Below are 135,228 nucleotides of genomic sequence, written 5' to 3'. Positions count from 1 at the left end.
AGGTCTGACAATACCTGTAGAGAAAGATACAGAGTTAATGTTCCGAGTTCAGTATGACTCTTCTTTAGAAGAGACTTGAAATATTCACGCTGTCGCTCCCCCCATACTTGCTGAATTTCTCTCTGCAGCACTCCGACTGATTTCCTGTGATGGACCGCCGTGATATGCAGTCCCTGATACTGATGGCTGAGCGACCACGTCCAAGCTTCTGGACTGATATCAGAAGCTGTGCTTAAGATACCGTGGACTGTAGGGTTCTGGTTTGTGATCAGTAATTTGCTGATTTTTAAGTGGTTCGAATCACCACCAGATCCCTAGTTCTAGACACCGGACTTATTTAGGAAATGTGATTTGAAGAAGATAGTCGACAGATATTTTAGGTTAAAAGAATGTCTGCATTAATTTACAATACAGAAAGTATAATATAAACAATAAAGGTAAATGCAATAAGACAGTGAAATTGTCATAATCAACTGTACAGAGGACAATAATTGAATACACTACTAAATTGAATACAGGTTAAACATTATTAGAAGCCAAATGCAGTTTTAGTCACATAAACTTTAATCAAGATTCCTACCCTTGGGGTCCCTGCAATGTCACTACCTGCCTTCCCCTCCCTGCTGGCTAAGTTGGAAACTTTGGGGTCTTGAGAGTTTCAGCTCACCACTGGGGAAAAATATAGGTTTAAAGTGCATCCTGAGGATCTTGCAATCGGTTCTCTTGGCTCGGAACAGGCCTGTGCCTGGAAGCTGTTGTTTGGATAGCAGTTGGTTGGCATCCCCCCTCACAGATGTTTGTTGTTGCAATGATGCTCTTGATTTGTCTTCCTGATTCATCGTTTTATTTGGCCTCTGTGGTTCTTGGTTCCAAGGCAGCTTGTTGAGGCTGGACTCTGCGGGGAAGCTGTTTCTACAGAAGCTTGTTGTTAACAGACTGTGTGCCCCATTATTTCCTCTCAAATCTGTGTTGCCATTGTATTTCTGGTGTTCCCTTTGAGGGCAATTGGCGTCTTGATAGTTAAGAGTACATGTAAATGGATTCTGAGTGAAATTGATTGCCCGATATTTTTGTGAATGAGGTGGAGGTGCTGGTGTTGGTATGGGGTGGACAAGGTCAGAAGTCACACAGACACCAGGCTATAGTCCAACAGGTTTATTTGAAATCTTAAGCTTTTGGAGTGCTTCATCAGGTATTTGAAGTTGAATGTCACACAGACACCAGGTTATAGTCTAACAGGTTTATTTGAAATCTTAAGCTTTCGGAGTGCTTCATTAGGTATTTGAAGTTGAATGTCCGGTATCTGTTCGAAAATGTCTGTGTTGGGTAGCCTGAGGTGTAAAAGTTAAGTTTCAGTCTAACGTGTTAGATCTGGTTGATTGTTTTCTTGGAATGGAGGTGTATATTGGAATTCCAGGGTGAATAATATTCCCCATCTGAAATCATTCTGGCTATTTGTTATAGTATGAGCTCAGGTTTTTGTCCAGTATTTTAGATATTAGGAAAGTCTCAGGTCCTGTCCTGCATTTTAGATGATGAAGATCTTTGCTCAATCTTGCAGACCTTTTGACTGAAAGGTGGCTCCCTTGACTTGACTGAGGACTACTCCCATTGACACATACAGTATCTTTGAGCAAACATGGCAGGCACATGGTGCAGGTGAGAGATTGATATAGCCCAGTAGTGTACAGCACCATGTCTATACCTTGACAGTTGACTATTGAAAACCATGACAAGCTGCCTGGCTTTGTGACTGTGCTAAAAGGCATGACTAGACAGAAAAATTGTGAGCTGCGAGACCTGGCTGAGGGGGCAAAATGCAAAAAGGCAAGGTAAGGAATGGATGCTGTGAGCAAAATGTGAGTAAGTACTAAGTGAACAAATGAGGATCATAGAGATGCAGTCTGTTCCAATCCATGAGTTGGGTGTTAACCCAGTAAGTCCTGGCAGTAGCACTTCAATGAATTTGTAGAACAATCTTGCAAATAGATTGGACATGTGTCATGGGATACATTGAGACTGGTGCATGTGAGATGACAAGATATATGGATGTTTGCATCACAAGAACATTAATAAGCTTTTGTACTCTGCAAGGATCAGTGTCACCATCATCTTTCTACTTCACACTCACTATAACTCTGTGGTGTGGGGGCAGTGGCTGAGGGTGCATACACTCATTGCCTATGGAATATGTCCTGAGACGTTTCTGACCAGCGTCCAAGGGTGAAGTCTGGAGCTGCAGGCACCATTTTCATGATGGGAATTCTTGGTGTCTACCTTCTCTCTGGCTAATGGGAGAATGGGAAATTGCAAATAAATGAGGCAGGATTAACTATTAATAAAATGGTGATGCTAATGCATGCAAATAGGTCTGTTGCCGCTCACTAGTGAAAATCTTGTTGTGGTTCTGTTCACCGACCTGGGAATTTGTTTTGCAGACATTTCGTCCCCTGTCTAGGTGACATCCTCAGTGCTTGGGAGCCTCCTGTGAAGCACTTCTGTGTTGTTTCCTCCGGCATTTACAGTGGTTTGTCTCTGCCACTTCTGGTTGTCAGTTCCAGCTGTCCGCTGCAGTGGCCGGTATATTGGTTCCAGGTCGATGTGTTTGTTGATAGCATCTGTGGATGAGTGCCATGCCTCTAGGAATTCCCTGGCCGTTCTCTGTTTGGCTTGCCCTATAATAATGTTGTCCAGTCGAACTCATGTTGCCTGTCATCTGCGTGTGTGGCTACTAGGGATAGCTGGTCGTGTCGTTTCGCTGTCTTATTTTGCTGTTCAACATTTGGTTTCTGTTAATCCCAAGAAGGTTCTCATGAACCTTCTCATGTGATTTCGCAACGTTCTTATCAGCTGTTCAGTTCCTGGGATGATTCCACCCGTTTTGTTGAAAATCTTGCAATTACACAGCTGAACTCAATATTCTTAATTATGAACATTTACATATAAAGCATAAGGTTCAAAATCAATGTTAATAATATATATCATTATCTAAAACCCTAGTTTCCAGTAAGAAGCATGATACATCAATAAATATGTTTTGTATTATGCACACTACCTGGCTACCTCAGAATAGCAAAATTTTATTGAATCAAAAGAAATTGTGAAACATATGCTCATCCACACAGGCATTTCTCTTTGTGAAAAATATTGCACCTTGATTTCAAGTAAGTTGACATACCAGGTTTTTTTGAAATTATCCATTGTTCCAAACAAGTGTTGAAATTTTCCCAAAATTTATTTAAGTGTCAATTTTAGAGAGTTGCCTCTATGAGGCCCAACGACTTTTCCCATACAATTTTACACTGCTCATTGCAGTAAATATGTATAATGTCACCACAATGCAGCTCTTGCACAATCTTGCAGGAGGCAGTGACATCAGTATATGTTGGTACCAGGGCCTCTTGGTGTTTATGCTGCAGATGCCATATTTAAACTAAGCACCATTTTGAAAGCTGCCAGCCTGGTCTTAAGTAGTCACCCAGTTCAGTGCAGGATCCATGCTCTGACTAATTATGCCACAATTTTAATAAGCTTTTGCACTCTACAAGGCTAAGTGCCACCATTTTCTTTCTGCCTCACGGTCACTCTAACTCTGCTACTGCACCGAGCTTCTACTAAGACTCATGGTCTACCACTCTCAACATTGTGTGCAGTTGGATCAGTTCAGCTCAGTTGGCTGGATTGTTGGTTTACAGAGCAGTATGATGCCAACAGTGTAGGTTCAATTCCCATCACCAGTTTGAGGTTACCATGAAGGACTCTCCTTCTCAACCTCTTCCCTCGCCTGAGGTTTGGTGGCCCTCAGGTTAAATCATCACTCTCAAATGAGAGTAACATATAAAGCATAAGGTGAGACTATGGCGACACAACAATTGTGTGCAGAATCTTCCCTCAATGGCTCTTATCGAAACCATTAATCCTTCCTGCCTTTTGCACCTCTAATTCACTCACTTGGGACACCTCACCTCCTTTTCTGACTGAGGACAGACCAGCTCCCTGACTGGCAATAATCTTCCTTGATTGGACTAAGGACTACTACGCTTAGACTTTCAGACATAGCCATTTGGTAGAAGCACATAAGACCATAAGACGTCAGAGCAGAAGTAGACCATTCAGCCCATAATCATCAACTGTAGTTTCCAGCCTTTTTCCTTGATTCCCCGTGTCTCTACTATCTGAGAGAAAAAAAACCTCATCATTTCTATTTTAAAAAGGTAGTACCTTGTTCTGAGGTTATCCCCATTGTTCCTAGACTCTCCTAATAGGGGAAACAAGCTCTCCACATCTGCCCTGTCAAGTCCCCTAAGACTCTTTAAGCATCTGCCCAAGGCCCCAGACAAACCTTCCAGGTGAGGCAGCCATCTCTCTGCACTTCATTCAATCTAGTCTACTGTATTTGCTCTCACAGTATAGTCTCCTCCACAATGGAAGACAAAGCACAGACTAGGTTTGCCAATCACCTATGCTTTTTCTGTAAATATGACCCCAAGCTTCCACTTGCTTGCCACTTCAACACATTATGCCAACATTTCTGTCTCAGGCATGCTACAGTGCTTCACTGAGACTTAATGAAAACTGAAGGAACACCAATTCATCTTCCTAGCTACCTTAAAGCCTTCAGGGTGCAACATTAAATTCAACAAATTAAAAATGTGAATACCTTTGTCCATATTGGTTATCTACTGCCATATTCCTAGGTTCTGTTTTGTATAGGTTGCTTCTTGTACCGTCAATCTATTTTCAATGATTTACATTTCTTGTTAGCCCTCTTCCCAGTATATCTCTCTCTTTTGGCTTCTCATCAGTAATTTCTTTAGTTGCCTCTCTCTTTTTCTCTCAGTCTCGTTCTCTCTCTGGGCACCAACTACTCGATTCACTAACACCCCACTTCATCATCAACATAAATACCACCCCTACCCAGCTATTTTCCGTTCTCTAATGCTTTCTGTTTTTGATTCAGGTTTCCAATATCCACAGTTCTGTTTTTATTCCGCTACAAATCAAGTATCATTCAACAAGGTTGCCTTTCATTCTTCTAAAATCTAATGAATACAGTCCCAATCCACTCAACCTCTCCTTATAAAGCAATCCCTCTATATCCAGGATCAGTCTAGTAAACTTTCTCTGGACTACCTCCAATACCAGTATATCCTTCCTCCAATGAGGGGACCAAAACTGTTCACAGCATTCCAGCTGTGGGTTCTGACTAGTACCTTGTATAGTTTGATCAAGACATCCTTATTTTTATATTCCATTCCCTTTGAAATAAAGGCCAACATTCCATTTATCTTCCCTGTTACCTGCTGAACATAGATTCTAAATGTTTGTGATTTATACACGAGGACTCCTACAGCCATCCGTTCTGCATATTTCTCAATTTAAATATTGTTCAGCACCTCCATTCTTCTTGACAAAATGTATCATCTCACAATTTCCCACATTATATTCCATCCAAAAAAAATTTCTGCACTTGCTTAACCTGCCTATATCCCTTTGCAGACTTAATGACATCCTCACTAGTTGCCCTCCTTCCTATTTTTGTATCGTCAGCAAAGTGTAGAGTTTCTGCCTGCAAGCTGCTGCCACCTACTGTTGGTGTGGCATTAAGGTATCTCAGAGTCGTACAGCAACATATCCACCCCTTTGACTGTCCATTACTGGCAAACATTACAAACTATCTATCTGTGCTAATTGGGAAAGCAGACATGCTGTGAGCATCCAAGTAATTTGCAAATTGAGCAAGTGCTAAGAAAACAAGCTAAGAGCCCAAAAATGCATCCTATTCCGATGTATGAGATGCATGCCTGTTCGATAGTGCAGCAACGAAGTGCTGATCTGTATCATTCCTTTGTCTGATGTGTGCCACACTGATGCTGGTGCTTTGCCAATAATAATTTCTGTGGATGGAGAGTGCAAGTGTTCATTTCCCTTAGATGTTGAGGAATGCTGGCCAAGACAGATTTCTGGAGAAGATGCCAGTGAACTCCAGCCGCCAGGTAACCATTCTGACTCTCAAGTCACGAGTTGTTGTCATCTAGTTTTTCGTGCATACCTGGAAAAATAGCAACCTGTGTAAAAATGAGGTTAGAAATAATAAGATGTTAATGTATTCAAATTGGCAGCTTGCTGATCACTAGCAATATTATCATCTAACCCTTGAAACCTTAAGCCGAATATTAGACATTTGTCTCTCAACAGAGAGAAAATCATTTCTCATTCTTGCCAATTTTTACCAACTGTTGCACCATTGCCCATATCATTCAGAGGCTTCAAAAATTCAGTCCATAGATATATTCAAGAAATCAAGAGTTAACATTTGGAGTCTAGTGACTCTTCATCAGATCAGCAGTTCTGATGAAGAGTAACCTGACTCAAAAAGTTAATTCTGCTTTCTTCCTACGAATGCTGCCAGACCTGCTGAGTCTCTCCAGCAATTTGTTTAATTATTAGGACATTGACTTGGAGAGTTATTTGAAGCCATATGAGAAAGTTACAAATCTACGTGCCATAAGTCTCCAGCTGACATAAATGAATCAAACTCTGAAATCATTCATTAATGGGCAGCATGATGGCTCAGTGGTTAGCACTGCTACCTCGCAGCGCCAGGAACCCAGGTTCGATTCCAGCCTCGGGTGACTGTCTGGGTGGAGTTTGCACATTCTCGCCGTGTCTGCGTGGGTTTCCTCCGGGTGCCCCGGTTTCCTCCCACAGTCCAAAAATGTGCAGGTCAGGTGAATTGGCCATGCTAAATTGCCCATTGTGATAGGTGCATTAACAGGGGAATGGGTCTGGGTGGGTTACTCTTCGGAGGGTCAGTGTGGACTTGTTGGGCTGAAAGGGCCTGTTTCTGCACTGTAGGGAATCTAATCTAAAAAGGTACCCTGACACTGAGTTCTAATTTTCCAGTGTCAGACATACAATATTGTTTAAAAGCCAAAAGAACGATGGATGCTATAAATCAGAAATATAAACAGAAATCACTGGAAAATCTCAGCAGTTAACATTTCTTCATGATGCTACCGGATGTGCTGAGCTTTTCCAGCCATTTTTGTTTTCGATACAATCTTATCTACTTGATCCACATTAGGACTTTCTTATCCCTTTCTGTCTCTAAAATAGGTAGTTGCTGGTTGATCACAATCCATGACTTTTATATAAGCTATGGTATATGTGCAGTAAAACAGAAAGCATAATGAATGTTCACACATGCTGTATAATCCTTAAAATACGGCAGTGGTAAATATTCATTAAAACTCACCTCAGCAAATTGCTTTAGTTCAAGCTCCCACAATGACACTATAAAGCTCTTAATTATTAGTTATACAATTGTGGTTCTCAGGTGTGGTCCATGGATTATATTGAGGCTCCTCAAGATTTTGGTTGAACAATGCCAAGATTGAGGCCTTCTGAGAGAACAGATAGAAGCCTCACACCCACTATTTGCATGACACTACTCAATTTGACTGGTTCCATTGTGTGCTGCATGTGATCTTAAAAAAAAGGTCTGTGGGGTCTTCTAGGCAAACTAAATGGTCTGTGGTTGAAAAAGTGCCCCGAAATATGATGTGAAGACCTCAGTTTACTGAGCCAAAATTAAAGTTGAACTTCTGTTAAAGTTTTTCTTGCTCTAACTTAAAGGTTCAGCATGCCTTAAAGAAATAAAAATCCTACATATTTACATGGCATCTTTCACACTTACTGGACATCTCCAAGCACTTTACAGTCAATTTAGTACTTCTGAAATATAGTCATTGCTGTAATGGAGGGCACATGCACACAATCAAACTGTGTACAGCAAACTCTCACAAACACCAATGCCATAAAAAAAATCAGACAATGTGCTTTTCAAAAATTGATCTACAAATGAATATTGATCAGAGCACCAGAAATAACTCCCCTGCTTACTTGTATACATTTTAAAATTTAATTTTTGTAGGTCACTTAATTACTAATTTTAAGAATTCAATATTTTGGAAATCATTCTGTAACCTAGGCAGATCCATATTTTTCCATGCTGTTTCTGAGTCAGTTCAGCAATATGTGTCAATGAACGCATACCATTGCAGCTCATGAGCCAGTGTCAAAATGCCATTGAACAATCAGTCTTTCTACCTTCAAAGAGTTTTTTTTTACTCAGGAGACTCTGGTACCAACATGCCAAATTATAACTAAAACTCAAAATATTCTACCAAAGAAACAATGGTGAAAATACCAACAAATGGTGAAACAACAAATACAATGGCATTATTGTTAAGAAACTGTAAGGTAGTCAACCAGTTTGAAATCAACACTTTATACCGTTTTACTATCAAATCTAATCACTACAAATGTGGTGCAGTGTAACCACTTCGACTATCGAGAGTAGCCAGACCTAATCATATCATTTTTAATAACTTTGACTATCTTTCCCATTTGGTGAAAAGTAAATCAATTTTCTCAAGTCAAAAACTTGTTTGATCATAGTGTTATTCGGGCCCTGATCTTCTGTGTTACAAAACCAACCTTCCTTATGGTATCACAATGATCTGCCCTTATACCATCTGCTACAAGATAATACTGGGCCAAAATATACTGCAAAAATAGTGGTGGAGCTTTCTGTATCTTATCGGCACATTGAATATAATCCAACTTACAGTTGCTGGTTCAGTCACTGTGCCGTTTGCTGTTAGTTCTTCAATCTGATTGATTAGGTAGTGACAATATTTGAATGACACATGTGGTCTGCTCCACACTGGGGAGACGAAACGGAGGCTGAGCAACCACTTTGTAGAAACCTATGTTCTGTCTGCAAAAATAAGTTTCTGGTTGCCTGCTATTTCAATACACCACCCTGTTCCCTGGCCAACATTTCTGTCTCAGGCTTGCTACAGTGTTCCAGTGAAGCTCAGCACAAGCTGGAAAAACAGCACCTAATTTTCTACTTGGGAACCTGCAGCCTTCGGGACTCAATATTGAGTTCAATAATTTTCGGGCCTGAGCACATTTTCCCCATGTTCTTACCTCAACCCCCAAAACACGACTTTGCCACACATGGGCTGCCATCACAGACAACCAATAGTCAGCCACAGCCAGTCCCCATTAGCAGCTATTAATTCTCCCAGACTGACCTTTAGCCATGCCTTTTTCTGCCCAACTGTTTTTCTTTCTCCCTGGACTCCATTTCCACCTACCATTTACTTCTCTCCCCCAATTCTGCCCCAAGTTCAGAAAAAGGGTCAATGGATCCTAAATGAGAACTCTTTCTCTCCACAGATGCTGCCAGACCTGCTGAGTTTTTCCAGCAATTTCTGTCTTTGAACACATTTGTTTGCACTGTTCACATTGGATACAGATGCCCTAAAGGGGATACTGTGTCATTTATATCACATGCTGCACTTCCTTAGCCTTTTGAAGAAGTAGAGGCATTGTTATGTTTTCTTGACAGTAGCATCAACATGGATAGACCATGATCGGTTGTTCGTGATATTTACTGCTTGGAAATTGAAGCTCTCGACCACCTCCACCGTCAGCACCATTCATAGGGCCATGTCCTCTATTCCACTTCCTGAATTTGATGACCAGCTGTTTCATTTTGTCAACATTGAGGGAGAGATTGTTGTCTTTACACCATGCCACTAAGCTCTCTATCTCTTTCATGTAGTCTGTCTCGTTGTTGTTTAAGATCTGAGCCATTGCAGTGGTGCAATCAAATTAATTTGTAAATGAAGTTACAGCAGAATTTGGCCATACAGTTGTGAGCGTATATGGAGTATAGTAAGGGGCAGAGTATGCAGCCTTGCGAGGCACTGGTGTTGAACATTATTGTGGAGGTGGTGTTGTCGCCTATACTTACTGATTGCAGTCTGTGGGTCAGGAAATCGAGGATCAAGTTACATGGGGGGAGCGGAGTCCTAGGTCTTGAGGTTTGGAGATGAGTATTTTGGAATTATGATGGTGAAGGCTGAGCTAAGGTCAATAAATAGAAGTCTGATACAAGTGTCCTAGTTATCCAGATGTTACAGGAATGAGTGTAGGGCCAGGGAGGTGGCATCTGCCATGGACCTGTCGTGACAGTAGGCAAATTGTAGTGGATCAAGGCAACCTGGGAGGCTGCAGTTATACCACACTAATGCCATTTACAAGTTCGCTGATGACACCACCATAGTCAGCTGAATCTCAGATAGCGACGAAACACACTACAGACCTTGAAAAATGGTGCACTGAGAACAACCTAGCTCTCACTGCCAGCAAGACCAAGGAACTCATTATTGACTTTCGGTGGGATGTTACTCATGCTCCCTTACACATTAACAGCAAAGGTGGAACGAGTGGAGAGTGGCAAACTCCTGGGAGTGGTCATCCACAACAAGCTTTCTTAGACTCTGCATTTTTATGCACTCGTTAAAAAGGCCCAACATCTCTTCTTCCTGAGGCAGCTGCGGAAATTTGGCATGACGGCGAATACCCTTGCCAACTTTTATAGGTGCACCATCAAGCGCATTCTGTCTAGATGTATTGCTACCTGGTATGGCAACTGTATCATTCAAGGTCAGAGACATAGAGTGGTGAACTCGGCACGGACAATCACAAAGGCCAACCTCCCATCTATAGAATCTAACAGGCCCGTTGTCAAGGAAAGGCTGCCAGCATTCTTAAAGATCCATCCATCCCATCCTGACATTGTTTTTCTACAACCTCTACCATCGGGGAGAAGGTACAGAAGCCTGAAGACACGCACCAGCCAGTTTCGTTACAGTTTCTACTCTACTGTTGTTAGGATAATGAATGGACTCACAAACTCTTAACATTCGCCTCTACCTGTGTTTTTATTTTTGCTGCTGTTTACCTATTATTTACTTATCTACGCTACTTAACTATGTGATCTGCCTGTATTGCTCACAAGACAAAGCTTTTCACTGTGCCTTGGCAAACGTGACAATAAATTAAATTTAATTCAATACAATTCAAGCCAGTAGATAACCTCACATTGTAGTAGGGAGACATTAAAGATGTCTGCAAATACGTCTATCAGCTGGTCCACCGGGACTCCAGACAGGCCAGTCGCTTCCCGTGAATTCACTCATGAGAAGACCAATCTAACATCTAAGGCAGTGACTGTGGATACAATTGCACCTGAGGCTGTTGGGGCAAGTTACATTGCTTCACTGACCTTCTGTTCAAAATGAGCATAGAATGCATTGAGCTCAACGGAGAGCATTGCAACAGTGAACATGCATTTGTGTGGTTAGTCTGGGAGTCTAGTTTAGTCTGGTGTTGTCTCTTGGCTTCCCTGATGGCTTTGTAAACATCATACCTACTAGATCTCCTGTATAGGTCAGGGTCACCCAACTTGGGAGCATCAGACCTGGACTTCAGTACAGAGTGGATCTTGTGGTTCATCCATGGTTTCCGATTGGGGAACACTCAGATTCTTTGGCAAGCAGTCCTCTACCCATTTACTGATGAAATCTGTGATGGTGGTGGCAAACTCATTTAATTTGGCCTCTGAGTTCCTGAATGTGGACCAGTCCATCAACTCCAAACAGTCATGTCGGAGCTCATCCATTACCTCAGAACATCACAGTACAATTTTCTACATCAGATCCTTATGCTTCAGTTTCTGCTTGTAAGCTAGGAGGAGTACAGCCTTATGGTATGATTTACCGAAATAAAGGCGGAGAATGGAGAGGTAGGCATCTTTGATGATTATATTGCAATAGTTCAGGGTGATTGGGCCGCTGGTGGGACAGGAGACATGTCAATGATATTTTGGTAGAACATTCTTGAATTTGGCCGGTTGAAGTCACTGGCTATGATGAACAAGGCCACAGGGTATTCCATCTCAAGGCTATTTATAGCGGTGCATATTTAATCAAGTACGCTCTTCACTTCCTCATGGAGTAGGACGTAAACTGCTGTCATGATAGCAGAAGCAAACTCCTGCGCAGGTAGTAGGGATGGCTCTTCACTGATATTGTAGGCTTGCGGAGCAGTAAAAACTTACTAGAATCGTCATTTCCAAGCACCAAGAGGTGTTGATCAAAAGGCAGATTCCTCTGCCCATTGCCTTGCCCAAGGATGTTGTGTAATCCTTCCATGGATTGAGGAGCCTTCAGGTTGTAAAGCAGGAGTGAGCTATATCTCACAGAGTACACAGCAACCTCTTAATTCCCTTTGCTAAGTGATTAGATTATATTAGATTCCCTACAGTGTGGAAACAGGCCATTCGGCCCAACTAGTCCACACTGACCCCTTCGAAGAGTAACTCACCCAGACCTATTTCCCTCTGACTAATGCACCTAGCACTATGGGCAATTTAGTATGGCCAATTCACCTTACCTGCACATCTTTGGACTGTGGGAGGAAACCGGAGCACCCGGAGGAACCCCATGCAGACAAGGGGAGAATGTGCAAACTCCACACAGGCAATCGCCCAAGGCTGGAATCGAACCTGGGACCCTGGTGCTGTGAGGCAGCACTGCTAACCACTAAGCCACTATGCCGCCCAGGTGAGTCGAGCTTTAAAATTTGTCTGGCTTGTTTTCAATAGCTTGGACGTTTGCCAGGAGAATGCTGCGGGGTGTCATCCATAGTACTATTAGGCAGCACATTTTCAGTGGTTACTTGTTCACTGAGCTTTGGTTTGGATTCCACCAGGGCCACTCAGCTCCTGACCTCATTACAGACTCCGTCCAAAGATAAACAAAAGAGCTGAACTGCAGTTGTCAATGACAATGACTACTCTTGACATCAAGGATATATTTAACTGATTGTGGCATCAAGGAACATGGCAAAACTGGATTCAATGGGAATCATAGGGAAACTCTCTAATTGTTGGAGTTGTACCTAAAACAAAAGATCTTTGGAGGCCAATCATATCACTCACAGGTTATTTCTGTAGGAGTTCCTCAGGATGGTGTCATAAGCCTAACCATCAGAACTAAGCTCAGAAATGGAGATGTTCAGTGATAACTGCACAACACTCAGCACCATTCACAATTTGTTGACTACTTCAGTATCTGACATCTATTTACAGCAAGACATGAACAACATTCCAGTTTTATGATTTGGAGATGCCGGTGTTGGACTGGGGTGTACCAAGTTAAAAATCACACAGCACCAGTTTTTGTCCAACAGGTTTAATTGGAAGCAGACTAGCTTTCGGAGCGTCGTCCTTCATCAGGTGATAGCGACGCTCCGAAAGCTAGTGTGCTTCCAATTAAACCTGCTGGACTATAACCTGGTGTTGTGTGATTTTTAACTAATTCCAGTTTTAGGTCACTAAGTCACAAGTAACATTCACATCACACAAATTTCAGGCAATGATCATCTCCATCAACAGACTAACCACCCATTGCCCCTTGACGTTCAATAAACTCTCATGCTAAATCTACTATTATCACCAACAGTGTTAACAGTAATCAAAAACTGAACTGAATCAGTCATATAAATGCTGTGGTTACAACAGCAGATCAAAGACTAGAAATTCTAAGCCAGTAACTCACCACCTGACTCCACCAACTACAAGTCATGATCTAGAATGTGACTGAGTACTTTACATTTGCCTGGATGAGTGTAGCGCTAACAACATTCATTATACTTAATACCATTCAGGACAAATCAGCCCATTTAATTGTCACTCCATCCACCACTGACAGCATCAGCAGTGTGTACTATCTACAACATGCAGTGTAGTATCTCACCAAGACGCTTTCAACAGCATTTTCTATACTCGTAGGGAAATTTGAACAGAAGTTGCACTCAACAAATGGAGGGTGAGGCTGGGGTTTAGGAGTCATTAATTGTGTTGCGGCTCTATGCTTGGGCAATATAAGGTGGGATATGAGACGTGGATAAATGAGGATTTGGAGGAAGAATGTTGGTGAGATTATAGGAAGACAAGATCAGTTTGGAAGTACTTACATGTTGTCCTGGATGGAGCCAAAGATACATTACTAAGCCCTAAATGCTGTCTAGTTCCAAAGAAATCATGTGGCAGATCAGGAAATTGGAAAAGATTAAAATGGGTGGCTTATTCAATAGCTATTGTGCAAGTCAAATTGATCTTCATAGAAATAAGTTTTGAATGTACAATCTGACACAAAAGAATACTTACAATGTATAATTTCTTCTTTTACCAATTTTATAATAGCCAATGCTAAACTTTGCTTTTTTCAGTCCAAAACTCTTATTTTTGAGTATTATCTATCTTATATTGAACCTAATTACTTTGTTGTCAATATTTACTGATTTTCTCCCACACATATCAATTATTTCACTTTGTTGTCAATATTTATTTATTGTTATCCTACTTATATCAATTATTTTCTACTTAATTTTCTGAAATTACCAGATTTGATTTAAATACTCAGAACTAAATGTTATAAACCTGTTTACTGTACTTTACTAAGCTGACGGACTTCTGTAAGTTCTTACCAATATATTACTGCATAGGCAAAGGAATATTGAAAACTGGTGTAATTTGTAGTTTGTTTTCATTTGCAATATATTTCTACAATTCTTGATTAAGTTTTTTTTCTATGGCAGATGATAAAGTGTTTGGTTGTCAATAACAATAATAGAGGGATAGCCAAAAGAATTTTTGTCCCTGCGATGGTTGATCATTTGCTGCTACCTGTCATGGCTTTGGCATATCGTATTGCTTCCTGGTCACAGCCAAAACGAGGATGCTTATGTTCATGTAGCTGTTTGGATGAAGTGGAGATGGAAATGGAGCAAACAATAGTGGAGCACCAAAACACATCTGAAACAAATTATTCATGTAATACTTGACTGTTAAAAAGGGCTTTAATGTTTCAACCAATTGATAATGTATAATGTAGTGAGGGAATATTAATAAATGAGAGGATTAACTCTACTGGCAGAAATACCTTGCAGCCAGGAAGTGTGTAACGGTTGATATGTTAATGTAATTTGTATATGGAATGTGGGTTTATACTAGTTAAAATTAACTCTGGATCAGGTGGACAAAACAGGTGACAAGGAAGGAAATTTAACATCTTTAGCTAAAAAAATGTTAATTGCATTGTAAAGTCTGCTGCACTTTATGCAAATTCTTTCCCAGTTGCAATGCAAAACTAATGTGTACACACAAGATTGGTAAATATTCAGCACCTGTTCATTTTCCTATTGATAGAATATGCTTTCCAGTACAATATTTTTAAGGGACATGTTAGAACATATTATGGCTTGTTTCTATAACATGCTGTGACATGACAGGGACAGGACATAAGTTAAATCCAGCGTGGTCTGTACTTTTTAATGTGTCCCAGGATAGTTGTTGAGTGGGGGTGGTTACTTTGTGAATCTATTTGGTAATGACACTCAAGAAAAACGACACCAGAAAAATTAAAGGATTGTACTAGGAAATTCATTGTCAATTTTAATTTTGATCCATTGTCATTTAATAAGCCAAAATGTTTGGTGACCTACACTTTCCAAGAAGGCACTGTAATAGAAACTCTGCTGCTCTGTGCTAGAGACCTTGAAGAGTTTAATGTCAGTATTCATTGAGCAGCAGCTACAATTTCTCATGGGTGAATACAACTTTTGGTTCAATGTATGTATAGGTTTTGGGACGTTATGTTGCAGCTGTACAAGATATTGGTGAGGCTCCTTTTGGAATACTGTATACAATTCTGGTTGCCCTCATATATGAAGAATGTTGTTCAACTGGAAAGGGTGCAGAAAAAAATGACAAGGATGTTGCCTGGACTGGAAGGTTTGAATTATAAGGAGAGACTGGACAGGCTGGGATGTTTTTCTCTGGAACATCGGAGGCTGAGGACTGACCTTATGGAGGTTTATAAAAATTACCATATATACTCACATATAGGTAGAGTTTTGAAGACCTTTTCTTTTAAGGCTGAAATTAGAGGGTCGACTTATACACGAGGTATTGTTTTCAAGGGCATGAAATTCATATTTGGCGTGAGTCAAAAATGGAAAAAGAAGAGCCAAATCTCTTTCTAAAATAAGAAACAAAAGGAAAAATAATTATGGCCACTATTTATTAAATACTTATCTACAGAATAACTGTCTCCATTCTGCCTGCTGTGGTAGAACAGTAGTCGTATTTCAGTTACCAGTACCATAAAGTGCATGTAAGTCTACATATATGTAGAAAAGTTAATAGGCATACTAACAGGTGGTCAGGCCATCTACCGACGCTATTTGAACAACACACAATTCACAAAATACACCAGAGGAGCAGTAAAAACAAAAAAAAGCTTGATAGTATTTTATTAAGAAAAAAAGACCGCATGAAACTGTTAATAATACACGATAAACACTTTACATTAAAAAATTGATATTCACAGCAAAAAACTCTTCTCACTGTATATCATAAATATTACGGGATAGCTGCTTCAAAGAAAACTTACCGGTACATGCAAAAGTCCATTCGAATCCTTCAAATTCACTGCCCTCATCAGTTGCACCACTGGATAATTCATTTTAGTCGTCTGGGTCAAGCATATATCGTATGGATCATCTTCAACTGCACTCTCAAAGGTGATCATCAATTGATTTGTCATCCCTTCCATCTAACCACAAATAGTCATCCTCTGTGCCATCTAAAGCATCAGAAATTTCACAATTTTTTAAGGCTTTCACAATTTAATTTTACATTTCCTTCCAGGACTCAACAATCCACTCACATACAATTGCAAGTAATGGAGCATGTATGTTGCCACCTTTTGTGAAGCGTTTTTCCCCTTCTTGCATCTATGTGTCCCATTTCTTCCGTACTAAGTCCTTAAAGGGTTTACTTATGCTAATATCCAGTGGCTGCACCATGCTTGTAAGGCCCCCATGAATCATTGCAATGTCAGTCTTGTTAGTTCAAACATCAATGATAACACCTTTCACTCTGTGTGATCTGAACATATCCCAAACCAGTAAGCTTTTTCCCTTTCTAAGTCTACTTGGTCGCATATTCCAGGCCACCCTAATACAAGTCTTGCAGCCACCTTCATCCATCTATCCTTTTTCATGGATAAGGACAACAACGCCTTTTGGAAATTTCTGTTTGGGCAGAGTGTTTTCCACTTAAAAATCACCATCGGTTTAACTTTGTTCCTTCTGCCATACAACCAAGTACCACAGTGAATCAACTCTTTTCATGGCCATTAGTCTTAACTAAAACTGCCTTTGCTCCAATCTTATCCACAGTTCTGTTCCCTGGCATATCAAAGTTCATTGGGGTGTCGTCCATATTGCTGATGCATGACAGCCTGTACCTGTTTTTCTTCCAGCTTCTAATTACAAAGCAATGGAACCCCAAGGGATATCTATACTGCTGACAGATGGTGATATGGTTCTGAGTCAGGATGGTATGTAGTTTGGAGGACAGCTTACAGGGGTTCCCATCTATCTGCTGTCCTTGTTCTTCTTGGTGGAAAAAGGCTGCACATTTGAAAGGTGGTATATTGAAGCCTTAGCGAGTCGCTGCAGTGCATTTTGTAGAAGTACACACTGCTGCCACTAATGGTGGAGGGAGAGAGTTTTGAAAATGATGGTTGGGATGCCTTGTCTTGGGTGCTGTTGAGTATTGTCAGAACTGCACTCATCCAGGCAAGTAGGAAGAACATTTCATCACACTCCTGATTTATAGATGGAGATACGCTTTAGGGAAGGAGGTGATGAATTATTTGCCACAGGATCCCTAACCTCTGACCTTCTCTTATGGCCACAATATTTAAGCGGCTGATCCTGTTCAGTTTCTGGTTAATGGTAACCCCACAATATTTTTAAGCAGTCAATTCAGCCATGGTAATAGCAATAAATCACCATCACTAGTTAGATTCCCTCTTGTTGGAAAAATGGTCATTGCTTGACACTTGTGACATGAATTCTAGTAGAATAGGTCTGGTGTGATTTGCCTAACAATTGTTTTTAAAATGAGGAAACTGTTATTACGAACGAATTTATATCCAACAAGGGCGATATTATCGTATGGCAGGCCATTCAACATCAAAAGTTGTCGAAGATGTAATGATCCTTCAGAAACAATAGCACATATTTCTGGTTGGTGTCCCTTTGTAAAAAATATGAGGATTAAGAGACACAACAGAATAGTTGAGGAGTTAGTTAAATATATTAAGAAATACGGGTGGACAATATATGTTATTACAGTAAAAGCAATTTTTGCAAGGTTTGTGAAGGTTTGTAGCTCAGGTTGAGGTTTAGGGTGTAGGTTTGCTCGCTGAGCTGTAAGGTTTGATATCCAGACATTTCATTACCTGGCTAGGTAACATCATCAGTGGCAACTTCCAAGTGAAGCGAAGCTGTTGTCTCCGGCTTTCTATTTATAGGTTTGTCCTGGATGGGGTTCCTGGGTTTTGTGGTGATGTCATTTCCTGTTCATTTTCTGAGGGGTTGATAGATGGTATCTAGATATATGTGTTTGTTTATGGCGTTGTGTTTGGAGTGCCAGGCCTCTAGGAATTCTCTGGCATGTCTTTGCTTAGCCTGTCCCAGGATAGATGTGTTCTCCCAGTCGAAATGGTGGTTTTTTTCCTCCGTGTGTAGGGCTATGAGGGAGAGAGAGGGTTGTGTCTTTTTGTGGCTAGCTGGTGTTCGTGTATCCTGGTGGCTAACTTTCTTCCTGTTTGTCCTACGTAGTGTTTGTGGCAGTCCTTGCATGGAATTTTATAGATGACGTTGGTTTTGTCCATGGGTTGTACTGGGTCTTTTAAGTTTGTTAGTTTTTGTTTGAGAGTGTTGGTGGGTTTGTGTGCTACTAGGATCCCGAGGGGTCTTAGTAGTCTGGCTGTCATTCCTGAAACTTCTTTGATGTATGGTAAGGTGGTTAGGGTTTCTGGCTGTGTTAGGTCTGCTTGTCGTGGTTTGTTCGTGAGGAATCTACGGACTGTATTTTTAGAGTATCCGTTCTTCTTGAATACGTTGTATAAGTGGTTCGCCTCTGTTTTCCGAAGTTCGTCTGTGTTGCAGTGTGTGGTGGCTCATTGGAATAGTGTTCTGATACAGCTTCGTTTGTGTGTGATGGGATGGTTGCTGGTGTAGTTAAGCATTTGGTCAGCGTTTGTCGGTTTTCTGTATACGCAGGTTTGTAGGTCTCCGTTGTCCTTTCTTTCGACTGTGATGTCAAGGAATGCGAGTTTGTTGTCGGTTTCTTCCTCCTTGGTGAACTTTATGCCTGTGAGGGTGTTGTCGATGACGTTAAATGTCTCTTCTATCTTGTTTCGTTTTGTGATGACAAAGGTGTCATCTATGTAGCAGACCCAGATTTTTGGTTTGATGGTTGGTAGGGCTGTTTGTTCTAGTCTTTGCATTACTGCTTCTGCTATGAATCCTGATAGCAGAGATCCATTGGGTGTGCCGTTGGTTTGTTTGGAGATTATGTTGTTGAAGGTGAAGTAGGTGGTGAGGCACAGGTCCACTAGCTTCATGATGTTTTTGTTGGTAATGTGATTGATGGTGGTTGGGGTGTGTGTGATGGTCTCTTCTATAAGTGTGTTAAGTGTTTCCTTTGCCAGGTCGATGTTGATGGAGGTAAACAGTGCTGTTATGATGAATTAGATCATTGCTTCAATGAGATCAAAGCAATATCTTTATTCAGGCATGTGGTAGATAACTTGCCAGATATTGCTTTAACTACAGAGCACACACCATCGTTTTAGTATTTAATCAAAATGCATTGAATATATGCTAAACAACATTTAAAGTTCAATATATATTTTAATAAGTCTTTTATAAGGAAGGTGTTTTGTGATCTTGTAATCTCAGTGGAGAGTGGTAAAGATTGGAATTTTAAAAGTAGAAATCAAGGACATGATCTCCCAATTTAAACAAATATTGTATTTGGGTATCTTTAAGAATAAAAGGAATTCACAACAATTGCTTAGCCAAGTCAAGTGGATAGGTTAACAAATTGGCTGAATTGTGAATGTTATGAAAGCAAGATGGGGAATTTATGCCATTCATTCCATTAGATAAAAGTAGGCAACCACTTTCCAAGTCAAATTCACCATGATTAGATTGTAGGTTACAGCAATAATGTAAATTTCTCAACTGGCTCTATGAAAAAGTCAGAACTTAGCACAAGAATTATTTAACAACATTTGAAAAAAATTACATTCCAGTCTGACAGATGATAATCTAACATTTTAAGATTAAAACCAATAACTTGATAAATCCCAGCTGAGAACAATACTAAAGTGCATTATAAAATGCAGATCAATGGAAGACTTTTGTCATTCATAATCTGATACAAGGGCAACATCTTTTCAACCAACACATTGTTAATTTGACTTTCAAATCTATGCTTCCTCTCTACAGCACAAAATTTATATAGCTGACTCAGCCAAAATGGCTCCATGATGTCACCTTAATCTCAATTAAGGCATAATTTAAGAAAAACTTCATTGGCATCCAGAGAAAGATTTAAATGGCAGTTAAATATTTGGCACTCTCAATCATCCATTAGCAACAAAATAATAGGATTTGAAGTAGTGCCCACAATTGTGTGTGTAAATGTTACTCTCATGCAACAACATAAGCCAAAGAATTGATGAGGTGATTCTTTGCAAAATGACAAGCACATCCACCTTTGTTAGTCTCATTTACAGCATTATCATTTACTGAACAGAACTGATGGAATCTTGGGAACCACTTATGCCAAGAATGCTGTATACGCAATCAGCAGATAAAATATTTTGAAAGCAAATGGATATGCAATGGTAAATATCAATTTTATCGTACCTTGTCCCATTGCATAGCCCAAGAACATTAAGTGCGAAGGAATTGTGTTTTGCAAAGAACAGTGTAAACATCTGGAGGCAAAGCAAGGGCATTGCATTTTGTTTACTCCAGTCAGCAATACTTTGAGCAAGTTCTTAGATTGATACCAATTTCAGTTTAAGTTGCCTGAAACTGCTGGAAGTCAAGACACCATTCATCAGTACGTTCCAAGAACAGGCAGAATAGAAAAAAGTTTAAACTTAATTTTAACCGTCTGTAATAAATATACAGTAAATACACCACTGAGTCACAAATTCCTACAGCATGGAAACAGGCCCGTTGGCCCAAACTGCTCCATGCCAACCAAAATGTCCAGCCATGCTAACCCCACTTCCCTGCAGTTGGCCCATATCCTTCTAAACCTTTTCTATCTATGTATTTCTCCAAACGCTTTTAAAAATGTTGTTAATGTGGGAATTTAGCTGTCCTTTGAGATGAAGAACAAATGCTGATGTAGAATTTACCCAAATCACCAGTTTGGCAAATTGCATTCAGAATCAGCTGACATGCACGAGCGGTAGTCAAACCATAATTCTGATTCCCATGTCACAAGTACAGTATTGATTTAACAGGTAAAGCATCTTGTTAATTTATGAATACCTGCGATTTATTAAAAACCCTAAGAGGAGTAAGCCAGTTAATCCCTTTAATTTGTTCCAGTGAAATCAAAGGCTGATTTGTAACCTAACTCCATATACTCAAAATTTCCCTATATCCTTTTCTTAACAAAAATCAACTCAGACTTAAAATTAACAATTGACCTTGTATCAATTGTTATTTGTAGGCAACACTTCCAAACCTCAAGCATGGCATATGGAAATGCTTCCTAAGTTTACCTGAAAGGTTTAGTTCTAAATTTTAGGCTATGGTCTCCTTGTTGGAGATGTCCCAATGAGCAGAAATAGTTTCTACCAATTAACCTGAACAGTTCACCATATTATCTTGAAAAATTAGATCAAATCATCCTGAATATTTAAAGTTTATGGAATATAAGTTAAGTTTGTGGATTTGGTCACATTAAACAAAATTAGGGTACAAAATAAAAGATGTGAAAGGAAATCATCTTGCCAAAAATATATCTTCAGATTTTATGATTGGAAACGTGGCAAATGAATTCTAGTGTGTTTTGATATTATTTCAAGTTACTCTCTCACATACAGAAGTACATTTCTTTCACAGTGTTGCAATTCCTGAGGATGATGTCTAGGTGACAACTGGCTGTAGAACCCATTCAGGTTCTCCTTATTCAAAACAAATTCAGCTGCTCTTTGTTAGAAATAAAACAAGGCAGCAGTAGAGATTGTATTCACATGCAAATTTAAAGTTGTTAAAAATTCATAGGTTCTGAGCTTCTGTCTTCTTCAATAGATGAATTAGTCTGTTTCAATGGGATAATTTCAGGGAAGTCCATACAGGTTAATTGTCCATTAGATGCATTCAATCGTTGATAGGAGTACTCACTGCGGAATCCAGAACAACCATTTTTTTGACAATATTGAAAAATATTTCCTGCCATGCTCAGGATTAAAAGGACGAGAAGGGTGATCAATATGATTATCCAAGCTTTCCTATCAAAAGATTAGAGATATAATTTTAATGTTTCCTTACTCACCATGCAGTTGGTATAATTTCTCAAATACAATATAGAACAAACAACGTTAGTCTGCAACAAGCAATAGTTCCCATACTACATATTTGCATGGTTAAAGGAAACTTTATTTTCATATATCTGACTTTCTACTGTTTGAAAGAATTCTTAAAAATAAGGCATCTAGTTTCAAACCATAAAAGGAAAGAAACTTGTCAAAGGTCCAAAACAGTGTAACATTCAGATCACTCAATAGCTACTTCAGTCACCAATGGGGCAGCTCTTAGCAGTTATTATGAAAAAAAGGTGCTAAAATAAGCGACTTAAGTTTTTTGTATTCGGAGGTAAGATGAAGACACTCAACTGAAATAGGAATATTTTGTTAATTCAAAGCCTTGAACTAGATTTGTATCACTGATATTGAGGTTGACATGAGATTTGACCAATAATTGCTCTGCATTTGCAGCGAACATCCTAAACAAAAGAATGAGAAATATAACTAGCCACTCATCTAGTAAGCAAAATCTGTTCTGCTAAGTGCAAAGAGAAGGGAAGTCATTTGGCAAAAAAAAATCAGAGCATTGTTGAAATGGTATTTGAAGCTACCCGAAACAAAGGCTACTGAACAAACAGGTTACGATGCTGTTCATCACAAGATAAATGAACCAAGATCAGTAGCTTAACTAATCTGCAAAGATACTCACTTTTCTGTTAGCACAATTTTGTCATCAGTTATCAAAATGGACTAATAAACCAGTTTAATGATGGAAGAGGATTCCAAGGTCCATCTTCTAATAGTAGAGAAGCAGGTAATGACAATTCAATTCCAAATTCATTCCATTTATATACGAAAGTGGACCTAATAGGTGTTTAGGAGAATGGCTCCAAGAATGATGGGCTCACTTCAGATTTGCCCTTTTCAGGTTGGACATATTTTGTCCATTTCCACTAAATTACCACAAAATAGTACTGATGAATCTTGCTTGAACTAGTGGCTGAGGATCAAAGTTTGTAACTAATAGACATAATAGTTTCAATTTCAGATTTCCAGCATCTGCATGATTTTGCTTTTATACATTTAGCTTAACTGTCCCACTAATCTCAGTGGCCCCTTCTGGTCTTGGCTCATTGATTTATCACAGATGCAAATTTTACCTATATCATGATTTGGAGATGCTGGTGTTGGACTGGGGTGTACAAAGTTAAAAATCACACAACACCAGGTTATAGTCCAATGGGTTTAATTGGAAGCACTAGCTTTTGGAGCACCACTCAGGTGGTTGATGAAGGAGTGGCGCTCCGAAAGCTAGTGCTTCCAATTAAACCTGTTGGACTATAACCTGGTGTTGTGAGATTTTTAACTTTAACTAAATTGATGTAGGTAATCTAGTTAAATAGTGCATTAACTTTGCTGAAGCGAGATTGACCTGCTCAGGAATTAGATAAGTGGAATATGGCTCTATCGTCAGAGGCTATGTAAATCATAGTGGATGTTTCTTAGCAGTTCGGAGATTTAAATGTAGTGATCAGACTTTGATCAAAAATCTTGGTTGACTAAATGTACAAAAACACCAACCCAATTATCGTGATATATTTTATACTAAATGAACAACTTAAAATGGCATGTTTTTAAGATGATCAGATTTTATTCCTGGAACTTTTTTTTTGCCATTTCAAAATAATGTGGAATTATGAACAAAAATGAAAAAGTAATCAGCTTGCTCAAATGGGAGATGCATTTCAATCATACATTGGTTACTGTTACAGATTAACGTCAATTCAAATCTGCATAATATGAGTTACACAAAACAAAAATATACAAACTCTTTAACTTCATGCTGGTTCTTCCACATTTCAGACATCTGTGATCTGAGGCACTGGTGCACTGTAGAACAAATAATACGTTTTGTTTTCAGGACAGTGTCTAGATTTAAACTGATATTTAAAGATGCCAAATTATTTAAAAAACACAAACCTACAAAAAGCATAACAGTGATATATATCGATCGATCAGGCATGTTTGCATTCCTATGTATTTACATCTACAGATTCTTTCCAAAATTTATTCCTATTGGCAGTTTGCTTTAGTGTCAACATGTTCTACTAGTAATTTTTATGCACAAATTTATAATGGAAACTAAGTAAACATGTCACAACACATACATTTTTCTCAGTGGTAGCACTGTATTGGTCGAGTTTTGCATTGCTAGCTTCCCAACTTTTAGTGCAGAGAAGCTCAATCCCAAGTGTCTTAATGGCAGTTTTTGTATAAATATTCTAAAACTTAAGTATTATAAAAACATAAGGGTTAAATGTGTTATTTTAAAATCGTGAATAAATAAACACTGTGGTTCAATTATTGTATAAAGCACAAGCCCTTCCCTTAATTTTACAATTAACATGGACTGCTTAAAGGGTTGTGGTAGGTTTGAAGCAGAATACAGAGATATGGAAGGGTGAGAACATGGAGGGGCTAAGTAATATTACTTAACGAGTGATCCTGATGACCAATGATCTGGAGACATGTTCAAATACTGTGGTATTTGGGAAGTCAAATTAAATTATATCTGGATACACAATGTGGTAGATTCCAGGACAGTGGTGTAGTAGGACACGTCAGTTGGAGCTTGACTGCTTCATCCATTTCCTTTTAGTTTTCTTCTTGTGCTTTTTCCCTTCTTCTCCCAGCCTCGGATGCCCGACATGACAGGGCGGCCTCCCGGGCCAGCTGGAATTGCGGACCAGAGGTGATTCCTCAAGTGTGGTCCTACCATAGCTAAGCGCTTAAGACAGACTGCAAACGTTTGAACTTTCAGCTTTCTTTATTTTCTACATAAAACCAGGAAGCGTAGCTTACAACTTTATTTTGTTTGTTTTATGCTATATTATAATTACCGCAAAGTTTAACTTTTAATTTTATTCTTTCTTTCGACACTGCTCTTAAGATTCTGTATCTAGGTACCCTGTGTCGCAACATTATTATATACTTTTCACTGTGCTACTTCAGTATGTGACAAAATAAAATCAAATAATATTTAATAAATAATGGAAAAGATATGCTTGAAGGAGGTATGAGGTGGACAGGAGTGAAACTGGACAAACCAACGATTTCCAGACTATGAGGGGTAAACGTTTGAGGAATTTCGGCCTATTGCTGTGGAAGGGAGAAACTGAACACAATCCGCGTGCTGACAGCCCCCATCTTGATAGGATCAGAAATGGAAACAAATTCTTTGATAGAATATTGGGTGTTTTGAAGAAAATAGTAACATTACTTTGAATACCTTTGTATAAGGTGTTACTAAACTTGGAGTCCTGTGTAACGTTACAACTCCCAGTCACTGGATGGCAGGAGCAAATCTTTGGACAATGACAAGCCTGTTGACAGCTCAATCCATACCAGCCCATGGGACACACTGTTGAGAATGAAATAATATTTAGAATAATGTAAACATATGTGCACATAAAGACACCTCATTTCTTCCAACAATTTATGTCCAACAATGTCAGGAAAATGAAAAGACAGGATCCAATAAATCACGGTACTACTGATAATAGAAGAAACTTTGTATTTAAGTTTGCAATCACTTTGTATCTAAAGTAATCAGAATAAGGTTTCTTGTGGAACAGCGATAGTAGCCTACCCTGGACAAGGAAGCACGGGTTCAAGCCCACCTGCTCCAGTGGTGTGTAATAGCATCTCAGAAAAAGGCTGATTAGAAAATAGTAACATATTTTTAAAAAAGGGAGGTGAACTGATGGGAAATCAAGGTTATAAGGCCTTTAAACTGAGGGAGGGGAAACGATTGCAGTCAGGTCATATTATTGAAGTTTCCAGAACAAAGGGAAACACTCAGGAATCTAACTGCAGAAACGGCAGATAAGGGCTAACAATCAGACAATGGTGGTATGCAGTCAACATGGGACTGAGGTTATTGTACTTAAAATGTAAACAGTATAAACAACAAGTTAACTGAGCACAGAATGTAACTGGCAGTTACAATGGTGTGGGCATCAGAAAGACATGGCTGCATGGGATCAGAGTTGGAAACTAAATACTCAAGGATATGCATCCTATCAAAATAACAGACAAATGGGCAGAGAGAGCTGGGTTGCCTTGTTAGTAAGAAATTGTAAATAAAAATTACTAGGAAGTGATACAAGATCAGAAGGTGCAGAATCTGTGTGGATAGTGTTGGGAACTACAAAGGAATAAAGACCCTGACGGGAATTATGAACAGGTAAACCAGCATAGTCAGGATGTGGAACAGAATATAAATCAGAAAGTGCACATAAGAAAGGCACTATTAAAATAATCACAGGGGACTTCAATATGCATGTGCAGAGGGAAAACAAAATCAGGATGGTAGCAGATTCTAAGAAAAGAAAATTGTGGAAAGATTTTTTTTTAGTAGCTTGTGGAAGAGCCCAGTAGCTCTATTTCTGAATTAGGTGATGTGTAATAATGTGTATTAGGGAGTTAAGACAAAGGTAGTCTCAGGGTGCAGTGACAATAACATGATAGGATTCACTGAAATTGAATCAGATGTAATGGTATTTGTAGTGATTATAACAAGGTCAGCCAGGTGGATCTCATTGAATGAATTCCCCGATGGGAGCTGTTAATCTGGTCCAACCAAGAAGCCCTGGCTAACTGATATAAACAGGATTATCACCTCGGCTGAACATAAAATGAGCAAAAGCGGATCAGAAACTTCCTCTGCGCACTCCTGATGAGGGCAAGGGATCTCTCTGCCCTTTTCCCCGTCCTCCTAGTAAATGTATATAGTTTAATTGTATTAGTGGTGGTTGCAGACTTGGAAGTTCATTCCACATACAAACCACTCTGTGGTAACTATAGATTCCTGTAGTTGCATGCAGTTTTATTTTCAATTCTATAAAATCACCTTGTTCACAGAAGTCTCCATAATAACCAGATGGACAGGTACAAGTACCATGTATAGAATCACAAATCCCACCATTTATGCAGTGACATTTTTGGCTACACCCATCGCCATAGAAACGATCAGGGCATACTGTTGAGAAAAGAAATCAACAAATGTGCTAGAAGTTCAATTAATGGTATTATAGGAAAATGTAAGAGATTTAGCATAAACTATACAGATATTGACATCTTGATATAGATACCTTTTAGTACATGGAACAATTTAGAAAACGTTTCAGTAATACATAAAAATAAAACAAATTTACATTGAATTGTCTGGGAATGAAATGAAAACTAAATCATCCGATTCAATATATTGTACCGATGTTAATGTAATGTATGTTCTAATTCAAGTTGTTTCAAAACAAGATTTCCAACATGTAGGCCTCAAATACTAGCAACTTAGCTTCCAAAAAAAAATCACATTTAGTCTCAGTTGTACTAGCATCTGCTTTCTGAATTTCCTTTTTATTTAGTGGGTCTAGAGGTCTGGACAAGTTGTTTCAGAGTTTCAAGATGGCTTCTTGGTAGCTAGTAGGGATACGGTTTATTTGGAGATCTCTCTGGAACTACCTATTGATATTTCTCATCCCAAATTCTCTTTGCAAAGGTTTACATTTTGCAGATCTTGTATTTGGGCCCAAACTTTCAAGATAACTATTAGTTTTAACAGGCCTGTCCAGTAGTTCAAACCTAGTCCCCATCTTACCTGGAGCGCTTTGGAAAAAAATCTGAATTTACATATTTTTTGGCAAGCTTGCTTCAAATTCCTGGACCTCAAGGCACGAAGGCCATGTTTTGGTGCTGAACTCCACTGGAATAAAGCATAACTCCACAGCGTCTCTAATCTGCACTTTTTCTTTGCTATCAATTGTGGAGAAAATCTGGATTTTCTTGACATCAAATAAAGTTCTGCTTTAGTTGGCTATACGAAGGTCCAACTTCTGTCTTTGACCTGCTGGTCATCAGTATATACTTAAATAAAGTTTTAGTTTATATCCCTTTCTCAACCACTGCTGAATTTGGAGACATTGATTTTCATTGTGTCTATGCCTAATGATTCTAATCATTTTCAACTTCAGTCTGTTCCCTGCCAGAAAATCACAGTAGGGCTGAAAAACATCAGTCCCTGCTGTGTGTGCCCATGAAAATACTGCCAAGAACGCATCTTATGCACTACCCTCAAACAGGTTCTTGATTCCACCATTTTCATCCATCTTAAAACTGAATTTCTTGACATTATGCCAGTCTACCAAAATTACCTTTATTACCAGACTTCTGACCAACAATGAACTTCTTCCCAACTGTCTCTTGTTTCCTATATTTATCATCAGGTTTTAATTATGCTGTTTACACAAAAATGAGATTAATGCACTTATGTTTTGAGTCCACTACCATTTAAGAAATGGCTCCCTTTAAAAATACTTATTTTCCTTTCATCTTCTTAGACATCTCTTTTCCATCATTATGCCTCCTTTTACTACTACCCTCTCAATTAATTTGCCTGCAACTCCTTTACCCAATCTTTCCAAACTGTACAGCTTTCTGCATTCCTAGACTTTACTCTCTTGTAGTTACTCATTCAGGTGTTCATTGTAAGCAGCAATCAATTCTCAAAATCAGTTCTGAAGAAGGGTCACTAGACCAGAAGCATTAACTTTGATTTCTCTCTGCAGATGCTGCCAAACCTGAACTTTTCTAGCAATTTCTGTTTTTGTTTCTGATTTCCAGCATCCGCAGTCTTTCAGTTTTCACTCAAACATTCTTGCCCAGCAAGTCTGCCAACTCTGTGAGCATGGTTAGGTCAGCTTGTCAGAATGCCTGTTCTCATTTGTTTCTATTCAAAGTATTCCATGATACTGCCTCAAGAGGTGGAGACAGAGTTCCAAAATTGAAAAATACTCAAATTTTCTTCCCCCTCTTTTCTGTCTATGAAAGGATGATTACTAATTTTAAAATAGAGTGCCCTAATTCTAGACACACCTACTAGAGTAAATGTCCTTTCCACATCCATTTGGTCAAGGCACTTAGGATCTTAGAAACTTCAATTAAATCATTCAGTCTTATAAACTCTAGTACCTTAATTTACAATTCTTGCTGAACTGCAAATGTGTCATATGATAACATGCATTTTAATGCAACTGATGACACTTCTGCAGATTCTAAGTTTTAAAATTTAAAAAAAGGAACTTTGTAACAAATATTAAAGAAAATAAAATTTAAGCATATCCAGAATATGGAACATGCGAAAAATAAAGATATGCTCACCATCACTACAATTGGGTCCCATCCACCCAGCATCACAAAGGCATCCATCTATATGATAAACAGCAAAGCCATGTAAATAACTAGCTTTCAAAATTTAAGTACTTCAAACATGTTTAATATGTTTTTGTATGCCAATATAAATTACAGCATGCAACATTTATGATAGAACTATATTCACCTTCAACCTGATAAACAGATTTAGAAAATACAATGATGAAGAAAATGTAGATCATTGAAAATATACCAGATATTATGAAGTTCTGGAAGTGAACATCAGAAAAGAAAAATCACAACATAGCTGTGAAAAACAAAATTGTGTGCTATTTAAGTGGTGATCATTTACACTCCACAAGTAATCTAGTTGGTCTATTGTCTAGAGTATTTGGCTAGTGAAAACAGCATTAAGACCTTAACTAAAAAGACACAAAATGAAACAATTAGGTAAAAGAATTGTTTTAAGGTAGATCAATTCAGAAAACCTTGTAGGGAACACAAGAAACAATAACAATAAAAAGAAATTTTGAAAAGAAAGATGAAAATGCCAATCAGTGAGCAGTGCAACATCTCAAACATTTAACTTTTATGGATCTTTAATTGTAACAAAGAAACTTTAAAAACCATAAGATGGAAAGAAGAAATCATCACAAATTAAAGAAACAATTACAAAGAAAGACTTAAAAAAATTCCGTGTACAATAAAAACTGCAGGGGAGATCTTGTTATTTTGTACATGAAAAAAAGAAATTGTGAGACAAATTGCGTGATTTATGTTTCACTATCATTTACCTTGGAATTTTGATTTTTTTATAAGTGGCAATTTGTTTACAGTATGTTTATGAAAACAAAATAAAAAGTTTTGCATTAGGTTTATAAGGTCAAGATTGATGTTTTCTGTTGATTAGGGGCAACACCTATAGCTTGGAAAGAAAGCTTTTGTTTCAGTTTACAAATTTGCAAATGTCTGGCTGAAGATGAATGCGCAGAGCTATTTGAGAGCTAAAGAGGTGGCTACTTCAGTTTAATTTAAAAGTTCCAGACCTGAAGTGTTTGGTTAAAATGCTGAAGGGGTTAATTCAAGCTAAAAAAGTCCAAGCTCAGCTGTATGAAAGCTCCAGGGATAGGATCAGATTCACAAGGCAAAAAAATTCAAACAACAATTAAATTATATCCAATAAAGATGATAAAGAAGAGTTCTTTCTGGTGTGTGTCCTCTAATGGGATTCTGTTGCAATTAATGGAATTATGTTTATGTGCTTCAAAATCTTTAAGTTTGTGTTATAGGCAAACAGTTTGGTTTATTCTATTTCTGATTTCTTCTGAATAATATATTTGCTGAATTGTAAAGCCGAAATATGAAGCACTGCATGCTCACGTTTCAGTGAGAAACCACCAACAAAAACAAAGTTCAGTTGGGGTCTGACTTGTCTAGTAATAAAAGAATATTCTGTTATAATTTGAATTGATTAATCAAATCAAAGAAACAGATTGGGTGAAGAGATCAGGTGAGAACTAAAATTATAAATTATCACAATGACTTTCAATACACAGAATCATTGTTCTTAGTACTGTCGGTCACGTAGTCCATTATGGAGCAATTCACTCACCCTACCAACTCTACTCCTGGATCTTGACAAGTTATTTCACTCAAGTGTTCATCTAATTATCCTTTGAAATCATGGGTCATCTTTGTTTCCATCACTCTTGTAAGTTGGGAGTTCCAGGTGATTACTAGTTGCGCCACAAAAATACTTTTTCTCTCGTCCCCATTGTACCTCTTGCTCCAAACCTGTGTCTCATAGTTCCACTGCAATCAGCTAACGGGAAGCTTTTTTAAAAAAAACCTTATCAAAACCCACTAAAATTTTGTACACCTCAATAAAATCACTCCTCAATCTACTTTGCTCCAATGACAGCAACCAAAACTTTTCCACCCTAACTGTGCAATGAAAATTCCTCACCCCGGAAATGATAAAGCTCCTCTGCATCCAAGTATTCTCATATCTCTCCTGAAGTGTGATGTCCACAGCAAGATGCAATACTCAAGTTATGGTTTAATTAGGACTTTATAAAGGTTCAACATAACTTTCTTGCTTTCGTATTCAAATCGGAAAAGTCACAATTGCCCAATGTACCAAATAAATTGTGTCCCAAGCACTGGTCTTTATTGTACTGGGAAGTATTTGTGCACAGAAGTTGAATGATGAGGAAGATCTTGATTTTCTAAAGTAATATTAAGATATACTTAAAATCGAATTCCTCGATTGAATAAACCTGACCAAGACTCCTATTAGATTCCCCTTAATGTAGTTGCTTGCGATGGCCAGGAAATTAAATGTAACTCATCTATGGCTCCATAGCAAGATATACCTTTGGTTGTAGTCAGTTAGCTGGACAGCTGCTTTGCAATGCAGGGTGATGCTAACAATGTGAGTTCAATTCCTGTAATTGCAGAGGTCACCGAAGGCCCTGCCTTCTCAATCTTGCTGAGGTGTGAAGGTCAGGTTAGACTCACCACCAGTTACCTCTCTCCAATGAGAGCGCAATCCCATGCTCCTCTGGTAACTTTACTTGGAATATCTTTGTTTCACTTGGCAATAATATCACAATGCAAAATTCAGATATGAGCCTTCGAACTACAACTAAAGTGGTGCAATATCACAGTTGCAATTTTGTCTAATGGTTCTTAATACCACATTCTTAGTTGAATTAACTGTTCAGTGTCAGCTGTGGGTCAAGAAAGCAACCATTTTATACCTGAATCCCAAGGTTTGGATTTGATTTGTTTTAGAAATTAAGCACAAAAATAAGGTTGATTTTTGCAGTTGAGGAAATGCTGCCCATTGGCTAAGCTGTTGAACTGAGGCCCCACTTGCCCTCTCATGCATGCAAAAGATTCTATTACACCATTCTAACAAATAGGGAACTTATTCCTTGTGTCCTAAACAAAACTACCCTCAATCTTAAAACCAATCTAGTCATCAACAGATGCAGCTTGAGGAGCAATTTTTAACTCAGTTGCTGTGACTACATAACAACAGCATCTATACTTCAGTAGTATTTCATTCAGCTATAATGTACATGGGAAGCTTCATGGTAATGAAAAGCAATTTATATTTGCAAGTGTTTATTTTTATCAATTTAAATCAGCAAAAATAAAAATCAACACATACGCTCAGAACAGATTCCACGTTGAGAACAATTTGAAGGCCCACAGTTAAGGAGGTTACAAGCTGGGCCAGACCAAAAGCCTCTACAGTAACAATCTCCGAGTAAACAATCTCCATGGCCACTGCAGTCTGGAGGCGCACATTCAGGTTCATGAACACACACGACCGTGGAAACAGCCCGCGGGCAGCGCCACATAGGATCAGGTGAACTGTTGAAGAAAATAATTGATTTGGAAGATGATCATAACTAATTGACAGAAACAAGACATTAACATTCACTGCAATTTAATTTAGGTGTGCACAAATTGATTAAACTATAATATTTGGAGTTTATAATTTAGAAAAACTTAAGATTATTTTCTATTGCACGCTTGCACTTACCAATTCCTACAGAGTAACTTGGCCTCCAGAGTTTTCTGTGGTCGAGGATTCCACAGGTTCACACCACCATGTTATAATGGTGCCTCCTTTGGAACCAGAAATTATATAGCAGGTAGACAAATGGTGAATCTGAACAGGAATGCTTTATTGATGATGCACTGAAATTGTGCCACTTGCTTTGGTACATCTGATTCACACAATATTTATGACTAAAGTGGAGTCACAGGTAGATAGGATAGTGAAGGCGGCATTTGGTATACCTTCCTTTATTGGTCAGAGCATTTCTGGAAGGAAGTTGTGAAACTTGAAAAGGGTTCAGAGAAGATTTACAAGGATATTGCCAAAATTGTCAGGGTTTGAACTATAGAAAGGCTGAATAGGCTGGGGCTATTTTCCCTGGACCGTCGTAGGCTGAGGGGTGACCTTATCGAGGTTTTTAAAATCATGTGGGTCGTGGATAGGGTAAATACACGAGGTCTTTTCCTGGGGTGGGGGAGTCCAAAACGAGAGGGCATAGATTTAAGGTGAGAGGGGAACGATTTAAACGTGGCCATAAGGGGCAACCTTTTCATGCAGAGGGTGGAACGTATATAGAACGAGCTGCCAGAGGATGTGGTGGAGATTGTTACAATTACAACATTTAAAAGGCATCTGGATAGGTATGTGAATTGTAAGGGTTTAGAGGGATATGGGCTAAGTGCTGGCAAATGGGACTAGATTAAGTTAGGATAAATGGTCGGCATGGACGAGTTGAACTGAAGAGTCTGTTTCCTGCACTACTTTGCTGTGATTCCAAAAATCAAATGTCCTTTCTTTATTGAAGATTATGAGGTATTATTCTCTACTGCATTCCATCACCGCAAACCAACCTCTCACAAAGCATAATTTGTAATTTTTTAGTTTCCTTATCAGATGGCCTGGATGAGCTGACCCCTTAAACAATATTGTGGATAATTTCACCCTCCACATTATCATCTCGTCAGGCACCATGACGGGTATTTCTTCTACATAGCACCATGACTATTGGCATATTTTATGTACTTTGGGCTACATTTCCATTCATCTTCACAGATCAACCCTGCAGACCCTGTTTACATAACAATGGAGACAAGGGATCCTGGAGGCCTGAGTGACAGTGACTCTACATGTAATTAAATGCACACCTTTTAAAAATAGATTATCTTTAGTGTTAGCTTCTATAGTCAACATTGTTGCATTGCCTTGAGGCAGACAGTAAAGTGGTGATCAGGCATTAGACTCTTTACTTATCTATGTAAATAGCCTCATGACTGAGACAATGGTTGACTTTTGCGTAGCTTACACAAAACGATAATTGGGAGTGTTTGCTTGCCGTCAGTTCTGTTCCCAACTTAGGCCTCGTAGATCTGAAAAATTGTCTCAAATTTTAGATCATGACATTTAGTTAAAAGGAAGCAGGAGAAATCTGGCAAGGCATAGAAATATGGTGGACCAATCACATGTAGATACTAGTTGTAGACTTTCTACCTATTGACAGGGGATTCCAACCCTAAAACCCATCCCCTCTTTCTTCACCCTGATCTACAGAGACTGATGTATTGCATCATCAGCACCTGTCGACAAAGAAGATGGCAGTAACAAAAACAAACAGCCAGAAAAGCTCTGCCGGTCTGGCAGCATCTCAGAGTCATAGAGATGTACAACACGGAAACAGACCCTTCGGTCCAACCCGACCAGATATCCCAACCCAATCTAGTCCCACCTGCCAGACCCAGCCCATATCCCTCCAAACCCTTCCGATTCATGTACCCATCCAGATGCCTTTAAAATGTTGCAACTGTACCAGCCTCCACCACTTCCTCTGGCAGCTCATTCCATACACGTACCACCCTCTGCGTAAAAAGGTTGCCCTTACGTCTCTTTTATATCTTTCCCCTCTCACCCTAAACCTATGCCCTCTAGTTCTGGACTCCCCCCACCTCAGGGAAAAGACTTTGTCTATTAATCCTATCCATGCCCCTCATGATTTTGTAAACCTCTAAGGTCACCCCTCAGCCTCTGACGCTCCAGGGAAAATAGCCCTAACCCACTCAACCTCTCCCTGTAGCTCAAATCCTCCAACCTTTGTAACAGCCTTGTAAATCTTTTCTGAATCCTTTCAAGTTTCACAACATCTTTTCCAATAAGAAGGAGATCAGAATTGCATGCAATATGCCAAGTGTCCTTATAGCCGTAACATGACCTCCCATCTCCTGTAGTCAATACTCTGACCAATAAAGGAAAGCATACCAAATGCTGCCTTCACTATGCTATCTACCTGCGACTCCACCTACAAGGACCTATGAACCTGCTCTCCAAGGTCTCTTTTATCAGCAACACTCCCTCCCACTCCACTCCACTCCACCCTCCCACCCCGACCTATCCCCTTCATCCCCTCCCCCACTCACCTATTGTACTCTTATGCTACTTTCTCCCCACCCCCACCCTCCTCTCACTTATCTGTCCACCCTTCAGGCTCTCTGCCTGTATTCCTGAAGAAGTGCTTTTGCCTGAAACGTTGATTTTACTGCTTCTCGGATGCTGTCTGAACTGCTGTGCTCTTCCAGCACCACTAATCCAGAATCTGGTTTCCAGCATCTGCAGTCATTGGTTTTACCCATTAAATATACAAGTCCTGCTAACATTTGCTTTCCTAAAACGCAGCACCTCACATTTATTTAAATTAAACTCCACCTACCACTTCTCAGCCCACTGGCCCATCTGATCAAGATCCCGTTTGCAATCGGAGACTACCTTCTTCGCTATCCACTACACCTATAATTTTGGTGCCATCTGCAAACTTACTAACTATACCTCTTATGCTCACATCCAAATCATTTATATAAATGACAAAAATTAGTGGACCCAGCACCGATCCTTGTGGCACTCCACTGGTGACAGGCCTCCAGTCTGAAAAACAACCCTCCACCACCAACCTCTGTCTTCTACCTTTGAGCCAGTTCTGTATCCAAATGGCTAGTTCTCCCTGTATTCCATGAGATCTAACCTTGCTAACTGGTCTCTCATGGGGAATCTTGTTGAACGCCTTACTGAAATCCATATAGATCACATCTACTGCTCTACACTCATCAATCCTCTGTTACTTTTTCAAAAAACTCAATCAAGTTTGTGAGACATGATTTCCCACACACAAAGCCATTTTGACTATCCCTAATCAGTCCCTGCCTTTCCAAATACATGTACATCCTGTCCCTCAGGAGTCCCTCCAACAACTTGCCCACCATCGACATCAGGCTCACCAGTCTATAGTTCCCTGGCTTGTCCTTATCATCTTTCTTAAACAGCGGCACCACGTTAGCCAACCTCCCGTCTTCCGGCACCTCACCTGTGACTATTGATGATACAAATATCTCAGCAAGAGACCCAGCAATCACTTCCCTACCTTCCCAGACTTCTAGGGTACACCTGATCAGGTCATGGGGATTTATCCACCCGTTTCAAGACATCCAGCACTTCCTCCTCTATAATATGAACATTTTTCAAGATGTCACCATCTATTTCTCCACATTCTATATCTTCCATATCTTTTTCCACAGTAAATGCTGGTGCAAAATACTTGTTTCGGATCTCTCCCCATCTTCTGCGGCTCCACACAAAGGTCACCTTGCTGATCTTTGAGAGCTCTTATTCTCTCCCTAGTTACCCTTTTGTCCTTAATATATTTATAAAAACCCTTTGGATTCTCCTTAACTCTATTTACCAAAGCTATCTCATGTCCCCTTTTTGCCCTCCTGATTTCCCCCTTAAGTATACTCCTACTGCCCTTATACTCTTCCAAGGATTTCTCAATCTATCCTGTCTATACCTGACATATGCTTCCTTCTTTTTCCTAACCAAACCTTCAACTTCTTCAGTCATCCAGTATTCCCTATACCTACCAGTCTATCCTTTCACCCTAACAGGAATGTACTTTCTCTGGATTCTCGTTATCTTATTTCTGAAGGCTTCCCATTTTCCAGCCGTCCCTTTACCTGTGAACATCCGCCCCAAGCTTTTGAAAGTTCTTGCCTAATACCATCAAAATTGGCCTTCCTCCAATTTAGAACTTTAACTTTTACATCTGGCCTATTATTTTCCATCACTATTTTAAAACTAATAGAATAATGGTCGCTGGCCCCAAAGTGCTCCCCCACTGACACCTCAGTCACCTGCCCTGCCTTATTTCCTAAGTGTAGGTCAAGTTTTGCATGTTCTCTAGTAGGTACACCTGTGTAGAAAATTCAGAGTTAACGTTTCAGGTTGAGCCACCCTTCGTCAGAACTGTGTTCACCCAGAAACATTAACTGTAATTTCTCTCCACAGATGTTGCAGACCTGCTAAGCATTTCCAGCAATTTGTTTTTGTTGCTATTTTCACTGACGACAGGTGCTGATGATACATTATATCAGCCTCTGTTTTTATCGTTTTTGTTTCTGATTTCCAGCATCCACAGTTCTTCAGTTTTTAACAAAAAGGTACATTAGTTAAAAGCCTTAAGTTGTTAAACTCTGGTTCAAGTAAGGAAGGCTATAAAATTCTGGTACCAAAAATGCTGTTCCTTGAGTTTTCACTAGAACAGTGTAGGAGATCAATATCAGAAAGATCAGGGTGGGAAGGGAATAAAGTAATTAACACTACAGATCCTCACTGCATCATCTATTTTTAAGATCAGTACAACAGGCATGGAAGATTCACTGGTGGTTACTCATTTCAGTGCTCCCAGTCTTACCAGCCATTCCAGGTCCACCTCCACTCTGGGCCAGATGACAGATGGTGTCATATGCCTTCAGACTTCTACGAGATGCCTTTGGCTTCAGGTGTAATTTAGTTTCAACATGTTTAGTTCCCCCCAGGGTTCCTCTGAAGACATCTTTGTACTTGTCCAGGATCACTTGAAAACTTGCATTTGAGTCTGCCAGCCTATTAGCCACCCCCACTTTAACCAAGAGTGTCCAAATAATGCCTTTTACTCTTTGATAACAATTCTGCACATTGGTCCCTTAATGGTACTTTCACTAGTGGCACCACTTGTTCCATGTGTGTCCGAAGTATAATCTTGGCAGGCTTCAAATGGTAGTGCCTTCAACTTCTCTCTATAGACAGATTCAGGAATCAGGGACACTGCTGTGTCCATACAAACTTCGATTTTTACTAATGCACACCCCCCCCAAGTCTAGTGGCTCGAGTTTCCTTAGTGAATGCTCCCAACATAGTATGCTGCCTCACTGGCTACACTAGCATACTGTTCTTCCCTGGCGTCACCCATAGCCCAGGTCTCCTTGTGATTTCTCAGTGATGACTTTGGTAGATCCTGGTACGTACTCTCTTTAGCCATTGGTAAGAGACTCCCATGACTGCCGCTCTTGGCCCACTCCTCAGTGAGTACCTTCTTTCCTGGTGTTGACTACTTCCATCAACATTATCTCCTTGATCCTGTGTCACTTTTGAAGGTAGGGAGACATCTCCTTGGAGAGAAAGAACACTTTTGCACTAAGTTCATGAACTGAATCTCATCTTTATGCTAGTGCTTCCTTGGAAACCAGGAATTATAAGCAAATGACGAATCTGAAAAGAAACACCTCCATAACCGGTTCGAGACTGGACCCAAACTCTGTCCCCACAGGGTCACCTGACCAGCTCTCCTAAAAGGGCAGCACCCCTCACTACATAGATAACACTTCCAAATGAAGAAATTTCTCATTTCAGTTCAAAATGGCATAGCCCACATTCTGAGCTGACCACCTCATTATTCTGGATTGTCAGCCAGTGGAAACATCATTATTGCATCCAGACTGTCCAGCCCTATCAGAATGTCATAACTTTCAGAGTCAGAATCAGAATCAGAATCAGAATCAGAAAGCAGGGAAACAGACTCTTTGGTCCATCTAGTCCATGCCAACCTTGTTCCCAAACTGAACTCGTCCCAGTTGCTAGCTTTTGGCCCATTTCCCTCCAAATCTTTTCTATTCTTGTACTTATCCAAAGTTAGTTGAGAACTCACTTGGAGTTGGCTTGTGAATTCTGCCTGCTGTGGATATGGAAATGAATTAGCATTCAGTTTCTAAGAAAATAAGAGAAATAAGTGGGGGTATGAATTGAAATAGAGAGAGGGGAGTGATGGACTGCATCAGGTTCAACTGCTTTCATCACAATTGGGACAAAGGCTCAGAACTGAGGGCTGCCTTCTAACTAGGCTGCCTCAGCACTCTTTCCCCTATTAGCTTAAGATCTGCTTTTGGGGTTAGCACCCCTCTCATTTTAAACAGCAGTGAGATTTTGGGAAATTTCCCAACTCAAACTATCTGCCTTAGTAGTGAAAAGCTGACCCAGAGAAATTGGGAAAATGGAAGTTTGTTTACAGGAAACAGCATTTGAACAAGTTCTAAGCTCTAGGCACTGTCAAGGAAGCTTTGGGAAATAGCAGGCTTATAATTGGTCTTTAGACTTCCTACAGTTTGGAAACAGGCCCTTCGGCCAAACATGTCTACACCGACCCTGTGATGAGTAACCCATCCAGACCCATTTCCCTCTGACTAATGCACCTAACACTATGGGCAATTTAGCATGGCCAATTCACCTGACCTGCACATCTTTGGACCAAGGGAGGAAACTGGAGCATCCAAAGAAAACCCACACAGACACAGGGAGAATGTGCAAACTCCATACAGACAGTCACCCAAGGCTGGAATTGAACCTGGCTTGCTGGCACTGTGAGGCAGCAGTGCTAATCTCTGAGCCACCGTGCTGCCCCACATGGTCTTGTTGGACACCATGTAATGAAGCTTAATGCAGCCTGAAGTCTAAAGCATTGCTTGATGGAGGCTACTTTCCTACATATTTTCTGAACTTTTGATTGTGAAGATCAATAAACAGGACTAAAATTGCAGACAACTAGTTTGTGGACACAATTGCTAGCAACTTAGATTAAGTCATTAAACACATTCAAGTACAGTGCCTAATGCTCAACGAAGAGCACTTAAACTTAATAACCTGCTACTTTTGGACTCATGAAATAGGATGATGATTTCAAGGCAGGGATGAGGCAATGGAAGAGAAGGACAGACAGTGCAAAGTTAATTTCTGTTGGAGAAGGCGAGAATTAAATTATTAGGAGCCAAACGTGAGCGAACAAGGGTGGTGATGGATGTGGCAAAAAAAAAGAGGGAAGTAAAAATAAATAATTAAAGAGTAGAGTAGATTAGATTCCCTAGTGTGGAAACAGGCCCTTCAGCCCAACAAGTCAACATCGACCCTCCGAAGAGTAACCCACCCAGACCCATTTCTCTCTCACTAATGCATCTTACACGATGGCCAATTTAGCATGGCCAATTCATCTGACCTGCACATCTTTGGACTGTAGAAGTACACCGAAGCACTTGCAGGAAACCCACGCAGACACGGGGAGAATGTGGAAACTCCACACAGACAGTCACCAGAGGTTGGAATCGAACCTGGGTCCATGGTGCTGTGAGGCAGCAATGCTAACCACTGAGCCACCGTGCCACCCTAATTGAGTAAATTGAGTGAAGTATCAAAGATATTAACAATTAAATAAAGAAGCCAGTGAAGGTATATTCTAAAGAGAGAATGGCTGAATGAGATGGCTGGTTTGTCTACATAAGTCACAATCACTTATGATTTATGAAGAACATTGAAACATCTAGACAAGATACATGCACATTCTCACTTTATGGTGTAAATTTTACTTTGGCTAATTTTTCTTCCCTAGCTGAGAATTTGGAAATTAAACTCCTGATACAGAAAGCTGCTCTCTTGGTTCCTGTTTTAATAGTACATTTCCAATATCCACTTTTTCATGGGAGTCAAACCACTGAGTGAATTCTAACAGACTTAAAAAAGATACAGTACCAGAAAATAATTATTATCGATCAGTCATCATCATCAATTATTTCAGGTCTTCCCAAATATAGGCATAAGTTGAAGAAAAATAATTATTTCACTGATCAGAGTGTAAGTATCTTCAGTAACTTTGGTCCATTGTCAGATAAAATTATTTAAAAATTTACATGATCAACATAATCTAAATAAAACAAAGCAAATAAAAACAAACTCCTACAGAAACACAGCAAGTCTGGCAGCATCTGTGGACAGAAACCATAATCAAAATTTCAGGTCCAGTGACACTATCTAAATCATATTCTACACAATCAAGTTCAACATTAGTTATATTACTTTACATACTTAGCAATTTACATACCAGTGATCTGATGGATAACTTGCAAGAGATCCATTGAGTACCAATGTAGCTGACCCTCCTCCATCCAAATTAATGGCATTAATAACTCCATGGTCCTTTAAAAACCTTGCAACCTCCCACAAACTCAGTCTGTAATGAAATTTTACTTCTTTTAATTCAAACTTTTTTTATTGTACTATCAAATTTAATACAAATCATTATGTACAGGACTATCAGCGAGGCTGGATCAACTTAAAATTCAAAATAGCAAAGGCCTGGGACACATCAGCATCACCCTTTTTCATGATAGAATCTAGGCATATTTAATTAAGCTTGCCAAATAGAACAACTGCCTTCGTACATGCTATACATGTTGCTAAACATTTATCATCAGATTTCAGTCAGATTTCAAGGTTTGTGTTAAAAAAAGATTGATAAGGAATTGATGCTGTTTATTAGAAATCATGTATTGGAATAAATAATTTCACGTTCTGTATTTTACATCTCACTGAAGTAAAGTGCTAGAAATCAAGCTCCATCCACTATTCCAGGAGTCATCAATAAAGTTCAAGATTTTTTAAAGAAGTGTACAGAACCCCTCCTAGTTTACCTAACTTTCAGACCCAGGTTGACAAAAAGCATTGGCCACGATTCTTACTTAAAAAAGCCATTTATTACAAATTGACTGTAGCTACAGGCAAGCAATTAAGAACTATCAGTATTTAACTCTACGAGATAAAACTTTTGAGCCATTATAAATTCGCCTTTACACATTCAAACAAACAGGAAGAAATGGGTACTATGGCAGACGGAAAAACTGGCAACGCAACTCAATGGTTCCTTTTGCAGGGTTTGCTGAGACGGTTCTTGTGCTAATCAGAATGCTGCTTCTCAATCTTATTTCTCTGAATATTTAACTTATTTGAAGTGGTTCACATTTATAACAAGTCTCTAACTTATTTCTTAAAAGTTACAGCTTACAGAAACTGTTGAAAAAAAAACTGGTTTTGGTTCGAGTTTTAAGTTTTATTTTACTACAGGGAACTGAGACAATGTCTGACCTAGTAGAGGTCTGATGGCTTCTCCTGCTCTTGTTCGCCGCCCCAAAGCTGTCCATTTAGCTGGGGACCAAGCACACGGTTGTTGTTGGCAGGCAGAAGACCTGGTCATTAGCTCACAGACCAATCAGCGACTTGCTGCCACTAGATTCTACATTTGCACACATCACTTGGTTCCAGTTCACCTGCAAATCATCTGCTTGAACCAGCAGCTAGCAAACTATACTTCTATCAAGTGTCAAGTATTTTGCTTTCAAAAAAATGTAGCAATTCCTCAATAATTCTTGGTTTTTAAACAGTTCAGTCCACTGTTTCAAAAAAAAAACAAAAATAAGAAATCTTTACAACGATTAAAGTATTTTTTGGAAAAGCTATAAGTTATATTTCTAAAAGGCAGCGAGGAATTAAGGGAACAGTGGCTTGGAAAAGCAGAATTTAAATCCTCTGGATCAAGGTGTTTACACAGTGTGCCACAAACATCAGTCACCTCACCCTCATTTTCTATTTACATGCTTAAACATTCAAAGTGGCATTTTTGACCAAAGTAGCAGTTTTATTTAATGCTTCGTTCCCCAAATTCAGCTGTGCAAGCTTCAAATAGAAGCAATAAAGCTGCAGTGAACAAGAATGCAGAAGATGAATACCAGATAAAGTCAGGAAAGTATGTGTGAAGTACCAGCCACCAAAGAAATGGTAAAAAGTATCAACCACTGCTTGTTTACATTAAAATCAGATTGCTAATCAATGATTACTTTTATTTTTATTTTGGTTGTCAATTAGAAATACTGTATTCATTGAGATCCCTTCAATTTACTAAAGTTTAATTTCTTTAATTTGTGTGAAATTTAAATTTAGCTTAAGACTTGCTGGCATCTCTTGCATGTATCATATATACTTAAAACCTTAAAGATTTATAACTGTAAAGTTAAACAGGTGAATGAATACTTCTTTTCTAAAGGGCAAAATGGAACCACTTAACCGTGGCAAAGTCATGTTTATACCGCAAAACAGTTTTTATAGGGTTTCAAAGTGGAATATTGTTGAACATAGTGCATAATAATTACTGGATGAGATAGGATTAAATATACACAAGAATGACCTATTAGACAGCTGTGTGACAAGGTTGTAGAGTCATAGGGATGTACAGCATGGAAACAGACCCTTCGGTCCAACTCGTCCATGCCGACCAGATATCCAACCGTCCATGCTGACCAGATATCCCAACCCAATCTAGTCCCTCCTGCCAGTACCCAGCCCATATCCCTCCAAACCCTTCCTATTCATATAACCATCCAAATGCCGCTTAAATGTTGCGATTGTACCAGCCACCATTTCCTCTGGCAGCTCGTTCCATACACGTACCACCCTCTGCATAAAAAGGTTGCCCTTACGTCTCTTTTATATCTTTCCCCTCTCACCCTAAACCTATGCCCTCTAGTTCTGGACTCCCCGACCCCATGAAAAAGACTTTGTCTAGTTATCCTATCCATGCCCCTCATAATTTTGTAAACCTCTATAAGGTCACCCTTCAACCTCCAACATTCCAGGAAAACAGCCCCAGCCTGTTCAACTTCTCCCTATAGCTCAAAGCCTCCTACCCTGGCAACATCCTTGTAAATCGTTTCTGAACCCTTTCAAGTTTTACAACATCTTTGCAATAGGAAGGAGACCAGAACTGCACGCGATATTCCAACAGTGGCCTAACCAATGTCCTGTACAGCCGCGACATGACCTCCCAACTCCTGCACTCAATACTCTGACCAATAAAGGAAAGCATACCAAACGCCTTCTTCATTATCCTATCTACCTGCGACTCCACTTTCAAGGAGCTATGAACCTGCACTCCAAAGTCTCTCTGTTCAGAAACACTCCCTAAGACCTTACCATTAAGCGTATAAGTCCTGCTAATATTTGCTTTCCCAATGTAGCACCTCGCATTTATCTGAGTTAAACTTCATCTGCATGGACCAGACTTTGACTTTAAAAAAGTGTCAAGCAAGCCAATACTAAAGCTGCAACATGATTTCTTTAAACTTCTAATACATAGACCAGAACACCCAAAACTCTTGCCTTTACGAGTGCTTATAAGGGAACCATGTAGGCCACATCTAAATTAAAAATCAATATTTCTGCCGATTCGCTTATGTTTGGATGCTGAGCAATCTTTAGTGGACAAATCACAGATGAGAATTTGTTCTAAACCAGCTCTTGTGCCAAACCAAATAAAACGAAAAAAAAGCGAGAGAAACAAACAGATTGAATTGAGTTGTTTGGACAAGTTTTATAAAACGTGGAATACAATTTGAATACGCTACCTTTAGAAAATTTATGACTACATTAAACTGACTACTTATTTTTCCATGTTTGGAAGTACCCCATTTTTGTGAATATTTGTTGCCTTTCTCAAGCTTCTGACTGACATTTCTGTAGCCAAGAAAAGGATTCATTGTTTTGAATATTTCTGAAGCCCACTGGTAGATTCGAAATAACCTACGATTGCCTCCCCAACAAAGAGTTGCTAAAATCAAAGCTGCAGAACCTTGGTCAGTATCTCCTCTCCATTGCATTTCAGTTCAGAGCGTAAACTGAAGGAACAATATTCTTCGAAAGTCTTTTCTGAGGGTCTGAGTGAAGGGAAAGACAGAACTTTAACATGCCTTGAAATGTGGTAATGCTAATGAGTAAAGCCTGTCCTTTAAGAGGTAGAAAATCAGACACCAAAGTCAACAATGGGATACTAATTCATAACTTCAACAATGAATCTTAAAAATGAAGATACCAGTCTCATTTCTTTTTTCATGCTCTTCATAAAGGAAATATGAAATATGTTTCACATTTGGATTACAAGAATCAAAATCATAGCAATGGTTACTATGTAAACATTAGAATTTGGAGAGGCCAGCAATTTGGCTCATCAAGCCTGCTCCTTTATTCAACATCATAGTCAGCCTGATTGTAGTCTCACCTCCTGGCAACCCAACATAACCTTTGACTTATAGAGTCACAGAGATGTACAGCATGGAAACAGACCCTTCGGTCTAATCTGTCCATGCCGACCAGATATCCCAACCCAATCTAGTCCCACCTGCCAGCACCTGGCCCATAACCCTCCAAACCCTTCCTATTCATATACCCATCCAAATGCCTTTTAAATGTTGCAATTGTACCAGCCTCCACCACTTCCTCTGGCAGCTCATTCCATACACATACCACCCTCTGTGTGAAAACGTTGCCCCGTAGGTCTCTTTTATATCTTTCCCCTCTCACCCTAACCCTAAGCCCTCTAGTTCTAGGACTCCCTGACCCCAGGGAAAAGACTTTGCCTATTTATCCTATTCATGCCCCTCATAATTTTGTAAACCTCTATAAGGTCACCCCTCAGCCTCTGATGCTCCAGGGAAAACAACCCCAGCCTCATCAAGCCTCTCCCTGCAGCTCAAATTCTCCAACCCTGGAAACATCCTTGTAAATCTTTTCTGAACCCTTTCAAGTTTCACAACATATTTCTGATAGGAAGGAGACCAGAATTGCACACGATATTCCAACAGTGGCCTAACCAATGTCCTGTACAGCCGCAACATGATCTCCCAACTCCTGTACTCTATACTTTGACAATAAAGGAAAGCATACCAAACGCCTTCTTCACTATCCTGTCTACCTGCGACTCCACTATGAAGGAGCTATGAACCTGCACTCCAAGGTCTCTTTGTTCAGCAACACTCCCTGGACCTTATCATTAAGTGTACAAGTCCTACTAAGTTTTTCTTTCCCAAAATGCAGCACCTCGCATTTATCTGGATTAAACTCCGTCTGCCACTTCTCAGCCCATTTGCCCATCTGGTCAAGATCCCTTCCTTGATCAAAAATCTAACTCAGTGTTGAATATATTTACGGAACCAAATAAGCCTGTAGTGTATTATTAATTTAATCAAGATTACTTTTTGATCTTCTATTGGAAACATTTACATACAAGATTTGAACAATGCCAAGAAAATCTAATATTTCAAAAAAGTGAAGAAATTTCTAATAATTAGTTAATCTATTCATCTTGATTACAAGTGTAATTTATATAGCTGTATTAGGATAAGAGAATCATTAATCTGAAGCTTTTATCTTACCCTCTGAGGTCAGTTTGTCCATCGATTTGCAACAAAACAAGCCTCCCATATTTATCATGTCCTATAGAAGTTCGGGCAGACACCACATTAACAAATCTTTCAAAAGATCCTATTTAAAATAGAAGGCTTAGTAACTACTTTGCTTTATATTATATAATTGCAAACTGCATAAATTAATGTATTTTACTGCATAATGGCCTAAGGTACACAGGACAGTATTGGACAAATTTACATCAGATCAAAGGACAACATCATTGAGCAGGTGATCAAGGGTTTGCTTGTAGAGCCAACTTAAAAGCATCTTACAGCAAGGAAAAAAGTTAGAAAACGTACATGGTGAGTTTCAGAGTTTAGGACTCAGGCAACTACAGAAACAACCATCAGCAGTAGAGGGAAGTAAATGGCCAAAATAGAGGAACAGGGTTCTCAGTGTCAGCATTACCTTTGCATTTTTAGATCTGCATTGTGTTACAAATTTAATGTCTGCAGACTATTATTTTGCATGAGATTCAACAGTTACGACCTCCCAAAGTGAACTTCAAGCAAGGAATTCGGGACCAATTCTTCAATCTCAAAAGATGGATGTGTCAAAAAAATCAGTGTTCCTACCACTGGTCTAGTTGAGATGAGTCAACTTAATTGAAAACCCAAGACCTTCTAATCTGCATCATTCAGCCATTGGAAGAACTCATTAACTCAAGTTATTCAACAAATTATAAAAAACTTTCAGGAATATTTTAGGATAATGGTTGAAGGATATTTCAATATTTTAAATATTTTATTGCATGTTTTATTTTTCTTTACTACTTTCACATTATGATGACAACAGTACTGGGGAAGGTGAGTGGCAATGCCAGGAACGAAATCCAGAATTGATCCACAACCACTGTTGAAGTCACTCTCCATTCATGGAGGATCAATATTGGTTTTCCCCTTGAACTGGTCACCTTGTATGCATCAAGGCAATTTGCAAGACAAAGCTTTGACAAAGTAATCTTTTGAAAGCAATATTTAAATTAACCATTGTATTCACTTCAAACAAGGAAACATTGCCAACAAACATTACTGAATCATCAAGAGTATATATACTTTATACAAAGAAAGAGTGCCAAAAACATCAAAATACAAAGGTTCCTGCAAGAACACATGCTTTAAATACTGATGTTGACCCATCATATGCAAAATACAACTTATATTAATATCGAAGTTCACATAAAAACAAATTAATTTACTGAGGGAACGTGATGTTAAGAATAAGGATAAAGGAGATTTGAGATTTTAGAATAGGGAACTAATGGATGGGCAAAGAAGATAGTTTTAAAAAGATTTCTAAAAGCAGAAAAAGATGGATGGCAGCTATTCAAGGCAGCAGCTCACTACCACAGAATAACGAGGGATGGGTAATAAATGGTGGCCCAGCTAGCAATGCCTGTATTCGGTGAGTAAATAAAGTAAAATGGAGCAAAGCAGAGGGGGAAAAATATAAGGGTGAGTTTATTGCCAACGCCTAACTGCACATGTGGTGTGCTGCCTTCTTGAATTGCTTCATTCCAGTTACTGCCAGTAAAGAGGGAATTCCAGACTTTGACCCATGACAATGATGGAACAGCAATATATCTCCAAGTCAGGATGGTGAGTAGCTTGGAGGGGAACATAAATGTAGTGGTGTTCCCATGTATTTGTTGCCCTTGTCCTAATAGAAGGAGTCTAGATTAGAGTGGTGCTGGAAAACCACAGCATCCGAGGAGCAGGAAAATCTACATTTCGGGCAAAAGCCCTTCATCAGGAATGGAGGCAGGGAGCCTACAGTGTGGAGAGATAAATGGGTGGGGGATATGGCCATCGGTTTGTAAGGTGCTATCTAAGCAATTGCCAAAGGTGGAATTGGCAGAACAAAGGACGAGTGGTCTGTTACAAAATTACAGAAACCAGGTGGAGTTTTATATCTAGATTAGATGGAATATGATATACATAGAAACAGGCCATTTGCCCAGTTCGTGCATGCCCCACTTGACCCTCCTCCCATCTTTCCGCAAATTGCTACCAACATAAGCCATTATAAATGGTTAAAATATAACTGAATAAACCCTTCTACATGTTCACTTGAATAAATCAATATTTGCTTCAGCTACTCTTTACTGGCAAGTTTGACATTTGCACTAATCTGGATCATGTGTTAGGCATTTAGTCTTGAGGTCCTAGTATTTGACTGAATTGAATTGAATTGAATTTGGATTTGATGTTGAAATTTAACAGATTCTTTTCTTCGGTAGAACATTTAGAAAACTCTAAATATGCACATGAATAGGAAAGGTATGGAGGGAGGTGGGCCAGGTACAGGCAGGTGGAGGTAGTTTAGTTTCATACGTTCAGCATGGACTGACTGGATTGAAGGATGTGTTTCCATGCTGTATGACTTTATGATTATGACTATAATAAGATTTTTCTGCAGTTCCTATTTATTTCTGGTGTCTCTTTTAGGGTAATAGCCTCTGTACATTTGCTCTTCCCACAATTGTAAAGACTTTTAAAAAAAAAGACTTTCTAAAAAAAATTCAATTAAAATTCTTTTTAATTTTGAAGACCCCCGACATGGTCACCCCTAAGCCTACTTTCATGAAAGAATCCCCAAGTTGTTCTTCCTCTGATACATGACTTCCACAGTTTTGATTTTATTCTTGTCAATATTGTTAGCATCCTCTCCAGTACCACCACCTTCTAAACAGAAAGAACCATCACAGGCTCCTACTTATTCCATGTTGATTCCAACCAAAATTTTATCCTGTGCACTTTGGATCCAAATACAGATATAAACAAGTGTCCTCGAAACTCAGTTTAGCAGCTCACTGTTTGTCAGATGCGAAGCCGTCAATCAGTTGAACTCCACTCACTTCCTCCAAATGAAAAAGACATTCTTATGGGCCCTTGTATGACCCAGTTATTGTAGGAGATAAAGAACATTTCATTGTACCATTCCTGCACACTCATTAAGTTGCATTTTAACAGTATTTGATTGCAATCAGGGCCAATTTGTGCATTCTTCCTGAACCGGATATAGGTGAGTTTGTTTCTAACTTCCAACCTTTTTCCACATTCACATGGTTGACTGCAGAATGTCCCATTTGCAGAAACATACTATAAACAAGTATTCATTACAAGCCTACTTACTCCCATAGCAATCGTGACTGTGCTATCCAGCATTCCGTTTTGAAATGATGTTATTCTTAGCCTGAATTTCTTTAAAATACTTTCAGATAATGTAACTTTACATACTAACACAAGCCAAAATGTATTTTTTGTTCCTCAAAAAAGGATTCAAATCATCAGCCAACCCCTCTTGAATCAGCATGGTTGCTGGAGCTCATGAAAATACTACTTCTATTTCATGTAGCTGCACTCACCACTTTCTCCACACCTTCTATCCAACCAGACTTCATGCTCAATGAACTATTTTCACCATCTTGTTAGAGAAATTGATGGGATTGAAGGCTGATAATCTATATTCCAGACTGCTCAAGGAAATGGCCCTAGAAATGATGGCTGTATTGATAGTCATCTTCCAAGATTCTTTAGACTCTGGAACAGTTCCTACAGAGTGTAAATGTAATCCTAATTTACAAGAGAAGGTAGAAAGAAAACAGAGAAACTGTGGACCAGTGAGTCCGATGTCAGTAGTGGGCAAGATGCTAAAGTCCATCAAGGATTTTATAGCAGAGCACTTAGAAAACAATGGCAGAATCAGACAAAGTCGGCATGAATTTACAGAAGGGAAATCATCCTTAACAAATTACTGGAACTCTTCCAGTGTGTAACTAGAAGAATTGATCAGGAGAGCCACTAGATGTAGTTTATTTGGACTTTCAGTAAGCTTTTGACAAAATGCCACATAAAAGACTATGATGCAAAGTACATAGGTTTAGAGGTAATGTATTGAGATGGATAGAAAATTCATTAACAGGGAAGAGTGTCAGTATAAATGCATCTTTTCCGAACAGCAGCTAGTGGGATACTGCAGGGATCAGTCTTAGAACCTCAGCTATTACAATATATTAATGATTTTGATGAGAGAATTAAATATCTCAAAATTTTCAGATGACACAAAGCTAGGTCAAAGGGTGAGCTGCAGAGAGGATTTTTATTTTCTTTATGCATGGGATGAGGGAGTGACTGGCTAATCAGCATTTATTATCCATCCCTAATTGTCCAGAGGCGAATAAAGAGTCAACCACATTGCTGTGCGTCTGCAATCACATGTAGGCGAGACAAGATAGGGATGGCAGTTTCCTTCCCTAAAGGATATTAGTGAATCAGATATATGTTTTCAACAATCAACAATGGAAGCATGGTCATCATTAACCTCTTAATTCCAGATTTTAAAAAGAATTGAATTCAATTTCCTTCGTTTGCCATGGCAGGATTGGAACCAGGGTCCCCAGAACATGACCTGGGTCTCTGGAATAAAAGTCCAGCAATAAGACCACAATGACATCAGGCTGAGTGTGTGGATAAATGCATGGCAAATGCAGTATCATGTGAATAAGGTGAGATTTTTGCTATTTTTATGGTTCTATGTAAGATGCAGTGCACAAATTCACCTCAGCTTCTGAGGTTACACCTTTCACACCCTTTCTTATGCAAAATGTCCATACTACAGAGGAGGAAGTGCTGGATGCCTTGAAATGCATAAAAGTGGATAAATCCCCAGGACCTGATCAGGTGTACCCTAGAACTCTGTGGGAAGCTAGGGAGGCGATTGCTAGGCCTCTTGCAGAGATATTTGTATCATTGATAGTCACAGGTGATGTGTCAGAAGACTGGAGGTTGGCTAACGTGGTGCCACTGTTTAAAAGAAAGGTGGTAAGGACAAGCCAGGGAACTATAGACCGATGAGCCTGATGTCAATGATGGGCAAGTTGTTGGAGGGAATCCGGAGGGACAGGATGTACATGTATTTGGAAAGGCAAGGACTGTTTAGGGATAATCAACATGGTTTTGTGTGTGGGAAATCATGTCTCACAAACTTGATTGAGTTTTTTGAAGAAGAAGTAACAAAGAGGATTTATGAGGGCACAGCAGTAGATATGATTTATATGGGCTGCAGTAAGGCGTTCAACAAGGTTCCCCATGGGAGACTGATTAGCAAGGTTAGGTCTCACGGAATACAGGAAGAACTAGCCATTTGGATACAGAACTGGCTCAAAGGTAGAAGACAGAAGGTGGTGGTGGTGGAGGGTTGTTTTTCAGACTGGAGGCCTGTGACCAGTAGAGTGCCACAAGGATCGGTGCTGGGTCCTCTACTTTTTGTCATTTACATAAATGATTTGAATGCGAGCATAAGAGGGACAGTTAGTAAGTTTGCAGATGACTCCAAAGTTGGAGGTGTAGTGGACAGTGAAGAGGGTTACCTCAGATTACAACAGGATCTTGACTAGACGGGCCAATGCGCTGAGAAATGGCAGATGGAGTTTAATTCAGATAAATGTGAGGTGCTGTATTTTGGGAAAGCAAATCTTAGCAGGACGTATACACTTAATGATAAGGTCCTAGGAAGTTTTGCTGAACAAAGAGATTTGGATTGCAGGTTCATAGCTCCTTCAAAGTGGAGTCACAGATAGATAGGATAGTGAAGGCAGCATTTGGTATGCTTTCCTTTATTGGTCAGAGTATTGAGTACAGGAGTTGGGAGGTCATGTTATGGCTGTACAGGATATTGGTTAGGCCACTGTTGGAATATTGCATGCAATTCTGGTCTCCTTCCTATCGGAAAGATGTTGTGAAACTTGAAAAGGTTCAGAAAAGACTTACAAGGATGTTGCCAGTGTTGGAGGATTTGAGCTATAGGGAGAGGCCGAACAGACTGGGGCTGTTTTCCCTGGAGCGTCGGAGGCTGAGGGGTGACCTTATAGAGGTTTACAAAATTAAGAGGGGCATGGATATGGTAAATAGACAAAGTCTTTTCCCTGGGGTCAGGGAGTCCAGAACTAGAGGGCTTAGGTTTAGGGTGAGAGGGGAAAGATACAAAAGAGACATAAGGGCAACCTTTTTATGCAGAGGGTGGTACGTGTATGGAATGAGCTGCCAGAGGAAGTGGTGGAGGCTGGTACAATTACAACATTTAAAAGGCATTTGGATGGGTATATGAATAGGAAGGGTTTGGAGCGATATGGGCCGGGTGTTGGCAGGTGGGACTAGATTGGATTGGGATATCTGGTAAGCATGGACGGGTTGGACCGAAGGGTCTGTTTCCATGTTGTACATCTCTATGACTCTATAACTACCTCCATACAGGACAAAAGCAGAAAATACCAACACCTGCAAATTCTCTTCTAAGTTACTCACCAATTCTAACTTGTAATTTTTGTTAATAAGCCATCCCTTGTTGCTTTCTAAATTTTCTCACCTATCCAGAATCTTTACAGCAGTGCGCGCAGAATCAAAATTGATACAGCAATGGAGATGGTTCTTTGGTAAGTCACATCTGCACCAGTTTTGAAGAAGCAATTTGCCTAGTATCTTACCCTCTTCCTCCCGCTGTCTCATTTACAGATAATACCTTTAAATTCTTTATTTGATTTCCTTCCACCACACTCAGCAATTTCAAATCCATACCACTCACTGCTCAAAAAAGTTCCTTCTATCTTTTGCAAAATGCTTCTGTCATCTTGTTCTGAATCATTGTATGAAGGAGAAGTCCCAACTTATCTACTCTTAAAATACTGGAGTCTTTTCTGTTCTCAACTGATATTGGCACAGACATCAATAAAGTTTTCAAATTTTAATTTCTTTTGCTGTGTGGACAGCAATTGATATGGACATCTCTGCTTATGATGAGAAACAGATGTGGCTGTAAAAACAGATTTCAATAATTTTTGAAATAAAGACAATTTTCATCTTTAACATATACTTCTACTTGATCAATTGCAGCACCAGAATACTTGTATGTCATAACCCTAGTTAGAATGCATATTCTAAAAGCAAACAAATATTCTTTCAAATATAAATAGTTAACAGTGCTTTGAAACTTGTACACAAAAACAAAATACAAAATGCTTGTAGGAAACAAAAACCAATCTGTACACTTTTTTTGGCTTTTGGAACGAGAGAGAAAATTTGGATTTCAAAACACATTTTAAATACAGTTTTTAAATACTTCTGTAGCCTTTTCTTACTGAGTCACATGTTTTGACTTTTGGACAGTACCTGTTTCCTGTGTCTCCGAACACTCAGCTGATTTGCTCTCATTAATATAAATAGTGCCATTTCGCAGAAGCCATATTACTCCAGTCACTAGTTGAACAAAGGGGTTTTCCTTATTCATGACATCATCTTCTGACAGATATCTATCAATATTTAAGAATTACAATTATATTTCTAAATTAGCATAGTATATTATCTTTCTTAATCATGATTAATTAAGAAAAATTTACTATTAAACAACTGTACTGGGATAACAACAAATGAAATTTGACACAAGTACAGAAATAGGTTTCTGTAGCATGAGGGCATCAATAAAAGTATTGAAAGGTAATACATGCATTTTCAGATAGTTGCAAAAGATCCCCTGGCACTACTCTGAAGGAGAGCAGAGGTCTAATGCCTAATGTCTTGACACATGTTTATTCTTCAATCATAAGTGCGTTGAGACATTTGTGTCCCTGCATTGTGTTCTGTAATTGCAAGCCTTCCTTTTTAAAAAACTGCCTTTAAAAATGCCTTTGGCAATAATATATTTATCTTTGCATTAATCTTGGCAAATTGAAGCAGAATATAATCTTATAACAACAGAGAACTAGAAAACGAAAAACGCATGAATGTGTGTGTGGAAGTAATGGTGAGGGCAACCACATTCATTGTTCAAGTGTAGACCAGCAACTGCACAGGCACAGAAAAAAAAACAAGACAATTAACAAATTTCAGTCCTTCTGCTCCCTGAGGAGTTGTGCAAAACTGTTAGCTCATTAATAACGGAGTTTTCAGTACTGTTGAAATGAGAAACAAATGTTATTCAAACAATAACTGTGCTGAGTAGTCAGAATGATGTTTGGTAATGCTACTCCTTTTGGGGACAGTGCAACAATGTAGTACTGGGGAGAATGTTTCAGGCATTCAGATGGCATATTTTCTGACATATTTAGATGAGTGTCTCCAAACGTAGGTATTTGCCTTTGGGATCTTGGAAATTGCAGTTTATCTGGGGAACAAAAATTGAAGATTCTTCCCAGATGATCTCTGAGGGAGTCAAACAGATTTTAAAAAGTCATTTTCCAGAAATAGCAGAACAGGTGAGTGAGGCAGGTCTTTCACAACAGATTCCTTCTCCAAACTGAAAATACAAACCATCTAGAAGCTTGCAAAACACTATTCAAACAGAACAGTAATAAAATCCAGTTGCAAAAATGATCAGATATTTTCAGTAAAGTGATTTCAAGCAACCAAGACTCTCATTATATGAATCCAGGTAGTTTCCAACTAATGCTAAAACATTTTGAATACATTGTTTTATTGACCTCTTTTAAAAAAAAAGGTATCTCCCCAATCACTTGGTGCCCTGTTCACAGATTCATTGACATGAAGGCAAATGTTCTTAATTGCCTTACAGAATCCTGTTATCGCTTGGCGAGCCCAGATGTCCCTATTTTCTGCATTCCTTGAGATTCCCCCTTTTTCTGAGCCTTCCTATTTTCCAGTGCAGTAAATGTGTTCCATAATTCAGCATCACATTTGAGTCTAAATGTTTAAAGACAAGTGGCTTTAGACTTTCTCAATAAAACCCAATCAGAGAGAGAAAAAAAAGTTGGACAGTCAAAGAAGTGGATAATGGTCAGCCTAGAAGAATGAATAGCTGCTAACAGGGACTATTAGGAGCTGACAATGGGTTGTGGGTGATATCAGCCCATGTGATAACTGGTATGTGGGGTTGAGAGAAGAGATGGGGAAAAGTGTTTAATATTGTTCAACAACTTTAGAGTTTAAATCCAGAAGGCTGTGGAGTTCGCAAAGTGCATATGAGGTGCACTGAACTTCACTGGAGAACTACAGCAAGGATGGGCCAGATGTTGGACAGGGAACATGGTAGTAATGAAGTGACAGGCAACGGAAGCTCAGGGCCTCTTTTGCAAACAAAACATAAAATGTTCTGCAATCTGGTCGCCCTATCTCTGCTTTGTTTCAATACTAGCATTACAAGCAGCGAATAGACTGCATTAAGCTAAGTGCAGATAAAAGGCGCTGTCTCACCTGGAAGCCATGTTTGGGACTTTGGATTCATAGGAAGGAAGTAAACGGGCAGGTATTATACTTTTAGTGACTGTAGGTGAAGGTGTCTTGAGAGTAAAGGAGGAGTGGATCAGGGTGTGCCAGAAGGAACGGCTGACAAGGAGGTGGTGGAAATGGCAACTAATGATCGTATGGATGTGGATGCTGGTGGGATGGTAGGAGATAACAAGAGGGAAGAGAGGGGGAGATGGCCAAAGTGCAGAAGATAGGTTGGTTCTATCATTTACAGTGCTCAGGAATCATCGTTTGAGGAAGATGTACATTTTGGAGGCCCACTTGCTGAAGTTGGCATTATCAGAGCAAGTTAAAAAAGTCACAACACCAGGTTATAGTCTAACAAGTTTATTTGAAACCACTAACTTTCGGAGCGCTGCTCCTTCATCAGGGGTTGTGGAGAACACAACCACCTGAAGGAGCAGCACTCTGAAAGCTAGTGCTTCCAAATAAACCTGTCGGACTATAACTTGGTGTAGTGTGATTTTTGACTTTGTACTCTCCAGTCCAACACAGATGTCTACAAATCATGATTGTCAGAACAGATGCAACAGAGACGGTGGAACTGGGAGAATGGAATAGTCTTTACAAGAAGCAGAGTGGAGGATGTATAGTCACTTAACTATAGGAGGTGGTAGGTTTATAGTGGATATTGCTGGTGGGCCTATCCCCAGAAATAGATAGAGAGATGTCAAGGAAGGGAAAGATGGAGTCAGAGATGGATCAGGTGAAGGGGAGACCTGAATGGAAATTAGAAGTGAAATAGATAACTTTTCGAATTCCAAACTAGAGGGGAAAGTAGCACCAGTTTCATTATCACTATGTGGAAAGATTTGAGAGTGGGGGTTGTAGTAGTACTGGAACAAGGAACATATCACACACCCCACAAAAACAGGCATAACTGAAGCCCATATGGGTACCCACAGACACACCTTTGATCTGAAATTGGTATTTTACTGTGGTTAAAGAAGTGAATGCTCAAGATAATGGATGAAGTCCCAAGATAGGCTGAGATTAACCTTCAAGGACTCCTTGAAAGACTAACTTAATGGAACACATCCACCATAGACAGGAAGAATAACGTAAGAGAATGAGCCATCACTTGCCCATGTGTATCTCGGATTATTGTGGGTGATAAAGTAGACAAGGGTTTCACAACTTGTGTGGCAAATCTAACATTGGTAGCACACAGGTTTAAAAGCAAGAGGTCCTGGAGTTGCTTAAAGGCTTGATCACCAAAAAAGATACACCGATCACTAACTAGCTCCACATCAAGAGGATAACCATTTATCTACATGATTATCTTAATTAGGGCTACGGTGGGAGTATTAATGCAATTTAGGATCAATTTCACATTCTTAGGCGGATTTATTTGCAACATCAGATCTTGAGGTGGCAGTGTTTTGGACTAGGTAATATGCATTTAGCTGGCTTCAGTAGCCTTGTCTGTGGTGAACTTTATGATTGTAGTGCAGCACAGATATTCATGTTCCTCACTGCATTGTGGAGAAACTTCTCGTCCAGTTGTGGAATCTTACAGCCTCAAACTCCAATCATTCTTCCATGGCAACAAACCCGGATCTGAGAGTATTATGCACTGGGAACCTTGGATCTGTGGTTCAGGAGGCATCCAAGGCCGCAATCTATGGATCCTTGAAGTACCCAAGCGACTTTTCTTTGTGTTTTTGTGGGAAAGGGCAAGTGCTATGGTTTTCTTGAGGTCCAGATTTGGTAGCTTCCTTTGGGTTGCAATATTATGAATTCCACAACGTAAGCAGTCCTTTAACATGCTGAAATATGACCTGCGTTATGTTCCACCGATTTATGGAGTCATACAGGTGTATAGACCCTTTGATCCAACCCGTCCATGCCGAGCAGCTATCCTAAATTAATCTAGTCCCATGTGGCAGCACTTGGCCTATATCTCTCAATGTTTCCTATTCATATACCCATCCAGATGCCCTGTAAGTGTTGTAATTATACCAGCCTCCACTACTTTCTCTAGCAGCTCATTCCATACACTCACCAAGCTCTGTGTGAAAACATTGAAAAGGGAGCTAAGGGGCAATCATTACCTGCTATTCTTGACTCCGCCATCCCAGGGGGAAAAAAAACTTGTCTGTTTACCCAAATCGATGTCCTTCATGATTTTATATTTCTGTCAATCTGTTAAAAATTCAGCAACTGGATCCCCAGGAAGTCTATTGACAATGTCAAACACAATTCTCCACTATCATAGCAGGGATTTTTGCTATGAAGAAAGGTTGGATAGCTTGGGTCGTTTTCACTGAAAGGCAAGAAGTGGAACCCATTAGAAGTTTAAATGATTGTAAATAGCACAGAGAGAGTGGAAAATGTGAGGTCTTTTCCTAGGGTAGAGTCGTCGTTTTCTTGGGGAAACAGGTTCAGGGGGTGTTTAAAAGGAAATGTGTGAAGCAAGTTTTACCACACACAGGTGTGAGAGTAGCTGAAACATGTTGGCAGGGGTGATGGTAGAAGTACACAATAGCAGCATTCTAGAAACACTTGGATGAATACATGAATAGGATGGGAATAGAGGAATGCGGATCCTACAAGTGAAAGCAGTTTTAATACGGAAGAGCAAAACATATCGGCACACTGGAGGGCTTCTTTGTCCTATAAGTTCGTCAGATGATTTTGGCTCCAGGCCTGCTGGGTAGGTTAAACAGTTTATGATGCAAAAGTCACTGCCACCCCACAAGTAGTCAACACTATGACTTTTTGTCAGTAATCCTCTTCTAATAGTTTGGTAATGGTACTTAATTCCTTTCCTGTATTCTTTACTATTACAAGATATTCAAAATATTCCCATCCATAAACCAGATGCAAAATGTGTTGAACTCCTCTGTCTCTTTAAAATCTCAATTGTGATTTAAAGGCACCTAAGCAGAATTAAAGTGTGACATAAAATTAGTTTGAATTAAAAGGAGTAACACTCATTTTTCATATTTCATAATGAAAAATTACAGGCAATTCACATTTATTCTCCATAGCAAATCTGTTCAGAAGGATTCTCCGGCTTCAAAAGGTTGTCTTAAAAGTCAACATCTATAGTATTGTTTTTTGCTACACAAAAAAAGGTAATGGTCCAATGGGTGAACTTTGATAATTGATTTTTTTTTACATTTTACAAATGGGAACTTTACAGCAAAACAACTAAAGATATTTGACGATACAAATCGGCAGTTATGCTTCAGGTTACAAATGCCATTCATTGTCGTGTTTAACTCTTCAGCATGCTCAAATGTACTTTCAGAAAATGGATTAATACAGGCAACAAGGAAACTATGCTCAGTGGTGAGATGAAATATTAAATGATGCTGCTGGTCCATGCAAGTTAGAGAAATTACACCAACAGAAATGTGAATAACAGCACTTAAAATCAAGCTCAGGTGGCTGCTTGGTATCGTAAAACATTGAGAGACAAACCTTCTCACAATGATGGAACAGTTATTGAAAGTCATCATGTTAGATTCTTGATCCAACTGCATTCTCTACCCCTAACTCCCCACCCTCCCGTTATCCCAAAGTGAATCTCTGCAGAGAGAAATACTTTTATTTTCCTTTATTATACACACCCTTAGCAAAGGCAAGTTCAGCAAAACAGTTTCTCATGTATTACCTCCAGTCCCAAGGAGACCAAAATAAAACAAGTCTAAACAAACACGGACATTTCAGCACCACTGACAACACCTCTCCACAAGAGAAATGGCACAGAACAAATCTCTTTTAAGCACAGTGCCATCACACAATTCAATCACACATTTCAGAGGCTAAATGACATTCCTGTTCTTTTACTTCTGAAGTTATTGAAGTAGACTTTATGATAAAAATAAAGTAAGCTAAATCATTCATTGTTACCTGTAAAAGCTAAAGTCAAATGTTTTCATTACAAATATCTGTAAAACATCAATTTTAAAAGATTTTATTTCTTTCTGAAACTGGATGGTTTGACTGTTTGAGGGCCATAAAATAAATTAAAGCATATGCAGTTAGCTTCAATACCAAGACACTGGCATACAATCTGCCATGTCAGTTGCACACAAGAAAAAAAATGAGCATGGAAAGATTTTAACGGCAGTAAAGCTCTTTCACGTATATAAAGATTGCCCAATGTACTTAAGTTCAGTTTATTGATAAGCATATTTAAGTACATAATATTAAACATAATTGTGTTGAAAAAGGCAGAATATCCTCTGAAGATCACCTGAATGTGGCACAAAGCAGAAATAAAGCTGACGCATTAACAAGAGATGGGAAACAACTGTCTAAAGATGCCAGTGCAGGATTCAAAATTATATCCCAACCCAATTCAGCCATTGCCCCTTTTGAGCCAGGTTTCCAACTTCACCTCACTTCCCTGGTTCTCTCAGCAGTGGCACATGCACTGATGACATTACTTCTCACTGAATGTGTCAGCACATACAGACACTTGGTGCAGCCTGTATTGACATTGCCAGGTGATATGACTTCATAGAATCAGAATCCCTATAACGTGGGAGCAGGCCATTTGGCCCAGAGTCCTAACCAACCCTCTGAAAAGCACCTCACCAGACCCACTCCATCCCTGTAATACTGCATTTCCCATAGCTAATCACCCGGCCTACACATCCGTGGACATAACAGGCAATTGAGTCTGGCCAATCCACCTAACCTGTAGGAGGAAACCCACAAAGACAGGGAAAACATGCAAACTCCACAGAGATAGTTGTCCAAGGGTAGAATCGAATCCAGGTCCCTGGTGCTATGAGCAGCAGTGCTAACCACTGAGCCACTATGCTATCCTAATGGTGTGGCAACCATGTTGCATTATGGTTAATTATTGCATTAAAGAAATGCAAGAGCTTGTAAGCAAGCCAGACATTCTAAATTGAATTTTAATTAGTTTACAAATGGGAAAGTCAAGTAAATTTTAATTCTACAAATTAGGACTAATTTCTTAGATATAATCATCACTGCAATAATATCACCAAGTATATATATTTATTTAGATTCTTACCCAAATACTAATGTGCCATCCTTCTTAATCCCAAATTGTGCGTTTTGAATGCCTTTTCCATCTTGTACCAGTTTTCCATTACTCACTACTGCACCCAAGCAACGTCCTGTGTCCACGTCAAAAAATCCACCATTCTGAGCCACCAAACACGTTTTGGATTTTATAGTTTCCTGTACTGTTGCTCTATAAGACTCATTGCATCCACCTGATTTTAATGGTTCTAAAACTGAGACAGTTCTCAAAGGATTATTCACAAATGTGAGGTGGCCAGTAACAGCTTTAAGCTTTCCTCCATCAATTGGAAAGTTTGAAACAAATATAGTAGTTCTAGTTATAGGGAGGTTTGTAGATTTATCAGCAGGCCAAGTTTCATGTGTCACATTTCCAAAAACTATCGGCTGACAATCTCTGACATATCTGTGAGTATGTTGAGATCCATGCTCCAAGGGATGGTATGGAAATAGATCATTTAAAGGTGACCTGCAAAAGGAGCATACAAGATTGTCAAAAACCAGGAACAAAAACAAAATTAATTGAAAACAAATAAATAGCAAAAGATAAAACACTACAATCTGTTATATTTTTAAAACAAGACATTTAGCATATAATGAAAAGATTTTTTTATTCCTGACTGGGTAAAGGGGTTCAAAACTTTGACATTGAGAAACTCTCAAACTTCCAATTTTATGAAAGATAGACAAATTTGCTAATTAGAGGCAGATTGGTGACAAACATTTTAAGGAGGCTCACATGCATAGTTTTTTTGGGCCTCAGGAAACACAGGCAAACAGAATTAATTGTATCTGAATGCTTCCAGAAAAATCTGTTTTCAGCATGGCTTTTGGGCCAGCATAAATAGGAATGCTACCCAGGAGCGCTAGATAAACACGTTCACCCACATAAGACTCTCAGTTCAAAGTTTGGAAATTACAAACGTTTTGAACCCACATCCAAAAACTTGAAAGCCAGAATCTTTCCTGAGAAAGGCTCTGAATACTCTTAACATTTTCCATTTGACAGCAAGCCTCGTCTGTGGCCAATTGACAGACAGGAACCTGTTTGGAAAAAAATGGTAAAACAAGCTGAGTTTGATACAGAACAATACTTCCAGCTTTCCTGTCTGCACATCCTCTAACCACATTCTTCTGACTTTGTTATTAGGCTCACCAAACTAGTAGTCAAAGTAGCTCTTGATGAGTTATGAATTTTGACGTGGGAGGAAACTCATGCAGACACAGGAAGAAAGTGCAAACTCCACAGAGTCACCCAAGACTGGAATTGAATTTGGGTTCCTGACATTGAGGCAGCAGTGCTAACCACTGAGCCACCATGCTACCCCAAAGGGATGGCTGGAAAATGAGATAACAAGTGTCCAGAAAAAGTATATTCCTGTTAGGGTGAAATGAAAGGCTGATAGATATAGGGAATGCTGGATGACTAAAGAAATTGAGCGTTTGGTTAAGAAAAAAGAAGGAAGCAGATGTCAGGTATAAACAGGATAGATCAAGTGAATCCTTGGAAGAGTATAAAGTTAGTAGGAGTATACTTGAGAGAAATCAGGAGGGCAAAAAGGGGACATGAGATAGCCTTGGCAAATAGAGTTAAGGAGAATCCAAAGGAGCTTTATAAATACATTAAGAACAAAAGGGTAACGAGGGAGAGAGTAGGGCCCCTCAAAGGCGGCCTTTGTGTGGAGCCATAGGAGATGGGGAGAGATACGAAACAAGTATTTTGCACCAGAAATTTACTATGAAAGTGGACATGGAAGATAAAGAATGTAGGGAAATACATGGTGACATCTTGAAAAAATGTCCATATTACAGAGGAGATGCTGAATATCTTGAATTGCATAAAAGTGGATAAATCCCCATGACCTGGTCAAGCGTACCTGAGAATTCTGTGGGAAACTAGGGAGGTGACTGCTGGACATCTTGCGGAGATATTTGTATCATTAATAGTCACAGATGAGGTGCCAGAAGACAGGAGGTTGACTAGTGTGGTGCCACTGTTGAAGAAAGGTGGTAGGGACAAGCCAGGGAACTATAGACCGGTGAGCCAGACGTCTGGCGAGAAGATGTTGGGGGGTAATCCTGAGGGACAGTATGTACATGTATTTGGAAAGGCAAAGACTGATTCGGGATAGGCAACATGGCTTTGTGCGTGGGAAATCATGTCTCTCAAACTTGATTGAGTTTTTTGAAGAAATAAAGAATTGATGAGGGCAGGGCGGTAGACGTGATCCACTTCTGGATACAGAACTGGCTCAAAAGTAGAAGACAGAGGGTGATAGTGGAGGGTTGTTTTTCAGACTGCAGGCCTGTGACCAGTGGAGTGCCACAAGGATCGTTGCTGGGTCCACGACTTTACATCATTTATATAAATGATTTGGATGTAAGCATAAAAAAGTATAGTTAGTAAGTTTACAGATAACACCAAAATTGGAGGTGTAGTGGAGAGTGAAGCTTGCCTCAGATTACAACAGGATCTTGATCTGATGGGCCAACGAGCTAAGTGGCAGATGGAGTTTTAATTTAGGTAAATGGGAGGTGCTGCATTTTGGGAAAGCAAATCTTAGCAGGACTTATACACTTAATGGTAAGGTCCTAGGGAGTGTTGCTGAACAAAGAGACCCTGGAGTACATGTTCATAACTCCTTGCAAGTGGAGTTGCAAGTGGGTAGGGTAGTGAAGGCAGCACTTGGTATGCTTTCCTTTATTGGTCAAAGTATTGAATACAGGAGTTGGGAGGTCATGTTGCAGCAGTACAGGACATTGGTTAAGCCACTGTTGGAATATTGCATGGAATTCTGGTCTCCTTTCTATCAGATGGATGTTGTGAAACTCGAAAGGGTTCAGAAATTATTTCCACGGGTGTTGCCAGGGTTGGAGGATTGGAGATATAGGGAGAGGTTGAATAGGCTAGGGCTGTTTTCCCCAGAGTGTCAGAGGCTGAGTGGTGACATTATAGAAGTTATGAAATCATGAGGCATATCGATAGGACAAATAGGTAAAGTCTTTTCCCTATGGTGGGGGAGTCCAGAACTAGAGAGGTTTAGGGTGAGAGGGGAAAGATAAGAGGCGCCCAAGGGGCAACTTTTTCACACAGAGGGTGGTACATGTATGGAATGAGATGTCAGAGGAAGTAAAAGCAACTAGTACAATCGCAACAGTTAAGCATCTAGATAGTTAAGAATAGGAAGGGTTTGGAGGGATATGGGCCAGGTACTGATAGGTGGGACTGGATTGGGTTCGGATATCTGGTCGGAATGAACAAGTTGGACCAAAGGGTCTGTTTCCGTGCTGTACATCTGACTAAAAATTATAAACATGCTTTTCAGCCGAGTACAGCCAGAACTAACAGGAACTCCAAAGAAACAAACATCCCAACTCATCATTAAGGTTTAAGAGTTGTACAACTGGGAGCAGCTTGTATTCGAATGGGAGATAATTAGTTTCGAGGTACTACTTGCCAGTGCCTATACGGTCTTAAGTATCAAGTTTCAAAGGGATCAAGCCCCAAGGGAATCCTTCCATATCTGCCACAAATTCACCTGCACCTCCACACACATTTACTGCATCCGCTGCACCCGATGTGGCCTCTTCTATATTGGGGAGACAGGCCGCCTACTTGCCGAACGTTTCAGAGAACACCTCTGGGACACCCGGACCAACCAACCCAACCCATCCCATGGCTCAACACTTCAACTCCCCCTCCCACTCCACCAAGGACATGCAGGTCCTTGGATTCCTCCATCACCAGACCATAGCAACACGACAGCTAGAGGAACCCTCCACCCACGAGGGATGAACTCAGATTTCTCCAGTTTCCTCATTTCCCCTCCCCCCCTGTCTCAGTACCAACCCTTGAACTCAGCACCACCTTCCTGACCTCTCTTTCCTTCCTCCCCCCCCCCCACCCAGTCCTGCCTATCACCCTCACCTTAACCTCCTTCCACCTATAGCATTTCCAACACCCCTCCCCCCTACCTTTTATCTTAGCCTGCTGGGCACACTTTCCTCATTCCTGAAACATCGATTCTCCTGCTCCTTGGATACTGCCTGACCTGCTGCGCTTTTCCAGCTCTGATCTCCAGCATCTGCAGTCCTCACTTTCTCCCATTAGGTTTCAAAGCCTTGTAGAGGTAAGTGTCTCTGAACTGGTTGCTCAGGGGAAAAAAAATTGAAGATTTCTCCATTCGCATCACGGACATTTGTACATCCGCCTTCCGTGTAAAGAGGAATTTACCATCAGTTTTCAGTCCCTCCCAAATCGATACTCCAAAATGCCCCATTGCCCATGTTTATTATCTCAGAACCAGCATCCCCTCAGACTTTTTCAACTTGAGCCAAGATATTAAGAAATTTGAGGAAGCGAACTACTCGTTGTGGAACTGACTACCCTTCCGGGAACTTCAGCCGCAAAAATGCAGCGCTGACCCTTCCACTTCAGGAAAGTTAAAGAGATTAACAAGGATCAAACAAAAAGGAGGATAAGAACGTACCTACTACTACCAACCTCGCTGGACTGAAAAAGCAACAGAAAATCGACAGCTAGCCTCACAGACCAGCCATAAATCCAGCGCCAGGCAACGCTGCGGCCACCAACCGCCATTCGCACGCCTCATGACCCCATCACCATCTTCTCCAGGGTCACGTGAAACTAGCCGTCCTCTCGCCTCACCCCCGCCGCCTCCTTGTGGTCATGTGACCTCAACACCCTTAAATCGAATTTAAAATCCTCCCTAAAACTTGACAGGAGAAAACCCAATGACCATTTCGTTTATAATACTAACTTTCAAAATCCGGGTGACGCTTTAAAAGCACCGATACTCCGGAAGGATTGGTCGACTGGAGGGGACCGGTTTCATCGGTGCACTCCTCCTAGAGGGAAGCGGTGGGCGCATGCGCAGCTTTGGACATGGTGTCAGCTGCGGTCGCGGGTGCTCGATGCACGCGCGCCTTGAGGAATGTTTTACTCATAAAGGGTCACAATGTGCTTCTGGCGGAGAGGGTGCGCGCGGCTAACACTGGGGTAACGGCCCCCGGTCATCACCATCAACAGTACTGCATACAGCTTGTCAGGTTAGTGTGTTTAGATGAAAGTGAGGACTGCAGATCAGAGTCAAGAGTGAGGCGCTGGAAAAGCACAGCAGGTCAGGCAGCATCCGAGGAGCAGGAGAGTCGACGTGTGTTTGGACAGCTGCTGTCAACACTGCTGTGATTCAAATGGTGGATCACCGCCACCTTCTCAAGGGCAATTCAGAATGGTAATGAATGCTAGCATCTTTATTGTACTATAACAACAACAAGAAACTCCTCTGTAGTCTCCTTTATCCACACTACCCTGACAAGTATCTTCATTACAACACCTGCACTGCACTTGTGTACGAGGTGTAAATGTGCTGAGGAAGGGTCGCTGGACCCAAAATGTTAACACTGAATTCTCTTCACAGAGTGCTGCCAGACCTGCTGAGCTTTCCCAGCAACTTCTGATTTTATTTGTAGTTGTAAATGTACTGGGACTGAGTGATCTGGCAAAACCTTTGTCAAAATGATTAGGCTGCCACTTTTTAATTAATTTGCAAGGATGTGGTTGTCACTGGCCATTTTAATGCCTATCCCTGATTGTCCAGAGGGCAGTTAAGAGTCACCCACATTGCTGTGGGTGAACCAGGTTTTTTTCCTCTGACCGTCAACAACAATTCTTAATTTTATTGAGGTCAAATTCTATCATCTGCAGTGGTAGGAACCAAAGCCAGGCCAATAAAACATTACCTGCATTTCTGGATTAATAATTAAGAGGGTAGTTGCCTCTCCTGAATCCTGATTCTGTTTAAACTCAACCCAGTATACATTAATTGAAACAGGTCTCTTTCTTATCTAAATTCACAACAAAATTCAGCACAAGAGATTTGTTTAATCCACCTTCCTTTGCCCCTCCAGTGGAAACAGTCCTTAAAGACTTTGCACGATGATAGCACTTACAACAGCAAAGATACTATCACCCAATATTGTATCTTTCCATGTGTCCCCTGATTCTGCTCCACCATTCAATAGTGTCTGTTGATTTTTCACCTCAATTCTGCTTTCTTGACAGCTGTCCTGATCTCTTGATTCCTAGAAAGCTTAAAAACAATCTGTCTCGATGTTGACATCCTCAACAGTGAAGGGTCCACAACGTTTTGATAGAAAATTCCAAACATTTACTCTGTCAGTGAACACATCTGTTCTCATCTGCATTCTAAACGATTAGCCCACTACACTGAGGCAGTGATTCAATGTTCAAGATTTCCCACCCTGTGGAAACAAGTTTTCAGACTCAATCTTGTCAAACCTCTTCAGAATCTTAGAAGGAAAAGTCATATTGCACTCAAAATGTTCACTGTTTTTTCCCCTATCCACAGGTACTGCCAAACGTTCAGAATTTTGCATGTTTCAATAAGATCGCCTTTCGTTTTTCTAAAGTCCACACAATATCGGCCCACAGGACAGAAAGTTGGAACAAAAGAATCTGTAGCTTCCTGGTGATGAAACAGACAGAGTAACATGAAAGCAAGGGAAGTGTATATGACAGATTGCAAATGCTTATACAATTGAGAACAAAGCTAAATGAAGAAGATTTGGAGAAAATAATTCACATCTTTGAATAATATATGAGACAGCAAATTCTTATATTTTTGGGATTGTGTGTGTGTAGAGTTTAAATTTTCAAGTATTGAGTGACAAACATTTGGCCTGTTTTGACAGACTAGAGCATAGAGGTGTTTGCAAGGCTGTAATTTTTCCAGTGACATATGGTTGTCATTCTTTTGCATGGATCCTTTTAAATTAACAGTTTAAAGGATCTTTAATGTGTAAATAGGATACAATTTCAAAGTTTCCAGAACACAGACTTGGAAATTTGGTTGAATGATGAGGTAGATAGTATAACAAACCTTGTTTTGACTGCCACTTAATGACTGGCAGTTTTGATAAAAAATCAAAAATTATATACCTGAAACACCAGAAGTTTACTGTATTATCATGGTCTCCATGATGTTCAAGTAGTCAGCTGATGGTGGAGTGAGAAAGCTGTCTGCCGGTAAGTATTATTTAAGGCAAAGTTGCACTATTATTTAAGTAATTTATGCTGTAAATAAAGTGTAACAGTGATGTATATACCCCTTGCATTATGCTTCTATTACTTATATGGTTTTTTAACATTGATTATGTGGGCCTCTAGAATATTTGATTAACCGGCCCACTGCTGGTCCCATAGGTGCCAGTATATTAAAGTTTTGCTGGAATGGATTCGAGAAGGACATAGAAGGCAGGCGTATGGCAGATGACATTTATTGCAAGGAATTGAGAAGCACCAGTACTACATATTTATCAGGAAGATTGAAAAATGCAATACTAAATGGTAAAGTTTTAAAGGATGAGACTTGAATATATATGTGCATAAATCTTTAAGAATAGCATTCAAATTAAGGCAACTTTTTAAATAAATACTGGATCCTTGCCCTTTAAAAGTAAATTTGAAGTATCAAATGGGGTAATGTATTCAGTCTGTGCACTGCATTTTAGGAAGGATGCCAAATTGTTAAAATGGGTTTGTCATAAACTGCTTCAGAATGATTAACTTCACTTATGTGGAAAAACTGGAGAAGTTGAGATTGCCCTGTTTGGAACTGGGAAAGTTAAAGGGGCATTTGTTGCAGATGTTCAAAACTATGCAGGGTTTTTACAGAATAAATAAGGAAACCTGCTTCCAATGGTAATGTTAATTACCAGAGAGCGCAATTATATGGTGATTGCCAAATAAAAAGAGACCCTTTGATGAAAAGTTTCACCACTGCAGTCTTTTCCCCACCGAATCACTGAGTTTATAACACTAAGCACACACATGCACTAGTCATTCAATATCTACCTTTTTCTGATCAAATAAGAATGTGCTTGCATATGTACTTTGCACAGTGTTGTGAATAAATTTTATGTCACCAGTGTCACAGTTGAAGGATAATCATATGTGGAAACCTATGATTTCAGAGATCTATGTCTACTATCCAGTACAGATTGTCAGGAATTGTTCAGAATGCAAAAATTTCCAGGGCAAGATGGTGAAGCTTTAAGATAGCTTTAAAGGTAGTTTAGACTAGCAGAATAAATAACAGAAAATGGTTCAGTAATAATTGAAAAGGTTGTAAATAACAGCTGAGAGTGAAAAGATACATGCTAAAATGTAATTAGTTATTTTGTTCTTTTACTGCCCTTGTCATGGAATCTCTATAGTGTGGAAACAAGTCCACACCAACCCTCCGAAGAGTAACCCACCCACACCCATTACTCGACATTTACTCCTGACTAAAGCACCTAACCTACACATCCCTGAACACTATAGGCAATTCAGCATGGCCAATTCGCCTAACCTGCACATCTTTGGATTGTGGGAGGAAACCGGAGCACCCAGAAGAAACCCAAGCAGACATGGGAAGAAAGTGCAAACACCACACAGACAATCGCCCAAGGCTGGAATCGAACCCGGGTCTCTAGTGCTGTGAGGCAGCAGTGCTAACCACTGAGCTACTCTGCCACCATGGATTCATAATTTTGCTTAAATATTAAAATCTAGGCTTTATGTGCAAATGACCATTGCCTGCTTCACTGTGCTACATGAGGGCTTATACATGAGAGAAGTGTGAGCGATCCTTGAAATTTTAATTATATTGAAACAGATCTCCAAGTGAACTGGTGGCCAACAGAGGTTAGGATGCACAATTTACTTTTACAAATAAAATTGGTTCTTGGACAGTAGAATTCATTATAGTCTACATTTGATGAATAATTGCTTGAAAGTTGTTAATTGTCCTTATTAATTTACTGGCTTATTTTTGTTCTGATCTGATTTACTTTTGAAGAAATTAACAAGAAATTCTGAGAAACTTCATCAAATTGTAATTTTTTTCCCCACTTGCTGGATTTCGTAGCAAGAAAGATTGGGTTTGGAGACTTCAGTATTGTTTTGAAATGGAATAGCGGGTATGATCTTGATGACATTTTCCCTTCCGAAGCCATAACATGATGTTCTCTTTAAATACTGTAGAGTATTTCAACTCAATATCTTTTTGTTTAGAATTTTCTGGCTTAGGATTTCTTAAATTGAATTTACATCATATTGTAATATGAGCTGAATTTTGCTCTGAAGCATACAGAAATAGCCTGACAGGTGACAATTGTTTGAAACTTTTGATATATTATTTCTCACTAGCAAATCTTGCGATCACATCAGTAAAATTGACGACAGAGTTAGACTTCTGGTCAAGTCAGTTCTGAAGAAGACTTACATTTACTTACAAGATAATGCATGGCTTAGAAAGGGTGGATGCTGGGAATTTGTTTCCGTTAGGTGGGGAGACTAGGATCTATGGACACAGCCTTAGAATTAGAGGGGGTCAAGTTAGAACGGAAATGAGCAGTCATTTCTTCAGCTAGAGTGAAATGGGCCTGTGGAATTCATTGCCATGGAGCACAGTGGAGGCTGGGACGTTAAATGTCTTCAAGGCAGAGATTGATAAATTCTAGATCTCGCAAGGAATTAAGGGCTATCTGGAGAGTGCGAGTAAGTGGAGTTGAAATGCCCATCAGCCATGATTGAATGGCGGAGTGAACTCAATGGGCCGAATGGCCTTACTTCCACTCCTCTGTCTTATGGTCTAATGAACTTTATTTCTCTCTACTCAGATCTTACCAGACCTGCTACTTTCTCCAGTACATTCTGTTAATACTTCAAATTTCCAGAAGTTGCAGTACTTTGCTTTAATTTTATTCATGTCCTCAGGTGTCTTGCTGTGTTTGTTTGGTGCAGCCAGTATTTATATTCTGAACGAAAATAAGCAAAGCCTGTCCTTATATGTCAGTGTTCTTCTTCCACATAGAAATCGAGATTATGAAGGTTTCCTGTCTTCTCTGCTGCTTCCTGCAGAATTCCGTAGCACAGTGTTTGCATTAAGAGCATTCAATGTGGAATTGGCTCAGGTAAGTATTCTCATCGACCTCTTACAAGTGTGTGGTTTGTAAATTAATGATTCTCACCTTTTATTCACGTTATGGCATGAATTAGAAAATTCTGTCATCATGTAAGCTGAATATCTCCAGATAATATGAAAAGCAACATATCTAAATATCCAGCACTTCTGTTTTGAAATGATTATTGTGCATAAGTAAGGTTAACACCATTTTAACATTGACTACACTTTAGATGTTCTTCTTCGATTGTATTATGCTTTGGATAAGATGTGGTCATGAAAGGCATTTTTCTTTATTTTCTTACTTGAAGAAAGCCACGAACATTTTACCAGCAAATCGTCAGATTTTTGCCTACTTAAGCAATCTATAACCTTCTGAAAACTCCTCTTTACTTCCCAACATACTTTCCTACCTTTCTTGCTTTGTGTTGACTTCAAATTTAACTACACATACCTTCCACCCCCACCCCCGATGTAAATTGTAAAAGGTTGTGACCCCAGCACAGATTCCTGTCGCACTCAACACAGCACATTCAGCTCATCAGAAAAATAATTTTTGATGTGTTTCCCCCTATTTTCTGCTTGCCAGCTAATTTTCTAACCATGCTAATATGTACTCCCTATACCATGAGCTTCTATTTTGTGCATTAACCTTTTATGTGGAACCTCATTAAGTGCCTTCTAGAAATCCAAGTTCAATGTAAGAATGCTATTGTAATTGAGTGGTGCAGTTCAGAAATGAAATCACCTTGCCAATTCAGATTAGAGCTATCCATTTTTAAAATCTGATCTGATTGTCAAATCATGCATCACGATCTCAACAACTATTTCCTTTTATTCACAGAAGTTAACTCTTTGTCCCAGGCTGAGCTATTTTGTATGGACTTTGCATACCCATCCCTCTGCTTCAGCTTAATTGTTCCTCATCATTTTAGCTTTTTGAAGTGGATTGTACTTGATCTTGACATTGTGTGCAAAAGTATAGGAAATTATAATTCATTACAGTATGAGTCAAGAACATGGCTATTTTAGCTAATACATAATCTTAATTCTATTTTCTCACTTTGTGCCTTGGTATTTTTCTTATAAGGTTCAAGATTTAGTATCTCAGAAGACAATCGGTCTGATGAGGATGCAGTTTTGGAGGCAAGTGATTGAAGATATTTACAGTGATAACACTCCTCATCAACCCATTGCCATCGAACTGTGGAAGGTAAATCCGCTTTAAAAAATTATTTGATCTTCAGGCATCTGAATTATAATGTGGTAGTCATGAAAGTAAAGTTTCATGTAAAAATGTTCTTGCTAAATTCCACTGAAATCTGTGGCAAAGATTTTGGAGCAGGTTGCTCAGCAAATAAGCCATAAGGAAAGAAGAGTACTGTAGTATTCTCAGCAATATTGTTCTATGGGTACTCTTTGGCACCTTATTCAAATGACCATTATCAATATGTTAACTTTAATGAATCAAATACTGGCAGAACTTTGTATAATAGAAATTATCACTATTGAGTTCTTGTCCTCTACTGTCCTTGGCTATTCATATGTGTATTTCCAGCAGAAATCCCTTGGTAGTGATCAAGAGTGGAAATCCAGATAACTTTTACCCCTCATTTTCCTTAATTTGGACACCAACCCTGCTATTGTGTTCTGCCAGCCAAGCTAAGAAACTGCTTAACAGCAGAGGTTGTCTTGGATTCTTTTAATTAGATACTCGCTGAACTTACTGAGTGGTTAACCTCACATTTGACTTTAGAGAGTACCAATAAGTGAGATAAGCGTGACTTCATCCTCACTAGTCTATATGTTACAGATGCATTTGACCGTCATGCTAATGGTAAGCATGACTACTACCTTTTGAATCTTGTCACATTAAGGATACCCTTCATCATTCTCTGTGACATTACACTGTGCTACATCGCATAGATGTCAAATGAATCTAACCGCTCAAAACTGGGCATGCATGAGGTGCTGTGGGCCATCAGCTGTAGCAGAATTGCATTCAACACAATCTGTAGCCTCACGTACATCCCTCACTTTGCCATTGCTATTGTCTGATGGAATCAATCATTGTTCCATGAAATGTACAGGAGGGCATACCAGGAGCAGTAATAGGCATACCTAAAAATGAATTGTCAGCTTGGTAAAGTTACCAAATAGGATTATTTGCATGGCAAACAGCAAAAGGCAGCATGCAACAAACAGCTAAGATACTCCCCACCAGTGGATTAAATCTAAACTCTACAGTTCTGCCTCATCCACTTGTGAATGGTGATGGACAATTAAACAACGAAATAGAGGAAGTGATATCAAATAACCCCATCATAAATGATGGGAAGCCGACCTCATCATTGCAAAACAGAAGGCTGAAGCATTGGAAACTGTATCCAGCCAGATGTGCCATGTGAATGATCTATCTCAACATCCAAGGATGTCCTCAGCATTTCAGTTACCACAGTTCAGCCATTCATTTCACATCATGTAAAGAAATAGCTGAAGGCACTGGATATCACAAAGACTATGGGCACTGACAACATTCTGACCATAGTACTGAAAACGTCTGCTCAAGAATTAGCTGTGTCATTGACCAGGCTGTTCCAGTTCAGCTACCACATTGGAATCTACCTGACAATGTGCAAACTTGCCCAGGAAAGTCCTGTGCCTTCTCAGTCTGCTCTTAAGTTATAAGCAAATTTTAGAACATTCTATTAAGTGAAACTTACTGATTAGTAAATTGCTGACTCACTTTTTATTCAGTTCCCCGAGAGGAACACCACTTTGACCTCATTGCAACCTTAGTCCAAACATGGACAAAACATCTAAACTACAGAGATGAGATAAAAATGACCACACTTGACCTCAAGGCATTAATTGTCTGGGTGGGCATCAAGGTTAGCAGCACTGAATTTGATGAGAATCAGTGCAGGAATTTGAAATCCTATCTAGCAGTGAACAAGATGCTTGTGGTTGTTGGAAGTCAATCATCTCATTCATTTTCAGCAGCTTCAGCAACAACTGTAAGGTCAAAAGTGAGAGCATTGGCTGATTCCTCAGTGTTTAATACAATTCAGTAACATTCACAACTCCTCAGATATTGAAGCAATTCATGTATGTGTGCAGTCAAGATCAATGTGCAGATATTATGGTTTGAACTGATAAATCATAAGTAATATTAGCTCTCCTCAGGTGTCAGGCTATGATCAAAACCCATCAAACACCGATTTGGGCACAAGTCAGGACTGTGTTAGGATATCCAGCACCTATCTGATAATAAGTGAGGCTGAGCAACATTGGTAACCTGCAACATTCACTCCCTTCACCATAGAAGTACAGTGACAGCATTTCCAAGATGCACTGCAGCAACTCGCCAAGATTCTTTCAACGGCATTTTCCAAACTTTCACCTTTTCTAGCTGAAAAAGACAACAGCAGCAGATGTATGGGAATACTGCTACATGTATGTTTCTGTTCTTGCTACTCATCATCCTCTTTTTTTTTCTTTACTGCCACTGGGACAAAATACTGCAAATCATCTCCTATCAGTAATGTTGTATCTAACCAGAAATATTTCTATGTATTTCCAGTACTTTTGTTATTACTATAACAAGTGCATGCAGTGGATCAATTAACTCAGTTGACGGATGGATGGTATGTGATACAGAGTGATGCCAATACTATAGGTTCAGTTACCACACTGAGATCACCATGAAGGTCCAAGCTTTCTCAATCTTGCCCCTGGTTTAAGACCTCTAAACTCAGCACCAGGAATTTCTCTCTAATTAGACAGCAGCTCTTTGGTCCCCTGGAACTATGGCAACTTTACCTTTACATTATCATGCTGTGATATTGCACTGCACATATTTCAGATTCATCTGAAATTTGAGCTGCTCTGCTTCAACACCACTTGTTGTTTTGCAAAAAAAAATTGAACAGAACTTTATCCATTTATATTTCTTGTCAGACCAAAATGTTTTTTTTGTGTATAGGTTAACTAGAACTTAACATTAGAACATAAGAGATGGGAGCATTCAGTCAAACCTGCTTTGTCATTGAGTTGGATTATAGCTGATCTTGGGCTTTGAGTGAACTTTTTCCTCTTGCTTTTCATTCCTTTGACTCCCAAAATCAAAGATGGATTAATCTCAGTTCAGTATGCTGACAGATCCAAAATATTCAAGGATTGAGAATCTCAAGGCGAAATAAGAAGAAACTTCCCCTCAAGTCAGTGCTAAATAATCAGCTCTTTTTGCCAAAAGTGTACTTCATGTTTTAAAATCCCAAGCCAAAGAAAAGTAAAAAACGATCCTACTTACCTTGGGCATCAAGAAATGCCGGTTCCAAATTCAAAGTTTTCCGGTCATGCTGGAAATACTATTGCTACTTGCTACTAAGGGGATAATGTTAATTTTCTGCTTCATTTCCCCTTGTGTTAACATTTTAACTTCAGTCTCTTTTTTTTATTTTACACGTTAATGATGAGAGGGATAAAGCATTGATGGTTGGTAATAAGTTGATAGAAACTGTAGTGGGAAGTAGAAAAGCAGGTGAGTAAATGCTAGAATTTGGGCAAGTAGAAAGATAGTGCTTTAAACTTGAAAACCACAAAACTTGACAGGATAAAAGCTTGTGAATATTACAGTCACAAAATTGCTTCTGCGGTATTATCACTTTGTGTGAATAAGCAGTGAACAAACAAGAAGTGTTGAAATATTTGGTTCATTTTTCCAGTTCATTCACCCAGTGGGTAAATTGTCATTGTAGTGTGACAAATTAAATGTGTACAAAACATGTCAGCTGGAAAACAAATATACAACCTATTAGATTTAAGACAATTAAAATGGAATGATAACTGAACAGAAGGAGGCATTTGGCTTTTTATGTCTGACTGCTCTCTGCAAGAGCAATTCAGCTCATCTATCCCTGCTTTTTCCCGTATCCTTGCAATTGTTCTTTCCAAACGCAATCATCAAATTCCACTTTGAAAGTTACAATCAAACCCATATCCATCACTTTATCTGAGAGTGTATTCCAGATCCTTAACAAACAGTTGTCCCCATGAATTTTTAGTCTTTTACCAAACGCCTTCAATCATTGCCTCTGGTTCTTGAATTTTCTATCAAAGGAAACCGTTTCTCCCTATCTACTCTGTCCAGATCCCTTGTGATTTTGAAAACTTCAATCAAATCACTTCTTGACCTACTCTAGGGCAAATACTGACTTTTACAATCTATCCAAGTCCTTTTGATACCTCCACAGGCTACGTCCATTGACCAGAAACTGAACTGGACAAGCCATATAAATAATGTGACTACAAGAGCAAGTCAGAGGCTGGGAATTCAGTGCTAGGAAACTCAGGTCCTAAGTCCCCAATGCCTGTCTACCATCTATCTGGTACAAGTCAGAAGTGTGATGGAATACTGTTCGCTTGTCTAAATAATAGGTTCAGCTCCAGCAATATTGAAGAAGCTTGAAACCATCCAGGACAAACAGCCTACTTGATTAGCATGACATCTATCCCTTTCACCATTCACTCCCTTCATCACCAGCATAAATGACAACAGTGTGCACTTTCTACAAGATGCACAACATTAATATATGAAGGCATCTTTGACAGCACCTTCAAAACCTGTGACCTTTATAATCAAGAAGATCAAGTGCAGCAGATGCACAGAAACATCACCAATGCAACTTCCCTTTCAAGCCACACACCACCATTATTTGGGACTAAATTTCTGTTTCTTCACTTTTGCTGGGTGAAACTATTAGAACTGAACAACACTGGGTATGCCTACACCCTAAGGACTGCAATGGGTCAAGAAGGCAGCTTGCTACCACTTAGGAACATTGGAAGAGGAGGAGGACATTCAGCCCCTTGAGCAAGTTCTACCATTCAATGAGATCATGGCTGCCTTTGGGCCTTAGCCCTTAATAAACTTCTGTTAAGCAAAGTTATTTGTCTTAGATTTTAATTTAAGAATGAATCTAGCAAATATTGCCATTTGAGGAACATAGTTCTAAACCTCTACCACCCTTTGTATGCAGAAATGCTTCCCAACATTACTCCTAAATAGTTTGACCCCAATTTTTACATTAGTAATTCTCAAATCCCCAACTAGTGGAAATAATTTATCTTCATCAAACATGACTTTTCCTTTTAATATCTTGAATATTTTAATCAGATCACCTTGTAACCTTCTAAATTCTAGAGAAAATAGGCCTGATCTGTATAATCTCCTTATAACTCCTGAAATCGAGGTATCATTCTTGTAAACTTATGTTGTGCTTCCTCTAAGGTTGGAATATCCTTCCTAAGGTGTGGTAGCTAGATCTGCTCACCAAGTGGGGTCTAACCAGGGTTTTATATAACCTGCAGCATAACTTCTGCATCCTTGTACTCCAGTCCTTTAGATGTAAAGGCAAGCATTTCATCAGCTTTCTTGATTATTTTCTGCACTTGTTTATAGCATTTTAAAAATCTATGACTCTGCCCCCCCCAAAAAAAAGTCTGTTTGGACATCAATAGTATTTAACTTCATAGCATCTACAAAGTACCCTCATCTATCTTTTTTCAGTCCAAAATAGATAACCTCACATTTACATACATTTAACACCAACTGCCACAGATTTTCCCATTTAATTAGTCAATATCTCTTTGTAATTTTGTGTTATGATCTACATTGTCTACAATGCCACCTAACTTTGTGTCATCAGCAAGTTTGGATTTGTGACTTCTTGTGCTTTTATCTAAGTCATTAATAAATAATGTGAATAATTGAGATCCTAACACAGATCAACTGGACACATCCTACTAATTCAAATATTGGCCATTATCCTTATTTTCTGTCACCTGCTACTCAACCAATTTCTCAGTCATGTCAGTAATTATGCATCCAGTGCAATAAGATATAGGTAATAAGTGTTGGCCTAGTTACTGATACCCAGATCCCATGAGCAAATGTTTTCAAAGTCCCTCATTCCAGCAACCATTCCTTTTAATCTTTTCCGCATCCTCTATAATGCTTTAATGTTCTTCTTAAAGTATAGTGTTCAGCACTGGGCACAATATTTCACTTGAGGCTAAATCAGCATCTTTTATATTTTTGCCATAACTTCCTTTATATATGTCATCTATTTTTATAGTCTAGAATTTATTTGTGATCCATGAATCACTTTCTTAACCTGCCCTACTAATCATTTGTGTACATATATATATGCCCAGATCCCTCTGTTCCATCTTGCCTTTTAGAATCATATCTTTTACTTAATGTCTCCTCATCCTATTAAATTGTATCATTTTGCACATCATTACATTTTATTTGCCACATGACCATACAGACCACATTAGCCTGTGTTATGACGTCTTGAAATCCATCACTATTCTGTTTGCAATTTACTATACAGTTTTGTGCAATTTACAAATTTTGAAATGGTGTTATGAATGTCCGAGACTTGGATATTACCGTAAATGTGCATTAAGTAAAATAGTAGTCCTTATACTGGCCCTGGAAAATTCCACGGTATTCCAGCCTGAAAAACAAGTTTTCATTATTAATTTGTCACTCACCCAACTTTGTATCCATGCTGTGATTGTTGCTTTTACAGCAAGAGCTTTAATATTTTGTCAAATTCTTCAATATTTTAGCCAGATCAAAATGTAATTGGTTTTCGCACCAATTTAGCAAATTTAGCATCAATGCATAAGTTGCTTTTACAAAACTCACAATCTTGTGCATGTATTTAAGTTGCAGTAGAACTTTTGGAAAATTTAAATGAGCAAACAGTTGTCTTTTTTTAAATAATTTTTGTGAAATTCTGTTGTCATCTAATAGGCAGTAAGAAAGTACAAGCTGACTAAGAGATGGTTTCTGCGTATTATTGAGGAACGGGTAAATATACTTTATTTAAGTATGTTGAAGCTAAGTTAATCCAAGACTGACCTTAGATAGTAACAGACCATAGTTAGGCCCCTCCAGGTTTGATTACATCTGTTTTGATATGCCCATACACAGAGATCCTTTCTGCTTGCAGATAATCACAGCTGATGATGAAGAGACGAGCCCTATTTTGGCATCAAGATTGCATGGTGCCTTGGGCACTACTTTCCAGGTTGCTGATAAGGCAAATACTTTTGAATATGGAGGTTTAGGAGGTCCAATATATTGACCAGTGAAGATAGGCTTGTGGTAGATAGTAGTAGAGAATCCATTAGCAGAATGCACAACTAGCACATTCAAAAAAAGGGACCTTGCTAACTTAATTTCAAACAAGAATTTGAGTGCATGATGGAGGCCGTTAAAGGCACATTAGTGCTATCCTGAAGGATAATGGCCAAACCATTCAGAACATCTCGCTATATATTAAGTAAGCTCATAAATGGGCCAAAAGGTAGCAGTTTCCGAGCTGAAAAGTGCCCAGTATACCTTAAGTTCCCTTAGAAGGGAAAGGTGTGTTTAAAATGTAACAAACCACGAAAAATGAAGATAGTTGTTTTACATTGCTACTATACAGATGGGATGCTGCCAACAAGTCCAAAAAGCATTCTGCCTACTGCGTTAATGAGTAATGTGGTGTATGAATTTCATTGCCAGTGAAATGCCAGGTATGTCAGCAACAATCCCAACAATTGGTGGATCCATTATATGTCCCATTGGCTGTTTACAAAGAGCCTGTATTCACCCTTGAAAACGTGAAAACTTGACATTAGATATGATTCCTTGATTGAACAGTACTTATTGAACAGTGTTGAGCATGCTAAGAAATGCACGAACTATCAGTTTGATGTTATCAGTCAGGTTCCCAATGTGAACCACCTACATATTTTCAAATGCAAAACCCCATCCTATCCAAACAAAAATAAAATGTCCAGGTATTATGCCTCTTTCAATTAAACAAAGGCTTAGGGGCAACTGTTTCCTACTCCGTTCTACATGGCAACCAGTCAGAATATACTTACCAAACAATCTATTTTTTTTCTAATATAGTATAATTTTTTTTGATATTCTGAATGTTACAAGTTTGTATTACCAAGTGACAAAGCATAAAATAGTTTAGCAAAGCAATTTCCTTGTCACTGCAAATGGCTGATGCACCAAACTCACGAAGACTGACTGACTGTAGAAACATATGGCACCAATATGCATCTTATATACATTAGAAAAATGTTTTTAAACTATAGCATTTTGCAGGAATCTACTTTTCATTAAGACCAGCCAGAATTAACCAACTTACGTCTATGCTAATATAATGAATTCCAGGAAAGGAATTTGAATGAGAAAGCATTTAGAAATATCCAAGAGCTGGAAGCTTACGCGGAAAATGCCCAGTCATCATTCATCTATCTCGTATTGGAAGTTTTAGGTAAGATTTATTTTCATAAATCATATTTTATTTTTAATTGAAGAGTTGTTTCTTAAACTGAAACAGTCTAGATTTGAATAGTTTGACTTTTCAGATATTTTCCCATCAACACAAAATTGTCTTTTGCAACCTGATGAGATTTAGTTAGCTGAAGTGCTCCATCTATATAAGCGCTAATAAGATTTTGTCAGCATACAATGTACAGTGTTGGGTTCCACATTTTGTGTTCAGCACATGTTCAATAAAATTGTACATGTTGAGAAGAAAAACAAGAACAAAAATGAGGCTGCATTTTTGTTCAAGTATAGGAGGTTGAGAAATTTCATAGAAGCATATCAGTTATCAGAGGGTGAAATGACAATCCAAAATGGACTGTTCCCACTGATTGAAGGCTCTACAATATGTAGACCTGGTTGATTAAATATTGTGTTTAAACAAGAAGATAAATGTTTTCAACAAAGGGTATGAAGCAGTGGATTGCACCATGAGTTCATCAATTCAAAGTAGACATAATGTCAAAATTTTAAGATTAGGCTAAACACAATGTTAGGTGTTCCAGATTATACTGTGGCAACAAGAGCAGGTTAGAGGCGAGGAGTTCTGCAGAAAGTAACTCCACTCTTGATTCCCATAATGTCCACCATCTACAAGCCAGGAATGAATTAATTTTGACTTGCCCACATGAGTGCAATTCCAGCAACAGTTAGGAAGTTCAACACCATCCAGGACAAAAGAGCCTGCTTAATTGGCCCCTCATCCACCTCCGAATATTCACTCTGTCCGCCACTGATATATAGTTGCAGCAATGTGTAGCAGCCACTCATTATAGCTTATTCAAGAGCAATTTCTAGCCCCTATGGACTGCAATGGGTCAAGAAGGCACACTTTCAAAGACAATTAGGGGTGTTTATAAATTTTATATTTGCCTTGGTTATGTTGACACACAATTAGCTAGCGACACTCATGTCCTGTGGAAGAATGAAAAACAGGTAGACAGTTGAATGTAAAGGGAGTAAAAGAATATTTTTAGAGTATATGTGTCTGGAATTGTGTTTACTGTTTCTGCGGAGGATGAATGTTGATATGAAAACAACAAATTGCTGGAGATCACAGTGGGGCATGCAGCATCCATAGAGAGAGACAGCAAGCTAACATTTTGAGTCCAGGTGACTCTTTAGAGCTGGAGAGGTTAGAGTCGGTGAGAGGAGCAGAGAAATTGAGACGGCTGATGTCATGTTGGCAGTTTTCAATGAAGAGATCGGGGGCGTGTGAGAGGCCAGGCGAGGGCGTCCAAGTGGAGGGTGAATACTGGAGGTGGGGGCGAGGGGAGGATTCCTGCCCAAAGAAGTGAGTCAGCAGATGGAAACAGCAGAGAAACAGTTCAACATTATGATGAGGCCGAAATTCATTAAGTTGAGAGGTGTACGGATATGAAGTTGAGTCCTTTGCTGAGAATAGTAGAGATATCGAAAACACGGCAAGGGCTGGGTTTGGGGTTAGTGCCCTCAAGGGGACAAAGTGATGGCATCTGAGGGCTGGGAAGGATGTGGGTGCTAAGGAACTGTCTGCAGGAGGGATGTTGGAGTCGTTAAGTTGCTGGAGCTTGCATGCTTTGATGTCTGAAAGAAAGAGGAAAATGTCTTGTTGAGGTAAAGGATGAAGTGAAGCTGGGGAATGTTACTAGAGTTGAAATGTTAGCTTGGTCTCTCTCCATGGATGCTGTTTGACCTGTTGTGATCTCCAGCATTTGTTTCCAGTACAGGTTCCAACATCTACAGTAATTTGCTTCTGAATATTGATATGGATAGTTTGGCTGCAAAGTCTCTGATACAATTTTGATGTAATTCTTTTCACTGTCTTCACTTCCTTTCCATCAACAATCAAGCTGACTCAGACCATCCTTTGTTCAAAATGTTCTTTCCCTCCTCAAAAGTATATGTCTTGGTCCCTTTTTCAACTCGTATTGTAACCCTTATCTATGGCTTTGTCACTCCAGAGTTGGACATTTGAACTTGATTTGTTGATCTTCATCACCTGCCTTACATAAATCCTAGGTCATCCAACTGTTTTGGTGTTGATTGCTTTATTTGAAGTATTTTGAAAAAAATGTAACCGTCTCGAATAACTCTTCATCTCAACAATTTTCAATGTTAATGTTGTATATTTTGAGGAATATAACAATTTTATTTGAAATTGAGGCAATATTCATTATTAGGAATGTAGTAAAATCGAACTTAGCTGTAGGCTTTGAGAAAGATGGCCAGATTTCCAACATTGAGATTGTTTAAGACCAATGATCAAACATCAATGTCATATTTCAATATGCTATTTCTGTTATGATGCTAGATGAGAATGATTAACATCTCCATTTAAGAGGACAGTAAAAATTAATGTAGAGTGAAGTAAACTTGAAGTGGTCTGGTTTTCCAGTGTGGAGATCTGTTGGACTTCATCCTGTGATTAAACCTACTAACAAAGAATTGTATCTTACTTTGTATTTCAACATCTCTGCCTTGGATCAATTTTGCATAAGGCACTTCACAGCAATGTAATCATACACAAGTCAATGACAATCCATAAAAGATATCAGGAGGGAGCATTAATACCTTGATCAGACAGGTCGGCTTTAAGGATCATTTGAAAGTGAACAAGCGTTAAAGAGGTAATTCTCAAGTGTAGGATGAAAATAGTTGAAAGCACAACTAATAATGATGAGATAGAAAGTGTCAGTTCACAAGGAGCCAGAATGGGAGGTGAATTGAATTGTAGATCTGCACAAAATTACAAGGCTAGGCAAGGTCATGGCCAACAAGGGATTTGAGCACAAAGATTAAAATTTTGAGTCATTGGGAAATTTTGCTAATTTTAGTCAAAATTAAATTGTTTTCCATTGAATACATGCTGATTGCTAAGCAGGATGTGGTATTGGATAGGATACGGTAGCAGAGTTTTGCATGAATTGAAATTAAAAGTGATTTGGAAAGCTGGCTTGGAGAGTAAGAGAAAATGCAGATCTGAGGGTGACTAAAACATGGATGAGACGTTCGTCTGAGAAAGCCATGCATTGTAATTCACTATTTCTTTTATGTTCTGCTTGCACTCTGGTATATAACTGTCTATTATAATCTTTTTAACCTGTAATCCAAATTATTGTCTCTTATTAATATGTCGTTGTTATTTTTAATAGGTGTAAAGGATATCCATGCAGATCATGCAGCAAGTCATATTGGAAAAGCTCAAGGAATTGTGACATGTCTACGTTCAACACCTTATCATTGTATGCGACGGAAGGTTTACCTTCCACTGGACATCTGTGTACTGGTAATTTCAAATGATACATTTCACTCTTTGAAAAGTATTCACAACTGAAGTATGTTGTGAAAACTGATTAGGTGATGAATGTAACATTGAACACCCATGGAGCAGGCTGAGCAGCAACTAGTAAATCAAAGTTTTGGAACAAAACTAGGCAGGATGCTGTAGAAATCAAGTGTGCTGGGAGACAGTACACGAGTGATGCTTGACATAGATGTGTCTGATGGATGTGTGAAATTTTGTGTGGGAAAAGACTCCTCCATGCAAAAGCAGTATTTTACATTCGTATTGTGCTTTTATGATATGTGTGTCCCAAACTGTTTTGCACTTGAAGTGCAGTCACTGTTTCTAATACATTTGTGCACTACTTCCCACAAAACAACAATATGACAATGACGAGATAATCATTTTGTAGTATTGATTGTGGGATAAGTATTCACCAGGACACTGAGGATAAATCCCCTGCTGATCTTCAGAGCAGTGCCAAGGGTTCTTATTGCAGACAGGGCCTCCGTTTAATGTCTCATTAGAAAATAGATCTCTGATGTTCAGACTTCTTTCGCAGTACTGCACTGAATTGTCAGCCTTGATTTTGTGCTCACGTCGTGGAGTGGGAGTTAAAGCCACAACTGTGCCAAGGATGCTATTGACCGAGCTGAGGCTGACATTTGAGTTCTGGATGAATCTAATTTAGTAAAGAGTAGGAAACTGCTGACAAGTTAATTCAATAAATCAATTCTGGGTATGATTAGGTTTCTTGCTGCTTAGAAAGATGATTGGAGACAAAAAAAAACTGCGGATGTTGGAATCCAACGTAGACAAAGACATGCAGGAGGCGGGAAGAAAACGTTACTTAAATACCCCAAACTCACCACTCTTTGTTTTGATGTCTCATTCTCTCTAACTTACAATAGTATAAACCTAAATTGTTTGGATTGGCATTTTCTTTCCACAGAAATTTTATATCTGCCTTGGTTATGTTGACACACAGACTAACCTCTTCATTCCACCAATATGTGTATGGTTAGTCCTCACTAAACCAGGCTTGACCTGATATTGAAAAAAAAACTTGTAAATGGCAATAATCTAGAAATGAATGTTGAAAATTAAGTGATGGGTTAAATGACTATTTATCTTTGCAACTCATTCCATGGTAACATTGTCCTTGGGAAATATTGTTGATATGGTCTGAGAAGCTAGTGTTCTTTGTAGTTCTGTGTGGATGACTACCTCATGTTTTGTCATTGCTTGAGGGGGAAAGAGGAAAAGATGCGTGTGGACAATGGTATAATTTTTTATTTTCTTTCTTTGTTCTTTTCCCTTTTGTGGTCTCAGGCCTTATAGGCTTGGTATTTGGTATAAAATCTGCTTTGTTTTGTATTATATCCGTTTGGTAGCTATCTGTTATTTTAGAGTTCTGTTTTTCTAGGTGAGAGGTGGTTACTACTTTGGTGTAAAAATGTGTGGCGTTGAGATGTGGAGGGGGAGGGGAGGGTATCCATTATTAACTTGCAGGAGTGTAAACATTTTTTTTACCATTGCCTGGATTTGAGGCACGGCCTTAAGGAAGGTGCCAGGCCGGCTGTAAGATTGGGAGTGAATACCCACTATCGGCAAGGGGAAAATCTCTGGAGATTTGTGGTTTTTGTGTTTATTTGTGCAAGTTAGGAGTAGTGGTTAGTTTCTTAGTTTTAGTAGTGTTTGTAGGAACAGTTTTTAGACTTGATACTAGGGCACACATTGCATGAGCTTCTTCCACGCGGGGAACCACGAGCTGGAGTGTGCATTCATCGCTAGCAATCTGTTCAGGTGGTGCACCTGGAATAAAAGGGTAACTATTCCCCCATTAAAACAAAAAAGGTGCTTTCAAATCTTAAGGGAAAGGTTGACATTGCTCTGTTGCAAGAGACACCTTTAACCGATAGGGAACATCTGAAGTTACAGCAGGGGGGGGGTACGATAGGGTCCTCCTTCAACTCCAAAAGCAGAGGAATGGCCATACTGGTACAAAGGAACCTCCCAGTTCAGGTGATAGATCAAAGCAAGGATAAGTATAGACGGTTCATCGTTCTCAAGGCTCTGGTACACTGAGAAGCGTATGGCCTCCAGAATGTTTACTGTCTCCCGGCACACCCTCTCAAATTTTCAGTTGACACTTTCTCTAAATTAATGGCTGTTGAGATGCACCATACGATTATAGGAGGAGACCTTAATCATCTCATGGACCCTGGGGTAGACAGGATGCCAAGGGGTCTGTCGGATGCACCTCTGCAGTCTAGATAATTAGTGGACATGTGCAAGCAGTTGGGGCTAGTGGATGTGTGGAGGTGAGTCCACTCTAATGGGAAGGATTTTACCTTTTACTCCAACTTGCAGAAGTGCTACACAAGAATTGATGTGTTCTTTATTCTGTCAGTTTGTTTGGACTTGGTGTTGGCGTGCAGGATTGGGAACATAACTATTTTGGACCATGCGGCAGTAATTTTGGCTGTTAAGACCAAGGGTAGTGGAATGGACACACAGCACTGGCACCTGGATCATTTCTGTTGAGGGATGGCAACTTTGTACAGTACATAAACAAGGCGGCTCAGAGCTTTTTGGGACATCAATTAGGGTACGGCCAGGAATCCATTAGTGCTTTGGGAGACCACCAAGGTGCATTTAAGCAGTCTGATTATTTCATACTCAACAACAAGAAAAAGGCAGAGAGGAGAACAACAGCTGATGCTTGAGGCCCGGCTGAAGGCAGCCGAGTCGGCATATTATACCAGACCATCTGTGGTTAAGTTACAGCGGGTCACGGCTCTCCGGGCTGCTCCGGACTCGATGCTCAAAAGGGTCTCCTTTGCAAAGCAAAGGCTATTTGAATATGGGGATAAGCCAGGTAGATACTTGGCTTACCTGGCTAGGAAGAAAAGTGCTCCGCAGTCCAATGTGTCTTTTAGGAGAAGAACTGGCAACATCATTTGCGAGCTAAAAAAGTTTAATGCCAGATTTCAGGAATTCTATGCAGAGTTATACCGGTCGGAGGGTTGTGGGGATGGCGTAGCCAGAATAGAACCCTTTTTTGAAAACCTGGATTTCCCTGGTATAAATGCTGATCAGGTCTCCCTTTTAAATGCACCTCTGACAGTACAGGAGGTGCAAGAAGTGGTAAGGCAGCACCAAGGTGGTAAGGCAACCGGTCCAGACGGGTTCCCGAGTAACTTTTACAAGGAATTTATACATACGTTAGCTGAACCACTCCTGGAGATGTATAGTCATTGGCATAGCCGGGACTTCCTTCTGCCCTCTCTTAGGGAGGTCAATATCTCCCTTATTTTAAAGAAAGGGAAAGACCCTGAGGATTGAGAGTTGTATAGACTTATCTCGTTATTGAAGTTAAAAATCACACAACACCAGGTTATAGTCCAACAGGTTTAATTGGAAGCACACTAGCTTTCGGAGCGACGCTCCTTCATCAGGTGATTGTCAATCACCTGATGAAGGAGTGACGCTCCGAAAGCTAGCGTGCTTCCAATTAAACCTGTTGGACTATAACCTGGTGTTGTGATTTTTAACTTTGTACACCCCAGTCCAACACCGGCATCTCCAAATCATGACTCGTTATTGAATGTAGACTTCAAAAATCTTATCAAAGGTGCTGGCTGTGAGGTTGGAAAAGATGTTGCTTGTTATTATAAAAGAGGACCAGACAGGTTTTATCAAGGGCCGCAGCTCTTGCAATAATATCAGGACGGTATTGAATAAAGTGCAAGTATGTCAGCAGAGATTGACTCCAGGCTTGGTGGTCTTCCTAGATGCAGAAAAGGCTTTTGATTGGGTGGAATGATTGTATCTCTTTGATGTTCTAGATCGCTTTGATCTAATGGGGGCCTTTGCCAGGTGAGTGGCAGTGTCATATAGAGACCCCAAGTTGGCGGTTATCACAAATGTTGTCAAATTGAGCAATTTTAGTGTGGGGAGAGGCAGCCGACAGGGATATCCTCTCTCGCCACTGCTATTTACCTTGGTAATTGGGCCATTGGTGGAGGCCATCTGAAAGAACCCTGAAATAGTGGCGGCACGGTGGCACAGTGGTTAGCACTGCTGCCTCACAGCGCCGGAGACCCGGGTTCAATTCCCGCCTCAGGCGACTGACTGTGTGGAGTTTGCACGTTCTCCCCGTGTCTGCGTGGGTTTCCTCCGGGTGCTCCGGTTTCCTCCCACAGTCCAAAGATGTGCAGGTCAGGTGAATTGGCCATGCTAAATTGCCCCTAGTGTTAGGTAAGGGGTCGATGTAGATCTAGGGGTATGGGTGGGTACGCTTCGGCGGGGCGGTGTGGACTTGTTGGGCCGAAGGGCCTGTTTCCACACTGTAAGTAATCTAATCTAATCTAATCTAATCAAAGTGGGAATTGGGGAATACAAAGTTACTCTTTATGTGGATGATGTCCTTCTGTTTTTGGCTAACCCGGAAAAGTCCATACCCTGGCTAATACAAAATATTAAACTACTTGGCAATTTTCGGCAAACAGGAAAAATATTGCAAATTCGGAAGTCATGTCCATGGAGGGATTGGTGGAAGTACTGAAGCTGGAGGACGGAATGGAGTTTCCTTTTAGGTGGTCACAGAAAGGTTTTCTTTATCTTCCGTCACCTCAGAGTTAACTTAGTACAATTGTTTGAGAGAATAAAGCAGGACTTGCAGCAGTGGAAGGGGCTACCCATATCCTGACTAGGCTGTATAGCCTTGATTAAAATTAATGTTCTTCTTCGGTTATTATATCCTATGAGGATGCTCCTGTTGTTGCCCAGACAGGTGTTGCGGAGGTTGCCAGTTTGCTTGGATCATTTATCTGGGACTATAGGTGCCCCCTAATTAAATTTATTGAGCTACAGCTTCCGTGGGATATGGGGGGTGGGGTGGACCTTCCAGATCTGAAGAGATACCAAATAGGTGCTCGAACTGTCATATGTGGGTGAATGGGTGCGTAAGGACTTTAGGTCGATATGGCTTGATGCTGAGGCCTAGCAGGCAAAATGTCCCCTAACCAACTTACTGCTTACGGACAAGAAGAGATCTGTGGCTGAGCACTGAGAGCCCGATTATCATAAATACAGTGAAAGTATGGAGGATAATGCAGCAGGGTGAAGGCAATTTGCTTAAGACTTCGCCGTTCACCTCATTAGTGGGAGCCACAAGATTTAGACCGGGGTCAATGGACTCCGGCTTTAGAGCATGGGAGGGTAAGGGAATCTCCTGTTTGGGAGATTTTTGAAGGCAGAGGTCTTGACGTCTATCAAATAATTAAGTCAGAAATACAAGATTCTTAATACTTCCAGGTTAGGGATTATATACAGAAGAAGTCCACACTCTTGGCTCAGCCCTACAGGTCAGATATAGAGAGAAGAGTGTTCCGATGTGAGGGCACTCTCTCGGTTATATCATTTGCAGAGAGGGAGCACCTTGGGGAATATGGAGAGACTCCAAAGGATCTGGAATAAGGAGGTAGGGGAAGAATACTCCTCGGAAACATAGAAGGATATTTGGGGGAATGTAAAGAAAATTTAAATATGCAATAAAGCACAAGCTATGCAATTGAGATCCTTCACCGGGCCCATGTGGCACCAGCGAAATTAGCAAAGTTTAAGAAATGATCTTCTCCAAAGTGTCCCAAATGTAAAATCAGCATAGGCACCCTCACACATTGCTTTTGACCCTGCTACAAGGTTTGTGGATACTGGGGTGCCATAGACAATGAGCTGGAGAAGGTTCTGGGAATTGAAGTTAAGGAGGATCTGATATCCCTCCTTTTGGAACTACTGCATCTGCCCTCTCTGAAAGCACAGGAAGAGGTTATTTAACATTCTTACACACTGTGTGAAGAAGAACCTTCTAATGAATTGGATATTAGAAAAACCTCCAAGTCTTGTGGGGTTGCACGGACTTGTGATGGAGCAAGATTATCTGACAAGTATGGTACGCCATAGAACAGAGCAATTTTATGAAACACGGTGGCCCTTTCTAAATTATGTAGACATAGACCTATCGGCAGTACTGTTTAGGGCCTTTATATAGCCACAAGGGCCGTATATGGTGGTCCGAGGAGCTGAGTAAATATAATTATAATAACTTTGCTCCCATGGATGGGAGCTTCGGTGGAGGTGCAGTGAGTGGAGTAATAATTTGAGTTTATTTTAATCTGGGTTAAGTAAATATGAGACATTGTATCTTGAAGAGTAGTAGGTAGTTTATTGTAAACATTACTGTAATATAATGTGATATTATTTCTAATTTTCTGTACTTTTGTACTTTTTTCATTTTTTTGTAAAAGAGTAAAAATTGATAAATAAATATATATATTTTTTAAAAAGTCAATCATGTTGCTGTGGGTCTGGAGTCACGTGTAGGCCAGACCAGGTAAGGATGGCAGATTTCTTTTTCCGTAAAGGGCATTAGTGAACCAAATGGGTTTTTCAAACAATTGATAGTGGATTGATGGTTATCAGTAGATTCTTAATTCCAGATTTTGTGTTCCCCCTTTTGAATCCAGTTCCACCATTTGCCATGGCAGGATTTGAACCCAGGTCCCCAGAACATTATCTGGGTCTCTAGATTAACAGTCCAAGCAATAAAACCACAAGACATTGCCTCCCCATCTGTGCAGTACAGTTGAAGTTTTAGCCCAAATACTTGTTCAGTCATTTATTGTTTGATTAAAACACTAGATGGCAGCAATATTAAATAAATTCGAGCAAATCACGTTAGATGTGTGAAAAGCAGAACATTTAAGTCCTGTTTTTGCTGTGCAGAAGTTTAAAGTTTCTCTCTATAATACAATTTTCTTTGAAGAAATTAATCTACTTTTGAGTGGCCTAAAATATGTGACCAAATGCCAGGGAGAATTAAAAAAATGGTGAGACTGTTGTCACCACCATTGTTATATAGGATCGTTTCATGAGTTTAGCCAAGGTGACCTCATTGATATGACATGGTAGAAACCAGACTGCAGACATTTGAATAGGGAGCTTCAGGATATATGGGCATAAAGTTAGAAAGTCAAAATGTAGGACTTGGGCCAAAGAAAATGGGACATTAGAAGAGGATAGACTAAAGGGGGCCAATGTTGCTAAAATGATAATGCTACTTTTAAATGAAAGTATGATGGTTCTGACATCACCAAAACAAGAGATGTTTTCCCAGGGCAGAAATGGCTATCACAAGATGATTGGAGGAAGGTTTGGGGGAGATATCAGAAGTAGGTTCTTTACACAGAAAATGGTGGGCGCAAGGAATGAACTGCCGGCAGTGGTTGTAGAGTCAGATACATTAGGGACATTTAAGCAACTCTTGGATAGGCACATGGAAGATAGTACAAGGAAGGATATGTAGGTTAGTCTGATCTTAGAGTAAGATAAAAGGCCGGCACAACATCGCATGCCGAAGGGCCTGTGTTGTGCTTTACTGTTCTGTGTTCTCTGGGGACTGACAGCATCTGTTTATCTTTGCAGCTATTTATGGCATGTTACAGTTGCTGACATTTATCATCCAAAATAGCTGATGGTGAGTTGTCCAATTGAAATTATAGTCTACGTGGAGTAGATACACTTGTATTGCCATTAGGTAGGGCTTTTCATGACGATCAATCAACCCACAGTGAAAAGAATTGTTCTATTTCTAAGTCAGGAATGATCCATGACTTGGAGGGGAGCTTTCAGGTAGTAGTGTTCCTATGTTCCTGCTGCTCTTGTCCTTCTTGGTGGTTGAGCTTGCAAATTTAGAATGAACAAGTGAAGAAGCCTTGGTGAAATACAAAATCCCTGTTCTTAATGGTCAATACAGCAGTCTCTGTGCACAGGTGGCAGAGGTGATGCCACTTGAGTGGGTTGCTTTGTTCTGCATGTGTCAAACATTGAGTTTTATTGAAGCTTACTCAACAAGGTAAATGTATCATATTTTATCACACTCTTGACCTGTGCTTTGGAAATGCTGGAAAGGCTATAGGAATCTGGAAATGAGATACTCACCTCAAAGTACACAGTCCACAACCTGTTCTTGTTGACATAATTTTGAAATGGCATTTTCTTCTTGGAGAGTGATAGACCTTGCCATTTATCAGCCTAAGCCTGAATATGATGCACACCTTGCTGTATGTAATTAGGATCAGGAATTGAGTGGGTTAGAATTTAGGGAACTGGAAATAAGAGAAGTAAAGACAAACTGCATAGTGAGCGACCAGTGAAGAAATGGTTGGAGTGAGAGAACAAAGAGTTGATAACTCTTAGAGAAAACATTCTCAGGTTTCTTTGCATTTGCTATTGGAGGCAGGAGAAAGGTTTTTGAGGAGACAGTTACTCATTTGGAAGAGGAGATTATTCTTGCCTGTCAGTGTTATCTAGGCTACATATGTATGTGAAACATGGGAATTGTGAAAACTATGCGTGGGTTTCCTCCCACAGTCCAAAGATGTGCAGGTTGGGTGAATTGGCTGTGCTAAATTGCCCATAGTGTTAAGTGTATTGGGGGAAGGACATTCTGGCCATTGAGGGAGTGCAGCGTAGGTTCATGAGGTGAATTCCCGGAATGGTGGGACTATCATATGTTGAAAGATTGGAGTGACTGGGCTTGTATACACTTGAGTTTAGAAGGATGAGAGGGATTCTGGTTGAAACGTATAAGATTATTAAAGGAGTGAACACTCTGGAGGCAGGAAGCATGTTTCCGCTGATGGGTGAGTCCAGAACCAGAGGACACAGTTTAAAAATAAGGGGTAGGCCATTTAGGACAGAGTTGAGGAGAAACTTCTTCACCCAGAGAGTAGTGGGTGTATGGAATGCTCTGCCCCAGAAGGCAGTGGAGACCAAGTCTCTGGATACTTTCAAGAAAGAGATGCATAGAGCTTTTAAAGAGAGTGGAATCAAGGGTTATGGGTTTCAGGCAGGAACAGGATACTGATTGTGGATGATCAGCCATGATCCTAATGAATGGTGGTGCTGGCTCAAAGGGCCAAATGACTTATTTGTGTACCTATTGTCTATTGTGTATTAGTCAGAGGGTAATGGGTGTGGGTGGGGTACTGTTTGGAGGGTCGGTGTGGACTTCTTGGGCTGAAGGGCCTGTTTCCACACTGTAGGGAATCTAATCTAAAAGAGAGATATGAAAAATCGTACTATAAATTCAGAATGTGGAAATGTACACCTCTTACCTGTGAGTAACACAGTATTACTACTCTGTAACTTGATATTCTGTGCTATTAGTTAATGATTCATTCTGTAGTTTGATTTCATTTGAAGTGAGTTGCATTGGTTGAAGTTAATTTACTGTGTTTTTATCATTTTTAGCATGGTGTGTCACAAGAAGATTTTATTCGAGCAAATCATGGAAAAAATGTGAGGGATGTCGTTTTTGATGTAGCAAGTCAGGCACATGTTCATCTTGAGCATGTACGTATTTCTGCTTTCAACAGAATTAGCAATATGTCTGTGGCCTCATTTTTTCTCCATCTCTGATTCTGACGTAATATTACCACCTGAATCTTTCTGGCTCTGTCACCTGACTCCTATATTCCCCCCACTCAGGTTTGACCACCACCATTTTTTTTGCTTCATACTACTCCTCTCTGCTGTTTTCTTTCCATACCTTTATTACTCATTTGTTTTCATGAATCTAATTGTTATTACCAGATGAAGTGTGCTACCTATTATGTTTTTCCCTAGGCCCGATCATTCTGTGGAAATGTTCCTTCAAAGGCTTACCCAGCATTTTTGCAAACGGTAAGCTTCTATTCTATTCTTGTTTTGTTTTTTGAAACGTTGCATTGTTTTATTTTTAACCCTTGTTGATCTTGTTTACTTGTAGGTTGTTCTTGATGACTATTTGGACAGAATCCGTAAAGTTGATTTCGATGTGTTTCATCCCAGTCTGCAGAAGAGAAATACAATGCTTCCTTTCTACTTGTATATACGTTCTTGGAGGAAAATCTATTAAAAGTCAATCAGGGTTACAGTAGCGAAGTTTAATAATAGTGCTTGATTCTTTAAAAAGTAAATATTATATAAGATTGATAAGGACCGTGTTCTGTCCTTTTTATCCTCCATGAACTGGGCTCAAATTTAGAGCGGACTGACGGTTTGGAAGTCAAGTCAATGACAACTTGATGGGTCCCACAAGAAAGGATTTGGAATAGACAGTCATTTCTATTCAAACAGCATAAAATGGCTTGCAGTTCAGCACCAACATGCATATTTGCTATAGAAGGTGGTCGAAGATTTTTGACTAAGAAATGTTGAAAATACTTAATATTTTACCAAAATTGCATCTCATCTGGAAGTACATTGATGATAGAGGTAGAGGAACATGTTCCACTCTTTGGTATTAATGTTCCATTCTCCACCTGTTAGCTTTAATGTCTATGACACAAACACAAATCCTTAAGGTTTTTTTTACAGTTCTATTTAAAGCAAATAATAGTAATTTTAAATAACATTTTTAAATGTGGTTTGATATTATAAGGCACTTCACAAGAGTGTTACAAAATCAAGAGGCCAGAATTAGAGGCATGCAGATGTCTTGGGAGTTGGAGGCGTTGTGGAGTTGATGAAAATTTTAGAACTAAGGTGGTGACATGCTGGGATTTGAAAACAACAATATGAGCCTAAATGTTGCTTAATCTGGAGTTCATATGGTCACTAGGATCAGGATGATGGTGAATGCGATGCACTGGGAGCTAAGGACACAAGCAGCAGAGTTTTTGATTTCCTCAAGTTTTCAAAAATAGGACATGGGAGGCTGACCTGGGGTATGTTGGAAGAGTCAAGTCGAGATGTAACAAAGGCATGAATAAGGGTTTTTAGCATCAATTAAGATGAGGTGGGGGACAGAATTGAGTGATGTTGCTGAAGGGAAAATCAGCATTCTTGATGATGGCAAGGAAATGTGATTGGAAGCTCATTTCATGGTTCACAAATAGCAGAAATTTGTGAATTATTTGTTCAACCACCTGTATTTACTTTTCTGTCTTCCTTTCAAGTGAGTTCTTCCAGCTAAAACTAATCACTGAGTTTCCATGAATTGTGTTTATCTGGAGGTCTTCAAGGAGGGTATTACAATTATGCTGTTTTTATTTTGGGTATAAGACCACTAATAGGAAAGTTCTAGAAGCTTTTGAATGTAACCTTTTCAACTTTCTAAAAAATTGACTACTGTACACCAATATAACTACCAGATGGTTCTGCATAGTTTTCTCAAGTTATTGTCATTTAAAAGAGCAATGCTCAGATGGTGGAGTGCACTGATTTTAAAATCTTAATTTTGTAGTACATTCAGTTGTTTAATTAAACTGTGAGTTACTATACTTAAGAATATAAAGGAATACTTGTCAAACTAAAGTATTTTTTAGAATCATGATTATGGAACTGAAGACAGCTATTCAGCTCATCACATACACACTGGTCAAAAGTTCTAAAGTGCTGTTCAGCCATCCTGGTTCATGTAGATTTTATAGCCCATGTATAGTCTTATTATAATGCAACAGGACAAAGTTAAAAATCACATAACATTAGGTTATTTGAAAATCTGGTAGGAAAGTAAATCTGCCATAATTACCCTGTCTCGCCTGCAGCTGACCCCAGATCCACAACAATGTGGTTGAGCTTTGACTTCTTCAACTTTGAAACACTGCTTTAGTGTTCTAACCAAACACATCTGGTCTGGAACTTTCATATTAAAATCCCTACACTCAGGAAGTCTATTTCCTAACACTTCTCATCTATCCCCTTTCTTCAGGAGAAACTGGTTCACACTAAACTCTGTGAACTGAACCATAAGCTTTCCAAGTAATAAATATTTCCCCAAAGTAAATTTTAAAAAGTGACCAATCCTTCTAAACTGAAAGCAAACAAATGTTCCTTAATATTTACTCTGACTGCTCATTAAACCCTGTCACTGCAAACAAATTCCTGTTATCATTCCAGGAAATCACTGGTTCAAAGAACATCATGACTCCAGACATACTTACAAATTAAACATAAAATCTCCTCATAGTCACAGAACAAAACTCACATTCCAAGAGTTTGAAGTAAAAATTTTAAAGCAAAAGATCAGTCTATAAATATATGTAAATCATACATGTTCCAGAACACTGATAGTGTCTGTCCAGTGAAAGATATTTCAGAGACATGGTGATGCATGTATTAAGGATTAGTTTATTGCTAGTTATCTGAATGGATAGACTAATTTGGGGTTTAACATTTTGGCAAACTGGTTCAGATGTGCTAATTTGAGATTGGTTAAATTACTGTTTTGGTGATAATAAAATGGCATTGTTTTCTTTCTCCTGATATATGCTTTCTTCCTTTCAATAAAATTATGTTTCTTTCTTATTTCCTTTTATATTATCACTTATATTACTTACATTATAAGTGATAAAACTATTGTATTCAATGATTGTTGCTTTAACACATTATCTCATATTGTCACTCATTTCTGTTCAATCCACAATACCATTCCAGAAGTAAGTGAGATTTCACAGAGATAAAACTGTTGCAAACTTGCTGAAGCCAAAATCAACTAGCCAATCAGCATCTTATTGATCTCATGTTGTGTCTATACTATTAACTGTTGTGTCATAATCTGCAGCAGTGAATGTGATTTAAATAAATTTCAGTAAGGCATTAAAGAATGCTCAGCTTGGTAGACTGGTTTGCAAGGTTAGATCATGTGAAATACAAGGAGAACGAGCTATTTGGATACAGAACTGGCTCAAAGGTAGGAGACAGAGGGTGGTGGTAGAGGGTTGTTTTTCAGACTGGAGGCCTGTTACCAGTAGTGTGCTACAAAGATTGGTGCTGGGTCTACTATTTTTTGTCATTTATATAATTTGATTTGGATATGAACGTAGGTGGTGTGGTTGGTAAGTTTGCAAATGACACCAAAATTGGAGGTTTAGCGGACAGCAAAGAAAATTACCTTAGAGTACAAAAACATCTTGATCAAATGGGCTGATGAGCTAAGTAGTGGTAGATGGAGTTTAGACAAATGTGAGATGCTGCAGTTTGGAAAGGCAAATGAGAGCTGGACTTAGACACTTAACGCTAAAGTCTTGTGAAGTGTTGCTGAACAAAGTGACCTTAGAGTGCAGTTTCATAGTTCCTTTAAGGTGGAGTGGCAGGTAGATAGGATAGTGAAGAAGGTATTTGGTATGCTTGCCTTTATTGGACAGAGCACTGAGAATAGGAGTTGGGAGGTCATGTTGAGGCTGTACAAGACATTGGTTAGGCCATTTTTGGAATACTGCATTCAGTTCTGGTCTCCCTGCCATAGGAAGGATGTTGTGAAACTTGAAAGGGTTCAGAAAATATTTACAAAGGATGTTGCCTGGGTTGGAGGGTTTGAGCTAGCAAGAGACTGAATAGACTAGGGCTATTTTCCCTTGAGCATCGGAGACTGAGGGGTGTCATAGCCAAATTGCCTTCCCTAGGGTAGTGGAGTCCAAAACTAGAGGCATAGGTTTAGGGTGAGTGAGAAAGATCTAAAAGGCACCTAAATGGCAACTTTTTTCAAAAGAGGGTGGTGCGTGTATGGAATGAGCTGCCAGAGGAAGTAGTGGAGGCTGGTACAATTACAACATTTAAAGGGCATCTGGATGGGTACATGAATGGGAAGGGTTTAGGGGGATATGGGCCAAATGTTGGAAAATGGTTCTAGATTAATTTAGGATATCTGGTCAGCATAGATGACTTAGATTGAAGGGTATGTTTCCATACCATACAGCTCTACAACTCTGTGACACTATGACACAACAACAAAAGGGTCTTCAAGGGGAAAAAAAAACCTGATGAGAACTATTGCCATCCTGTAAGAAAATAGTGGAAGAGCTGAGCATTCCAGAGCACAAGATAAGGCTGAAGTATTCACAGCAATCTTCAGCCAGACATGCTGAGTGGATGATCCATTTTGGCATCCTCCAGTGGTCCGTAAGATTACAGATACGAGTCTTCAGCCAATTCAATTCATTTGTGATGTCAGGATATTGCAAAGGCTAGGGCCCTGACAACAGTCTAGCAAGAGTATTGAAGACTTGTGTTCCAGAACTTGCAGGTGTCTCCTAGGCAAGCTCTTCCAATACAGTTATAATACTGGCATGTAGCCACCTGGACATAAAAAGCAGGATAAATCCAACCCATCCAATTATTGCTCAATCAGTCTACTCTCAATCATCAATAAAGTGATGGAAGGTGTCTTCAGCAGTGCTATCAAACGACACCTACTCAGCAATAACCTGCTCAGTGAGACACAATTTGGGTTCTGCCAGGGCCACTCAGCTCCTGCCCTCATTACAATCTTGGTACAAATATGGATAAAGGAATTTCATTTTAGAGGTGAGATGAGAGTGACAACCCGCGAGATAAAGGCTGTATTCAACCAAGTGTGGCATCAAGGAGCCCTAGCAAAACTGGAATCAATGGATATCAAGGGAAATGTTCCACAGGTTGCTGTTATACTGGCATGTAGGAAGATAGTCATGGTTGTTGGGGTCAGTCGTCTCAGCTCCAGGACATCTCTGAAGGAGTTCCTCAGGGTAGCATCCTAGGCCCAACCATCCTCAGCTGCTTCATCAATGATCTTTCTTCCATCGTAAGGTCAGAAGTGGAGATGTTCACTAATGATTGCACATGTTCAGCACCATTTGTGACTCCTCAAGATACTGAAGCAATCCATGCTCAAATGCAACAATATCCAGGCTTGGGCTGACAAGTGGCAAGTAATGTGACACACACAAATGCCAGGCAATGACCATCACTAATGACAGACAATCTAACCACCACCCTTTTACATCCAATAGTGTTACTATCACTGAATTCTCCATTATCAACATCCTGTGTGTGTGTGGGTGGGTGGGGGGTGGGGTGATGTTTACCATTAATCAGAAACTCAATTGGACTCTCCACACAAACACAGTTGCTACAAGAACAGGTCAGAGGCTGGGAATACTGCGGAGATTTACTTACTTCCTGACTCCCCAGAATCTGTCCACAAGTAAGGAGTGTAATGGAGTACTCCACACATTTCTGGATGAGTGCGACTCCAACAATACTCAAGAAGCTTGATATCATCCAGGATGAAGCAGCCCACATGATTGGCAATATATCCACAAGCATCCACTCCTTCCAGCACTGACACTCGGTAGCAGCAGTGTGTCCTTTCTATTGGATGCTCTGCAGAAATTCACCGAAGATGCTCAGTCAGCACCTTCCAAACCTATGACTACTTCCATCTAGAAGGACAAGGGCAGCAGATACATGGGCACACCACCACCTGTAAGTTCCCCTCCAAGCCACTCACTATCTAGTCTTAGAAATCTATCAAAATCTCATCACTGTCGCCTGACCAAAATCCTGGAGTTCTCTCCCAACAGGCATTGTGTGTTGACCCACAATGGTGAACTACCGCAGTTCAAGAAAGCAGCTCATCACCATCTTCTCAAGGGCAACTAGGGATGGACAATAAATGCTGGCCAGCCAATAATGCCCACATCATACAAGTGAATTTTAAAGAAGTTAATGAATTTATACTTGCCCTCTGACAGTGTCATTGTCGATTTATTATCCATAATATAAGCCCTTATTTTGATGGTTACTATTTCACCCTGCCTCCCAGGAGGATTATTCACATGATTCCCACAATACCAAACCCAAATGCGTTTTTACATTACAACATGTTTCAAAGTTTGAAATAGCGGCTAGTTAATAAGACAAAGCTGTTCCAAATAACATCAACAAATGACATCAGAAGTCCTGGCTGTGGACCACAAAAGAAGAGCCTTTGGCCTGTAAAACTAACCAACAATCTGTAATTAAACAGAAATTTCTGGAGAAACTCAGAAGGTCTGGTGCCATCTGTGGAGACCGAGTCTGATATCATTTCTTGGCTGTGTTAGTACTTTCTGCACAAATCCCTCAAAAGTACTTCAAAGAGACTTTTAAAGAGTGAAATGGTCTCCAAGGAAATGCTCTCAGAAAGGAATTCCAAACTATTACCTTCAAATTTGAGCTTTTGGACTCCATCTTAATAGAGAGAACCGTGTTAGGGAGCTGGAGCTGGATGAACTTCGGATCATTCAGGAAGTGGAGGGGTTATTGAGAGGAGTTACAGGGAGGTAGTTACTCCACAGCCACATGAAGAAGTTGGATGGGTTACTGTAAGGGTTAGGAAGGGAACCAGCAGGCAGTGCAGGGATCTCCTGTGGTGGGTGCCCTCAACAACAAGTATACCGTTTTTGATACTGTTGGGGGGGGGAGGGGGAGCGAGGGGGGTCAACTCACTAGGCGTAAGCACTGGGGCACAGGTCTCTGGTGCTCAGAGGGGAAGGGGAAAGAGAAGCAGAGCTTTAGTCATTGGGGACTCCATAGTTACAGGGACAGATAGGAGGTTTTGTGAACAAGAGACTCTCATAATTGGTGTGTTGCCTCGCAGGTGCCAGAGTTTGTGATGTCTCTGATTGTGCTTTCTGGATCCTTGAGAGGGAGCAGCCCCAAGTCGTGGTCTATATAGGCACCAATGACAATAGGTAGGAAGAAAGGTAGGGATCTAAGGCAGAAATTCAAGGAGCTTGGGCAGAAGCTTAGAGCTAGAACAAACAGAGTTGTTATCTCTGGTTTGTTGCCCGTGCCATGTGCTAGTGAAGTGAGTAACAGGGAGAGAGCAGAACTGAACACATGGCTGCAGGAATGATACAGGAGGGAAGGTTTTGGATTCTTGGATAACTGGAGCTCTTTCTGGGGAAGGTAGAACCTCTACACACAGGATGGTCTTCACCTAAACCAGAGGAGTACCAATATCCTTGGGGGGGGGGATGTTTGCTAATGTTCTTTGGGGGGGTGGGTTTGAACTAATGCAGCAGGGGATTGGAACTTGAATTGTAGTTCCAGTGTACAGAAGGTTGAGGGGTAATGAGGTCAGGGATAGGTTTACAAGGTTGCAAGAGGGCACCGGCAATCAGGTTTCCAATGTGTGTACTTCAGTGCCAGGACCATCTGGAATAAGGTGGGTGAACTTGCAGCATGGGTTGGTACCTGAGATTTCGATGGTTTGGCCATTTCAGAGACATGGATAGAGGAGGGGCAGGAATGGTTGTTGCAGATTCCGGGATTTAGATGTTTCCGGAAGATCAGAGAAGATGGTAAAAGAGGCTGGGGTGGCATTGTTAACCAAGAGTAGTATTACAGAAACTGAGATAGCATTTGACGACTCATCCACTGAAGTAGTTTGGGCTGAGGTTAGAAACAGGAAAGAAGAGGTCACCATGTTGAGAGTTTTCTATAGGCCTCCGAATTGTTCTAGGGATGTAGAGGAAAGGATAGCAAAGATGATTCTCAATAGGAGTGAGAGTAACAGAATAGTTGTCATGAGGGACTTTAACTTGCCCAATATTGACTGGGAATACTATTGTTTAAGTAGTTTAGATGGGTCAGTTTGTTCAATGTGTGCAGGAGGGTTTTCTGACACAGTATGTAGACAGGCCAACAAGGGGCAATGCCATATTGGATTTGGTACTGGGGAATGAACCCGGCCAGGGGTTAGATTTGGAGGTTGGTGAGCACTTTGTCGATAGTGACCATAATTTGGTGATGTTTACAACAGCAATGGGCAGGGATAGGTATATACCACAGGGAAAGAGGAATAACTGGGGGAAAGGCAATTATGATGCGATTAGGCAAGATTTAGGATGCAGGGGATAGGGAAAGAAACTACAGGATATGGTCACTTTTGAAATGTGGAGTTTATTCAAGGAATATCAACTGTGGATCCTGGATAAGTACAGGGGAAACTCGATTATACGAATACCAATTATCCGAAAATTGGATTATCCGAAGAAGATCTCAAGATAGAAACATTACATCAAAGACGTGTTTCAAGCAATGGTGCTTCTTTTGTTTGCAGTGATTAAACAGGCACAGTCCCCAAATGACTGATCTCCTTCTCTCTCTCTCTCTCTCTCTCTCTCTCTCTCTTCAACCCCCCCCCCCCCCCCCACTTTCCCTGGTGTTCTACAGAGGGGTGTACCCTAACCCCCTTCCCAAGAATAATCTCTCCAACGTTGTCCTGCACAGGGCAAACATGGAACCTGTCAAAAACTTGCAGTAAAAAGTTGCATGTGTGGCTGTGGTTGTGTCTGTACGCTATTTGGAGACTAACCCTATAAAGACATCTGCAGCAGCAGCAGTCTTGTTGTTGGTGTACAGTCTGGCTGCCGCGGGGAGGGGGCGGTGGGAGGGGTGGCTGTGTTGGGGTCGGGGATTTGCATGCTTTGTCCTGGGTGGGGGGTGGCGTTGGACCGGTTCAGAGCGGGGGAGGGGTGAGGGCTCACACGCTTTGTGCTGGGGAGTGGGGGCGGTGCTGGACTGGGTCAGGGAACGGTGTTGGCCTGGGGGGAGAATCGAGAGGGGGTGGTGTTGGGGGTGGGGTCTCGTGCGCTCTGTGCTGCTGCAGTCTCCTGAACAGAGAGCAAACTTTAAAACTCCAAGCCCCAGAGGAAAGGCATTTAACCGCTTTTCCGAATAATCGATTATCCAAACTAAATAGAGCCCGCTCATCACATTCGGATAATCAAGTTTTCACTGTATACAATGGAACCTCGATTATCCGAATACCAATTATCCGAAAATCGGATTGTCCGATGAAGGAGAGCTCGAGGTCCCGATAGAAACTTTACATCAAAGATGTGTTTCTAACAGTGATTACGTCTTTTGTTTACAGTGATTAAACAGACACAGTCCCCAAATGACTGATCTCCCGCGCCCCCCACACTTTCCCTGGTGTTCTACAGAGGAGCATACCCTAAACCCACCGCCTCCTTCCTTTCCCCAGATAGTCTGACTAACATTATCCTGTACAGGGCAGAGGTGGAACCTGTCAAAAAGTTGCAGTAAACAGTGTGTGTGTGTGTGTATGTGTGTGTGTGTGTGCGCGCGCGTGTGCGCGTGCTGTTTGGAGACTTACCCCACGAAGGCAGCTGCAGCAGCAGTCTTGTTGATGTCCAGTCCAGCTGACCCGGAGAGGGGCGGGGGCAGTGTTGGACGGGGATGGGGGGCAGGGGGCAGTGTTGGACGGGGATGGGGGACAGGGGGCAGTGTTGGACGGGGATGGGGGACAGGGGGCAGTGTTGGACGGGGATGGGGGACAGGGGGCAGTGTTGGACGGGGTTGGGGATGGGGGGGCGAGGGCAGTGTTGGATGGGGGTGGGGACAGTGGTAGACGGGGATGGGGGCGGGGCAGTGTTGGATGGGGATGGGGGGGCGGGGGCAGTGTTGGATGGGGGTGGGGACAGTGGTAGACGGGGATGGGGGCGGGGCAGTGTTGGATGGGGATGGGGGGGCGGGGGCAGTAGTAGACTGGGATGGTGGCAGGGGCAGTGTTGGACAGGAATGGGGGCACGGGGGCAGTGGTAGATGGGGATGGGGGGGTGGAGGAAGTGTTGGACGGGGATGGGGGTGCGGGGGCAGTGTTGGACGGGGGTGGGGGCGTGGGGGCTGTGTTGGACGGGGGTGGGGGCGGGGGCAGTGGTAGATGGGGGTGGGGGAAGTGTTGGATGGGGATGGGAGGGCGAGGACGGGGATAGGAGGGCGGGGGCAGTGTTGGGTGGGGATGGGGGACGGGGGCAGTGTTGGACGGGGGTGGGGGCGGGGGAAATGTTGGGCAGGGATGGGGCGGGGTCGGTGGTAGATGGGGATGGGGGGCGGGGGCAGTGGTAGTCGGGGGTGGGGGGGCCGTGTTGGGGGCGGGGTGTCACGCGCTGTGTTGCTGCAGTCTCCTGAACGGGGAGCAGACTTTAATAACTCCGAGCCCCAGAGGAAAGGCATTTAATCGATTAACCAAATAATCGATTATCCGAAAGAAATAGTGCCCGCCCATCACATTTAGATAATCGAGGTTCCGCTGTATATCTATCAGGCAGGGAGGTGGTTGGTAAGAGAGGGAGCCATGGTTTACTGAAAAAGTTGAAGCTTTTGTCAAAAGGAAGAGGAAGGTTTATGGGAGGATGAGGCGTGAAGGCTCAGTTAGGGGGCTTGAGAGTTATAAGTTAGCCAGAAAAGATCTAAAGAGAGGGCTAAGAAGAGCTAGGAAGGGACATGAAAAGTTGTTGACAGATAGGATCAAGGAAAAACCCTAAAGCCTCATATAGGTATATCAGGAATAAAAGAATGACTAGCATAAGATTCAAAGATAATTGTGGAAAGTTGTGTGTGGAATCTGAGGACATCAGGGAAGCACTTAATGAACACTTTTCATCAGTATTTACAATGGAAAAAGGACAATGTTAGTGAGAATCCAGAGATACAGGCTACAAGATTAGATGGGATTGAAGTTGACAAAGAGGAGATTTTAGTAGTTTTGGAAGTTCTGAAAATAGATAAGATCCCATGGCCGGATGGGATTTATCCTTGGATTCTCTGGGAAGCCAGGGAGGAGATTGCAGAGCCTTTGGCTTTGATCTTTATGTCATCATTGTTGACAGGAGTAGTGCCAGAAGACTGGAGGATAACAAATGTTCTCTTGTTTAAGAAGGGGAGTCGGGACAACCCTGGTAATTATAGGCCAGTGAGCCTTACTTCGGTTGTGGGTAAGGTGTTGGAAAAGGTTATAAGGCATAGGATTCATAATCATCTGGAAAGGAATACTTTGATTAGGGATAGTCAACACAGCTTTGTGAAGGGTAGGTCGTGTCTCACTAACTTTATTGAGTTCTTTGAGAGGTGACAAAGCAGGTCTATAAAGATAAGGCAGTTAATGTGGTGCATATGGACTTCAGTAAGGCGTTTGATTAGGTTCCACGTGGTACACTATTGCACAAAATAAGGAGTTTTGGGATTGAAGGTGATTTAGCAGTTTGGATTGGAAATTGGCTAGCTGAAAGAAGATAGAGGGTGGTGGTAGGTGGAAATGTTCATCCCAGATTTGGAGATGCTGGTGTTGGACTGGTGTGTACAAAGTTAAAAATCATACAACACCTGGTTATAGTCCAACAGGTTTATTTGGAAGCACTAGTTTTCGGAGCACTGCTCCTTCATCAGATGGTTGTGGAGTATAAGATTGCAAGGCACAGAATTTATAGCAAGTTTACAGTGCAATGTAACTGAAATTATATATTGAAAAAGACCTGGATTGTTTGTTAAGTCTCTCATCTTTTAGAATGAACACGTTGGTTTCAGTTCTTTCATATGTAAATCGCAGCACTTTTTTAAAGTTACAATCTCAATGAACTTTAACAATTGGTGTCATGTCAGCCTAGATAAGATATGAGGTGCCCTGTGAAACGCTATCTGTGCCACAACGTTCAGACTGATTCTAATCTAAAAAACAGATTTACAGAATCTTACATGGATTCATGCAGTTTTTGAACAAAGTACAATGTAATTCTGCAAGTACAAATTCACCCCACAAACGTATATGTATGTATGTGTGCATGTGGGTGGGTGTTTTGGGGGGGGGGGGGGGGGGGGGGGGGGAGGAGCGGGTATGAGTGTCAGTGAGACAGTGTGTGTGAGTGTGAGTGTAAAGCAGTATAAGTCTGTGAGAGGGTGTGTGCGTGCGTGTGAGTGTAGGAATGTATGTCGAGTGTGTATTGCTAGAAAAGCACAGCAGGTCAGGCTGATTCCTGGTAAAGGGATCCAGCCGGAAATGCCGATTTTCCTGCACCTCGAATGCTGCCTGACCTGCTGTGCTTTTCCAGCAACACACTCTTGACTCTGATCTCCAGCATCTGCAGGCCTCACTTTCTCCCTGTGTAGGAGTGTATGTCTGAGTGTATAGGAGAGAGCTTGTGTATGAGAAAGGGTCTGCGTGAGTGTGTGGGTCTGTAGGAATACATGTGTGTCTGTAGGAATGTGTGTGTGTAGGAGTGTCTGTGTGTAAGAGTGTTTGTGTGTCTGTCTGTGAGTATGCGCCTGCCTGTGTGTGTATGTCTGTGTGTGTTCGTCTGTGTGTGTGTCTGTTTGTGTGTGCATGTGTGTGTATGCATGTGTGTATGTGTCATGTGCATGTGTGTGTAGTGCAGTGGGGTCACCTGTAGTGTGAGCATGAACCCAAGGTCCTGCTTGAGGCTATCCCTACGGTTACTGAACTTGGCTATCAGCCTCTGCTCGGCCACTTTGCATTGTTGTATGACCCAACGTCCGCCTTGGAGGACGGTCACCTGAAAGTCCACAGTCGAATGTCCCAGACAGCTGATGTGTTCTCCGACTGGGAGGGTACACTCCTGTCTGTTGATTGTTGTGCGGTGTCCATTCATCCATTGCCGTAGCCTCTGCTCACTCTCGCCAATGTACCATGCCTCAGGACATCCTTGCTTGAAACATATGAGATAGACAACGTTGGCTGAGTCGCATGAGTACACAGTATCACCACGTGTAATGGTGGTATCCGTGTCCACACTCTGACAAGTCTTGCAGCATCTTCTGTGACATGGTTGTATGGTGTTGTCCGTAAAGCCGAGTGGTTTGCTATGAACAATGGTCTGGTTGAGGTTTAGTGGTTGTTTAAAGACAAGAAGTGGAGGCGTGGGGAAGGTCTTGGCAAGGTGCTCATCCTCATTGATAATGTGTTGCAGGCCGCGAAGAACATGGCATAGTTTTCGGCTCCTGGAAAGTTCTGGACAACGAAAGGTACCCTGTCGGTTGCAGCTCATGTCTGTCTCCTGAAGAGGTCATTACAGTTTCTTGCTGTGGCATGTTGGAACTGGCGGCCGATGAGTTGAGCATCATACCCCGTTCTTATGAGGGCATCCTTGAGTACTTCCAAGTGCCCATCACGTTCTTCCTCATCTGAACAGATCCTGTATATGTGTAAGGCTTGTCCATAGCAGATGGCTGTTTTCATATGTCTTGGGTGGAAGCTGGAGAAGCGTAGCATCGTGAGTTTGTCTGTGGGTTTGCAGTAGAGTGAGGTGCTGAGGTGCCCATCCTTGATGGAGATGCATGAGTCCAAGAATGAGACAGATAGTAGAGATGGTGGGATGAAACTTGTTGATATCTCTGTGTAGTTTTTTCAGTGACTCCTCGCCATGGGTCCAAAGGAAGATAATGTGACCCAGCCAACGTTGTCTATCTCATACACTGCAGGCAAGGATGCCCTGAGATATGGTGCATTGGTGAGACCAAGCACAGGCTACAGCAACTGATGAATGGACATTGCACAATAATCAATAAACGGGAGTGTTCCCTCCCAGTCAGAGAACACTTCAGCGACATTCAACCTCGGACTTTCGGGTGACCGTCCTCCAAGGCAGACTTCTGGGCGGGCAACACCGCAAAGTGGCTGAGCAGAGGCTGATAGCCAAGTTCGGTACCCATGGGAATGGTCTCAACTGGGATCTTGGGTTCATGTCACACGACAGGTGATCCCACTGCACTACACATACACACACACACACTCCTACAGACACACACTCCTACAGACACACAACACACTCCTACAGACCAATACACTCACGTAGACCCTCTCTCATACACAAGCTCTCTATCAAAGGCTCACCCATACACTCCCACACTAACACCCACACATGCACCCTCTCACAGACTTATACCCCTTTACATTCTCACAGATACTCGTAACCCCCCCAACACACACACACACATATGTTTGTGGGGTGAATTTGAACTTGTAGAATTACATTTTATTTTGCTCAAAAAATGCATGAATCCATGTAAGATTCTGTAAATCCATTTTTTAGATTAGAATCAGTCTGAACATTTTGGCACAGACATCGTCACACTGGGCACCTCACACCTTAAATGCATTATCTGGGCCAACATGACACCCATTGTTAAAGTTCATTGAGATTGTAACTTTTAAAAAGTGCTGCGATTTACATTTGAAGGAACTGAAACCAACATGTTCATTCTAAAAGATGAGAGATTTAACAAACAATCCAGGTCTTTTTCAATATATAATTTCAGTTCCATCACACTGTAAACTTTTGCTATAAATTCTGTGTCTTGCAATCTTATACTCCACAACCATCTGATGAAGAAGTAGCACTCTGAAAGCTAGTGCTGCCAAATAAACCTGTTAGACTATAACCTGGTGTTGTGTAATTTTTAATCCTGGAGCTCAGTTACCAGTGGTGTGCTGCAAGGATCTGCTTTGGGACCACTGCTTTTGTTATTTTTATAAATGATCTGGAGGTATGCGTTGAAGGATGACTTAGTAAATTTGCGGATGACACTAAGATAGTTGTGAATAGTGCTGAAGGATTTGTGGGTTTCAGAGGGACATAGAAAAGATGCAGAGCGGGGCTGAGAAGTGGCAAATGGAGTTTAATGTGGAAAAGTGTGAGGTGGTTCACTTCGGAAGAAGTAACAGGAATGCAGAATACTGAGCTAATGGTAAAATTCTTGGCAGTGTAGATGAACCGAGAGATCTTGATGTCCAGGTGCATAAATACCCGAAAGTTGCTGCTCAGGTTGATGGGGTTGTTAAGAAGGCATAAGATGTGTTGGCGTTTATTGGTGGGGGGATTAAGTTTCGGAGCCATGGGGTCATGCTTCATCTGTATGAGACACTGGTAAGGCCGCACATGAAGTATTGCGTGCAGTTCTGGTCACTATTATCGGAAGAATGAGGAAGCTTTGGAAAGGGTTCAGGGAAGATTTACTAGGATGTCGCCTGGTATGGAAGGAAGGTCTTACAGGGAAAGGCTGAGGGAACTGAGGCTGTTTTTGTTAGAGAGACAAAGGTTGAGAGGTGACTTAATCGAGACAGATGAAATATTATAGGGTTAGATAGGGTGGACCATGAGAGCAGTTTTCCCCTGATGGTGAAGGCTAACACGAGAGGACATAACTTTTAATCGGGGGGGGGGGTGATAGATTTAGGATAGATAGCAGGGTAGTTTCTTTACTCAGAGAATAGTAGGGGCATGGAACAGCCTACCTGCAACAGTAGTAGACACGCCAACATTAAGTGCATTTAAATGGGCATTGGGCATACATATGGATAATAATGGAACAGTGTAGGTTAGATGGGCATCAGATTAATTTTGCAGGTCGGTGCAACTTTCAGGGCCGAAGGGCCTGTACTGCGCTGTAGCATTCTATATTCTATGTTCTATAAGCAGGGACACTGGTATCCCTCAGTTGTTCTGGACTTTCATTCCTCATTTTATTACCTTTTACCCTTTCCAATTCTATTGCTTTCCTTCTATGTTTGTGAACATGCCTGTGTGTACCTTGCCTCCACACCTAAGAGTGTGAAACAAACCATAGTTCTAGTTTACTTATACAACATTCATGACATGGTTCTTACAAGGTCCAGAGTCCAGAAGCAGACAGCATGGTGGAAATACACCCACACTGTTTAAAACGAGCAAAATTAAATTATAATCTGCTTATGGATAGGTGGTGAGAAGAGAGGGAGAGATTGATTTTAAAACTAGCAAGTTGTCCATAACAACAGTGTTTGATTTTCTTCTCCCTGCATACTTATATACCTTTACCTTAAATACGTAATCCTTGTCAGCCATTTCTCTCCTGAATTCATGATTTGATTTATCAGTCTTATTTTATGATGCCTCTTCTAGAGTTCCCTGCAAGTGGAAACATCCTCTTTGCTTCTACTCTATGAAATACTTCCATAATATTGAAGGACTCTATTATGTCACCCCTCAATATTTTCTTTTATAGACTTAGGAGCCCCACTATGATCAATTTTTGCTCCTAATCTGTATGAGAACTGAGGCTGTAGTTCTCTATTCTCCATCTCCCTTCTTTCTTTTTACATTGACAGTTGGCGTTTTCAGGATCCAATCTGTATATCAATATTTGGTGATTAAAGTAAGATAGCTCTGTTTTCATCCTTGTTCATACAGGGGCATTGTTAGTCATATATTGAACCAAATCCTTTTCACCTCAATCTTTTTCCTAAAACTATAAGTACTAATTTGAACATCTACACATGTTTGACAGGAAATTTGAAAGTGTATATTTACATGGATTTCTGCACATAATACTCAGACACTGAAATTGCTGCCCTCTCTAACTTCAGATCTATTCACATTATATTCCTTCTGCCAGACTCTAGCCTATTCACTTAACCAATTCAAACCCACATGAAGCCTTCCTGTATTCTACTTAAAACTTATGTTCACACCCATTTAATGTTATCAGTGAATTTTGAAACATTACAACTGGTCTTCACATTCATTTATACAGGTTGTGAACATTTGTCGAACTAGCTCTGATCCTTCCAGTACCCCGCTGGTGACAGCCTTCCATCCTGAGAATGATCCATTTACTTCTACTTCCTGCCAGTTGGGCCTTCTTCCTACTTAGTTGGGCCAGTGGCGTAATGGATAACGTGTCTGACTTTGGATGAGAAGATTGTAGGTTCAAGTCCTACCTGGCTCACGGGCAATGTGTGCTTTACTGTGCATGCTTCCTGTTGTGTTTCTGTGTTGTTTGGAGGTGCTGGGATTGGGTTCGTGCATTTCTTTATGGGTAGCACGGTGGCACAGTGGTTAGCACTGCTGCCTCACAGCGCCAGAGACCTGGGTTCAATTCCTGCCTCAGGCAACTGACTGTGTGGAGTTTGCACATTCTCCCTGTGTCTGCGTGGGTTTCCTCAGGGTGCTCCAGTTTCCTCCCACAGTCCAAAAATGTGCGGGTTAGGTGAATTGGCCATGCTAAATTGCCTGTAGTGTTTAGGGGATTGGGTCTGGGTGGGTTGTGCTTTGGCCGGTCGGTGTGGATTTGTTGGGCTGAAGTGCCTATTTCCACACTGTAAGTAATCTAATCTAATCTGCCTGTTAACCAATTTGTAATCCATGCAAAGATATTATCCCAAATTCGATGTGTTCTAATTTAAATTACTAAGTCCCTATGAGGAATCTTATTGAAAGCCTACTGAATTAATTAGCCACATGTACTGATTCTCATTTATCAATGTTATAAGTAATATCCTGGAACAAACTCTAGGTTTGTCAAAACTGATTTCCCTTTTTATTAACTCATGTTGACTCTGCCTAATTTTACAATTTTTTTCTCAACATCCAGTCAATACTTCTTTTGTCAGTTTCAAACATTTACCATAATACTGACATCCTACTAACAGGCTAATAGGGAAACAGGAATTGTTGGAGAAGCTTAGTCTGGCAGCATTTGTGGAGAGAAAGAATCAACATTTCAGATCCAGTGACTCTTTTTCAGGTCACTCTGCTCTCTTTCCACAGATGCTGACAAAGTGGCTGAGTTTCTCCAACAATTTCTGAGTTTGTTTCAGATTTTCAGCAGCTGGAGTTATTGGCTTCATATTAACAGGGCTGTAGTTCTCTATTCTCCATCTCCCTTCTTTCTTAAATCATGGGGTAACATTTTCTGTTTTCCAGGAACATTTCCAGAATGTATTGAATTTTGAGAGATGTCCACCGTTACCTCTTTAGCCATCCCTTTTAATACTCTGGGATGAAGCTTATCAGACACAACATAACTGTTTAGTTTGTCTGCCATGTCTCTGTTCTCTCCTCGAAAATTCTCCTATTACCACCTGCATTGGGCCCAGGTTTGTCAGAGCTAATGTTTTCCTTTTCATTTTCTGAAATAAACTTTTATAGTCCACCTTGATGTTCCCTGCTAGTTTGTATTTGCCTTCTCCTTTCCCTTTCATTTCCCTGCTTTGCTGGGTTCCAAATTGCTCCCAATCCTCAGGGTTAACACCTTATCAGGCTTACTTATTGTTGTCTAATGGAATCTTTAACTTATTTTCTTTGCTACAGTTCATTTACCTTTTCTGTTTGTGCCCTCAATGAACATATATATGTCATAGACCAGATCACATTTCCTTAAGCATTAACCATCATTTATCTTTAATAAAATCTTTAACATATAGAACATAGAATATTACAGCACAGGAGCGGCCCTTCAGTCAACGATGTTGTACCGAACATGATGTCAAATTAGACAACACTAATTCCTTCTGCCTGCACTTCATCCTTATCCCTCCATTCCTTGTATATTCATGTGCCTATCTAAAAGTCCCTTAAAGGCTTCTGTCGTATCTGCCTCCACCACTACCCCTGGCAGCACGCTCCCGACTCCTACCACCCTCTGTGTAAAAAACTTGCTCCTCACATTCCTTTAAACTTCCCCCCACCTCAAACGCATTTATTTGAATAATTTTAATGATATGTAAATGTATTTAAATTAAATAATATTTAATGATACGGTGGCACAGTGGCTCAGTGGTTAACACTGCTGCCTCACAGTGCCAGGGACCTGGGTTCAATTCCAGCCTCAGGTAACTGTTTGAGTGGAGTTTGCACATTCTCCCCGTGTCTGCATGGGTTTCCTCCAGGTGCTCCAGTTTCCTCCCATAGTCCAAAGATGTGCAAGTTAGGCCATACCAAATTGCCCATAGTATCCAGGGATGTGCAAGCTAGGTGGATTAGCGATGAGAAATGCAGGGTTTCAGGGATGTGTCTGATTGGGATGCTCTTTGGAGGATCAGTGTGGACTCAATGGGCAAATGGCTACTTCCGCACTGTAGGGATTCATCATAGTCAACTTTCCCCTCATATCTTTGTCATGAGATGGAATTTGACAGCTTCTGTCATGTCAAGAACACGATAGTCATCAAGAGAAATGTTGATAGTAAGCTGATGGGTGTTTCTTCATTGAATCCATTTAAGATTTGGTCAAAGTGTTCACAGTATTTTTTTAGAAAGTAGGCTTTTTTTCTGTGAGTAGCATCGGCACCAGGAATTATGGTTGAAATCTGTAGACTGGGATCTGTTCAGCACTGGTTCTACTGAAGTTAATGAAGAGGAGAGTGAAGGAGGTAGAAGCTGAGTATGGTGCTGTCAGGTGGGTGAAATTGACTGCTATCCTTAATTGACAGAAGGTTTGGGAGAAAGTATGTCAGCATCAGTTAATTGGGAAGCATTTGAAATAATAAAAGAATGGAATAACTTTCATTTATATGTCCATCCATAACCTGAGGACATCCCAAATTGTTTCATAACATCTTAAGAATCCTTGAAGATCCTTGAACACAACAGCAAATATTCACACAGTAAGGTCCCTCCCATTGCGATATGATGATGGTTTAATTTGTTTTAGTAATTTTTGTTGACAGTAAAATAAAGGTCATGAAATTGTGAGAATATGTGAGAAAGTAAATTAATCTCAAGCTGGTGATAAAGACACAAAGTTACATCTGTGAAAAGAGTTCCTGGATAAATTATGAAGTGCATAGGCAGTTCATTATGGCTGAAAGGTTTCCATGTAAAAGAGTGGCCAGTAATGCAACATTTGAGAACATGATGATATAGTTGATGTGTTGAAGATTCAAGGTATTTATTTTCCACATTTATCACAATAATTGTCATTTTTAAAATTAAGACAAATTTCAACATAAAAATGTAACATTTTTCAAAGGACCATATGTGCATGAGAAGTGTAAAATTTTATGACTTCAGCATTTAAAGCTCTTTATTAGACGTTCATATACTTGCCCTCCAATGCAGGTAAGGCAATGTTGTATATATTTAAAACACCTGTATTTGTTTTCACTTTCCATGAGCTTACAATGGAGGCTGTTGTCAAATTTTAAGGTGTGGTGACAGCTATTTTGACCTTTTGTTCGCTTAGTTTGTGAGATTAAGTGACATTTGGATTTATTTATTTTCAACAGATACACCATACTATCTCCTCTCATAAAGTTTCCGAAACAAAACACTCCCATCACAGAATTATCGACTTCACTGAACCATTTGATATCATTTTACCATGCCTTTGTGGTCCCAGTTGCAGTTCTTCCTGGTGCTGCTGCTTCATTCTAGAAACAAACTGTACTGCTGGCAATCTATTGTGAAAGTAGTAACCCCTCAGCTGCACACCACTGGACAGACAGCACCCCAAAGCAGCAAATCAATCATATGAACATAAGTTTGAGAAATTTATTATCCCAGTAATAGACAAAGTATTGGATTTGAAACTACTGGGTACCCTGGTTACATTCCTGTTTAGAAATAACTTAAATGAGTTGTGAATACTGTAGGCAAGAGATTTGTTTTTGTAGAGATTAGCCACATCCCTCTAGAAAATTTGATTTTTTAAAAATGTTATTTGATAGAATTTCCACTGTTTTAACTTGTCTTATTGAGCATCATGAATTAAGGGAGGATTATCAACACTTTAAGCAGTAAAGTTAGGACTATAACATGACTTTATCTCACCCAAAATTTTAATTGGGAAGTTCAGACAAATCATGTGTGCCAGAAAAATTGATTACTCGTGAAAGTAATATTTCCAGTCCACGTCAGATCAAGTTTCAAAGATAGAGCAAGTACAGCTCTGAGGAAAGCTGTGCCCATGTTTAATTAAACCTGAGAGATCATGCAACAGTGAAGCTGCAGTCAGTAGCACTGTTCATAGCAGGTATGGTTCACTATGCCTCTGCACAATCCAGCACAAAGAGAATCAAGCAAATGATTGCCTAGGTTGAGAGAATATTGATTTATCTATTTTACAGTTTTAGAACAAGGTTATAATAGTAGGGGATTTAACTTTCCTAACATCAAATAGGACTACTATAGTGTTAAGGGCTTGGAGGAAGAGAAATTTGTTAAGCGTGTTCAGGAAGAGTTTCTCATATATTATGTAGCTGGCCCTACTAAAGAAGGGGCAAAACATGACCTCCTCTTGGGAAGTTAGACAGACCATGTGACAAAAGTGCTAGTAGGGGAGCACTGTGTGATCGATAACTATAATTCCATTAGTTTGAAAATAGGTATGGAAAAGGATAGATCTGGTTTACAAGTTAAAGTTCCAAATTGGGGCAAGGCCAATTTTGATGCTCTCAGATAGGAACTTTCAAAAGTTGGCTGGGGAGGCTATTTACTGGCAAAGGGACATTGGTAGCTGGAAGTGAGTTAATGAGGGTTCAGAGCCAGCATGTTCTATTAGAGTGAACGGTAAGGCTGGCAGGAGTAGGGATCCCTGGATGTCTCGAGTTATTGAGGCCATGGTCTTGAGAAAGGAGGTATATCACACATATAGGCAGCTGGGATCAAGTGAATTCCTTGAGGAGTATAGCAGTGTCAGAGTACACTTAAGAGGGAAATCAGGACACCTAAAAGGGGACACGAGATGACATTTGCAGATAAGGTAAAGGAGAATCCAAACAGATTCTGCAAGTACATGAAGGGCAAAATATTAACTAGGTAGAGAATAGGGTTTCTTCAAGATCCACAAGGTCAAGTTGAGGAGCCACAAGTGATGGGTGAGCTTCTAAATGAATATTTCTCGTCAGCAATTATCATTGAGAAAGGTATAGATTCTAAGAAACATGGGGAAATAAACTGTGATGTCTTGAAGAGTGTCCATAATACAGAGGAGGAGGTGCTGGAAGTCTTAAATGACATTAAGACTGGGGGTCCTGATGAAGTATATCCCAGGACTTTGTGGGAGGCTAGGAAGGAAATTGCAGTGCTCCTAGCAGTGATATTTGTATTTCTGCCATGGGTGAAGTGCCCAAAGATTGGAGAGTGGCTAAAGTTGTGCCATTATTTAAGAAAGGCTGCAGAGAAATGCCTGGGAACTACAGCCTTACATCCGTAGTGGGTAAGCTGTACGAGGGGATTCTGAAAGACGGGATTTACAGGCAATTGAAGACGCAAGGACTGATTTGGGATCGACAGCATGGCTTTGAGTGTGGGAAATCATGTGTCATGAATTTGATTGAGTTTTTTGAAGGGGTGACCAAGAAAATAGATGAGGGCAATGTGGTAGATGTTGATTACATGGACTTTAGCAAGGCCTTTGACAAGGCACCACATAGTAGGTTGTTGAATAAGCTTAAATCTCCTGGGATCCAGGGAGAGCTAGCTAAAATTGGCTTGATGGTAGAAGGGACAAGGTAGTAGTACAGGGCTGTTATTCAGATTAGAAGCCTGTGACCAACAGTGTACCACAGGGATCAGTTTTGGGTGCATTGCTATTCATTATTTATATAAATGATCTGGATGAGAATTTAGGAAGTATGGTTAGTAAGTTTGCAAATGACACCAAGATTGGTGGTGTAGTGGACAGCGAAAAAGGTTACCCGGGGATGCAGTGAGATTTTGATCAACTGGGACAGTGAACTGAGGAATGACAAATGGAGTTTAAGTTAGATAAATGCAAGGTGTTGCATTTTGATAAAGCAAACCAGGGTAGGACTTACACAGTCAATGGTTGTCCACTGGGGAGTGTTATAGAACAAAGAGATCTAGGGGTACAGATTCATAGCTCCTTGAAAATGGAGTCACAGACAGGCAGGGCAGTGAAGAAGTCTTTCACAATGCTAGCTTTATTCGGTCAGAGCATTGAGTACAGGAGATGAGACATCTAGTTGCAGCTGTACAAGATATTGGTGAGGCCACATTTGGAGTACTGTGTGCAGTTCTGGTCACCCAACGATAGAAGAAATATTACTAAACTAGAAAGTGTACAAAAAAAGACTTACCAGGATGCTACCTGGACTTGAAGGTTTGTATCATAAGTAGAAGTTGGATAGGCTGGGACTGTTTTCCCTGGAGCATAGCAGACTGAGGGATGACCTTCCAGAGGTAAATAAAATCATGAGAGGCATAGATAAGATAGACAGCAGACAGATTTTCCCAATGGTAGGGGAGTCAAAAACTAAAGGGCATGGGTTTAAGGTGAGAGGGGTGAGATAAAAGGTTCAGAGAGGTAATTGTTTCACACAGATAGTGATGAGTATCTGGAATGGGCTGCCAAAGGTAGTAGTGGAAGTGAATACAGTTTCATAATTCAAGAAATATTTAGACAGGTACGTGGATGGGATAGGTATGGAGGGATATGGACCAAACACAGGGACTAGTTCAAATTGTGAAAACTTGCAACCTGGGCAAGTTGGGCCAAAGGACCTCTTTTCATGCTGTAGACCTCTATGACTAATATTTTGATATACCGTCAGGAGAAATAATTATGAATCAATAACATCCAAATAAAATAATCAAATTAAGTTAATTAATTAAGTTAATTTTTTCCATGTAATGGACCAATTTGTCTGCATTTCAATGACTCAGCATATCATCTTGTCTATGATGGACTAAACAAACAGAATTTTGGAAATACTCAGCAGGAATAACAGCATCCGTGGAGAGAAAGGCAGAGTTAATGGGGCAACTTTGACCTAAGCAGCCTGTCAGTGTGCCCACTAGCTGAAGTGAACCAGATGGTTACCAGTGATGGGAAGGTTTGGGAAGAAGCAAGACTGCCAGCTTTTAAAAAACTGAAACTGAAAGCCAGGTGAATTTGTATTGATGTGGCTGATGTGGCTAAATGTGAAGTTATAAACTTGTGTCAGAAACAGAGAGGAGTGTTGTTTAAATTGTGATCTATTGGAAAGTGTGGATTTACAAAGGGATCTGAGCGTCCTTGAATACCAGGTAGACAGGCAACTGCAGCAAGTTATTGGGTAAGTAAATGGTATATTGGTCTTCGTTGCAAGATAATTTGAGTTCAGAATTGGGGATGTCATAGTGCAGTTATACAGGGCCTTAGTGAGCCACACCTGGAGTATAGTATGCAGTTTTGGTCTCCCTGCCTAAGAAAGGATATTTGCAACGCAGTGGTCATTCAATAGGCAGATACCAGGGATGTTAGGATTGTCTTATGAGGAAAGATTGGTTTGTCTGGGCCTGTATTCACTAGTGTTGAGAAAGATGAGAGGAAATCTGATAGAAACATAAAATTTAAGCAGGCTGAACAGACTAGATGCAGGAAGGATATTTTCCCTGGATGGGTATCTAAAAATGGGGGACGGTCTCAGTATATGGAATAGATCAATTAGGACCGAGGTAAATTTCCTTCACTCAAAGGATACCAAGCTGTGGAATTCTCGGCCACAGAAGGCTGTGGAGGTCAAGATACTCAAGATATTCAAGAAAGAGATAGATAATGTTTTAGATTTTAAAAGTATTTAGGAGTACAGGGAGATGCAGAAATGTGACGTTGAGATCAGCCATGATCATATTGAATGATAGAGTAGGCTTAAAAGGCTGATGGCCTACTCTGCCTATTTTCTCTATTTGTGTGTTACAATGTTGAACCTTTGTATTAAAATTTGTAACATGCAGAGCTGCCAATGTATATTCAGTTGCTTGACAAAATAAGACATTGTAATATTTTTCTTTAGAGATCTTCCATATTCAAGATTTTGATTATCACGGTTTCTGCAATAACAATTTCTTTTGGAAGTACTTTGGAATTTACAAATATTTCAGATTTTTAAAAAAGTTATTGCATGATGTTAATTTGCAGTTTCCCACTTGGAGCTTTTGTTCCACATTTTTTCAAAAGTGTTTCAAATCCCTACACAATGTTGAATCAGTGATTAAACATGAAGAGAACCAGCGAGGATTCCTCACTCAAAAGTTTAGCTTTGCAAATATTTTGAAATGGCAGTACAAGGCCAGATAATGGTCTACATTGTGAGGCTCTCGAAAAGGAAAAGCACAAGTGAAAGTATTAGAGCAGTTTCAGATATCAAAGATATACTAACCATTTGTATGTTTAACAGCAATGATTGGTAAACAATTGGAGGATTAATGCATGTAGCAACTTGCTCTAATTTGGATTATAAAGCAAACGATGCTGCATGAGAAGTTGTCATAGAATCCCCACAGTGTAGAAATAGGCCATTTGGCCCAACAAGTCAACACCGACCCTCCGAAGAGCAACCCATCCAGACCCATTCCCCTACCCTATTATTTTAGATTTACCCCTGATTAATACACCCAACCTACACATCCCTGAACACTATGAGCAATTTAGTATGACCAATTCACCTAACCTGCACATCTTTAGATTGTAGGAGGAAACCAGAACACCCGCAGGAAACCCACGCAGACACAGGAGAATGTGCAAACTCAACAGACAGTCGCTTGTGTCCCTGGCACTGTGAGGCAGCAGTGCTAACCATTGAGCCACTGTGCCTCAAAGCACTGGTTTAAAGTGACTAGACATTTGATTAAGACATCAGCTCTAATTTGACTTGTTCAGTGATAATTCAAGTGTTTATCAATCGTATATTTGAATGTTCCATCTGATTTAAAAAGATTGTGAGTATTTGTATATTTGTATCTCTCCTGAAGTCCAAATTTCTAGTATTTAAGGAAATGGTTTCACTAGGAGTACTTGTGAAGCTAGTAGCCTTGATTTCCTATCAGGCTGCATACCTATGTCAAAAAGGGATGTGGTAGGAAACAGCGGCTTCCTACAAATTTTCAACTCTCCCTTCAAACTGATTTTGCACACCAGCACACATATCCTGGGATCTTGACTTGCAGTCATGCAAAATATAATGAGGAGCCCTTTAGTTTTGGCAGATGTGGAGTGCGGGTATGACTTTTTCCATTATGCATGCAATATGGGAATGGCAGAACAGGTAGAAGACCTTAGCAAGCTGTTAGGGCAATAGTTCAGAAGGTGTTGCATTCCCCAAGGCCACAGTCATGATGTTTGGTAAGGCACTGCAGCCAGTCACCTTTTGAAGAGTCTGGGACCTCACACAGTTATAAGCTCATGATTACATGTGGAACGTCATTATCAAAAAATACGTCCTGCGGAAATAGTTGGGCCTCTTGCGCCTGATTCTGTTACAAACCATGAGAGGGAAGTAGAAGCCCTTTAAATGAAGTAATCAATGAATTAATGATTGAAATTAACCTAAACAGAACTTAACATTTCAAGTTTCTTGACTATTCTACAAGAAAAAGAATCAAGATACATGAAGTATTAATTTTGTTTCTCTCTCCACAGATACTGACAGGCCTGAATTTTCCAACACAATGTTTTTATTAATATTTTTATTTTATGCTTTCACCAGCTTCTGGGCTATTTTACTTTCATAAGATATAGCATTCAGTTCAAAGTTACTATATAATCACAGATAACACGGTTGTAATCAAGGTTGAAGGAAATCCTTTTGATTTGGTTGTCATACAAGATTACATCCCACAACAGGATCATAATGAATAGAAATATGTATTGTGAGATCCCAGCATGGTATGATAAAGTTAAGGCTTAAATTCTAAAACTGGTGAAAAGACATCAGGAATGCATGTTGGTGAATATCCCCTTGGATTAAGGCATGAAAGAGAAGAATAACTAATACAGAAAATGGTCTGATAGCAGCAAAAGTCATCTTTAAGCAATTCAAAAAGGAGAGTATACATTTGGAGAAAACCAGGCAATATGTTTGGAAATCAAATAGATTATGTGATGATGAAACAACATTTTAAAAACTGTGTAAGGAACATTCATATGTATCCTAGTGTGGCTTTAAAATTGAATCATTGTCTCCTTGTGGAAAAAAATAAATTTAAACCAAAAGGGAAATAGATGGTGACATCTTGCAAAATGTCCAGATTACAGAGGAGGAAGTGCTGGATGTCTTGAAACAGGTAAAGGTGGATAAATCCCCAGAACCTGATCAGGTGTACCCAAGAACTCTGTGGGAAGCTAGAGAAGTGTTTGCTGGACCTCTTGCTGAGATATTTGTACCATCCATAGTCACAGGTGAGGTGCCGGAAGACTGGGGGTTGGCTAACATGGTGCCACTGTTTAAGAAAGGTGGTAAGGACAAGTGGACAAATTGTTGGAGGAAATCCTGAGGGACAGGATGTACATGTATTTGGAAAGGCAAGGACTGATTAGGGATAGTCAACATGGCTTTGTGAGTGGGAAATCATGTCTTACAAACTTGATTGAGTTTTTTGAGGAAGTAACAAAGAGGATTGATGAGGGCAGATCGGTAGATGTGATCTATATGGACTTCAGTAAGGCGTTTGACAAGGTTCTCCATGAGACACTGATCTCTATGACTATGACTAAGAGCTAAAAGCCACAGAGGTCTCTCATAGAAGTCTAAGTGCAAGGCAGATGAAATAGGCTTGATCTCAACATACAGATAAAACAGATATCACATTGTGTTGGCAAATAAACTTCTGCCCTAATTTCTTCCTCCCAGTACAATGAAAGGGTTCCTCATATCCACACTTTCTATCCCAGTTGTCTCTGTATTCAAAGGATCATTCTCAACCATTTCAACCACCTAGAGCAGGAAGCTACTTCCAAATACATCTTCACCTCTCCTCCACTTTTGTGCATTCTGCAGGGACCATTTTCTCTGGTTCACTTATCTATCAGTCCAAACATTTCCTCACCACCTCCACCTCCACTCCCATGGCCCCTTCTTATGCAATTGTAGCAAGTGTAACACTTGCCAATTCACCTCCTCCTTCCTCACTGTCAAAGGTCTCAAAACACACCTTCCAGGTGAAGCAGAGTTTCACTTCTACTTCTTTCAGTGTAGTCTATCATTGCTCACAATACGTCTCCTTTACACTTGTGACACCAAAGACTATCAAAGTTCTCATCTTTCTCACGAATTAGTAGCTCATTTAAAATTCTCAAGTTCTCCAGTTCATATACAACACTTGATCCAACAAATGAAGAACAACTTCTAATTTCATTGATGAAATTTGATTTTCTTGTGTAAAATGCAAATAAGTTGATTCATGGATTAAAGTACTGACCGTCAGCTTCAAACATTTAAAGTGGTCATGAGTGGTTTGAGAGTCTCCTTGTTCTGAAGCTTTAGAAAGTTGCTGTGTTAGAAAAGCTTTCTTATTACTTTTAAATTAAGAAATCTCTTATCTCCAATTTGATGTCCTGCCTGTGCATAAAGAGAAATCTCAACTCTGTATAACTAACATAAAGAGCACATTTAAATTATTTCCAATTGGTGCAGCACACAAATAATTCATCTAGTTTCATGTTTGGAACTGTATAAAGCTTTTGAATTAATGAGTAAATGTGTTTTCTAACTCATGCACCCCAAACCACTATAATTGCCATAACTTGTTACATCTTCAGTATTCTTAAATGCATTGTAAGGAAAATAGGGTATAATTAATTTATTTTTACATTAGCTCATTAAGATAAGTCAGAATGTGCATCATTACTGAAAAATAGACATAATTTTGAAGCTCTTTCTCTTGTACTCATTAGGACTGGAATGGAAGAAACAAACTGAGCAATGTATTTGCCCCAAATAGAATCGTAAAGTCTCACAGCACAGAAGGGTATTCTGCCCTCCCTGCCTTGTCAGGCTGATGGAAAAGCTTTCCAGTTAGAGAGAAGTTGCTCTTTGCCCATCGCCTTTCAATTTCATCTTTTTCACACACCATTGAAACTGAAAGTTAGTATCGAATTAGCTTAGACAGGTTTGTTCAATCTCTCATTTGATAAATTTTGTCACTTGTGGTAAATATGTCATTTCTTTACCACTTTCCTTGCCAGCGAAAAGTGTTTCCAGGTACTCTTCTGATTAACATACTGAAATTTCTGGATTATTTTGAGTGTGTGGTAAGGTGGTGGGTGAATATTAATGAGGCAAGATGCAGCATTAATAAATGGAACAAGCTAAATTAGCAATTCACACTGCCTAGCAAAGAAGTCACCTTGCTACTTGGGAAATAACAGAACAAAATGTAGCAAGATACTCCCAATGTTGAGATAAGCCTTGTAAGAATTTGTTTCTGATTCTGCCACTAATCTCACCATAACCCACACTGACCGTATTTGTGTAAGATTCTGCCCTATGTATTTGATCACAAAAACCTGTAAGAATAATCTCAGCAATTGCAGACCTGCCAACATCCCTTTGGTGGTGTTTGGGTGCTACAGTTTAGAAAGGATGTGATTGCATTGGAGAGACTGCAGCAGAGGTTTTCAAGAATTATTCTGGGGATGATAAATATCAGTTATGAGGATTGATTAGAGAAGTTGGACTCTTTTGCTTACAGACTAGAAGGCTATGAGATTTGGTCCAAAGTTTCAAAACTGAGAGATCTGGACAGAGTTCAGACAGATAATAAAAACTGTCCCATAAAAAGTTCAAAAATAAGGGGTTGCAGATTTAAAGTGATTTGCAAAGGAAGTAAATGCGATGTGAGACAAAATGTTTTCACATAGCAAGCAGTTTGGGCCTGGAATGTACTGCTTGACTATAGTGGTGGAGTCACGTTCAAAAGGGCATGAGATGATTGCTTAAATAGAAATAATGTGCAGAGTGTGGTGGAATGGCTGATAGAATGACACAAAATCAGAATGCTAATTTGAAGCACCAGTGCAAATATGATGAGCCTAATGAGCTACAGGAGTCACTTTAGCATAACTTAAACCTCATGACTGTGAAGTTACTAAAACTCAGCTAACAAGTACCTTAGCTAAGTACAGCAAAATAGAGAAAAATGAAAATAACCACTTAAAACTATTCATAGAAGCCAAGTTCAAAATTATAAATGTACAAAATTCTATTGCCTATTTTAAATTACAAAACTAGGACTTCGCTGTATCCTCAAACCTAAGGGTGTTTTCACTTCAAACAACTTAATATTTGTCTTGTGATAAATGAAAGCATAAACATGGTCTATTTCAGCATTTGTTTATTTTGACTCGAGGGCAAATGACACCTTCAATTTAACAGGCAGAAACGCACACAAACAAAAATTAAATTTTGTGACAACACAGTAATTCACTGACCACAGGTGAACAAAATATAATTCTGCCCTCACTGAATCCAATCAAAATAATAAAACCATAACTAATTAATGAAAAATAAATTGAATTCTACAGTAACAAAGGCACAATTTAAGAGTTTCAGCCACAGAAAAGACAATAGACAATAGACAATAGGTGCAGGAGTAGGCCATTCAGCCCTTCGAGCCTGCACTGCCATTTAATATGATCATGGCTGATCATTCCTAATCAGTATCCTCTTCCTGCCTTATCTCCATGACCCTTGATTCCACTATCCTTGAGAGCTCTATCCAGCTCTTTCTTAAATGAACCCAGAAACTGGGCCTCCACTGCCCTCTGGGGCAGAGCATTCCATGCAGCCACCACTCTCTGGGTGAAGAAGCTTCTCCTCATCTCTGTCCTAAATGGTCTACCCGTATTTGTAAGCTGTGTCCTCTGGTTCGGCACTCACCCATCAGCGGAAACATGTTTCCTACTGCCAGAGTGTCTAATCCTTTCATAATCTTATATTTCTCAATCAGATCCCCTCTCAGTCTTCTAAACTCAAGGGTATACAAGCCCAGTCGCTTCAGTCTTTCAGTGTAAGGTAATCCCATCATTCCAGGAATTGACCTCGTGAACCTCGCTGCACTCCCTCAATAGCCAGAATGTCTTTCCTCAAATTTGGAGACCAGAACTGCACACAGTACTCCAGGTGTGGTCTCACCAGGGCCCTGTACAGCTGCAGAAGAACCTCTTTGCTTCTATACTCAATCCCTCTTGTTAAGAAGGCCAGCATGCTATTAGCCTTCTTCACTACCTGCTGTACCTGCATGCTTGCCTTCATTGACTGGTGTACAAGAACACCCAGATCTCTCTGTACTGCCCCTTTACCTAAATTGATTCCATTGAGGTAGTAATCTGCCTTCCTGTTCTTGCCACCAAAGTGGATAACCATACATTTATCCACATTAAACTGCATCTGCCATGCATCTGCCCACTCACCTAACTTGTCCAGGTCACCCTGTAATCTCCTAACATCCTCCTCACATTTCACCCTGCCACCCAGCTTTGTATCATCAGCAAATTTGCTAATGTTATTACTAATACCATCTTCTATATCATTCACATATATTGTAAAAAGCTGCAGTCCCAGCACGGATCCCTGTGGTACCCCACTGGTCACTGCCTGCCATTCCAAAATGGAGCCGTTTATCACTACCCTTTGTTTCCTATCAGCCAACCAATTTTCAATCCAATCTAGTACTTTGCCCCCAATACCATGCGCCCTAATTTTACTCACTAACCTCCTGTGTGGGACTTTATCAAAAGCTTTCTGAAAGTCCAGGTACACTACATCTACTGGATCTCCCTCATCCATCTTCAGAGTTACATCCTCAAAAAGTTCAACAAGATTAGTCAAGCATGATTTTCCCTTCATAAATCCATGCTGACTCTGTCCTATCCTATTACTACTATCCAGATGTGCCGTAATTGCATCCTTTATAATAGACTCCAGCATCTTTCCCACCACTGACGTCAGACTAACTGGTCTATAATTTCCTGCTTTCTCTCTCCCACCTTTCTTAAAAAGTGGTATAACATTAGCCACCCTAATGTAGGAAGGTAGAAATATAGTAATAGCATGTGAATGCAGTTGCAGACTCATCTCAGGGTCAAATATGACACAAACTTTGTGTGAACAAACTTGTTTATTCTCATATTATTACCAGGTAGAGGGATGGAGACAATAGATTGGGCATGACATTTGAAATTGTCTGAAAACATTTTCGGTAATCATAATATTCAACTGGAGGAGATCGCAATTCATCCAGTTATGGATATTGAATAGGAAGTCTAATTTGTCAACAGTGGAGCAGTCAAGTAGCGGTGAGGGAAAGCTGTGTTACGACCATCCATATAAAATCTGACCACATGTTTTTAGATAATGTAACTCAGGAGCAGCATGTAAATGGTAAATGGGAGGAGGCAATAGATGGTGAGGGAACTAATAAGGAGGAGAAATGTGCTGAACTCGTCCTCACCAAGCAACCTAAAGCAGGTGCATGAAAAGTGACCACTGCAGAGTCCTTTTGGAGACAAGTCCCACTTTTACATTGAATATATCCTTTATCATACTATGTGGCAATACCATTGTGTTGAATAGGATAGATTATGAACAGATCTAACAGGACAGACTAAGAGCAGGAGATGTTGCAGATCTCACCGAAGACCCTCCAACAGCAAACCTCCGCACAGACATTGACTTTGAGTAGACGTTGAAGGAAAAGATTGAGGCAGAAAGATGATGTTTTTCCAGCTGTGGGACAAAAGCTAATCCATGCAGTTCAGGTGCAACTTAATGAGTTCCTCAAGACAGTGTTAAAGACTTCATTTTTTAAGATACTGACATTCCGCATTCATACAGGAAGGTGAAGTTAAGATTATATGAAAAGGTATAGGCTACTTAGCCTCTTGAAATTGTTCCTCCCATTCAATAAGATCATGGTTCATCTGTGAAGTACTCATTACAGTATAACAGCATTTGCCTTGTGTCATTTTGCCTATCTCTCAACACCTTCAATTATAAAAAAGTCTACCAATCCCAGTTTTAAAATTAACAATCACCATTTGTGGAAGAAAATGACATTTCTCCTGCATCTCTCATGTCAAAATGTTTCCTGGTTTCATTCCTGAAAGTTTTTTTTTCTGTACACCATCTTTATTCCCCCTAATATTTTCAAACTTCAGTCAAATTGCTGCTTAATTTTTCAATTAAATCCATGGACTCCCGGTATCTTGGAAACCAGCTCTGTGACCTCTCAAAGACCAGTATATTGTTCTCAAAGTGTTACTGCAGGCTTAACTGCCCAGGGCTTTTCTATTCCTCATGTTTATCCAAAAAGAAAATGATTCCTGACTGGTCTGCCACTGATGTTCCAAGTACAGGAAATACAACAAAGATTGCACAAAGCAATGCTCCTCTAATCAGTGTCCATTTCTCTTCACATTTGCTGCTGATAATCACTTGCTGCTCTTCCCAGCAGAGCCTAGTTGAATAGTTTTAGTTAGTCCAAAGTGTTATAATGGGAGTGGAGGTGGTCAGTTTGCTTGGAATATGGGACAGGGGCTACAGTGAAGGGGTGGCGTTGGAGGGGAGAAGAGGATCTAGGCTGGGGGAGGACAAGACCCTCTCTTTCCCAAGCAGGTGTCAGCTTCCTGAAGGACAAAAGTCGATATTAGTGGAGCAAGCTTCTGAATGCAGTGGGTCCTGAGGAATGCTGTGGAGCTGAGAGAAAAAGAGTTGAAAGACTGAGTGAGAGTACGTGAGAAGGAGACAAGGATGGAGAGGGCATGCATGTGTGGGACAAAAATCTGTGGACTGTGAGACCAACCCCATTGACATAGGCACACTCCAAACACCTCCTTTTACCCTGGTATTTTCCCCAACCCCTCCATCTCTACCACCTCACCTACTTTCCACCAAAAACAAAAATGCCAAAATAGCCAAAAAACTTGACACTGAATACTTCAAAGTCTATAGGCCCTGACAATATTCTGGCAATAGTAATGAAACCTTTGGTTCAGAGTGTTGCTAGTTGTACAGCCAAGCTGTTCCAGTACATTCAGTTTGGGTTCTGCCAGGCCCATTTAAATTCTACCCTATTACAACTTTAAATGGACAATAAGCTAAACTCAAGAAGTAAAATAAGGGTCGCTGCCTCTGACATCAAGGCAGTATTTGACTGACTGAATCCAGTTTTGCTGGGGCTCCTTGATGCCACAATGGAAATTGAGTTTCAAATGCACCCAAAACAACCAGATTGTTATCCACACCTTTGTCGTCCAACTGTTCTTCTCTTTCTTTGTGTTCTACCCTCACCTATCATTTACTCTTTACTCCTTCCACCCACCCTACCTTCTGTGTAAAAACATTTTCCTAGCTACCATCAGCTCTGAGGACCTGAAACTTTAACTCTGATTTCTCTTCACAGATGCTGCTAGTCTGCTGAATTCTTCTACCAATTTCTGTTTTTGTTGTTGCAGCCCCCAGAGCAACATCAGTGTTGAGAAGTAAAAGGAGGACAGTGTAGAGCTGCAAAAGGACATGAAGAAGTTGGTGGAGTGGGCAGATCTGTGGCAGATCAAGTTCAATGTGGAGAAGTGAGGTGCTGCATTTTGGTAGGAAGAATATGGACAGACAATAGAAAATGGTGAAGGACAATACTTAAGGGGCTGTGTGAGCAGACAGGCCTGGGTGTAGATGTGCATTGATTACTAACAGTGGCAAGATAGAAACAGAGAATATTTAATAATATATACAGTATCCTGGAACTTATTAATCAGAGCATAGAGTACAAGAGGAAGGTGGTTATGCTAGACTTATACAAGACACATATTAATTTCAGCTGGAGTATTGTGTGCAGCTCAGGTGTCATATGATAGGAAGGATATAAATACATCAGAGACAGTGCAGAAGAGTTACATCAATGGTTCCAGGCATGAGAAAAAGTTGAGGATAGAGTGGACTTATGGGGACTATTCTCTTTGAAGAAAATGAGGCTAAAATGAGATCTGTTAGAAGCTATCAAAATCATGACAAGCCTGAAAGAGGAGAAACTGTTTGAGAAGGTTTGAGGACATGAGGGGCATGGACTTAAACTGACTTAAACACAAAGGGTGATAAGAATGAGAACGCAGCGGTTTGAACTTAGAATGCACTGCTTATAGATGTGGTATAGGAATGCTCAAGTTAGGAACTCAAGAGGGCATCAGATGGATATTTGAACAGAAACTAATGAAAATGGTACAGAGAAAAGGCAAAGAGAAAGGCACTCACACAGTCATAATGCTCTTTGGAGAGCCAATGGAATCATTATGGATTGGGTGGCCTTCTATTGCATTGACATGGAAGTGCTGGTGTGGGACTGGGGTGGATAAAGTTTAAAAAATCACACAACACCAGGTTTATTTGCAGCCAGACCTACAGATAAAATTGGGGAGTGAACATTTGCGGACACTGGGAATGCAAGCATCACGTCAGCTCCCTGGATAGTGGACACAGTGGTGTTCCAGTTGTGTAGTTACTCAACAGTTACACTAAGATTTTTTCAAGAATTCCAGTTTAACACCAGGTAAGTGCATCACAATTATCCAAAGCCTCAAATGTAACACAGTCAGAGACATTTGTGGAAGGTCTTGGAGAATAGGGGAATTGCCTGTCAGAAGTTGACATTTCTTGGTCAATTCCTGTGGAGGTCAGTCCTTTGGGACATCTTCAGTCTCCCACCATCCATTTTGAGTCATGTATCCAGCTGCTGATGATCCAGAGATCACAAGATAGACTTAAAAGTACATAAATTAGCAGAAAAATCTGATTATTTTTCTTGAATTTGCTTGAGAAAAAAGCATTCAGTAGGTCACCAGGAGAAAGTTCTGCTTTGTGGTTTACTGACAGGTTATTTAAATTCAGCTTTAGTTGGGAGATGTTGTCACAGTTATATTGCATCCAAATATGGCAATGTGGGACAAATGTTGCACAGAAATGACACAATGCTATCAGCAATTGTCATATGGAAGTAACATGCAATAGCTATGGCTCAACAATCCCACTACTATCATGCAAAAGGAAACAGAATTTGAACAGATCCAGTGACTCGAAATTGAGCACCCATGAGGTGCTGTGGAACATCAGCAGAATTTTATTCAATTATAATCAATAACTTTATGGGCCAAAGGATTCTCTATTCTTCCACTACTATCAATCTAGGAGATCAACCCTGGTTTGATAAATCTTGCAGGAGTGCATGCCAGGAACAGCACCAGGCATATCTAAAAATGACGTGACAACCCATAAAGCTACAACACAGGACAAAGTGTCTTCTTGATTGGTACTCATCTTGGTCCCCACCTTCAATAGTCATTTCCTCCACTACAAAGGTACATTAGCAGTTGTTTTACTATCTACAAGATGTACTGCAGTAACTCACTAAGCCTCCACCTTCTACGTCTACAACTTCTATCATCTAGAAGGGGCAAGAGCAGCAGATTCAGGAAAACAGTCCACCTGATAAATCCCCTGTATGAAAACATACACTGACCTGTCTTGGAAATATATTGCCATTTCTGAGTTAAAACTGTACAACTCTCTTCCTATCAGCACTATGGGTTTCCCTAAATCCCAAAGTCAGTAGTGGTTCAAGAGGGCTGGGCACTAAATATTTGGCTTAATCAAGGGAGTCTTTCCTGTTGCTCTGGCTAACAGGTATCTCTTAACCAATATCACTAAAACAGATGATCTGGTTATTTTGCAATTTCTATTCATGAGACCCAACTGTGTGCAAATTTTCTGGAACAAAACATTCCATCAGTGATGACACTTCACAATTTCCTAATCGGTGAAGAAATATCTTCACACATCCTGAGGTTATGAAAGGTGCAAGTTCTTTCTTTTACCAATTATGTAGTTGAGCAGGCACTAAAGACTGGCGAGATCAAAAATTCATGCATGAATCTAATTTAAACAAGTGTGGTGTCAACATGCTTACATTATACTTCAAACTTCAGCCTGGATCTTCTGGTCAGTGGCAATGAGGACATATGTGTTGAATAAAAAGATAATTGCAATCAACCTTTTTGCAACTTATAACTGCGTATTCTGTCTCAGCTGCAGCAGTGATCCCTCAGCACATCCATCCTTGTGATCAGGTGGCATCTCTGTTAGTCTCTTGAGACCATGGATCTGTGCCTAGAGAGTCTTGCTTCAATCTTTGTTGGTAGAGCAGCATCTGTTGTGACTGTAAAGGCCCACATGGGAGTTGCAGTCTGAGCTGTAGTGATTGCACTCGAAGGCGCTGTACTCTGGTGTTGTCTTGGTGCTGTGTCTTCGGCGGGTGTGCTTTTCTTCAGCAGCAAGGCTCAGTTTCTGTTCTTCTCTTTTTAGACCTTTGCATAATTCCAGCCTCCAGCGAGAGTCATTGCTTGCAATATCCTCCCATCTCTTGACATTCACATTCAGTGACTTCATGTCTCTCTTGCAGACATTTTTGAAATGAAGATGGGGCCGCCCCTGTGCTCTCTTGCTGGAGGCCAGTTCCTTGTGCAGCAGGTCTTTTGAGCTCTCCCATCTGACATGTGGTATACGTGGTCCAGCCAGCGGAAATGGCGTTGCTGGAGCAGGGTGAAGAGGTTGGGTATCTGGGCGCCGGCCGGGACCTTATTGTTGGTGACTTGGTCAGTCCACTTGATGTCCAGGATGCGTCTCAGGCTGCAAAGGTGGAAGGCGTTGAGACGCCACTCTTGTCTAGAGTAGAGGCTCCAGGTCTCGCTGCCGTAAAGCAGTGTGCTGAGGATGCAGGCCCTGTAGACTGCAACCTTGGTGTGCGTTGTCAGCCTTCTGTTCTCCCAGACTCTCTTTGTCAGCTTGACAAATGTTCAGGCTGCTCAACCGATCCCCCTGTTTATCTCAGAGTCTAGGGAGAGACTGTCCGTGATGGTGGAGCCAAGGTACGTAAACTCGTGGACTACCTCCAGCTTGTAGTTGTTGATGGTAATGGCAGGAGGGTGCTTAACGCCTTGACCCAACACGTTGGTCTTCTTCAGGCTCATGGTCAAGCTGAAGTCCTGGCAGGCTCTTGAGAACCTGTCCATGAGGTGTTGCAGGTGCTATTCCAAGTGTGTTGCCAGTGCCGCATCGTCTGCAAACAACATGTCCCTGATGAGTACTTCACAAACCTTGGTTTCTGCCCTCAGCTGGGACAGTGAACTGCCTCCGTTCCAGTCTTGTGTGGAGATAGACATCATCAGTTTATGTTCCAAAGGCGTGCTTCACCATGAGTGCAAAGGAGATGCCAAACAGGGTTGGGGCAAGCACACAGCCCTGTGAATGATGCAGGCTTCCGAAGATGAGCCGTCAACCTGAACAATGCCCTTCATGTCTGTGTGAAATGACTGAACTATCCTAAGGAGCCTAAGTGGATAAACCAATCCTGGTGAGGATTGTGAACAGGCCGTCTTTGCTCACTAGGTCACAGGCCTTTGTGATATCAATGAAGGTGACATAGAATGGTTGTCTTTGCTCTCTGCATTTCTCTTGTAGCTGTCAAAGGAAGAAGATCATGTTGACTGTAGAGCCTTCTGACCTGAAACCACACTGAGACTTGGGATATACCCTCTTGGCAATTTTGTGCAGTCTGTTCAGGACCATGCAGGTAAAGACCTTACCAATGATGTTCATCAAAGTGATTCCCCTGTAGTTGTTACAGTCACTTTTGTCCCTTTGTCTTATATAGGGTGACAATGTTGCAGTCTCTCATGTCTTGCAGCACTGCTCCCTCTTTCCAACACTGGTGCAGTAGTTCGTGCAGGTGGTTTAGCAGCATGCCTTTTGCACAATTGATGGCCTCTGGTGGAATGCCATCCAATCCTGGTGCTTTCCCAGTGGGCAGGCTGTCAATTGCTTTATTTAGCTCTTCGGCAGTCAGCAATGCATCCAATTCCATGGTGTCTAGCTCGCTGTCTGAAATGCTGTTTTCTCTGGAGTAGAGCTTGGAGTAATGCTCCACAATCTCTCCATCCGCTTGCCTTTGACTTTGATGGTCTTGCCTGTAATGGTTTTCAGTGTTGCTATCTTGCTCTGAGTTGGACCGATGGTTTTCGTGATCCACTTATACACTCCAGAATGTTGCCTGTGTCAAATGATGACTGAATGCTTTTGCATAGTTGTAACCAGTAATCATGTGCGCAGCGTCTAGCTGTTTTCTGGGCCTTGCGTCTTGCTGTCCTTAGCGCTTGCAGTGTTGCCTGGGTTGGGTGGCGTTTGTGCTCTAATAGTGCAACACGCTTTGTCTTGATGACAGTGGTGAGCTTACTTCAGCTCGCTTCAAACCAGTCCTGTGTCTTTCCCTGTTTCTTCCTGAAGGCCCTGAGTGCAGTGCTGTGGATAGTGTCCCTGAGAGAGTCCCATCTCTGTTGAGCATCTCCTTCTGGTGGGTCTGCAAGGAGTGCATCTTCCAGTGACTTGATGAACTCTGCCACTTTGTTTGGGTGTTGGGTCTTAGTAGCACCGATGCGCTGCTTGCCTGGAGGTTTGGCATGGCGCATCTTCTTTCGCCAAAGTTTGACCTTGCAGCAAACCAAAGAATAATCCATGTAGCAATCGACACTCTGAAAGGAGAGAATCATGAGTACGTTTCTCAGGTGGTGGCATCTGGTGATTATCAGGTCTATCTGGTGCCAGTGTTTGGAGCAGGGATGTCACCAAGACATTTTGTGCTGAGCTTTGGTCTGGAAGTAGGTGTTGATGACGCACAATTCATGAAGCATGCAAAGCTCAAACAGTTGTTGCTCATTGACATTCAAACTGCCAATCCCTTATTAACCCAGGCAACTTGGCTAGGAGTCATGGTCGGCGCCCACTCTGGCACTGAAGTCGCCAAATAGCAGCGACTGTTCCTATTTGGGATCCCCTGTATTATCATTGACAGGTGGCTGTGGAATTCTTCTTTTTGTGCCTTGTGTAGAGTAGTGAGTTGGGGCATAGACGCTGACAAGGTTGATAGGCCCGTTGGATGTGTGAAGTCAAAGTGAGAAAATCCACTCCGTCACGTTCACCCAAGGCTCTACCACCTTCAGTAGCGAGTTCTTCATGGCAAAGCCAACATCTTACTTTCTGGTCTCATCTGAGCCCTTCCTCTGCCAGAAGAAGGTATAGTCTCTCTAACATAGGGTTCCTGATTCTGCGAGGCATGTCTCTTGAAGCATTGCGATGTCCAGTTAGATTCTCAGCAGTTCATTGTTAATCACTTGCTGTCTTGCGTGTGTTGCTGATCTCCCGAAGACCATCTGATATGCCAGTGGTCATGGTCTGTATATACCAGCATCCAGTGATATGCCAGTGGTCATGGTCTGTATATACCAGCATCCTAGTCTGAGTGCTGGCTTCTTTCCTTGTCTTCTTGTTGTGCTTGGTGTAGTATTTACAGTCTGCAGTTTGGGCTACTTGTATCCCTAAGCCCCACACACCCAGTGGAGCGGGTGGACTGTGGTGGGACAGCACCTAATTGGCTGAGGGCTGCCCAGCTTGAGGCAGTCAGTAGCTGTCCAGTGAGGCATGATGGCCCCTCCCTCCATCGAAAGCAACCCCTGCGCCTTGCTCTATGCCAATAGAGTGCAGGGATATAACACCACTGATGTTGTCCAAGGACCGATACAGCTTGGCACCAGTGTCATCGCAGGAGTTGCCAGAACAAGGTTGAAGACAACGTCAAACTGCCTTAGGGACTCCAGCTCTGGATCTGTCCTCAGGGTTTATTCCCAAAGCCTTTCCCATGAGTGGGTATGGCTGCAAGGCAGTGGGGTCTTATGATCAGTGGTGAAGGATACACAACTTTTTCCAACATTAGCTGCTGTTTTCAGAGAAGGTTTTAAAGGTCCAGTGGAGTGAGTGAGTAGGAGTGGATTGGTGGTTAAGGAAGGGGAGGGTAAGTGTTTGGGAATCTGACAATCGGTGGTTGAGGAATTGCTACTCAGGACTGCAGTCAGGATAGCAGGCTAGTCAGGTTAAGGGTGGGCAGTCAGGCTGCCCAGTCACATCAGGGAGATGGGCAGTCATTCTCATGAGCGGTCAGTAAATGAAAGCTATGGGATGGTGGGAGTGGGATGGGGAGTATCTTTGGTGGAGCAGGCTGCATTATACTGTTAAGCACTGAGTTACATCTGAAATTAAACAGCGAAACAATACTAGGTAAGTATCCAGGTAAATATCGCGCATCTAAATCTCTGACTGTGGACTCAGGCAATTCAAATCATTCAAACAGCCATAGAGTCCTAGAGCTGTACAGCGTAGAAACAGACCCTTCAGTCCAATTCATCCACCCCGATCAGATATCCTGAATTAACCTAGTCCCATTTGCCAGCATTTGGTCCATATCCCTCTCAGCTCTTCTTATTCATTTACCCACTTAGATGCCTTATAAATGTTGACTCCAGTTATGAGCTCCCCCACACAGGTTTCTCCAAGGTCAGCTGTGAATTTCACTGCTTGTTTATTTTTCTTAGAACTAACTCTAGCTCCAGAGATACTTGTTACTAAACAGCAGAGGCAGTAAGCAGTGAAGGTTCCCTGCTGGGTCAGACAGGTTTAGTGCTCTTTGTTTCACTTACCCTGTGGAATCTGCTCCACCTCTCTTTCTCCTTTTTTAAAGTGTTGTTGTTTTGATATTTTTATTCCAAAGTTCCAAAACAATGCAACAGCTTATAAAACAGTAATTACTGTTCCAAAGATTTGAGGAAATCAGCCTCAACACTGATAATACCTCAAGAGAGGAAAAGCTCCTAACAGCCACATTTTCTTTTCGTCCTCCATCTTGGATTATCCAGAACCCCCATCAGAAGTTTTTACTTCCCAAACAATTATTATACATGTGCATATGTCAGGATTTCTGATGGGCCCTAAAGCACACCAGCACCAGAATTCTCAACATTTCACTGCTGTTGTCATTGGAAGATCTGACCTAAGTTTGACAACTTGACTTTAATAAGAGAGACCACAATTGCATGTACACCCAGGGACCAGACCCCTTGTAGATTCCCCATTGACTAAATTTTGAGTGGGAAACTCTCCAGAACGTTTGTGGACAAAGTACAAATGAAAATAGCGCTGGCATGATTAGTCAGCCATTCACTGCAAGGTTTGCACTGAACGTAGCATCTTGCACTTGCAGAAAAATATAGAAAACAAAGTGGAAAATCCTTGTAACAGTCAACGTCGAAAAAAAAAACACAGAAGAGTGATCTAGACTCGAAACGTTAACTTGCTCACTCTCCATGGATGCTGCATGACCCGCTACGATCACCAACATTTTGTTTGGTTTCAGAAGGAGGTAGTTTTCGTGCGGGCGGGTGGTAGCTGTCCATGGTACTAATGTGTAATTAGCTCAAGTTCTGTTGCTGCCCTTGATGGCAATGGTTGTAATTTTTTCTGTTTAGAGAGAGATCTGATTTATTCAGGACTCTACAGCCAGCGGGTGAATGTTTGTGATATTAGAGGACAGCGATAGAATAGCAGACACGCATTCAGTTTTCAGTCTTTCTTAAAATAAAATGTCAATATTGGTTTGACAGCCTTGTCTACCTGTTGGATGAAGCTACCAAGGAGTTAAGCCAACATCTTGAGAAATATTTAATTGCCTAATA

At 40.4% G+C, this 135,228-nt stretch overlaps 2 protein-coding genes and 1 non-coding gene across 6 annotated transcripts; 2 read left to right on the top strand and 1 right to left on the bottom strand.

The window, feature by feature from the left end:
- Positions 1 to 16,225: 16,225 nt before the first annotated feature.
- Positions 16,226 to 65,436, bottom strand: nagpa (N-acetylglucosamine-1-phosphodiester alpha-N-acetylglucosaminidase). Of its 2 annotated transcripts, XM_072570185.1 has the most exons (11): positions 65,294 to 65,436; positions 60,793 to 61,272; positions 53,703 to 53,842; positions 46,503 to 46,611; positions 41,348 to 41,476; positions 32,734 to 32,939; positions 29,565 to 29,612; positions 27,259 to 27,387; positions 25,636 to 25,767; positions 24,176 to 24,236; positions 16,226 to 22,331 (listed from the first exon to the last, which is right to left on the bottom strand). In XM_072570185.1, the coding sequence occupies exons 1-11, from the start codon at positions 65,401 to 65,403 to the stop codon at positions 22,091 to 22,093; spliced, it is 1,785 nt and encodes a 594-aa protein (XP_072426286.1). In that variant the 5' UTR covers positions 65,404 to 65,436; the 3' UTR covers positions 16,226 to 22,090. The 2 variants fall into 2 exon arrangements, with proteins under 2 accessions (XP_072426286.1, XP_072426287.1); XM_072570186.1 differs by lacking the exons at positions 46,503 to 46,611; positions 53,703 to 53,842 and having other exon boundaries at positions 19,682 to 22,331.
- An 89-nt stretch (positions 65,437 to 65,525) lies between these two features.
- Positions 65,526 to 95,787, top strand: ndufaf6 (NADH:ubiquinone oxidoreductase complex assembly factor 6). 3 transcript variants are annotated; one of them, XM_072570187.1, is made up of 9 exons: positions 65,526 to 65,873; positions 70,706 to 70,805; positions 71,886 to 72,008; positions 78,624 to 78,680; positions 80,049 to 80,151; positions 83,339 to 83,472; positions 92,791 to 92,892; positions 93,166 to 93,222; positions 93,308 to 95,787. In XM_072570187.1, the coding sequence occupies exons 1-9, from the start codon at positions 65,710 to 65,712 to the stop codon at positions 93,434 to 93,436; spliced, it is 969 nt and encodes a 322-aa protein (XP_072426288.1). In that variant the 5' UTR covers positions 65,526 to 65,709; the 3' UTR covers positions 93,437 to 95,787. The 3 variants fall into 3 exon arrangements, with proteins under 3 accessions (XP_072426288.1, XP_072426289.1, XP_072426291.1); XM_072570190.1 differs by lacking the exon at positions 65,526 to 65,873 and adding an exon at positions 65,892 to 66,058; XM_072570188.1 differs by lacking the exon at positions 78,624 to 78,680.
- A 13,991-nt stretch (positions 95,788 to 109,778) lies between these two features.
- trnaq-uug (transfer RNA glutamine (anticodon UUG)) lies at positions 109,779 to 109,851 on the top strand. Its single transcript has one exon. It is a non-coding gene; the product is annotated as a tRNA-Gln (tRNA).
- Positions 109,852 to 135,228: the final 25,377 nt, after the last annotated feature.

Source organism: Chiloscyllium punctatum, chromosome 5 (assembly GCF_047496795.1).
Source record: "Chiloscyllium punctatum isolate Juve2018m chromosome 5, sChiPun1.3, whole genome shotgun sequence".
NCBI lineage: Eukaryota > Metazoa > Chordata > Chondrichthyes > Orectolobiformes > Hemiscylliidae > Chiloscyllium > Chiloscyllium punctatum.
Note: the sequence above shows the minus strand (reverse complement) of the source record. Positions and strands in the feature narration are given on the sequence as shown.

What these genes read in the sequence shown, in the direction of transcription:
- nagpa (XM_072570185.1), bottom strand. Translation starts at nt 65,403, where the DNA reads ATGGCGGTTGGTGGCCGCAGCGTTGCCTGGCGCTGGATTTATGGCTGG. An exon ending in TTCGGAGACACAGGAAACAG is followed by an intron (nt 46,612 to 53,702) that starts GTACTGTCCAAA and finishes TATTTTAAATAG; the next exon opens with GATCTTTTGAAAGATTTGTT. An exon ending in GGACAAACTGACCTCAGAGG is followed by an intron (nt 41,477 to 46,502) that starts GTAAGATAAAAG and finishes ATTTCATTACAG; the next exon opens with ACTGAGTTTGTGGGAGGTTG.
- ndufaf6 (XM_072570187.1), top strand. Translation starts at nt 65,710, where the DNA reads ATGGTGTCAGCTGCGGTCGCGGGTGCTCGATGCACGCGCGCCTTGAGG. An exon ending in TTGCCATCGAACTGTGGAAG is followed by an intron (nt 72,009 to 78,623) that starts GTAAATCCGCTT and finishes GTCATCTAATAG; the next exon opens with GCAGTAAGAAAGTACAAGCT. An exon ending in ACCCAGCATTTTTGCAAACG is followed by an intron (nt 93,223 to 93,307) that starts GTAAGCTTCTAT and finishes GTTTACTTGTAG; the next exon opens with GTTGTTCTTGATGACTATTT.